This window comes from Coregonus clupeaformis, chromosome 11 (assembly GCF_020615455.1).
Source record: "Coregonus clupeaformis isolate EN_2021a chromosome 11, ASM2061545v1, whole genome shotgun sequence".
Lineage (NCBI taxonomy): Eukaryota > Metazoa > Chordata > Actinopteri > Salmoniformes > Salmonidae > Coregonus > Coregonus clupeaformis.
In genome coordinates this window covers 31,386,230-31,530,408 of record NC_059202.1, presented here as the reverse complement: position 1 = coordinate 31,530,408, position 144,179 = coordinate 31,386,230, and the positions used below count along the sequence as shown (strand labels likewise).

Sequence of the window (144,179 nt, the reverse complement as noted above, 5' to 3'; positions counted from 1 at the left end):
AGAAGTAACACGACTGGATGAAGACCTCAAGAATTGAAGGAGAAGAATAATACAGTGAGGCCAAAGGAAAGGCCACTAGTAAGAAGATGATATTTCAAGAACAGAACTTAGAAGATAACCTTTTGAAGAATACTGATATGTCAACAACGAGAAAGAACAAGACGAAGAAACTCTGAAAACTCAATCATACAACTGGTGGAGAAGATAAGTTTTGGTTATGAAGAATCAGAGTGAACCAAATCAACAATCACTGTTACAGCTTCACTGGACAATGTCAAGTGCAATTGTACCAGCCAAGGGGGGTACCAGATGTTCCATATCCACAGCAACAAGTCAGGAGGAAACAAGATAACATTTTTAAGGAAGATACAGGGGCAATTTAAGATCACCTGTTCTCCAGGTGAACCCTAAATATTCTAGAGGGCCTAGAATATCCGGAAGGGGGGTGTTAGCTGATAGCACCGATTAGAGAAGAACAAAAATATCCAACAATTGAAGTAAAAACAGAGGACTGTGATAGTGAAGAGGGGAACATTTATGTGTTCAGCCTAAAGAGGTTAAACATATCACTCTGTAAAATAAACTAATTAGGTTAGGATAGGGATTTGAAGTAGTAAAACAGTTTAAATACTCTTAGGGAATCAATTGAGCTAGGAATTAAAATAGACATACCAATATTAGGACAATATACCAATGGCATTGTGGGAAGAGATGCATGGTGTAAATTGAAGTGTTCAATCAGAGGCACATTAGACGACTGACTGTTTGGTAGAATATTTTAAGAAGTAGGGTTTTTGGGAATCATTTGCTTAAAAGATAATATCATAGGAAGGATGATAATCTATTAGATTGCCTGTTAGACAATCTGTCTGAAAAATAAACTTAATAAGGGTGACTGTTATTCTGGGTTACATTCGTACACAAAGAGATTTGAGGTTAGGCTAAAGGTGTTTAGTCGGTTTTGCCAAGTCTGTGTGTAATGAGTCAGAAGCAGGTGGGGAACTTTCCCAATCACATAGTCTAAACATTTGGTGGTAAGGGATTTTGTGAAAATCAGGGGAAAAGGTTTTAAAATGTTATGAGAGAAAAGATTAGATTAAAATAAGTTAGGAGTAGATTAGGGTTGAAGGAACTCTGAGACAGTAAGCTAAGTTTTAAAGTTAGTAGTAAGAGAGAGAGAACAGTAATGAATGACACTGTAGAGTAGGGAGATCAAGGTAATTGTGGGTACCTTTTGTTATAATCAAAAGGTTTAAAGTTTAGAGGTAGAACTGAAAGGGGGAAAAAGTGACACTAGTGGTGATGGATGGAAGTACAAGTAAAGAGTTCAGAGCTTTGGGAAAACTAGGGATGAGGAAGTAACAATAATGACATCACCACGTGAGTCTATTAAAACAACAGTGAGAAGTAATTTAACTCTTTCAACATTGATAGTTATTAAAGCCATAAATATAGCGCATTTGATTATAAGGGTCCAGCATCAATTATAGGGGGAAAATACTGTTATTAGGGTTAGGAGAATAATAATTATAATATGCCATTTAGGATGATGACGTTTCTTTCACAGAGAGAGAGAGATAATTAGGGAGAATAAGTATTGTTAGCAGGATCAGAAGTAGAAGCTGTTGCACTTAGTCAAACAAGGGATTATTTTGCGTAAGGTTACAGATAAAGATCAGGGAGAATGTGTACTTATCTAGTGAAAGCATAGAAATTTGTTCCGGTTAAGAATTATTGGTTAAAGGGCTATGTAATTCGTAAAGTGATGCTTATAATGGAAGATTTGAAGTCTGTAGAACGTTCCACAGTCACAGAGGGAGTTAAGGATAAGTTTATTACAGTAGTCACTCCAACAGGGAATAATCGAATAGGATGTTGGTAGTTTCCCACTAGAGGGAATTAAGGGTTTTAATTCATCAACTAAATCAACAACGTTAATGGTAACTTTGGGAAGGGATTAATGATACGATGGTAATAGCAAATGTAGGAAGGATGACAACAACTGTTCTGAAAGTAGAGGTAGCAAGAGGGACTCAGGAGGTTATGGTACGAATGGGGTTAAAATAAGAGAACAGATAGAAACAATATAGATTAATCTGAAATGGAGAATATAGATTCACCATGGAAGCTGCAGGATGGGGTCTTTTGATTTTGATGACAGAGGGGGGGGTATCTGATCAGTACTGCTCGTTCCTCTGTTGTGAAAATTAGAGATAGATTAACTCATTCTGTAAGAATCAGTGAGGAATCTTGAGGGTTGATGTCTGTTGGGGATGCCAGCCCAAGACGTGTTAGACGGTCGCGCGGCCTCTGTCAGGTATGGGTTAGAGTTATGCTTTGTCATGACTGTGGTATCGGCAACAGTCATTGACCGATAAAATAATGTCGTTGTCAGAACAGTGGTTTAAGCCTAGGGTTTAAGTGTTCTTGGGTAAATGGATTACCCTATGGGAATTGTTAGATGGAAAGTAAAGTCAGGTAACAGTGGAAACCTGAAGTATTCAGGTGAACCAGTGAAGATAAAAGTTGTTGTTGTTCTAATAAAACATATGAGGTAAGGGGTATGTTTATGGGAATATCAGAGTGTGATGAGTATAGTATAACTTTGGATAAGTATGAACTTAAGGGTAGTAATGACAAATAATAGGTTACTTTTTATATACCAGGTAGTAAGAAGAGCAGGACTTTGATGGTTAAAAGATTAGCTTTTGACTGACAATGTGATTATGGGGAATTTTAGAGATATTTAGGGGTTTGGGGGTGATAAAGCATCTATATTCTTACATTAGGGATGGACAGGATTTGGTTACATGTCAACGTTGAAGCTTCTATATGAGATTTCTACTATTATAAGAGGGATAGCACCGGACACAGCTAAATCTAGGGTTAAAAGGGTGACATGGCTACATGTCATAGTCTTCAAGCCTATCATTGAAGGGTAAGTCTAAGGGAGAAGGGGGGACTTCATTCATGGTATGGTGTAACATTTGGGAAGATAATATTGATAAATATTAGTTATACTTTGAGTCCAGATAGTTCAGATAATATCATTGGGGTTATAGATGCATTATAAGGGATGTGTTTGGGAGATTTGATAGGATTTGGTTGCAAGATCAGTTAGGCCAGTAGGGGCAGTGATGGGTCAGATTTTAGTTGCAGCTTTGATAACACTGTGTGATGTTTGTAATTTGTAACTGACCTTTGAGAAAGCTATGATTCCTGGAGACAACACTCAGATGCCGGTGTTGACTGTTCCTGATCTGGATAAAGATGGACAAGTGGCCTACTGATGGATAAATATCCTTTTTGATTATTTGAATCATTTTATTTTTATTGTTTCAAGGAAAACATTTTGTAGGGTGATTTTAGTATGATTTTAGTATGATTTATGAATCAAAAGGGGGAATGGATAATGTGATTCATGCATCATTTATATATCATTTTTTAAAATTCTTAGGTGAAATTGAGGTTTAATTTGAAAGTGGTTGTTTTGCAAAGGATACTGTTTGGTCGTTTCTTTTCTTTTCATTCCAGAAGCATTTGGGGGAACATGTGACTCAAACAAGGACAATATGAAGGGACAATATGACTGGAGGAGATGAAACAAGGAGGGTGTGGAAAGGTTTCGATTCCATCATCAGCGATGCAGTGGAAGTCGAGACTACGGAGGAGATGAAGTGTAGTGGACTACATTCCAGTGTCTGCAATGAAATATAGACATATTTGATGTAAAATACATAATGGTGTCATATTCTTAGGTATTGATTTTAGTAGAATGATGTTTGATGTTATTGAATGCAGATGAGGATCTTAGATGCTTTTGTTTATTTCGGTGGGGTTTAGGGAAAGGACGTTTAGGCAGGGAGAGATTCCCTTTCAGGTCCAATGGGTTGACCAGCCTGAGAGTGGATGTTTCTGGATAGGATTTTGTTTGCAGGGGAAACATGTGTATTTGGTGGCATCATAGTTTCAAATGTATTTACATGGTTTGTGAGTTTATCTGGAGTACCGCGGTGGTTGCCTGGGGCAGAGGGACCGTGAGAGAATTTTACTGTCTTGATTGATGGATGGATGGATTTGGAACAAAGGTTGCCGGACAGGTTTTTCGCTCTCACACTCCATAAAGATTTATTCATAATTCATAGTAATGTGTTCACACTCCATAGAGATTTCTTCATATGTCATAGTAATGTATTCACACTTCATAAACAGGTATTTCATAGAAAGGTATTTACACTCTAGAGGAGAATGTGTTTGGTTTAATGTTAAAGATACTCAATAAGATAAATGGTTAATAGTCATAATCTTATTCTGTTTGTTTTCGAGACGTTTATTTCGTCTCGAAAGGGGGGAATATCGTATCTGAAGATTATGCCTTTGTTAAATGTTTTTCATGAAGAAATGGAATGTTGGTTATGTTAGTATCAGAAGGCAATGTTTAGTAGGATGACATATGACAGACAGGAAGGGGTTTGTAAGATATGGGGATTGGACAGTAGAGGGAGCTATTCAACTCTTGGAAGGCTATATAAAGGGGAGACTGGTGATTGGCCAGAGGAGGGAGTTTCATTGTTTATAAATAAGGGGGTTAGGCGCGGGAGAGTTAGAACGGCCATATCAATCTGGGGAGCCGTTCTCCGGACATCGCGAGTCTGTACCTATGCTGTAAACTCGTGATTTTAATAAAAGCCTCTAACACGATGCAGCATAGCGGACTTTTTGTTGACAGCAATAATTGCCACCATTCATCATATACGACAGTAGTCAACGGTGTTTTGAGTGTGGGGATGTTGGTCATAAGCGACATGCTTGCCCGAAAAGGGAGAAGGCAGAGGGAGGGGCGCAGGTGGCCCACTGATGTAGGAAGAGGTGGGCTGACAGTGGTAGAGCAGCCACACGCATCTGTTGCTGAGGAACAAGTTGTCCGTGTTGAGGGCACAGAGGTGCAACTTGTACCAGAGGGAAATGTTATGCAGCAGAAAAAAATTGTTGTAGAAGGTAAGGATGGATCTGAAGGGCCATTTCCTCAGACTGGTGAGGAGGTGCCCAGTACGAGTGCTGTGGTACAGGAGGGGGTACATGTGGAGCTAATCTCCCAGGTAGTGGAGGAGATGCCCACTACAAGTAATGGGATACAGGAGAGGGTTCATGTGGAGCTCATCTCCCAGGTAGTGGAGGAGATGCCCACTATGAGTGCTGGGGTACAGGGGGGGCTAGTCTCCCAGGTAGTGGAGGAGATGCCCACTATGAGTGCTGGGGTACAGGGGGGGCTAGTCTCCCAGGTAGTGGAGGAGATGCCCACTACGAGTAATGGGGTTCAGGTGGGGCTAGTCTCCCAGGTAGTGGAGGAGATGCCCACTACGAGTAATGGGGTTCAGGTGGGGCTAGTCTCCCAGGTAGTGGAGGAGATGCCCACTACGAGTAATGGGGTTCAGGTGGGGCTAGTCTCCCAGGTAGTGGAGGAGATGCCTGGTACGAGTGATGGGGTGCAAGTGGGGAGTGTTGAAAGGGATGTGGTAGAGGGGAGTCAGTGGTCTGTGGCCTCAGTTGAGGAGGATCAGGAGAAGGATATGGATATCTCTCTTGATACGATATCAGCTGGTGAGGACTCAATTTACGATCTAGAGGAGGTAAATGGGTTTCTGGATCAGACTTTTGGGAAATCCGTCAAATTGGCAGATTATTTTGATGTTGATAAGTTTGTGAGGTCAGCTGTGATGTTACAGAAGACGGTGGGGTTAGACCAGTTGAGTGAGAAGAAACGGTTTCGCTTGAGGAAATTTGTTACTGCTGTTGCAGCAGCAAAAGGTGGTGGGAAACGTGGTCAGGTTAAGAGAAAATTTAAATAATGATGATGATTATGCCTCATAGGGTGTTCTATTCTCTTTGTCTGGTTTCTCTGTGGTATCTTCTGCTTTTCCTTTTTCTTTTCTATATGGAGGTACTAAGGGTAGGTTCTCTCAATATTAATGGAGGAAGGGACAGGAATAAGAGGGCTTGGGTATTAGAAGTAATAAAACAGAAAAGGCTTAATGTAGTTTTCCCTACAGGAGACACATAGTGATGAGGAAAATGAGGCTGACTGGGGTATGTGGTGGGAGGGGCAGCATATACTCAGTCATGGTACTAATTTCAGTGCTGGGGTGGCAATCTTGTTTTCTTCAGGCTTAGGGGTGACTGTGGTATCTACAACAGAGATTGTCAAGGGTCGGGTTTTATTGGTCAAGGTGGATGTTATGTTTATTATTTTTTTTTTTTGAATGTTTATGCTCCTAATGAGGGTACAGAGCGTATTGTTGGTTTTGATAAAATAAAGGAAACCTTAAGACAGTGTGACCAAGAGGGGTGTATGGTTTTAGGGGGACTGGAACTGTACAGTGGATTTTACTGTTGATCGCACCGCTGAAGAACCTCACCTGCGGTCAGCAATTTGTCTGTCTGGTCTATTAACTGAGTTTGAGCTTTCTGATGTGTGGAGAGTAAGGAATGCAAAAGTTAGGCAGTACACATGGCTAAAAGTTAATGAAGGTCATGTCAGTGCAGCAAGGTTAGACAGGTTGTATGTATCTGAGCAATACTGTAGTAGGGGTTGGAAGGTGTGACATTACTCCTGTGGGTTTCTCTGATCACCATATTGTCACTGTTGATATTCACTTGTCCTGTCCACGAAGGTCATCATCTTATTGGTATTTTAATGTTAAATTGTTACATGATGTCATGTTTTGTGAAAGGTTTTTGTTGTTTTGGGAAAAATGGAGGGTTACAAAAGGGAATTTTGAGTCCTTGAGACAATGGTGGGAGGTTGGGAAGGCCCAAATACGATTATTTTGTCAACAGTATACTGCTCTGTCTCGAATTGAAGTTAAAGAGACTATCAGGGCCCTTGAACAGAACATTAAATCTATTGAATTGAAGTTGCTCACTCAGAATGACCCCCGGACTAGTCATGAACTTACAGGACAAGAAACATGAATTGAGGTCGTTTCTGCATGAAAGAGTGAAGGGTGCCTTGATTAGGTCTCGTTTCGCTTCCCTCAAGGATATGGATGCTCCTAGTGCTTTTTTTTAAAAACCTAGGACAGTCGACATTGCAACGTAAACAGATGGTCTGCCTTCATCTCCCTGATGGGAAGGTGACCACGGATGACAGTGAAATGCGTCAACATGCCGTGGATTTCTATTCTGCCCTCTATAAGGCGGAGGATTGTGACTCTCTGTGTACTGAACAGTTGTTACACGGTCTTCCTCAATTGGGACCTGAGCAAAGAGTCGCATTGGACTCTGACATTACACTGCAAGAGCTGTCCACAGCAGTTATGCAGCTCTCAACAGGCCGAGCCCCTGGCATTGATGGTTTACCATCTGAGTTTTATAAGCACTTTTGGGGGTCTATTGGGGAGGATTTCTATGAAGTGGTGTGAATCTTTTCATGAGGGCTCTCTTCCTGTATCTTGTCAACGTGCGGTACTTTCACTGTTGCCAAAAAGGGGGATTTGGCTCTCATAAAAAATTGGAGACCTGTTGCTTTGCTGTGTGCAGAATATAAAATTGTTTCTAAATGTCTCTCAAACAGGTTGAAAGAGTATCTGGGATTGTTGGTCCACAAGGACCAGTCCTACTGTGTACCTGATCGCTCTATTGTTGACAACTTGTTTCTAATAAGAGATGTTTTGGACATTTGTAAACTGTCTGATGTAAATGTGGGTTTACTTTCTTTGGATCAGGAGAAGGCTTTTGATCGTGTGGACCACCAGTACTTGTTTAAAACAATGAAAGCCTTTGGGTTTGGGGATGTTTTTTTGTCTTGGATGAATTTACTGTATGCTGGGGCCTCGTGTATGGTGAAGGTGGGGGGTGGTTTGAGTTGTCCCATCCCTGTCCAAAGGGGCATCAGGCAGGGATGCCCAATTTCAGGGCAGTTATACAGTCTGGCGATTGAACCAATGCTTTGTTTTTTAAGAGCGAAGCTTACTGGTTTCTCTGTGCCAGGTGTAATGAAGGGTCCCACGATAGCACTGTCTGCGTATGCAGATGACGTGACAGTTTTTATTACAGGGGGTGAGGATGTTAAGGTTCTCTCAGACGCCTTAAAGGTGTATGAGGGGGCCTCCTCAGCTAGAGTCAATTGGGGAAAGAGTGAAGCGCTGTGGGCAGGCCAGCTTCAGATGGGGTCCGCTCCACGGTTACCAGGGGGCTTCGGTGGGGCAGAGATGGGATGAAGACTTTGGGGGTTTTTCTAGGCTCCGATGTCTTTCAGAAAAAGAACTGGGAGGGTGTAGTGGAGAAAGTGTGTGCCAGACTGTCAAGATGGAAATGGGTGCTGCCCCAGCTGTCTTATAGGGGAAGGGTACTGGTAGCTAATAACCTAGCTGCCTCTACCCTGTGGCACAGACTAATGATTTTACAGCCACCAAAGGGTCTGATACAAGAGCTTCAGAGGACCCTTGTCAACTTCTTCTGGTCTGGACAACATTGGATTAAAGCTTCAGCACTGTACCTGCCACTGCACGAGGGTGGGCAAGGCCTGGTGGACATTTCTTCCAGGATCATGGCTTTCCGGCTTCAAGCAGCCCAGAGACTGTTGTACAGTGACGGTTCTAGCTGGGTTGACACAGCCTACGCATTGATGAGGAGAGCGGGCTGTTTGGGCTTAGACAAGCACCGTTTCCTCTTAAAGCTGGAGGGGGGTGAGTTGCCTGGCCTGACTCCATTTTATGAGTCTGTTATGCAGGCTTGGAGAGTTCTGGTCAAGTCCCGTAAGGCCTGCACGCCACCAGGGATGTGGCTTTTTGAAGAGCCTCTTTTTCACAACACTGCCATCCAGTCCCGTGTTCTGGGTTCAGCTAGCCTACGTTTATGCCTGTTAGGCGTGGGGTGTACTAAGCTGGGTCATCTGATGTGGAACAGGAATAGGTCGTTGGAGGAGCTGGGAGAAAGAGCGGGGATCCGATCGTCTCGCCTACTGAGGAAGGTCGTCGCTGAGGTCTGTGATTCCTTGCCAGTACTTCATCTGCAGTATGTGACTGACACTTCCAATTCTGATCGGTGGAAGGAGGGTCTGGATTATGTGTTCCCTGCACTGATTGTTAGTGCTGCGGCGGGGGCATTCGAGGAGGACGTGGGGATGCTGCTTTCCTTCGATACCCCGGAGCTGGGGGAGTTCAAGGAGGTGGGAAAGAAGGCCATGTACAGAATATGTGTAAAGGTGTCCCATGCCTCTTCCCTGGAAGGGGTAAAATCGACGAGGTGGGCGGGTGTGCTTGGTCCAGGTGCCTCCCCAAAAGGCTGTTGGCGAACATTATACAAACTGCCTATTGATAAGAGGACAGCTGACCTCCAATGGAGGATAATACATGGAGCCATAGCCACCAACATGTATCTGGTACACCTGGATCCTACTGTTGGATCAGGGGTCTGTGGATGTGGTGGGAATGCTGGAGGGAATGTTGGCAGCAAGACTAAGGGTTGAGTTTGCCTATTATAAACTTGTCAACAATATTGATCTGTTTATGAGTATATGGGGTATTCAGAGGCTGTTGTGTTCAGTTACTGTGGAGGAGGAATTGGAGTTGTGTTTTTAATTGATGTGTAAATACGGTTTTGTATGAGTATTTGTGTGGTGGGCTCCCAGACCCAATAAAGATTATTTCAAACTCAAAACTCTCTCTCTCTCTCTCTCTCTCTCTCTCTTTCTCTCTCTCTCTCTCTCCCTCCCTCCCTCCCTTAGACATTACTGGCCCTTAGCGCTGTAACTTTTATGAATTCCAGGAGCTCAGCCCTCAGACTGATGAATCATGCCTGTCACTGTCAATCCCCACACACATCATCTACTGGAGGAGCGGGAGGGAGAAAGTGATGACAAATACAATCTGATAAATTACCTTGTTAAAGGGCAGTTGCTTATAAATGTATGATATGTACCCATGGATTACTGAAAAATATAACTTAGAAATAAATGCCTAATGAGCTTAGTTCAACTGTCACACCCCATCATAACCCAGAATATAAGCTTGTTTTACTCCAGTGTTTGTAAATAAAGTAAATGTAAACAAACACTGTATAGCCTCAGAACATGATTAAAAATATAATTTTGAGGTCTTGGATGGTCAGTCCTTGCATACATAGCTGTCTATGAATTTGAGAGTGGTTAAATTTCTCCAGCCCCATCCCTCAGCTTTTTACTGAAACACTTTGTTATTGTTTCAACTGCTGATTGTCACTTTAAGGAAATCAACACAAGGCATTATGAGGCATTGCTCAAGGCAATGCAGAGGCTGGCACCGATCCAGAGGACAGCCGGAATGGAGGCTGCAGCCTTGGACAGTGAAGGAGTCCTTTTACAGGACCAATAAAGAGCTTTTAACACAGAAAGCTTCTGAAAGGCGATGCTCTCATCATTTCAATGCTCCACTCTGGTATAGCAGTGGTCATCTAATGTGACAGAAGAACAATCCTAACCCTTTCAGTGATAAAAAAGACCACGAAGGCCCAATAGCTCTCCTCTTTCTGTCCCTTTTCCCCTCCCCCTCTCCTTTCTCCTCTCCTCTCATCTCCTTTCTCTCTCCCCACTCTCTGTCTCCACTCCCATTCTCCCATCTCGCTCCTCTCCTCTCTCTTTCGGTCCACGCCCTCCCTCTTACTCCCCTCTCTACTCCACTGTAAGTGGCTCCCCACTGGCCAGCTCAGACAGTAAACAAACAGCAGTGTAGCACCAGAAGTGATCTGTCCTCCAAGAGGCATGCAGGCGCCACACTCAATCTTCTGCGCTGTATAATCAAGCATCAGAACAGAATAAGAGAACGCGGGGCCGAGGGCGGGGGCCCCGGATTTATCTGAAAAGCCAGCATTTTAAATAGACTAGTGTGAACAATTTGTACAATTGGGGGGCAGAAAGGGGGCCGCTTTTCACACGCAGAGGACTGCCCTCTCCCTCTGTGAGCCCTTATTCAGAAGGGAGCCTATTTTCTCTATTCAGCTAGGAAGCTGTAATTATCTCATGCATATAATTTAGCTCCTTTTCAGACTTTTTTTCTCTCCCTATCACTCTCTACTGTCGGCGCTCATGCAACTTTGCTTTTCTGTAACAACATAATATACAGCTTTTCCCTTGCTTTTCAAAGCTTTACCTTATGTTTATTGGCTTACAGCCACTGTCTGTACGATTTCCAGTCATTTCAACTAACGAAATACCCCTTGATGTTTTACGACGTTTGTTGTTATAATTTACTTAAAAATTATGAAATACATTTAAGTCATTTAGCAGACGCTCTTACCCAGAGTGACTTACAGTTAGTGAGCGCATACATTTTTCATACTGGCACCCAGTGGGAATCGAACCGACAATCCTAGCGTTGCAAGCGCCATGCTCTACCAACTGAGCTACTTTGCATTTCATGCCAATAAGTCACTGTTGAATTGACTTGATTCTGCAGCTGCTCTGCCAGACTGGCCAGAATATATCAGCACTAAGGAAAGAAAGAGAATGCGCAGAGCGAAGAGTGAAGAGGACCATAGCCCCAACACTGTCACCATGGCTGACCAGGCAAAGTGACCAGGCAAAGAGCTTTATAGGCATGGCTGCTTCATCCTCCCTGACTAGGGTGACAAGATGTTTTGAGTCCATTGATGCACACAGAGCTATACTTGCACGTCTGTAAGTTGTGAGGAAGTATGTATACCCAACATTTGCTTTCACATTATCATTTGACATCAACAATAGCCTATTCAGTTCCCACAGTACGCTGTCTTTTCTCAAACATGTGGCGGGACAATCCAACACAAAATGTCTAAATAAAACGACATGAAAAATATTGACTCGCATTTGTTGTGCAAATGTTCATATTGATAACAAAGGTTGTCAGTAAATATCAACAGATCAATTCAGTCCTCTCACTCTCCTCCCATCACATGTCCATGGCTACAGCTTGATCCCTGTCTAACAAATTTACTCAGGGGGGCAGAGAAATAGACATATTATCAGGCTCTGATGCAGATTTAAACGCCCCGAGGCATACCCCTTGGCAATGTGAAAGTCACTATGATAGATGTGTCACTTTGCAATGTTTATGTATTTTTATATAGAGGAATATAAAATGAGGGTCATGCAGCTGTTTGGTTATTCTGCCATTGATGAATGGTAAGATATAGGTATATGCTACAGATCATGAGCTGAAGTTCAAGTGAGAAATGTACGGTAGGGAAAGCACCAATTAGACACAATTATCACGTTGCTGTTGCTAAAGAACCACCAGTTAGATCGTTTCAGTTCTCACCTTGACTCCTGCTCATTTTCTCATGACAGCTTTGAGCTCATTTGCTTGTACAATCCTTCTGTTTGTTTGGTAATATTGTTCGTAAAGCACTATGTTTCTTCAATGTGATGAATGTGACTCAACATCACACATATAAACACATCTGTTAAAAGTGAAAAATATCCAAGACGTGCTTTCATCCTATAAATGTTTCTCCATTCTCACATTAAAGACAAAGCCTCTGATCTATAAAGACTGTGGTGGATATTTTAATCAATAATGAGGAGAGACAAGGTCAACCACCAATCAGGATATTAACTTTATTAAAATAACTTATCGATAAGGGAGCTGGTCGCAATACCCACACAACCAAGTGGATAGAGTGAGAGCCCAACGAACAGGAAATGCTGACGTCTTATACAGTGGACCTAAAAATGCTTAGTCATGACTGGTTCCACCCCTCTTCGGCAGATCAGGAGCTACCTTGTTTTTTTCTTGTGGCTATGTGTATCGGGTCATAACGCACAAACATGTGATAACGTTAGCTCCGTTACTGCCCATATCTCCACACAGCTGTGCCCTTGGAAGATTGTAAAAGACAGGATGAACTGAAAAACTGTGGTCACTCTGAGGCTCTTTGTCTTGACCGTGTGACCAGGTTACTCAGAAGCAACGAGAAATTGAAACAATACAGGTCTATCTGTTCCTCAAGTTTCTCTGTCCCATGTCCTTGACTTCACGCCCAGACCAGCTGCAGGGAGCAAGAGAGAACCATCCTTATGAAAAGCACAGCATTGGTAGTTAAGAAATGTCTCTACTATTTTTAAGCATATTAATAGTTAACTATTAATTTGAAACAAATCAAGTAAATACGTGATCTTTCGCTCACAACACGTTATTAACGTGATATTGATTCAAAGAGAAAACACGTCAAACAAAAAGACACTGAATAGAGAGAACAGCACAGAGTCAATAAAGACGTCATCTTACTGAGTTCTGAAATTCATCACAAACACTCTATATTTCCTCCAGTCACATATCAACACGTTCATGGAGTGTCAAATGAAAGGTGATATCCTGTTGAAGTGTCATCCCCAGCATTGACATTCAGCTCATGTGAGTTCCTGCCTGGTCATGACAGCTGCATCCCTATTGGTAGAGAAGCAGATCCCTGTCTAAACAATGGACTGTACTGATATAAGCAGCATATGGAAGGCAGGAGAGCTTGTCAGAAATGTTTGGTACCATCCAGGGTCCTATTCATTAGTTCCTCCACATCTTTTCCAATCCAAAAAGTAATCCATTCTCCCTCAGTAGAGAATGGACTTTGGACACCAATGATGATATGGTACATTTAGTATCCATTTCAGCACACAGCCCTGACACTCATGTAATTTACCGTAGGCAGATGTTGAAGACTGTTGCACATGCTGCTCTGAACCAAAATGCCCCTTAGCCCCCCCTAGTCCCCCCCCCCCCACACCCCACCCCACATCTCAGTGACAACAATGACAATTCCTCTGTGCCAGACATGACAGTGGCATTGTCTCTTCTGTCTCATGCTGCTTGTCTCCAGGCCTTTGTTCACCTGACTGCTCCCTTCACTCCCCCTCCCCCTCCCCCCTCCCCCTCCCCCCTCCCCCCTGTGAGTCTGACGATATATGAATCACACATAATGGGAAGTAAATGGCATCTGTCTCCTGGTGCTGTACGCCTCCTAACGCATGTAAAGTAGAGCCCATCTCACCCTGTCATGACTCATGTTGTTGAGAAGAGAAATGTTAGGCTGGTGGTGATGATATGAGGGTGAGTCTAGAGGAAGAGGGGAGGGAAGGTGAGACTATATTTCTGGCCCATTGTATAAACGTTCTCCATTCCCTTCATGTAGCTTTCTTATTCGATCCCATTACATTTCTGGTAGGTTATAACGGTAACCTAGGTGTCTCTAACGTCACTCTGTCTACTTTTGAGTATTCTGAGAAAATTCCTTTCTTTCATAACATTCCATGGACAGTCTAGAAATGTTTTCAGAAGACCAGTGGGACGTTCCTTGAATATCAAATGAGGAGAGGCGAGAGGGAGAAGAGAAGAGGGGAGAGGAGAGGAGAAGAGAGAGGGAAAGAAAGGAGAGGATGAGATAGGGAAGAGGAGAGGAGATGGCTGAAGGAAGGTGACTGTAGAACACCGTTCCACTGGGACTAGACTGTGCTCTTTGTTGTTCAACCCAACAGGGCCAAGCGGTTCTGAGGCTAATGCCTCAAATGTCAGAAAATGAAAAGCAGAGCAATTCCCCCAGGTCTTCACACCAAGCTTTAAACTCAATATACCCCAAAGGAACTGGAGAATCAACTTACTTTTGGTTTGCCATTACAAACTCACTCATTAATCTCAATTTCTGTGTAAAGCAGAGGAGTAAATGAGCAAACTCAATGTCAATGAATGATTAAGCTAACCGTGAACGCTTGCCTGATAAAGCGGAGGAAAATATTGCTCATTCCTACTAATTTTACATCAAACCTCTAGGCAGCAAATGATGCACAGTAGAAAGTGCTTGACCTTATTATCCAATTGTAGATGTAGACACATAGCCGCTAGCCATGTGAATGTTTGCTCTTTACTGTGCTGAGGCGTAAAGTTATAGGATTTTAATTTGAGCCAGTTTGCTACAGCAGGAAAATAATCCTGCAGCAACAGGAAATGTGAATGTGGATTATAATGAATGGACATTTTTGTAGGGGAATATCAAGTCTGAAATGGAAATTACAAACTTTAGAAGCCTTTTTAAACCTCAAATACACTACAAGTCTGAATTGAAGTTATCCTGCAACAGGGTGGTCAAATTAAGATCCTACATCTGTAGGCTATGGAACTCCCACCACACCGCCAGGGAGTGGATAATTAGACAAATATGCAATGATGCCTACAAGATAATGACTTTACTAACTGCAGGGGCTCCTGTCTGAACTGTACCATAATAAGACTTCAATACAAACTCCACACTAATGATTTAATTGAGTTTAAATTCCTAATTGGTGCCTCTGCTGGTGGCAATTAAATAAATTACTCTTAAAGAACAAAGGGTTTTTGGAGTAAAACAGGGCTGTAGAGTTTATGGTATCTGTTCTAAAGATAGGATATATCATTGTGAGGTTCCTCGAGTCGCAATATGTTCTATATCAACATGAGTGAGCGAAGAAGAATTCGGAACCGAATTGATTGCCTTTGTCCTTCATTTGTTTACGTGTTGGTGTGGCAGACTTGCTTGGCTGAGCTGGCTGGCGCTCTCTTAAAGCAGACAGGCCTGTTTTTCATCTCTTATCACTGATTTCTTTCTTTCTTTATCCATTTGTACACACAGCTTATTGATGGAGCATTTGAAGTTATGGATGAATTCTCTTTCAAGACGCCATCGCGATGGCCGTGTGTGCCGATATGTTTGAAGCATCACAGAGGAAGATGATTAAGGATGTATAAGACTTGTTTCTTTTTTTTTTTGGGTAGTTTTTTTCCTTTGCCATGAAGCCGACTCAACAGTCTGGTTTTACGCTAATCAAAAGAATCCCTGAGGAAAAGGTACGCGGTCCGAAGGGGATTTATCCCTAATAGCATGAGAAGCAGATAGAGAAAGGCTGTAAGTACAGCTCAGAATTTTGCAGGTCTTAGTCGTGTTTTTGAAGGATGGCCCAATTCCCTGCATTACAAAACACACAGACTCAAACCTAGTTGCTTAATTGGAGAAAAGCGCTAGTGTCATAGCCCTGTTTCACCCCTGCCCATTACCCATCCAGAATTATATGTTCCTTTCATGACAAAATGCATTTATGTATGAGGCACTACGCTGACCTGAGAGAGAGAGAGAGAGAGAGAGAGAAGAAAAGAGAGAGAGAGAGGGGAGAAGAAAAAGAAGAGAGAAGAGAGAGAGAGAGAGAGAGAGAGAGAGAGAGAGAGAGAGAGAGAGAGAGAGAGAGAACAGACAGTCTGACAGAGACTGGGCGGCAGGTAGCCTAGCGGTAAGAGTGTTGGGCCAGTACCCGAAAGGTTGCTGGTTTGAATACCCGAGCCGACAAAGTGAAAAATCTGTCGATGTGCTCTTGAGCAAGGCACTTAACCCTAATTTGCTCCAGGGGTGCCTTACCACTATGGCTGACCCTGTAAAACAACACATTTCACTACACCTATCTGGTGTACGTGACAATAAAACATATTTTTTGTGTGCTCATGTATGTACAGTATGTGTGTGTGTGTGCTTCACCATCATGAAAGGCTGTCAAATCCTACAAGACGCAAGCAAGATACAGTGCCTTGCAAAAGTATTCATCCCCCTTGGCGTTTTTCCTATTTTGTTGCATTACAACCTGTAATTTAAATGGATTTTTATTTGGATTTCATGTAATGGACATACACAAAATAGTCCAAATTGGTGAAGTGAAATGAAAAAAATAACTAGAAAATAAATAACGGAAAAGTGGTGCGTGCATATGTATTCACCCCTTTTGCTATGAAGCCCCTAAATAAGATCTGGTGCAACCAATTACTTTCAGAAGTCACATATTTAGTTAAATAAAGTACACCTGTGTGCAATCTAAGTGTCACATGATCTGTCACATGATATCAGTATATATACACCTGTTCTGAAAGGCCCCAGAGTCGGCAACACCACTAAGCAAGGGGCACCACCAAGCAAGCGGCACCATGAAGACCAAGGAGCTCTCCAGGGACAAAGTTGTGGAGAAGTACAGATCAGGGTTGGGTTATAAAAAAAGATAATAAACTTTGACCATCCCACGGAGCGCCTTTAAATCCATTAATAAAAAATAGAAAGAATATGGCACCACAGCAAACCTGCCAAGAGAGGGCAGTCCACCAAAACTCACGGACCAGCCAAGGTGGGCATTAATCAGAGAGGCAACAAAGAGACCAAACATAACCCTGAAGGAGCTGCAAAGCTCCACAGCGGAGATTGGAGTATCTGTCCATAGGACCACTTTAAGCCGCACACTCCACAGAGCTAGGCTTTATGGAGGAGTGGCCAGAATAAAACCATTGCTTAAAGAAAGCAATAAGCAAACATGTTTGGTGTTCGCCAAAAGGCATGTGGGAGACTCCCCAAACATATGGAAGAAGGTACTCTGGTCAGATGAGACTAAAATTGAGCTTTTTGGCCATCAAGGAAAATGCTATGTCTGGCACAAACCAAACACCTCTCATCACCCCGAGAACACCATCCCCACAGTGAAGCATGGTGGTGGCAGCATCATGCTGTGGGGATGTTTTTCCATCGGCAGGGCCTGGGAAACTAGTCAGAATTGAAGAAATGATGGATGGCGCTAAATAAAGGGAAATTCTTGAGGGAAACCTGTTTCAGTCTTCCAGAGATTTGAGACTGGGACGGAGGTTCACCTTCCAGCAGGACAATGACCCTAAGCATACTGCTAAAGCAACACTCAAGTGGTTTAAGGGGAAACATTTAAATGTCTTGGAATGGCCTAGTCAAAGCCCAGACCTCAATCCAATTGAGAATCTGTGGTATGACTTAAAGATTGCTGTACACCAGCGGAACCCATCCAACTTGAAGGAGCTGGAGCAGTTTTGCCTTGAAGAATGGGCAAAAATCCCAGTGGCTAGATGTGCCAAGCTTATAGAGACAAAAGGTGGCTCTACAAAGTATTGACTTTGGGGTGGTGAACAGTTATGTACGCTCAAGTTTTATGTTTTCTTGTCTTATTTCTTATTTGTTTCACAAGAAAAAATATTTTGCATCTTCAAAGTGGTAGGCATGTTGTGTAAATCAAATGATACAAACCCCCCAAAAATCTATTTTAATTCCAGGTTGTAAGGCAACAAAATAGGAAAAATGCCAAGGGGGGTGAATACTTTCGCAGGCCACTGTATGTCAGTCAGACGAGCCCTCTCTGGCCTTGCATGGTTGCTATAGGAATAACAGAGGATCTCCTTCTAGTGATTGAAACCTCTGTACGATCTATAATCTGGAAACACAGCCTGGCTGTGCACAGGCATAGCGTGATAAAGAGGTATCAATAAAAACTAAATCTGCTGATGGCCTACTGATCGATGTGCCAATAGTGCTTTATATTGTAGAGCACAGGTGGGCGCCACTCAAAAAGAAGGGTGAGTCAGTGAGGGGCAGATGTAAATGAAGCATTGTTAATTGAGGAGTGTTGTCCCATTTACCCAGCTAGAGCCCATTAGACGTTAACAGCAGCAGTCTGGATCTGCCTTTCACAGCAGGAGCATTAATCTCCTCCTAATACATTTTGGGTTACTCATTTATTTCAAAACTCATTATTTTGGCCCCAGATGTATATTTTTGATCATTTCTCAAATGTGGTTTATTTATTTGATCTGTCTCATTTTTCATGACTTTATGAACGTGTTCCTAATCAATCAATAGGCCTACCATTGTTTAGTGCTTCAATATGGAGATTTTGACCATAACATCAAATTCTGCCCACAGTAATTGGACAAATATAGTATATTTATTCAAATCCAGGTTTCTCTGGAGACATACCACATCAGAGGGTGGAGGAGGGGGACCTGTATCAGTGATTTTGACCCGATATCACCTGCAGAGGGAGCCTCCCATGTCGGCCTACTTGCATAAGATTACACAGTAACGGTTCTATACATACTATAGAATTAGGAATTAGAACTCTATATGCATTGGTAGCTTGAGGGTATCGAAAGATACAATAATTAATTTAAACACCCCCCCCAGAATGCTATTTTGTTGGTGGGTATTTTATCCAGCTAAATTTGATCAATTTGCACCTTTATAACCCCTACATTCAAGATAAAAACTTGTTTCTTTCCATCTTTATAAATAGTCAAACTATCATTTCCCCCTTTCTCTCACATTCAGTTTTGCAGTTTTGTGCATTGATGCATATATTTGTGGCAGAAGTGAGTTCCTTTAGTATGGTGGCATATTGCTTCCACTCAGAGAAATATATTTGTTATATCATTATTACGAGATAAGATCACGTTATTACGAAATAATTCAATAACTCGTTATAATGAGATATCAGTCTGTCTCTGTGGATGGTTTGTCCTCTGACAAATCAAATGGTACGTTTCGGTGTTCCTCAAGGTTCCATTCTAGGACCACTATTGTTTTCACCATATATGCTACATCTTGGTGATGTCATTCGAAAACACAATGTCAACTTTCACAGCCGCACTAATGTGTTGGAGGAAACACTGTTCGTCTGACGACCGAACTCAGCTTACAGGCGCCCAGCCCGCCACAAGGAGTCGCTATAGCGCGATGAGCCATGGAAAGCCCCATGGCCAAGCACTCCCCTAACCCGGACAGCGCTGGGCCAATTCTGTGCCACCCTATGGGGCTCCCGGCAACAGTCGGCTGTGACACAGCCTGGGATTGAAAAGATTCCAGCCACCCAAGTCATAGACTGTTCTCTCTGCTAATGCACGGTAACAGGTACCAGAGCGCCAAGTCTGGGACCAAAAGGCACCTGAACAGCTTCTACCCCCAAGCCATAATACTGCTGAACAGTTAATCAAATGGCTACCAGGACTATTTACACAGCCAGGTCACCCGTGATACAAGTCAGTATTCGACGTCCATCCATGTATGAGGACGTCGGGAGATAACGTGGAAACCGGCCACTAGGGGCAACAGTGAGCGCTGTTACCTTCAAATAGGTTTGTGATGAGGTGGTGTTGAAGGAGTCAGGCGCAGGAGGGTAAATCACAGAATAACAGGCTTTAATCTGCAAAATACAGGTTTACGCAGAAATGCGTCAAACGCACTCCAGGGCACAAAACAGGCGCACTGGAAAATACAAGGCACACAGGAAATACTCCTGTCGATACAAAATACACGAGCTCCACCGAGCTTCACTAACCTCCACAATAAACAATCAACCACACAGACAAGGAAGCAGAGGGAACACTTATACAATGACTAATGAGGGAATAAGGACCAGGTGTGTGTGATTGAAGACAAGACAAATGGAGTGATGATAAATGGATCGGCAGTAGCTAGTAAGCCGGTGATGCCGAACGCCGAAACAAGGAGGGCAGGCAGCCTCGGCGGAAGTTGTGACAAGGTTTTGGTTTTGCTACGGCTTTGTGGACGTGGATGGCAAATGGGCATAAGCATCTACCTCTGATTCCAAAGGTTGCAAGTTCGAAGCATCTGCCTCTGATTCCAAAGGTTGCAAATTCGATTCCATCGATAGAAAGTTGTTTTTGAGATTTTCTTTTAAGCCTATCCCAAACCCTTAACCCTTACCTTAACCATTCAGAGATAATGCCTAACCTTAAGATTTCAGAGTTAATGCCTAAACTTAACCCTAACCTTAAACATTTGTAGTTAAAGCCTGAACTTAACCTTAAACACTTTGAAATGTGACATTTGAGAAACATGGATGAACGTCTAATCCTGACGTGAGACTGTGAGAGCTAGTTGATTTCCATTGACCCCCTTTATTACTTATTTCTTTATCTTAATTGTTTTGCACTGACTCCCTTGTTTTGCACTGGCTCTATGCACACTCACTAGACTCTACCCACACACTCACACATACTATACATTGTCACTCCAACACACACACACACACACACACACACAAACTAGCATATTGACACCACACACACACTCACACATAGACACACTTTCACACTCTTCATATATGCTGCTGCTCCTCTATTAATTATATATCCTGATTGCCTAGTCACTTTTACCTCTACCCACATGTACATACTGTATTACAACAATTACCTCAACTACCTCGTACCCCTGCACATTGACTTGGTACTGTAGTCCTTATATTTAGCCTCGTTATTGTTTTTATTGTGTTAATATTTCCTTAAAATTTAGCAAATATTTGTCTTCTTTTTTTTTTTACTCTGTATTGTTGGTTAAGGGCTTGTAAGTAAGCATTTCACTGTAAAGTCTACACCTGTTGTATTGGGCGCATGTGACCAATAACATTTGATTTGATTTAAACCTGTTTCAGAGAAATCAGATTGTGAAGCTCAGTCACAGAAGCAATGAAATAAGAGGTGGACATCCACTTTCTCCTGCAAATCTCATGCACTACCATCTGATGTGCAGATGAGCATCAGCCTGGAGCTGCCTCTCACAGCAGGATCCCAATAGCAAACAACTATTAGACTAGACCTAATTGCATTAATCTCTTCCTAACCCATTTTGGATTACTCATTTATTTCAAAACTCATTATTTTAGCCCCAGATGTATATTTTTGAACATTTCTCAAATGTGGTTTATTTATTTGATCCGTCCCATTTTTATGAACGTGTTCCAATTAAATGTATAGGCCTACCATGGTTTAGTGTTTCAATATGGACATTTTCCAAAACCATAACATAAAATTCTGCCTACAGTATTTGGACAAATATAGTATATTTATTCGAATCCAGGTTTCTCTGGAGACATACCAAATCAGAGGATGAAGGAGGAGGACGTGTATCAGCAACCTGTAGCAGTGATTTTGACCAAATATCACCTGCAGAGAGAGCCTCCCATGTAGACCTACTCACATAAGATTATACAGTAACTGTTCTATACATAGTATTAGGATTAGAACTCTATATGCATTGGTAGCTTGAGGGTGTCAAAAGATACCAGCGTGTGCAACAGATGCCCCGTCAATACACGTGATGGTGAGTAAACTTTGTGTTTCTAAGAATACAAAGTTAAACTTTTCTTAAGAAATACATTTTCTAAATGAATATCTTAACATTACTCTGGTCTGTGTTCTTCGAAGTTACTATGCACAGTGTTTAAACATGACTAGCAATAGCAGTTAGCAAGACCTAGCAATCAATTTGTAGCTAACTTTGCAAACAATGAATTCATGTGGGGAGGATTAAAGGAAATGTCTGACAATTCGATAGCACAGGTACATCATCACGAGTATCCTAGAATTCTATTTTGTTGGTGTTGTTAAGCTATGGTTAAACCCAGCACTCAGAGAAACAAAACACGACTAAGGGAGTGGAAGAAACAACAATTATTTTAATAAAAGTTCAATTTGTCTTAGTCCAAAAACAACTGAAGAAAAGGAACAGAGTGGGCTAGTCGGCTCCGGAGGAAGGAGAGGCTGAGGCAGGCAGGCAGGCAGGCAGGTTGGGAGGTACGTCTGAACTGAAGACAAAACAAACGACAGGTTAAGGAGAGTAAAGAGCCAGGCTGAAGACAAAGACAATTTAACTCTACTGGTGAGCCAAGTTACCGCTCTAGTAAGAACAACGATCTGGCGCCGGTGGAGAGCCATGCCCAGGAATTAGTAGTGCAGGTTGATGAGAGAATAGGATGCAGCTGCGTAGGCAGGAATCACTGGAAACAACCCGCAGCTGCACAGGAGAGGCAGATCCTGAGCACGCCCCCCGATCCACTCCAGACACACACCGGCAGACGCACCAACATAATGGGGACAAACACACATACAACAGACAAAGAGGGGACAAAACAAGGAGGAAGGGAAACAGAAAAGGGAGAGACAAGCTGCCCACATAACAGGTGGGTATTTTATCCTGGAAAATGTGATACATTTGCTACTTTATAAGAAAACGTGTTTCTTTCCATCTTTATATATAGTCAGACTATCGTAGTGATAGTTTTGTGCATTGTAGCTAGGATTCCATCCAATTGGTGACAGATTTTCATGTGAATATTATAAAATCTGCATAAATAAAATATGCACATTTTCCCACCAGAGATGTGTTTCCATCAAATTGACTTGTTGCTGATAAAGGTCTGTGAGTGATGACATAGTCCACATAAAAATAACTTTGCGGTTAAATTCCCATGTACCGAATAAAAAATACTGATGATTTTGTCACAAAAAATGTTGCGTTATATAGTGTATGTGCCCACTCTGGTATTGGCACATGCACTCTAGCCAACAGCTTGCAGACACTGTGGGAGTATAGCCTACCCTGTAGGCAAAACCTGGTTGAAAAGACATCAGTATGAAGTATTTTTCCGACCACCATACAACCAGTTGGTCATAATTGTGACCTCTATCTGACCAGCTGGTCATATAATTCTGACCACTATATTATGTGCTATGTCATGTAGCCTACTGGTCATAGTTAAGACCTCATCATAACCGGGTAATGACCACCTGACTACAGCTTATTACCTACTGTAAAAAGTATTGCAGAGGATAAAGTTGGGTATTGAAAACATTGTTCATTACATTTCTATTTGTTTCCATAGTCACCAATAAAGTTGAAATCTGCAACATATTCTTACATTTAAAATATACTGAACAAAAATATACACACAACAAGCAACAATTTCAATGATTTTACTGAGTTGTTGTGTAGCCTACTCCTCAGTTTCATCAGCTGTCCGGGTGTCTGGTCTCAGACGATCCCGCAGGTGAAGAAGCCGGATGGGGAGGTCCTGGGCTGGCGTGGTTACACGTGATCTGTGGTTGTGAGGCTGATTGGACGTACTGGCAAATTCTCTAAAACGACGTTGGTAGAGAAATTATATGGTAGAGAAATTAACTCTGCAACAGCTCTGGTGGACATTCCTGCAGTCAGCATGACAATTGCACGCTCCTTCAAAACATGAGACATGTGGCATTGTGTTGTGTGACAAAACTGCACATTTTAGAGTGGCCGTTTATTGTCCACAGCACAACGTGCACCTGTGTAATGATCATGCTGTTTAATCAGCTTCTTGATATGCCACACCTGTCAGGTGGATGGATTATCTTCGCAAATGAGAAATGCTCACTAACAGCGATGTAAAGACATTTGTGGCCAAAATTTCTGGTATCTTTTATTTCAGCTCATGAAACATGGGACCAACACTTTACATGTTGCATTTATATTTTTGTTCAGTATAGATCAAGCAATGGCAAAAACAATTATACATCACAATTTGTTGCACATCTGCATACAGTAATTGTTTCATAGTTCACCCACAGACATTACATGCATAGAAAGACTGGGACACAGAGTATATAAAGGCAGGTTGTTGATTAATAAGAGTGGTGCGATGGGTCAGATCTGCAGTGAAGAGAATCAGTGCATTACAACTTTACCAATTTGAGATTTTAAAAGAAAACTAGAAAAGAACATTCCTGAAGAATCTTTGTGGATTTCCAAACTATTTCCATGGTACTAGTTGAAGAAGTTTGTGGCAGTTATAACTTAGAGATGTCTTCAAAAAAGAGCAACTCCTCCTCCATCACGGCGGTCAGGGGCATATTTTGGACTTTCAAGAGGGCCCGCAAAAGAGAATAAAATAATATAACCATTGGCATAATGTGGATATGCAGGACACGACAGTAAAATATCTTTAACAGTCAGAATCTACTAAAAATGTCTCATTGTCTATGTCAAATGTCTCAACTGCTCACATTTACTTACCAATTACAATGGAGCACACACAAGTAGTAGAAAAGGCATGTTTGCTCCTCTGTCCCTTCATATTGAAGTAGAACATTAGTTCATTGGTCATCAATCTGAAACATTTAAGAAAAAGGATATCAAAATTAGACAGTAGTAGTTGGATAATAAACATTTTTTAACTAATCTCTAAATGGTAAAGTTTTGCCTAATCCTAATACATGTTGTAATATTCAAACAACTTTTTACAAACACATTGCTCCATAATCCTGAGGACATTATCCCGGACCGAGAATCCCCCAAGAAAGGTAAATGCAAAAATGTAAGTATGTGTAAAGAGGCATTAAAGAGACAATAAAATATTGTATTATTCAAAAGTGTCTGTCATATCATTCCTGCAACAAACATTGTTAGAAATGGGTGTAATTGGCAAATCTCTTCCTCTTCTCTGCAACCGCACGCACACACACAAACACACACACACAGCTTGCATGACAACGTTGGCATGACAATGTTTTCTAAAGTTTTTGTGATCATCATCTCTCCCTGTTTCTCCCTCTCTCACACACACACACAGAGAGAGAGCAAGAGAACACACACACACATACACACATTTACTGTCATTAACTAAACAGATATCAAAATGTCAAAATGTTAGCTAGATAGCTACAACAGGTAAAAATTCAAACTTACCATTTCCATGGATGATTATCCAGAGACCTAACGTTATCAATCAAATGAATTTATAAAGCCCTTTTTACATCAGCAGATGTCACAAAGTGCTATACAGAAACCCAGCCTAAAACCCCAAACAGCAAGCAATGCTGATGTAGAAGCACGGCGACTAGGAAAAACTCCCTAGAAGGCAGGAACCTAGGAAGAAACCTAGAGAGGAACCAGGCTCTGAGGGGTGGCCAGTCCTCTTCTGGCTGTGCCGGGTGGAGATTATAAGAGTACATAGCCATTTAAGGCCAGATTGTTCTTCAAGACGATCAAACTTTCATAGATGACCAGCAGGGTCAAATAATAATCACAGTGGTTGTAGAGGGTGCAACAGGTCAGTACCTCAGGAGTACATGTCAGTTGGCTTTTCATAGCCGAGCATTCAGAGGTCGAGACAGCAGGTGCGGTAGAGATAGAGAGAGAGAGAGTCGAAAACAGCAGGTCCGGGACAAGGTAGCACGTCCGGTGAACAGGTCAGGGTTCCCTAGCCGCAGGCAGAACAGTTGAAACTGGAGCAGCAGCACGACCAGGTGAACTGAGGACAGCCAGGAGTCATCAGGCCAGGTAGTCCTGATCCTAGGGTTCAGGTCCTCCGGGAGGGGAGGGAGAGAGGGAGAGAGAGATAATTAGAGGGAGCATACTTAAATTCACACAGGACACCAGATAAAACAGGAGAATTACACTAGATATAACAGACTGACCCTAGCCCCCCGGCATATAGATTATTGCAGCATAGATACTGGAGACTGAGACAGGGTTGGGTCGGGGGACACTGTGGCCCCGTCCGACGATACCCCCGGACAGGGCCAACCAGGAAGGATATAACCACACCCACTTTGCCAAAGCACAGCCCCCACACCACTAGAGGGATATCAACAGACCACCAATTTACAACCCTGAGACAAGGCTGAGTATAGCCCACGAAGATCTCCTCCACTGCAAGAGCCCGAGGGGACACAAAACCGGACGGTAGCTAGCAAAACTTTCCTTGACTTTCTTCTCCCCAACAAACTGCCGCTTTACTTGCAAAAATAACACAGGAGAACAGGGATTACCACTTTTTTCAAAAATGGTTGTGTTGTTGTGTAGCCTACCAGGCGCTCTGTCCCAACAGGCCGTATGGAATGTTGATGCTTGAGCAATGCGCTTGAGCAAACAGGCTGCCTGCGGGCAGAGATCTATTGCTTGCACAAGGCACATATTCCAATCGAAGGTTTAGCTGGAATTGATATGCCTACCTCCTTATTTGGGAAAATATAATTGTCAAATTCTCCTGAAAACGTTAAATCGGGCCGGATGAACTGAAGTGGACTCGGCCTGAGTACCATTAGCCGGAGCCCAGAGTAATATGATTCTGCCGGACTCTGGAAAAGCTCGGCCAATATGAAGCCCCCCCGAGTCAGAGTCCCCCAAGTCTCAAATGGAATAGGCCAGAGCCTATTGACTGGGTATAGTATGCCACGAAACCCACTTTGGTGCGCTCTGCCAGCTGTTGTTTGTCAAGTGTGCTAAGCTGAATCCTTCAAACCCTGCTGAAAAATAACATTACTCCAATTGTAATAACTGTAATGGTTCTATTGTCGTATATGCAATGGGTGCATGGCCAACAACCACTATGCACATGTTTATATAGATTGGTGTCTATTAATTGAGTAGCCTTTAGATAACTGGTCAGTTGTTCAATCAGATTTAAACCAAAAGCCCGATATCAACTAAAATAAGATGTATTTTTCATGACGTCAAAAATACGTCTTTATCATGTCGTATGCCCACTGGGTACATGATGACATTATTATGGACAAAATAGTTTAATTTGTCAAACGGCAGCCAAGCATCGATCATCATGTCACCAGAATTTGACCCTCGATATTTTTTTTAAAGGAGCATCAAGCTCATCACCTTGCACTTTCACCACCCAGTGAAGTTCATTATAACTTTAATTTGTAGCCTAATTGTAATGAATACTCGGACAGAGTGGTAAGATCCAATCGCAGAATAGCGATGCTTTATTAGAGTACAGACAAGGGTATAGCTTAATCGTGGTCGGGCGGGCTGTGGTCAAAACCGGGCAAGGCATAGACAGGCAGAGGTACCAAAGGAGCGGGCTAGTCGTAGTCGAGGGCACAGGCACAGGATCAGAGGACGGTAATCACTGGGGTAGACAAGCAGAGGATTAAGCAATTCGGGAAGTCAAACAACAAGGCACAGGTCGGATACACGGGTAATCAAAACAACAAACTCTCTCTCTCTCTCGGAACAAAACGCTTAGCAAGTCACAAAGGAACAATACCTCGCACCGACTGAACTTCTGAGCACACCTTATATCCTACCCTAATTACGGACAGGTGTGCTCAGAACTCAGGTGAACCAGATTGAGTCTGATGACTCCCCCTCTCTGTAGATCGGGGAAGTGTCAGACTCTGTCTAGACCCAGCCAAACCCCGATCCCTTACAGTATCCCCCTCCCCAGGGCCGGCTCCTGACGGCCTTCTACCTCTACCGGGTGGTCTTCCTCTGGGTCGGGGTCCTGGATGATCTGGGTGTTCAGCGTGGAAGGTGGCCTTGAGAGCGGGGTCCAGTATGTCCTTAGCAGGGACCCAGGACCGTTCCTCAGGTCCATATCCCTCCCAGTCCACGAGATATTCGATGCCCCCTCGTCTCCGTCTTGACTCCAGTATCTCGTGGACTGTATAGGTGGTGTCCTGTTCATCCTCCAAAGGTGGTGTAGTAGGTTGTTGAGCGATTGGTGGATACATCGGGCTATAATGAACAGGTTTCAGCAGGGAGACGTGGAACGTAGGGTTTATCCTGTAGTGTCGAGGGAGTAACAGACGGTAGGTGACAGGGTTAATACGTCTCTGTACTTTGAAGGGACCAATGTACCTGGGTTGGAGCTTCTTGCAGCTCCGTCGGAACCGCAGGTCTCGGGTAGACAGCCACACTCGTTGCCCGGGTTGATAAGTGGGAGTAGGTCTCCGGCGTCGGCCGGCATAGGTCTTTTGCTGCTGTGAGGCTTGACTGAGATGTTGATGGGCCGTCTCCCAGACCTGCGCACTCCGACAGAACCAATCGTCCACCGCCGGTACCATCCCGGGTGCGGTATCCCACGGAAACAGGGGTGGTTGATACCCTAGAACACACTGAAAGGGCGTTAGACGTAGGGAGGTGTGAACGAGTGAGTTCTGAGCATACTCTACCCAAGGAAGGAATCGGCTGCCGCGAACATTGTTGCCGTAGATACTTCCCAATTTCCTGGTTGAGCCGTTCTGTCTGCCCATTGGCCTGGGGATGATACCCGGAGGTGAGGCTCACCGAGATGCCCAAGCGTTCGCAGAAGGCCTTCCAAACCCGGGATACGAACTGGGGTCCCCGGTCGGAAACAATATCCTCTGGAACACCAAACTGCCGGAACACCTGGTTAAACATAGTCTCCGCCATCTGAGTGGCGTTAGGTAAACGGGTCATGGGTACTAACCGACACATCTTTGAGAATCGATCGATGACCACGAGAATTACAGTATGGCCCTCTGATTCTGGTAGGTCGGTAACAAAGTCCATCGCAATGTGCGACCAGGGTCGTTGAGGAGTTGGCAATGGCATCAGCTTACCCTCCGGTAGTGCTCGAGGCGCCTTGGACTGAGCACATACCGGGCAGGATAATACGTGAGTCTCTGACGTCATCTGAGAGGGAATCCCACCAGTATTTTCGACTGATGAGTCGTGTAGTTCGAAGTGATTCCGGGATGACCAGATCCTAGCGACGTGTGGCACCATTCCATCAGTTGAGGTCGAAGCGGAGCTGGTACAAACACCTTCGACACCGGGGTTTCTGGAGGGGCTGGTTCCGCTTGTAGGCTCTCCTGAATTGTGTCATCGATAGCCCACCTCACAGGACCAGCACGGCAACTCGTGGGGAGGATAGGTTCTGGTTCAACCGGTCTGTCAGCGCGCTCGAACCGTCGGGAAAGTGCGTCCGCCTTACAATTCTTGGACCCGGGAATATAAGAAACAGTGAATTGGAAACGGTTGAAGAACAAAGACCACCTTGCCTGTCGGGAGTTCAGTCGTTTAGCACTGTGAAGATACTCCAGATTGCGGTGGTCCGTGAGCACTTGGAACGGATGAGCTGCTCCCTCCAGCCAATGTCTCCACTCCTCCAGAGCTAACTTCACCGCCAGTAATTCACGATTTCCCCACGTCGTAGTTCTGCTCGGCCGGATTCAGCTTCTTAGAAAAAAAAAGCACAGGGTCGTGATTTGGGCGGCTCACCTTGGCGCTGGGATAGCACGGCTCCCACTCCAACCTCCGAGGCGTCCACCTCCACGATGAACGGCAAGGTAGGATCCGGCTGACATAAAATGGGAGCGGTGGTAAATCGTTGTTTCAATGTCTCAAAAGCCCGCACTGCCTCCTCCGTCCATTTCAGACCACGACCCTTGTGGCTGGTCATCGCCGACAGGGGAGCTGCGGTTGTGCTGAAATTACGCACAAACCGTCTATAGTAATTGGCAAACCCCAAGAATCTCTGAAGCTCTTTCACCGTCTGGGGTTGAGGCCAGTCTCGTACAGCCTGTACCTTGGATTCATCCAGTCTTACCCCGTCGGGAGTGAGTATGGCCCCAAGGAAGGAAATCGTCGTGACATGGAATTCACTCTTCTCGGCCTTCACGAACAGAGTGTGTTGGAGGAGTCGGTCCAGAACCTGTCGTACATGGGACACATGTTCTCTCAGAGAGTTAGAGTAGATTAGGATGTCATCAATGTACACTATGACGAAGCGATCAATCAAGTCCCTAAAAATGTCATTCATGAACGCCTGGAACACAGAGGGCGCGTTAGTAAGTCCATAGGGCATGACACAATATTCATAATGTCCTCAATGGGTGATGAAGGCGGTCTTCCATTCATCCCCCTCTCTAATGCGCACCAGATTGTACGCACTCCTGAGGTCCAGTTTACTGTAGATGGAGGCCTGCCCCACCTGCTCGAGGGCTGCTGGAATCAAAGGAAGGGGGTAACGATTTTTAATGGTGATATCGTTCAAACCTCGATAGTCTATACAAGGGACGCAGTCCGCCATCCTTTTTCTTAACAAAGAAAAAACTGGATGCCGCGGGAGACGTAGATGGGCGAATGGCCCCTTGCTGAAGTGCCTCATCAATATACTTGCTCATTGATTCCCGTTCCGGCTGTGACAAAGGGTAGATTCGTCCACGAGGAGGTGTAGCCCCGGATAGCAGATCAATTGCACAATCCCAGGCCCGATGCGGTGGTAACACGGTAGCCCTCTCCTTGGAGAACACCTGCGCGTAATCCTGGTACTCTGTAGGAACAACAGTAGACACCGCACCCTTCGCATCCTCCACAGTAGACGTTTTGCAAGGTAAAATGAGGCACTCAGCCCTACATACCTCACTCCAAGCCGTGATATCGCCAGACTTCCAGGAGATGACCGGATCATGGGTAACGAGCCAGGGGTGGCCGAGGACTAGCGGCTCCCGTGAGGCGGAGATGATGAACAGAATGATGTTCTCATGGTGCAGGGAGCCCACTTGTAACTTGATTTCCCCGGTACGGTGCGTAATGAACCCAGTGCCCATGGGCTCACCGTCTAGCGCGTTGACTCGCAGGGGAGGTTGAATTGGGATAAGTTGAACTCCCAACTCCTCAGCAAGACCCATATCCAGAAAGCTGTCCGCCGCTCCGGAATCAATAACTCCTTCCAACCTGCGCACTTTCTCTCCGACAGATAAGGTAACAGGTACATACATTTGTTTAGATGTAATGTTCAGAACGGGAGTCTCACTCACCGGTTTGGCAGTTCCGAGGCGATACCCTGGGATACGGTTAGGTCGTACCGGACATTGACGAACGAAATGACCCGACTGACCACAATACAGGCATAGTCCGTCTTGCCGACGTTGTTGTCTCACCGACCCTTGTAGAGGTGACCGTCCCAGTTGCATAGGTTCCTCCTCAGATTCTCTCCTCCGCTCTGTCGATTGCATAGGACCAGTGATCGAGAGCTCCCGAACAGTGGATGCCTTGTGTTGCACTATAAAATTATCAATAGAGATGGCTATTTTGATAAACTCATGTAGCGCAGTGATATCTCCTCGACAAGCCAACTCAGTCTGTACGTCTTTGCGCAGCCCTCTTCGGAAAACGGTGAGCAAAGCAGTCTCGCTCCATCCGCTACCGGCTGCTATAGTACGGAACTCTAAAGCGTAGTCGGCTACTGTGCGACGGCCCTGCTGAAGTTCGCACAGTTGGTCTCCCACACTACGCCCAGATACTGGGTGGTCGAACACCTCTTGAAACAGTCTCTTGAACTGAACTTCCGCATTCAGCTCGGGAACCTCAGCTGCCCAAAGCGCAGTAGCCCAATCCAGTGCTCTTCCCGTTAGCAGAGAAATCATGAAATCCACCCTGCTACGGTCATCGGAAAACATAGTACGATTATATGACAGATACAGGGACATCTGGAGTAGAAACCCCTGACATTTGCCAGGTTCCCAGTCGTACCTTGTAGGTAGAGAAATCGGAGGTGCATGACGAGGACTGACCGTGCTCGGTGTGGTGCCTTCAGCCGCACCAGCGTGGAGTAGCTGTAGGAGTTCATCCATCCGTTTCTCCTGTATCTCCCATCGCCTCTGTAATTCCGCTGGATCCATGGTAATGGCGAGGTATTCTGTAATGAATACTCGGACAGAGTGGTAAGATCCAATCGCAGAATAGCGATGCTTTATTAGAGTATAGCTTAATCGTGGTCGGGCGGGCTGTGGTCAAAACCGGGCAAGGCATAGACAGGCAGAGGTACCAAAGGAGCGGGCTAGTCGTAGTCGAGGGCACAGGCACAGGATCAGAGGACGGTAATCACTGGGGTAGACAAGCAGAGGATTAAGCAATTCGGGAAGTCAAACAACAAGGCACAGGTCGGATACACGGGTAATCAAAACAACAAACTCTCTCTCTCTCTCTTTAACAAAACGCTTAGCAAGTCACAAAGGAACAATACTCGCACCGACTGAACTTCTGAGCACACCTTATATCCTACCCTAATTACGGACAGGTGTGCTCAGAACTCAGGTGAACCAGATTGAGTCTGATGACTCCCCCTCTCTGTAGATCGGGGAAGTGTCAGACTCTGTCTAGAACCAGCCAACCCCCGATCCCTTACACTAATAAACTGCATGCTTTCCCGATTTGTAGTGGGAGCACCACACAACATGTCGAGTGACTCCAAGTTGACTTCGATAGGATGGTTATTATATCAATATTTGTGCATAAAAGCGTTTACACCACCATTTCTCGCATAATTAATTTAACCGACACAAAAAGATTACACCTTGTTTTTTTTTCCATCAGGCCTGTCCTGACATGTTTTAACCTACATGTACTTTACTCGCAATTAGGTTCATTTTTAAACTTCAACCAACATTCTCAGTAACGGTTACAGAAACATTTTTTTATTGCTATGACTGTGATATCTTGTTGTTTATCTACCTTAGTTGAATACACTGACTGTAAGTCACTCTGGGTAAGAGCGTCTGCTGAATGACCAAAATGTAAATGTAAAAACAAACACTTGCAAAGCATGCTGGGTATTATTCAAATTAGGTCCGCCCCCAAACAAGTACAAATTTGGTCGGTCCGGACCAGACCATATCTGAACAAATCATAGACGTTTAGGCTATGTTTCACACGTTTTAACAGCACAGTACAGTACGGCACAGTTCAGTACAGTAGAGCAAAGTAGAGTACAGTAGGGTACAGTACAGGACAGTAGAGTTTTATTCAGTAGAGTACAGTACGGTACAGAACAGAACAGTACAGTTTAATTCAGTACAGTAGAGTACAGTAGAGTACAGTTAAGTTTAATTCAGTAGAGTAGAGTACATTAGAGTAAAGTAGCATTACGCCTGGGAAGAAAACACTTCAATTTGCTCAACTTGCCATTGGCTCAATTTACTCCAAGGCCAACATTTTGACTATATTAGCTCACACAGCTACAAGGATGCACTTTCATGCTAGGTTTAGGTCCTCATATTGAAGCTTATAGAGACCCCAACTGATGTATAGAACAATCTTTAAATTATCTACCTTGGTTTAAATACAAGCATCATGAAACCTATAACACAGTAAATTCATTTGACTTGGTGAAAATCATTTTTTTGTACCTAACTTGCTTACCACTTTTTCCATGTGGTTTCTTCCTTCACAGACTCCATAAAATGATGACCTCTTCCTAAATATTTGGTCAAATTATTAATTTTGTGTATGGTTTCCTAGAAACAAGGGTGGCTCAACTTACCCCTTTACCTTCTTTAATGTACTGTACTCTGCTGTGCTCTACTGTACTGTACTATGCTGTCTAAACTTGTGAAACATAGATGTGTATGATTGAAATCAAGGCTGGTCCGCATTGGCCAAATCAAGGCCTGTCCAGACCGTACTGTGCTCTACAAACTTGTTAAACATAGATGTCTTTGATTGGAATCAAGGCCGATCCAGACCGCACCAAAAAGAGACACCCGGTCCAGACAGGACCAAAAAAAGACATCCAAAAGACGTTGGGTCCGTGTTTACTGGGATATTTGTGGCTAGAGAAGTGAGTTCCTTTAGTAAAGCAAATTATGTTTTTTTACAGATAGCAGTGACCATGTGGGAAGAAGATGACAATTCTAACTGCTGGGGTACGAACACTCAGCATGGCCACGGAATGGCAGAGCCTACGTCATGTACCACGGCACCTCTAGGTTCGCCGCAAAGCAAATCTTAGTCAAGGGTTTTCGCCGGTCCAGACGTGGCATGTTGGGACGTGGGGTGTATCTGAGCCGAGACCTGAAGAAGGCCAGTAGATACCCACTGGGGCTCAGCAAACACCACCAGAAGGTTGTTATCAGAGTTATGGTCAATGTGGGCAGAGTGAACAAAGTCACCTACAAAGGTGGTCTGCAGAAGAGCTGGCATGACCTGGGTTACAACACATGATGATGCCGAAGTGAAATCCTCCTCAATCCGATTTCTTGGTTTTGTGAAAAATCAATCTTAGATTTCACTTCTCACACAGGCCACATGAATCCATCTGATGATGTTCCCGTTATAGCTAATCTCTACACTGCCTTTGACTCTAAGAACAAAATGACAGTATATACAGTGGGGAGAACAAGTATTTGATACACTGCCGATTTTGCAGGTTTTCCTACTTACAAAGCATGTAGAGGTCTGTAATTTTTATCATAGGTACACTTCAACTGTGAGAGACGGAATCTAAAACAAAAATCCAGAAACTCACATTGTATGATTTTTAAGTAATTAATTTGCATTTTATTGCATGACATAAGTATTTGATCACCTACCAACCAGTAAGAATTCCGGCTCTCACAGACCTGTTAGTTTTTCTTTAAGATGCCCTCCTGTTCTCCACTCATTACCTGTATTAACTGCACCTGTTTGAACTCATTACCTGTATAAAAGACACCTGTCCACACTTAATCAAACAGACTCCAACCTCTCCAGAATGGCCAAGACCAGAGAGCTGTGTAAGGACATCAGGGATACAATTTTAGACCTGCACAAGGCTGGGATGGGCTACAGGACAATAGGCAAGCAGCTTGGTGAGAAGGCAACAACTGTTGGCGCAATTATTAGAAAATGGAAGAAGTTCAAGATGACGGTCAATCATCCTCGGTCTGGGGCTCCATGCAAGATCTCACCTCGTGGGGCATCAATGATCATGAGGAAGGTGAGGGATCAGCCCAGAACTACACGGCAGGACCTGGTCAATGACCTGAAGAGAGCTGGGACCACAGTCTCAAAGAAAACCATTAGTAACACACTACGCCGTCATGGATTAAAATCATGCAGCGCACGTAAGGTCCCCCTGCTCAAGCCAGCGCATGTCCAGGCCCGTCTGAAACTTGCCAATGACCATCTGGATGATCCAGAGGAGGAATGGGAGAAGGTCATGTGGTCTGATGAGACAAAAATAGAGCTTTTTGGTCTAAACTCCACTCGCCGTGTTTGGAGGAAGAAGAAGGATGAGTACAACCCCAAGAACACCATCCCAACCGTGAAGCATGGAGGTGGAAACATCATTCTTTGGGGATGCTTTTCTGCAAAGGGAACAGGACGACTGCACCGTATTGAGGGGAGGATGGATGGGGCCATGTATCGCGAGATCTTGGCCAACAACCTCCTTCCCTCAGTAAGAGCATTGAAGATGGGTCGTGGCTGGGTCTTCCAGCATGACAACGACCGAAACACACAGCCAGGGCAACGAAGGAGTGGCTCCGTAAGAAGCATCTCAAGGTCGTGGAGTGGCCTAGCCAGTCTCCAGACCTGAACCCAATAGAAAATCTTTGGAGGGAGGCTGAAAGTCCGTATTGCCCAGCGACAGCCCCAAAACCCTGAAGGATCTGGAGAAGGTCTGTATGGAGGAGGCCAAAATCCCTGCTGCAGTGTGTGCAAACCTGGTCAAGACCTACAGGAAACGTATGATCTCTGTAATTGCAAACAAAGGTTTCTGTACCAAATATTAAGTTCTGCTTTTCTGATGTATCAAATACTTATGTCATGCAATAAAATGCAAATTAATTACTTAAAAATCATACAATGTGATTTTCTGGATTTTTGTTTTAGATTCCGTCTCTCACAGTTGAAGTGTACCTATGATAAAAAATTACAGACCTCTACATGCTTTGTAAGTAGGAAAACCTGCAAAATCGGCAGTGTATGAAATACTTGTTCTCCCCACTGTATATTCACAAGACTTACAGTATTGTTTGACATTCACATTGTACAGTGGGGAAAAAAGTATTTAGTCAGCCACCAATTGTGCATGTTCTCCCACTTAAAAATATGAGAGAGGCCTGTAATTTCCATCATAGGTACACGTCAACTATGACAGACAAAATGAGATTTTTTTTTCCAGAAAATCACATTGTAGGATTTTTAATGAATTTATTTGCAAATTATGGTGGAAAATAAGTATTTGGTCAATAACAAACGTTTCTCAATACTTTGTTATATACCCTTTGTTGGCAATGACACAGGTCAAACGTTTTCTGTAAGTCTTCACAAGGTTTTCACACACTGTTGCTGGTATTTTGGCCCATTCCTCCATGCAGATCTCCTCTAGAGCAGTGATGTTTTGGGGCTGTCGCTGGGCAACACGGACTTTCAACTCCCTCCAAAGATTTTCTATGGGGGTTGAGATCTGGAGACTGGCTAGGCCACTCCAGACCTTGAAATGCTTCTTACGAAGCCACTCCTTCGGTTGCCCGGGCGGGGGTGTTTGGGTTCATTGTCATGCTGAAAGACCCAGCCACGTTTCATCTTCAATGCCCTTGCTGATGGAAGGAGGTTTTCACTCAAAATCTCACGATACATGGCCCCATTCATTCTTTCCTTTACATGGATCAGTCGTCCCTGGTCCCTTTGCAGAAAAACAGCCCCCAAAGCATGATGTTTCCACCCCCATGCTTCACAGTAGGTATGGTGTTCTTTGGATGCAACTCAGCATTCTTTGTCCTCCAAACACTGACGAGTTGAGTTTTTACCAAAAAAGTTCTATTTTGGTTTCATCTGACCATATGACATTCTCCCAATCCTCTCTCTGGATCATCCAAATGCACTCTAGCAAACTTCAGACGGGCCTGGACATGTACTGGCTTAAGCAGGGGGACACGTCTGGCACTGCAGGATTTGAGTCCCCTGGCGGCGTAGTGTGTACTGATGGTAGGCTTTGTTACTTTGGTCCCAGCTCTCTGCAGGTCATTCACTAGGTCCCCCCGTGTGGTTCTGGGATTTTTGCTCACCGTTCTTGTGATCATTTTGACTTACGGGTGAGATCTTGCGTGGAGCCCCAGATCGAGGGAGATTATCAGTGGTCTTGTATGTCTTCCATTTCCTAATAATTGCTCCCACAGTTGATTTCTTCAAACCAAGCTGCTTACCTATTGCAGATTCAGTCTTCCTAGCCTGGTGCAGGTCTACAATTTTGTTTCTGGTGTCCTTTGACAGCTCTTTGGTCTTGGCCATAGTGGAGTTTGGAGTGTGACTGTTTGAGGTTGTGGACAGGTGTCTTTTATACTGATAACAAGTTCAAACAGGTGCCATTAATACAGGTAACAAGTGGAGGACAGAGGAGCCTATTAAATAAGAAGTTACAGGTCTGTGAGAGCCAGAAATCTTGCTTGTTTGTAGGTGACCAAATACTTATTTTCCACCATAATTTGCAAATAAATTCATAAATAATCCTACAATGTGATTTTCTGGAGAAAAAAAATCTAAATTTGTCTGTCATAGTTGTGTCACACCCTGGCTCGGGGACTCATTATGTTGAGCCAGGGTGTGTTCATTCTATGTTTTCTGTTTCTTCGGTGGGTGTTCTAGGTTGTCGATTTTCTATGTTTGCCGGTGTGACTCCCAATCAGAGGCAACGAGTGTCAGCTGTCGGCTGGTTGTCTCTGATTGGGAGCCATATTTAATCTGTCGGTTTTTCCTTTGGTTTTGTGGGTTCTTGTTTCGAGTTAGTTTAGTTTCACCGTGTACTGTCACGTTATCGTCTTTGTTTGTTTTGATCGTGTTTCACTTATTAAAGAATATGTTTGCTTGCAACGCTGCGCCTTGGTCTACTCAATCCTACGACGATCGTGACAAGTTGACGTGTACCTATGATGAAAATTACAGGCCTCTCATCTTTTTAAGTGGGAGAACTTGCACAATTGGTGGCTGACTAAATACTTTTTTTCCCCACTGTATAGCCTAACCATTAGTTCATTGTTATTTAGATAGTGCCAGTAGCCTATGTTGGACTAAATCCTACAGATAACTGGCATAAGAGAAACATTTTATTTTTTTATAGAATACCTTAATGGTTTGAAAGGGCTTTTTTCTTTGTGTGAAAACTGTGTGTTAATCATTTGATACTTGAATTGCCGCATGTGTAAATATACTAAATGTATTTGAAAATTATATTGACAATTCAATAACCTTCATTAAAATAGTCAAAACACAGATGGAGATACTGTATTTACCCAACACACTAAACTAATCCCAACACAACAGCATCACACACATGCCAAGATAACATCTCAATTCATTATCTTGCAAGCATTTTTACACTTATCCTGGAAGGAAACGCAATGTCTGTCAAGGAGAAATCCAATCTCCAAGCAATATGTAAATCCAGACCGATGTGTGTCCACATGACTGTAACGCAGAATCTAATAATTGGGAACATGATGTAAGCTACAGAGATCAAAGGATTCTCTAGATCAGAAACACAAGCAGAACCCAGGGTTTATACACAGTCAGCAGAGAGGTGCTTCACCAGATTACACACATACACACACCCCCCAGGGGGAAGGGGAGGGGTGCACACTCATCCATGCTTTATCGGCTGAGATTAAGGGGAGGACTTTCCAATCATTTCACTCCTTCTTCTACATCCCAGTTTTCCACTCGGTGACCATTCAAGACCACTGGTCTGTATACTGTTTAGGAATCCTCATCCAAGCCCAACACGAGCAGGTCAAACTAAATGTAGGCGGCAGGTTAGTGGCGCCATACGTTGGTTAATCCAGGTAAATCTGTCGGTGCCCTTGCAACCTAAATTGCTCCTGTATCTAACTCTGCTAAATGACCAATTTATTTTTTAATTTAAATGGCCTGGGCTGAGCACACCGCCTCTGCAGGCAACCTATTACAGACCACTTCAAGACAACATCATCATCTGTCCCAAGTCATTGATGTCAGTCAGGGTTGGGGGCAATTTCATTTCAATTCAGTCAATGCACAGTTCAATCATTGAAAAGTGTTATGTGACTGACTGCCAATATCTTACAGTACAATAGCTTCAATGTTTTACACAAGTAACTGTACTGTACAGCAGTATCCAGTAAGTGCCTTCACCACATTGTCACAAGATTCATTGTTTTGTAATGTGACTGGCTGCCAGTACCTCACAGCCCAGTGGCTCAAATGTGCCATGCAACTAACTGTACTGAACAGCACTACCCAGTTGCTGCCTTCATTCCTTCACCACATGTTACAGTAACAAGCTCTGCGGTCAGGTACTTGTATGTGGTGATAAGCGCTGACTGGGCTGCATGGGAGGAGAGGACCTGAGATAGATGGATCACTTGGAACCACTTGTCCTGATGGATTGCTCATTTGCTTTTTGATGCAGGAGTTAATTGGGACGGCCGAAGGGTCCTCTGTCAAGGGGAACCCTCCATCCTGTAACCCATTCAGGAATAATCGCTCACATTTTCAGCTCATCAGCTTCCTGTGTGAAGAATAGGAAGATGATTGAAGAACATAGGGGATTGGGTTAGAGTATTATTTTAGGTATGAGTTGAATGATTCTCATTTTGTTATTTTAATGCTGCAGGGAAGGTTTGTGATATATGTGAGGTCATTTCCATTCTACTATACCAAGAGTGCACTGGAGGTTGGTGGCACCTTAATTGGGGAGAACGGGCTTGTGGTAATGACTGGAGCGGAATCAGTGGAATGGTATTAAATACATCAAACACATGGTTTCCAAGTTTTGTATGCCATTCCATTTGCTCCGTTCCGGCCATTATTATGAGCTGTTCTCCCCTCAGCAGCCTCCACTGCAAGAGTGTGGACATGAGGAATTCAGATAACCCTGAGCATTGAGAGCAGTAATGTCTATAAGCAACAGGATGTGCAAGCCACTCATTGAGGACAATGGAAGTTGAATAGAAAATGCTTATTTCTAAAAGCCTTCACAAGGGTGCTTGAGAAATTGTATTTTGTGTATAAGGTGACAGTTATATCATAACACACACTTCTTTGGATGGATGCACGCATGACTATATCCCCACAGTAGACCGTTTATATCACAGCCTCTCCGGTAGTTACAGATAACCATTCCATCAAATTTAGGCCGTGGGGATATGATATGCTATTCCTTCTTGATTTGTGACAGAAATGTGTATAAAGTGACAGTCACAACATACATATGGATGCATACAGCACAACCTATTTCACCAGAGTACCATTACACCACAAACTCTCTCATAGTCATCATATTCAACCACTCAACACAACCTTCCTTCTTGTTTGGTTGTGAAAATGGCTCCAGTACAGAAGCTTAGCCTACAGTAAGACCTCTAAGAAACAGCTCTGAGGGTCTCTGCTGCTGGGCTAACTCAATTTCAGAGGACAATGGGCAGTGTCTTGATTTCTAAAACCCAAATTTACATTCAGAGCCGTGGCACCTGTCTGGAGGGTTCATCTTTCCATTGGCGAGGGGCTGCAGGGGGAGAGGAGGAGAGGTCCACATTATGGGAGGCTAAGGCACCGGGATTAGATTGAAAGTGAAACTGTTTGAATTGCATTTGAATGGAAATAGGGAGGGAACAGCACTTATGGCCCAGGCTTGGAATCCATTGAGACGGATCTCAATTGGATTTGACCAGATTGAGCAGCTGAATAAAGGTGGGGGGACCCGAGGAGGAATCGACCCAGACAATGATGTAGTGGGTGATGGCGGCAGCTCCAGGAACCCCCCCTCACCCAGGACTCCCGTCCTCAGCCCCCAAATCCCCTCCTCCCCACCCTGGTTGTATTATCAGCTGCTGGCCTGGCTCTCCTCTCCACACAGTCTCCCAATTACAGCGCTGCCTGCCTCTGCTGATTAAAGAACCACGCTGACATCAGCTCAACACCCCCCCTCGCCGTCCTACCCAGCCCTCCTCACCGCAACCCCATAACCTCCACCTCCTCCTCTCTGCCTGCACACAGTGTAGATAGATAGAGAGAGAGAGACAGAGAGAGAGAGAGAGAGAGAGAGAGAGAGAGAGAGAGAGAGAGAGAGAGAGAGAGAGAGAGAGAGAGAGAGAGAGAGAGAGAGAGAGAGAGAGAGAGAGAGAGAGAGAGAGAGAGAGAGAGAGACAGACAGACAGACAACAGACAAACAGACGAGCAGAAGAGAGAGGACAGACAGACAGAGACAGACAGACAGACAGACAGACAGACAGACAGACAGACAGACAGACGACAGACAGAGAAGAGAGAGAGAGAGAGAGAGAGAGAGAGAGAGAGAGAGAGAGAGAGAGAGAGAGAGAGAGGGGCAGGTGTCTGGTGCTCCTGTCTGTCACACCGTCTGCAAGAGTCAGCGCTAATGAGAATGAATTTGCAATTTGGTGATAATTGTGGTAAATACTATTTGGCGGGGTTAAACTAAGCGGCCCTGTTCAGGTGTCTAGACGCAGGCAGAGTTGATTGTGTCGTCTCCAACTTGCAGCTCTGACCCCCGGGGGAGCTAAACACTAAATGTAAAGACCACTAGAGGAGAAAATAATTGTTTTCAGAATATGGCGATGGTTCCAAAAACAGACATTAATGTTCCTATTTACACATCACCTTTCAATACCCTTGTGTACTACAGAATATTATGAACCGCTTTTGACCGACCCTGGACTACAGAATATAAAGTGAAATATACAGCTATTGCATAAATAGCCTTTGTAATATCAATGGGTTTATGGTTGTATAACTGAAATTCTACTCTACAGTCAGCATTTAATCACAATCATACATCCTTCAATGCTAACAAAGACACACAGAGTACAATACTAGAGTGATACAGTGTTGCCTTGCATGATAACACAATAACACAGAGTGCATAACCTCCATGTATCCATGACTCTACCTTTAGCCCTCTTATAATACACCTCCCCCCTCCTATTTGGGCAGGCTGACAAAATCTTCCATGTATTTTTCCAAACCTGACCCAAGTCATTACCCCCTGGATTATACAGATTCACCCATATAAATCCATAGGTGTTAGAGAGTTTCATGCCTCAGGTGTTTATCTTGCACCTAGCTGGCCCTGGTGTGTGTGGGTGTGATTCGCCTTCTTTCCAAGCAGGGTTACACTTCTCAAGGATATGTTGAGCAAATGCTATCAAGACATCCAGACATCAAAGGTGCTGGGAGTTGCACAGAAGAGAGGAGGAGGAGAGAGGAGAAAAGAAGAGAGGAGAAGAGAATGAAGAAATTAGAGGAGGAGAGGATGTAACTAACACCTGCAGAAGGCATCTGAAGGTCAAAGTCAATGAGAGCTACTGTCTCTAAGGGTCTAATGTCTTGTATCTCAGGAAGGGGCTCAGCACCTCCCTCCATTATCAATGTTAGATGCTCTAACTACCCCGGCACAGCAAAGAAACAAGCCCAGTGTTGTTTCATGTGATCTCCACCTGTTGTGTTGTCTTACCTTAAGAGAGGTCATTGGAACTGAGAGAGGGGCTTTGGGTGTATGGTGGTATCCATGGCTGGTCATATAAAGACGGTGTGCCTGTGAAAAGAGAGCGCTATAAAGAGATCATGGGGAATAAGGAGGGAATAAACCATGCTACAGAGGTTGTCCCTGTCTGGAATAATAACACAGAGGAAAGGGTTAGTTCTTCAGCACTCTAGAATGACACAGAGGCTATCACAGAGGTCGCCTTTCAATTGACTTCGAAGAACTGATTGCCAATGCTAAAACCTGCAGGAACAAGCAGCGATCATCATGTTAAATTAGGCTTATACCATAATAACTCCTCCAGTTAGTTTTGAATGGATTGATATCGCCAATAAACCCAGATGCAATCCACCAAGCATGAGATCAATGCTACATCCCCATGACCACATTCATGCCCTAACCATCATGTGCCATGCAGTAGATGTAGGTGTACAAGGTGTATTTCAGCTAGATCCCCCAGTGAGAGCTCCTGTAGAGCACCTGTCATTACGACTGATCCATACCTCCCACAGACATCAGCTGAGGCTAAGGCATGTCCTGTGGGCCTCCAACCACATCATGAACAAGTGGGGATTCTAGGCTACTGGAGCGTGAAGTTAGATTTAGAGCAGCCATACTTCATAAATTCTGCACATGCACTGCTTTTATTCAGGAATAGCACAAGGAATAAAAGTTACTTTTTCACACAAGATGAACATTTGTCATACTACAGAGTTAAAAAATATACATTACCGTTCAAAATTTTGGGGTCACTTAGAAATGTCATTGTTTTCGAAAGAAAAGCATTTTTTTGGTCCACTAAAATAACATAAAATTGATCAGAAATACAGTGTAGACGTTGTTAATGTTGTAAATGGCTATTGTAGCTGGAAACAGCTGATTTTTAATGGAATATCTACATAGGCATACAGAGGCCCGTTATCAGCCCTGTGTTCCAATGGCACGTTGTGTTTGCTAATCCAAGTTTATCATTTTAAAAGGCTAATTGATCATTAGAAAACCATTTTGCAATTATGTTAGCACAGCTGAAAACTGTTGTGCTGATTAAAGAAGCAATAAAACTGGCCTTCTTGAGACTAGTTGAGTATCTGGAGCTTCAGCTGTCACGATCGCCGTCACGGAGGCGGCCACGACCAACACGCAGCGCTGCGGGAGGGGCATGCTTGGCCTGAGAGGACGCACCGTGTAGGCCCCACGTCGTGGTGCCGGAGCTGGAGGTGCGGCAGAGCACACGCATCTCTCAGGGCTAGTGCGGGTAGTCGGAACAGGGCATGTGCACTGTGGTTCCCTGGGGCTCCTGCCGCCCTGGATGCGGGGAGCCGGGTGCGGGCATGCTGGACCCTGGGGACTCACCTCTCTCACGCCTGGGTGCGGCAGAGCAGGAACAGGCCGGGCGGGGGCTGGCGACCGCGCACCGTATCCTGGTGCGAAAGTGGCCGGAACAGGCCGGCCGGCTAGCGGAACTCACTCGTATCCCTGGTGCGTGAGCGGGTATAGGCCGGGCTGGGGCTGGCGTACGCCCGTATCCCTGGTGCGTGAGTAGGAACAGGCCGGGCTGGTTGGCGGCGCACCATCCCTGGTGCGTGGAGTAGGAACAGGCCGGGCTGAGCTGGCGACGCGCACCGCATATTGGTGCGTATGGCAGGAACAGGCCGAACCGGGCTGGCGACGCAGCACCTTACACTTAGTGCGAGGGACCGAACAGGCCGCACCGTACGGGGAACACACCACTGGCTGCACCTCGGGACTAGGAACGGGCCGACCGAACTGGTTACACACCCCAGTACCTCACGCCGTGCCTCAACACCTTCCTTCCCTGCTTTACCCAGTAGCCCCTGACCTGGTAGCCCACTGAATCTGGCCCCTTCTCTGCCTCCGTCAGCCCCCCTTAACCTGGCAGCCCTGACTCTGCCTTGTGGCAGCCTCCTGCTGCTCCGTCGCCCAAAGCCAGTGCCCCCCCAAAAAATTTCTTGGGTGCCTCTCGTCCTTCCGACGTTGGCTCTGCCGACGCCGTTGCTCCCCTCTCTCCGTCGCCTCTCCTCTGTTTTCCCATGGACGGCGATCCATGCCGCCCAGGATTTCTTCCCACGTCCAGGACCCTTTACCGTCCAACAGTTCCTCCCATGTCCAGACCCTTTGCTCCTGGACGCGCTGCTTGGTCCTTTTTTGGTGGGTTATTCTGTCACGATCGCCTGAAGGAGCGACCAATACGCAGCGCGTGGAGTGAACATGATGACTTTATTTAATTAAAGCAACCACGAAAAAACAACAAATGACGATACGTGAAGTCCTCTGTGACACCGACAGAACATACAACACTGGAACAATAACCCACAAAACAAAGGAGAAAACACACAGAAGATATATGGCTCCCAATCAGAGATAACGAGCCGACAGCTGACACTCGTTACCTCCGATTGGGAGTCATAGACCAATCACCACTAGACACAAACAAAATGAAACTCACCCATCCCCAACACCACCAAATGAAATACACCCAAACCAATGACAATGAACAACCCTGGCTCAAATATCAAAGTCCATGGAGCCAGAGTGTCACATCAGCAATTGTGGGTTCGATTACAGGCTCAAAATGGCCAGAAACAAATAACTTTCTTCTGAAACTCGCCAGTCTATTCTTGTTCTGAGAAATGAAGGCTATTCCATGCGATAAATTGCCAAGAAACTGAAGATCTCGTACAACGCTGTGTACTACTCTCTTCACAGAACAGCGCAAACTGGCTCTAACCAGAATAGAAAGAGGAGTGGGAGGCCCCAGTGCACAACTGAGCAAGAGGACAAATACATTAGAGTGTCTAGTTTGAGAAACAGACGCCTCACAGGTCCTCAACTGGCAGCTTCATGAAATAGTACCCACAAAACACCAGTCTCAACGTCAACAGCGAAGAGGTGACTCTGGGATGCTGACCTTCTAGGCAGAGTTGCAAAGAAAAAGCGATATCTCAGACTGGCCAATAAAAAGAAAATATTAAGATGGGTAAAAGAACACAGACACTGCACAGAGCAAGATTGGAAAAAAGTGTTATGGACAGACTAATCGAAGTTTGAGGTGTTCGGATCACAGAGAAGAACATTTGTGAGATGCAGACCAAATGAAAAGATGCTGGAGGAGTGCTTGAAGCCATCTGTCAAGCATGGTGGAGGCAATGTGATGGTCTGGGGGTGTTTTGGTGGTGGTAAAGTGGGAGATTTGTACAGGGTAAAAGGGATCTTGAAGAAGGAAGGCTATCACTCCATTTGAGGAGCCAATTTCCTCCTACAACAGGACAATGACCCAAAGCACAGCTCCAAACTATGCAATAACTATTTAGGGAAGGATCAGTCAGCAGGTATTCTGTCTATAATGGAGTGGCCAGCACAGTCACTGAATCTCAACCCTATTGAGCTGTTGTGGGAGCATCTTGACCGTATGGTACTTAAGAAGTGCCCATCAAGCCAATCCAACTTGTGGGAGGTTCTTCAGGAAGCATGGGGTGAAATCTCTTCAGATTACCTCAACAAATTCACAACTAGAATGCCAAAGGTCTGCAAGGCTGTAATTGTTGCAAATTGAGGATTCTTTGACGAAAGAAAAGTTTGAAGGACACAATTATTATTTCAATTAAAAATAATTATTTCTAACCTTGTCAATGACTACATTTCCTATGCATTTTGCTATATTTCCTATTCAAACTCATTTCATGTATGTTTTCATGGAAAACAAGGACATTTCTAAGTGATCCCAAACTTTTGAACGGTAGTGTATATTATTAAGCCGAGGTTCCCTAGGCTTTCCAGTATAAAGCACAGCTTGGTACAAGGTCAGCGCTCAATACTTCCACTTAATACTTATATATTCTAGTGTTTACGTGAGGTAGGCACCAGGCAGTGACTTGGGATTGACCTTACTGAGTTTATGAATGTGTACATACAAAAACACAAAGAATCTCAGTTCAATCTCTACTCCTATAATCTATTGCAGGGATCATCAACTAGATTCAGCCGCGGGATTATTTTTTCTTGAGCGGATGGTCAGGAGGCCGGAACGTGATTACAAATAATTTGTAGACTGCAAACTGACCGCAAGAAGCCCAGATAGATATACAGTGCCTTGCAAAAGTATTCATCCCCCTTGGTGTTTTTCCTATTTTGTTGCATTACAACCTGTAATTTAAATGGATTTCTATTTGGATTTCATGTAATGGACATACACAAAATAGTCCAAATTGGTGAAGTGAAATGAAAAAAATAACTTGTTTCAAAAAATTATATAAAATAAATAACGGAAAAGTGGTGATGCATATGCATTGACCCCTTTTGCTATGAAGCCCCTAAATAAGATCTGGTGCAACCAATTACCTTCAGAAGTCGCATAATTAGTTAAATAAAGTCCACCTGTGTGCAATCTAAGTGTCACATGATCTGTCACATGATCTCAGTATATATACACCTGTTCTGAAAGGCCCCAGAGTCAACAACACCACTAAACAAGGGGCACCACCAAGCAAGCGGCACCATGAAGACCAAGGAGCTCTCCAAACAGGTCAGGGACAAAGTTGTGGAGAAGTACAGATCAGGGTTGGGTTATAAAAAAAGATCATAAACTTTGAACATCCCACGGAGCACCATTAAATCCATTATTAAAAAATTGAAAGAATATGGCACCACAACAAACCTGCCAAGAGAGGGCCGCCCACCAAAACTCACGGACCAGGCAAGGAGGGCATTAATCAGCGAGGCAACAAAGAGACCAAACATAACCCTGAAGGAGCTGCAAAGCTCCACAGCGGAGATTGGAGTATCTGTCCATAGGAGCACTTTAAGCCGTACACTCCACAGAGCTGGGCTTTATGGAAGACTGGCCAGAAAGAAAGCCATTGCTTAAAGAAGAAAATAAGCAAACACGTTTGGTGTTCGCCAAAAGCCATGTGGGAGACTCCCCAAACATAAGGAAGAAGGTACTCTGGTCAGATGAGACTAAAATTGAGCTTTTTGGCCATCAAGGAAAACTCTATGTCTGTCGCAAACCCAACACCTCTCATCACCCCGAGGATTTTTTTCATCGGCAGGGACTGGGAAACTTGTCAGAATTGAAGGAATGATGGATGGCGCTAAATAAAGGGAATTCTTGAGGGAAACCTGTTTCAGTCTTCCAGAGATTTGAGACTGGGGCGGAGGTTCACCTTCCAGCAGGACAATGACCCTAAGCATACTGCTAAAGCAACATTCTAGTGGTTTAAGGGGAAACATTTACATGTCTGTCACGCCCTGGCTCTGGGGACTCTAGTATGTTGAGCCAGGGTGTGAGTTTTCATTTCTGTTTGTTCTAGTTGTTGTATTTCTATGTTGGCCAGGGTGGCTCCCAATCAGAGATGGCTGTAGCTCGTTGTCTCTGATTGGGAGCCATACTTAAGTAACCGTTAGGCATTCATTTGGTGTGGTTTCTTGTTCCGTGTTGGTTTGTGTATGTAACCAGGGACGTCACGTTTTCGTTTTGTTGTTTTGTTCGTGTGATCATCAATTAATAAAATGTTCGCATTCCACGCTGCGCCTTGGTCCTCCTCTGTTCCCGACGAGCGTGACAGAAGAAACCACCAAGACTGGACCAAGCAGCGTGTCCAGGAGCCATCGCCAGGGAGATCTCTAGCAGATCTCCTTCGCCTCCTCGACTGGGTCAAGCCGGGTGAGGAAGAGAAGGGCCGGACTTGGAAGCAGAAGGGCGAAAGTCTGGCGAGGGACATGGAGACCTGGTCCACGGGTAGGAGAGACGGCCAGAAATTTTTTAGGGGGGGGCTAACGCCGTGGACGACGGGCCAGCAGGAGACCGCGACAGAGCGGCCCAGCGGGTTGGCAGAGGAGGCCGCCAGGTTATGGGGGCAACTGGTCGAAGAGGGGATGGAAGGTGTAGAGGCACGGCGAGAGGTACTGGGGTGTGTTACCAGTCCGGTCCGGCCCATTCCAGATCCCTGCGTAGGGCCAGTGGTGTGTGTCCCCAGTACGGTCCGGCCTGTTCCTGCTCCCCGCACCAGGCCAATGGTGTGAGTCTCCAGCCCGGTCCGGCCCGCTCCTGCTCCCCGTACCAAGCCAATGGTGCGCGTCGCCAGCCCGGCCCGTCCTGTTCCTGCTCCCCGCACCAGGCCAATGGTGCGCGTCGCCAGCCCGGCCCGTCCTGTTCCTGCTCCCCACACCAAGCCAATGGTGCGCGTTGCCAGCCCGGTCCGGCCCGTTCCTGCTCCCCGCACCAGGTCAATGGTGCGCGTCGCCAGCTCGGCCCGTCCTGTTCCTGCTCCCCGCACCAAGCCAATGGTGCGCGTTGCCAGCCCGGTCCGGCCCGTTCCTGCTCCCCGCACCAAGCCAATGGTGCGCATCGCCAGCCCGGTCCGGCCCGCTCCTGCTCCCCACACCAAGCCAGTGGTGTGCGTCGTCAGCCCGGCACGGCCCGTGCCTGTTCCCCACACCAAGCCAGTGGTGTGCGTCGTCAGTCCGGCACGTCCCGTGCCTGTTCCACCGGTGCCTGGTCCGGCACCGGTCAGATGCTTCACGCCGGAGCTAGAGCAATCCGCTCCACCAGTGTGCAGTCCAGCTCCGGCCAGCGGGGCCAGACCGGACCAGGGATACTTTGGGGGGTTGGAGAGGGAGCGGGGATCAGGCCCGGAGCCGGATCCGCCGCCTAGGCGGAGTGCCCACCCGGTCCCTCCCCTGTGGTATTTGGTTTAGGGGGGGGTACTGTCACGCCCTGGCTCTGGGGACTCTAGTATGTTGAGCCAGGGTGTGAGTTTTCATTTGTGTTTGTTCTAGTTGTTGTATTTCTATGTTGGCCAGGGTGGCTCCCAATCAGAGATGGCTGTAGCTCGTTGTCTCTGATTGGGAGCCATACTTAAGTAACCGTTAGGCATTCATTTGGTGTGGTTTCTTGTTCCGTGTTGGTTTGTGTATGTAACCAGGGACGTCACGTTTTCGTTTTGTTGTTTTGTTCGTGTGATCATCAATTAATAAAATGTTCGCATTCCACGCTGCGCCTTGGTCCTCCTCTGTTCCCGACGAGCGTGACAATGTCTTGGAATGGCCTAGTCAATCCAATTGAGAATCTGTGGCATGACTTAAAGATTGCTGTACACCTGCGGAACCCATCCAACTTGAAGGAGCCGGAGCAGTTTTGCCTTGAAGAATGTGCAAAAATCCCAGTGGCTAGACGTGCAAAGCTTATAGAGACATCCCCTAAGAGACTTGCAGCTGTAATTGCTGCAAAAGGTGGCTCTACAAAGTATTGACTTTGGGGGTGAATAGTTATGCACGCTCAAGTTTTATGTTTTTTTGTCTTATTTCTTGTTTGTTTCACAATAAAAAATATTGTGCATCTTCAAAGTGGTAGGCATGTTGTGTAAATCAAATGATACAAACCCCAAAAAAATCCATTTTAATTCCAGGTTGTAAGGCAACAAAATAGGAAAAATGCCAAGGGGGGTGAATACTTTCGCAAGCCACTGTAATATTTGACTAAAACATAATCATTTCAAACCTTGCTTACATTTGTATATGATCACATACAGTGGGGAAAAAGTATTTAGTCAGCCACCAATTGTGCAAGTTCTCCCACTTAAAAAGATGAGAGAGGCCTGTAATTTTCATCATAGGTACACGTCAACTATGACAGACAAATTGAGATTTTTTTTCTCCAGAAAATCACATTGTAGGATTTTTAATGAATTTATTTGCAAATTATGGTGGAAAATAAGTATTTGGTCACCTACAAACAAGCAAGATTTCTGGCTCTCACAGACCTGTAACTTCTTCTTTAAGAGGCTCCTCTGTCCTCCACTCGTTACCTGTATTAATGGCACCTGTTTGAACTTGTTATCAGTATAAAAGACACCTGTCCACAACCTCAAACAGTCACACTCCAAACTCCACTATGGCCAAGACCAAAGAGCTGTCAAAGGACTCCAGAAACTAAATTGTAGACCTGCACCAGGCTGGGAAGACTGAATCTGCAATAGGTAAGCAGCTTGGTTTGAAGAAATCAACTGTGGGGGCAATTATTAAGAAATGGAAGACATACAAGACCACTGATAATCTCCCTCGATCTGGGGCTCCACGCAAGATCTCACCCCGTGGGGTCAAAATGATCACAAGAACGGTGAGCAAAATCCCAGAACCACACGGGGGGGACCTAGTGAATGACCTGCAGAGAGCTGGGACCAAAGTAACAAAGCCTACCATCAGTAACACACTACGTCGCCAGGGACTCAAATCCTGCAGTGCCAGACGTGTCCCCCCTGCTTAAGCCAGTACATGTCCAGGCCCGTCTGAAGTTTGCTAGAGTGCATTTGGATGATCCAGAAGAGGATTGGGAGAATGTCATATGGTCAGATGAAACCAAAATAGAACTTTTTGGTAAAAACTCAACTCGTCGTGTTTGGAGGACAAAGAATGCTGAGTTGCATCCAAAGAACACCATACCTACTGTGAAGCATGGGGGTGGAAACATCATGCTTTGGGGCTGTTTTTCTGCAAAGGGACCAGGACGACTGATCCGTGTAAAGGAAAGAATGAATGGGGCCATGTATCGTGAGATTTTGAGTGAAAACCTCCTTCCATCAGCAAGGGCATTGAAGATGAAACGTGGCTGGGTCTTTCAGCATGACAATGATCCCAAACACCCCGCCCGGGCAACGAAGGAGTGGCTTCGTAAGAAGCATTTCAAGGTCCTGGAGTGGCCTAGCCAGTCTCCAGATCTCAACCCCATAGAACATCTTTGGAGGGAGTTGAAAGTCTGTGTTGCCCAGCGACAGCCCCAAAACATCACTGCTCTAGAGGAGATCTGCATGGAGGAATGGGCCGAAATACCAGCAACAGTGTGTGAAAACCTTGTGAAGACTTACAGAAAACGTTTGACCTGTGTCATTGCCAACAAAGGGTATATAACTAAGTATTGAGAAACTTTTGTTATTGACCAAATACTTATTTTCCACCATAATTTGCAAATAAATTCATTCAAAATCCTACAAAATCCTGTCATAGTTGACGTGTACCTATGATGAAAATTACAGGCCTCTCTCATCTTTTTAAGTGGGAGAACTTGCACAATTGGTGGCTGACTAAATACTTTTTTTCCTCACTGTATATCTCTATATTATGCGTGGGAATACGTTGGAACAGATTTCCAAAATTAAAATCACTTGAAGCTGATTTGCAGCTGATACAGTCTTTTATGTCCAGAAAAAAAATATATATATTTTTTTTAAAAGAAAACTTGGGGGGCCAAATAAAATCACTGGTGAGCTGCCAGTTGGGGAACCCTGATCTATTGCATGGTTCAGAGAGAACATGAGGTAACTCAAAATTGCACACTCCACTCGCACTCCAGTAACCATAATGGCCTGGAATGAACATTTTGCTTTTCATCAGGTGAACTGAGGCACAAGCTCCACTGTCAACTTTTTTTCACTCTGTATCATACACTATGAGATATGGATTAAATCAAATAACATTTTATTGGCCACATGCGCCGAATACAACAGGGGCAGACATTACAGTGAAATGCTTACTTACAGCCCTTAACCAACAGTGCATTTATTTTTTCTAAAAAAAAGTATAATAAAACAACAACAAAAAAGTGTTGAGAAAAAAAGAGCTGAAGTAAAATAAAATAACAGTAGGGAGGCTATATATACAGGGGGGGTACCGGTGCAGAGTCAATGTGCGGGGGCACCGGCTAGTTGAGGTAGTTGAAGTAATATGTACATGTGGGTAGAGTTAAAGTGACTATGCATAAATAATTAACAGAGTAGCAGCAGCGTAAAAAGATGGGGTGGGGGTGGGGGGGCAGTGCAAATAGTCCAGGTAGCCATGATTAGCTGTTCAGGAGTCTTATGGCTTGGGGGTAGAAGCTGTTGAGAAGTCTTTTGGACCTAGACTTGGCACTCCGGTACCGCTTGCCGTGCGGTAGCAGAGAGAACAGTCTATGACTAGGGTGGCTGGAGTCTTTGACAATTTTGAGGGTCTTCCTCTGACACCGCCTGGTATAGAGGTCCTGGATGGCAGGAAGCTTGGCCCCAGTGATGTACTGGGCCGTACGCACTACCCTCTGTAGGTGCCTTGCGGTCGGAGGCCAAGCTGTTGCCATACCAGGCGGTGATGCAACCAGTCAGGATGCTCTCGATGGTGCAGCTGTAGAATTTTTTGAGGATTTGAGGACCCATGCCAAATCTTTTCAGTCTCCTGAGGGGGAATAGGCTTTGTTGTGCCCTCTTCACGACTGTCTTGGTGTGTTTGGACCATGATAGTTCGTTGGTGATGTGGACACCAAGGAACTTGAAGCTCTCAACCTGTAAGAGTGTGTGCAGCAGCACCACATTATTCAGTTGTTCAAGGTCCTCTAAACATTCAGAAACATATCATCCATGAATACACTTCCAGTTTCATGTTTCATTCTTGATTTAGCCATGTTTTGACTCCATTTGGCATTGTACTCTCTTGAATTGTAGTCCTCAAAAACCCTCTTTGGAAACAACAAAAGGCAATTATGGAAGACCAGGAGGTTTTTCTGCTGTCTATGAATTCTTTGTAATTTAGAGCAGTGTAGGCATACATGTCCACCTTTACCCTTGGCCAATAATGAAAGCCTGCTACTCCTCTGAAAAGCAGCAGTGCACATCCACACAATATTGCAGACAACGCATGAAGATCCATTGCTTGCAGTTGTAAGCGAATAAATTACAAGTGATTGCGCTTTGTAATGAAGGCAGCAGAGCATATTGTGCAAATGCTTTGCTTCTTAATGGTTTAATTAAGAACCTCACTCAAATTGGAGCAGAAAATTCCGGCATTGAGATGAGCGAGCGGCTCTGCCAGAAACAGCAGCACAGACTCCGCCACAAGCAGATGTGATGTACATTTCTGCCCATTTTCTGCTTTATTAAAATGAGGGGAGCCTCAGAGCACACCAAATGTTGTCTAAACCAAATTTTCTCATTTCCTTCCCCGATTCAATAAAGGCCTGTGTCTGGGCCTCTGAGCCTCTCAGAAATGGTGTTTTAGTTTATATCATTAACTAAAAGCTATCACAACTGCCAAACTTAAAATTAATAGGTAAACGTTCTCCCAAATAAATGGGAGAAGGTGCGTTACCTATTCAGGTCTCCCCTCCTGGCCGACTTTTAACTAGCAGAACTGCAAACAGGGTTAGTTCATTCAACCTGTCAGCTAGTGAGTTAGTTTGTCATTTACCCAGGCACTGCAGACCTAAATCTGCTTCCTGCTGCCAGGCAGGGTGCTCTGTCCCTCAGCAAGCAGCTAGGATTAATGACCCTCCTCATCAGGACAATCTGCACAAGTGCCCTCAGCTCGTAAACCCTGGCTGGGATAGATCAAACATCAAACCGCCCTGTAAGGCCAGGCTTATTTACCTCCCCAGTGACAGCTAAACAGACCCATACTCTCTCTCTCTCTATCTACAAGACCATCTCTCTCACCCACTCTCTCTATTCTCCATCACTCTCAACCTCTCTCTCTATCCCCCAACAACTGTTTGTTTGGTCCAATACACAGGTTGCAGGGAATAGCATTTAATATCATAGACTTAGATCTCTCATTCTCTATCTTGTTCTCTCTCCCTCTTTTACACAGCCCCAGGAAGATGGCTTGAGCCAGACTGGCATATTATCAATCACCCAACCCCAATCTGGCCAAATCATAACTCTGACCACTCACTGTGTTGTTGAATCACTGTGGTGCAGTATAGGTGAAGATGTGAGGAGGAAAGTCCCTGCAGTTTTGCTAGTCCAACCCCTATAACCTCACCCCCCACCGATGGCAATTGTCACACAGGCTTGACTCCATCAGGTTTTGTAATTCAGATTTATTGATTATCTGCAGAGCACCATGCCAAAATCTCAGCAGGAGCTTAATCTGGGGTGATAATGAGCTCCTATGAAAACACAACCTCCTCTATCACCTCTTCTCCTTCCAGGTGATATTAACCAAGAGACCTAGACTATGTAAAGGATATAGCAAGCCCTCAATCTACTTCATTTAGCTTTATAAGTTACAAAGCTGGCCTCCCAAGGGTGTATTTAATTATTAGAAATGGCTTTAAAGACATCTCCACTGAATAGAAAACGTGAAATGTTGCATATCTAAACCTTAGGTCTGCCATAGCACAGCTTGTCCCACATCTAAAGCTTTCATAATATGATGGAACTGTGTTATCTATTAAAATGGATGCTTGAAGATTGCAATTTTGTTGATCAATGCACCTTATTTGTGGTTGGTTGCTTCAGCTCCAACCCCCCTTTGATCAATTTTAATTTAGATGACCTTCATCCATTACCTCAATTTCTCTCTGATTGGCACCAATGTATTGATGAAATGGTCTGAAGAACACACTATTTTTTTTTAAATGCTATTTTAAACAGTTACCTCTTCAATTGCATATAGCCTATAAAGCATGGTCACATTCTGAGTTTTAACCTTGGCCTGAAAGGGATCAATAGATGTAGTGGCAAACTGAAATACTAGTGTAACAACCTAGGATTTTGAATCATTTTTTTCTTCAGCTTTCTCTAATAAGGAGGATGTACTTTAGCGCTGACCTCGTCCATCTTCTGCACTGCATGCAAGAGCAAAACCCCAGCTAAACCTAATCTTTGGCAAAACTGCAACATACATTTCATGGATGGAATAAGAAAAGAGCCAAGGAACACGATTGCCATCTAGTGTTGAAGTCCTTTGCCAGTACTGTCGTACATCGAAGTGCTTCTTCTCTGTTGTAATACGGCAACTTGCCCTCATTTTAGGAAATCAGACATGGCTTCCTCATTGATTTGCAGCGAAACACAGAGCAGGTAAGAAAACGTGTTATAGTTAGACATTTTAACAGATGTAGGTGCGAGTGAGATGTTTTGACTTATAGATGTCACCACATTTGATTAACAGTGAAAAATAAACGTCTATTGTAGCATCAACAAAAAAAGGCGTCTGGCATGCAACGCTGAAATCTCCCTTGAACATCCCAGAACAGACCAATGATGTATACAAACCCTGGATTGTTGATGCTATGTATTGGCCATTGAGTGGCTTTGAAGCCACCGATCGGCCGTATTGGCACTCCCCAGTAGGAGCAGTCGTCCATAGGAATTATACAGTATTTAGATTAAATGTTTCAAGGACAAATTTACTTACTCGGGCTCCCGAGTGGCGCAGCGGTCTAAGGCACTGCATCTCAGTGCTAGAGGCGTAACTACTGCATTACAGTAGTATGTAACGGTATGTTAGCTAGTTACCTAACGTTAGTTGGCTACTAATACATCGAACTTGCCAGGCAGAATATTAACTATGTGCTATCTAACTACCAAATGTTTATTGAGTTGATTATTCACATCATTCTTAGCTAAGTGGTATAGTCGTTGTGCATTCTCAATGGACATTGTTCATTCTGGCTATCTACTACGATTTCAGAGCACTCTCATCTGAGTGTGCCAGAGCGCAGAATAACTGAGGAATTTACGAACGCTCAACACCCGTTAAATATGGCTGGTGCCAGTAAACGTCGGCAAAAAAAGCGGAATTAAATTGTTGCCAGCAGCACAGTTACAGTCACCAACGCTATATATAACAGTCTAACCAGCTCAGCTAGGGCGAGTAAAATGGTCAGAGTGAGGTGTTCTCTCATTTGTGTCTGGAAGTAGCTAGCAAAGGTTAGCTTGGGTGCTTGACTGCTGTCGTAAGGTCAGAACGCTCAGATCATCCCTACTCCTCGGCCAGAGCGTCCAGTGTGCGCTCTGAACACTCCGAGAGCGAAACGCTCTGAATTTACAAACGGACAATCTGACAACGTTCTGGATTTACGAACGCCCAACGCGCACTCTGGCACTCCAGATTAAATTTACGAACACACCCGAAATCGTAAAATGTCAAGCTAGTCATTTGTTATGCTAACAAGCTAGCAAGAGATTGCATAGCAACAGCATCAACTTCCGGTAGACAAGGAAAGCGCTAATACGCTCAACTGAAATGATACCATTCGTTTACAGTATACTAAAATGAACTAATAGTATATATTGTATGTAGTATATATTCATTAAGTATGTAGTATACAGTATGTGTATTCGAACACAGCTCTTCACTCGCTCCCTCAAGCTAAATCGAGGGCCGAGGGGGTAACGTTTGTGGGCTCCCGAGTGGCGCAGCGGTCTAAGGCACTACAGACCCCCTGGTTCGATTCCAGGCTGTATCACAACCGGCCGTGATTGGGAGTCCCATAGGTTGGCGCACAATTGGCCCAGCGTCGTCCGGGTTTGGCCGGTGTAGGCCGTCATTGTAAATAAGAATTTGTTCTTAACTGACTTGCCTAGTATGTATATATATATATATATATATATATATTTTTTTTTTAAGTAAACAAATAATGTATGCACTCACTAACTGTATGTCGCTCTGGATAAGAGCGTCTGCTAAATGACTAAAATGTAAATGTTTGTGAATTGGACATCCATTTAAGATTGCAATCAAACTGCATCCGGTTTCGACGAGGGAAAAGTGGCTAGCGCGAGGGCTGAGGGGGTAAAATTAATGTGTTTGGACTGCAGCCCCTGTTTCTAGTTTAAGAATTTCGCTGCATCCGCAATAACATCTGCTAAACTATGTACACGACCAAAAAACGTTGATTTGAAAATTGTGCTTTAAGGAAAAGTTTTTTAAAAATATTTTTATTAAAAAACATGTTTAGCTCACATAATATAATTCAAAAGTATGCAATAAGGTGTATATAATATAATAAATGTGGCAAAAACGGATGTCGACATGAATAAATGCATTTCTATAGCTTCCAAAATATTTTTTACAATGGTGGGGGAGTGCCAAGATGGAGGCACGGTGGCTTCAAAACAGCGCTCTCTATCAGTCAGCTAGTGTATATATAAATAAGTGGAATAGATACATAGCTAGTCCTTCTGCAGCAGGATGAGGTAATGACTGTAAAATTGCCACAATGTGTCTGTTTTTTTGTATTTTACAGAGTAAGCTCTGTTCTGAACAGAGATGTTAAGCAATTCGGGAAGAAGTACATGTTTGACTCGAATGAAGAAGCGTGCTGGAACTCTGACCAGGTAACTACAATTACATGATAAGCGCGCATGCCCTCAAGAGGGACAGTATTGGTGCATGTGCGGCAACAACAATGATGACCCCGTGGGTCCCAATTATTAGACTGAGTGCCAGTCTGTTTCTGCTCTCTTGCCAACTGCTTATGGAATTTTTTATGACAATGTTTTGCTTCACAATAACAATGGAGTAGGCAAAATAACAACTAACACTCACTTGACATTTTTCCCTCTCACTATATTTGACTTTGTTGATAGAACTTTGAGGGAAAATGTACTTACTATGACTGTGATATGTGGTTGTCCCACCTAGCTATCTTAAGATGAATGCACTAACTATACTGAGTGTATAAAACATTAAGAACACCTTCCTAATATTGAGTTGCACTTTTGCCCTCAGAACAGCCTCAATTCGTCGGGGAATGGACAAGGTGTCGAAAGCATTACACGGATGCTGGCCCATATTTACTCCAATGCTTCCCACAGTTGTCAGGTTGGCTGGATATCCTTTGGGTGGTGGACCATTCTTGATACACACAGGAAACTGTTGAGCGTGAAAAACCCAGCAGCGTTGTAGTTCTGGACACAAACCGGTGCGCCTGGCACCTACTACCATACCCCGCTCAAAGGCACTTAAATCTTTTGTCTCTGAATGGCACACATACACAATCCATGTCTCAATTGTGTCAAGACATTATTTAACCTGTCTCCTCCCCTTCATCTACACTGATTTGAAGTGGATTTAACAGGTGCCTTTCCAAATCATGTCCAATCAATTGAATTTACCACAGGTGGATTCCAATCAAGTTGTAGAAACATCTCAAGGATGATCAATGGAATTCCTTATTTGCATAAGCACCTATGTTAACGTTTTACAGGGCGATTCTCAGTGGGTTACTCTGGAATTCCCACAGCCTGTCAGAGTGTCAGAATTAAAGGTGCAGTTCCAAGGTGGCTTTTCAGGGAAAACGTGCAAATTGGAAGGTAATATATACACACACACAAACACAACTCCTTTGGTCAGTGTACCACCATGAAGTATAATACACACATGTGAAATAGGACAAATGTAAGAACTCACCAAATTATTTATTATTAAGTTGTGGTTTTCAATGATTCATTGTCATCCTATGCTATAACACGTGATATGTTTAAAAAGAGACAGACTGTCAATGTCAACGATCCTGAAAAGGCTTCCACTTGTGTTCCCCTCAGGATGCCCAAAAGATGGAGATTTGGCTAAAATCATAGATTTTTACCCAGAAGACAGCAGCTCACTACAAATATCCTTCAATGTATTATTAAATGTCTCTAAAATCATACCAGTTCAAATTAGTTGTAGTAATCCTTGTTCGAGCCAGAATGGCTTTGTACATCAAACGTGAGGCAGCTTGATGTAGAACTACACCGCCTGGACAGGACACTAGTCTTAGTTGCTTAAATTAGTTGTAGTATTACAGAAAAGTTATGCCTGGAACTGAATACTGTAATACAGAAATTTTGATTTTAATGCATAGTAGCTACATAGCAGCTTTCAATTAATATTGTTCTGTGCAGTTCTGTTTCATTAATCCTCTGCTTATCTGGTTCTTAACTCCACACCCACAGCTTTCCCATTCAGGAGGCCCCCACGGTGCACAGGCTAAAAATTGTGTTTGAGAACAGTGCCGACTTCTTTGGGCGAATAATTGTTTACTCCTTGGACATCCTGGGGGAAAGAGCTTTGTGATGTTTCTGTTTCTGCGTTAGAGAGAGGGAGAGACTTATAGGGAAAGAGAGGGTATAGTGCCATTGAAGAATATGACTGCTGGAAGACTGTACCACCCCACATTAATTGTTTGGAATGGGAACGATATCTGACAATTTTTGGTGAGGACATTTTTAGTTGGTTACCTGCTTGCGCAGGTACAAGGGAAAAGGGAGGACTTGCCTCAGACACAGAATCCGGATTTTATTGCAGCTTTCCAGGCTTTAAGGTCACGCAACCACCTGCATATTCAAATGCTTGTGCCTTGCATTTGATTTCCCATTCCAAATGAACATCGTAAAATGTGTATGAATTTTGTTTTTGAATATTTTTGTTTACTATCCATTGGTGCTATCCCCCCCCAAAAAAATTATTAGATATTTAAACAGTTTGTTGAAAAAAATTAATAAAATGAAATATAAACATTTCCTTAATATACAAAACATGTTGAATAAATGTACAAGATGGGAACCACAGTGTCCCTTAACGTTGGAGCTTCCGTTCCAAGTGTCATCGCTACCAATCTCCTTTTGTGGCTTTACGGGGTGCCAGTATGAAAATGTATGCACTCACTAACTGTAAGTTGCTCTGGATAAGAGCGTCTGCTAAATGACTCAAATGTAAATGTAGTCTTTTGGTCAACCACCTCACCACGGATGCCAGCAGGTGATCCTCTGGTCAGCACTGTGCATGACAACGTCCTCTCTAACCACATCCTGGAGCTCTTAGCTGGTGTCATGCTTTTTTCTTCAGGAGTTTCAGAATATGGTCCTCTAACACCTTTTGGACTGAAACAAAACATGATTTACAAAACCATGCTTTACTTTTGCCAGGGAAGTTTTTTTACTTTAAGGTGACAGATTAGAGAGGGTGCTTACCTTGTTTGTGTCCGAGGGCAACAGCTAAGGCCATTGGACTATACCCAGAATCTGCCTCAATGTTCATGTCTGCCCCTTTATCTGAATTACAATCACAAGACCATCATATTGATTTGTGCCACTTTGAGATGACTACAGTACTTTAGTTTGAGATAATTAATTACAATGAAGGTTAACTGTGTGCAGGGGTATGAGGCAACGTACCTAAGAGGGCCTCGGCACACCTTACATGGTTCCCTCTAACAGCGTAAAGGAGAGGAGTACCACCATTCTTAAACATAAAACATCCAATTAATAAAATCACCCAAAAACATACTGAAGACTGATGTGTGTTATTTCTGAAGAAATCAAGAATCCTAATTTACACCCTTACCCAGTCATAAGCGTTGATATCTACTCCATGTTCAAGAAGACGTTTCACTATGACTGCATAGCCTCCCGAGCTTGCCAGGGTCAAGGCACTCTCCCGTTCCCATGCTATAGTACTAGGATCTGCCCCCTAAGACACACCACACAAGGTCATAGCAGCCACACAGGTTACAATCAACCACCACCCTGTTTATGACTAACCATTGAATTCAATGAACAAGGGTCTAGAAATGTCACTAACATTTTCCAGGAGGAAATCCACCATGGCTTTCTCTCCAAACGCTGCTGCCCACATGAGAGGAGTGAAGCCCCGTTCATCCTGGCAGTTTAGTAATGAACTGTCTGCAAGGTCAACCAACGTTTTAATATTACACAGGACACAGCCCACAAGTCATAGCAATCATGCTGGTGTCACCAGGCTACACACATCAGGCAAGTTCTCCTCTTTGCACCATTGGTCAGTGGATATGGAAATGTCTCACCTTTGCTCAGGTGTGTTGCCACCTGTAAGACCTCCCCCTGGGCAGCTAGCTGGTGGATGGACAGAACTGATGAGACACCAAAGGGTCAGTGTTTTGTACATTTAATTGTCCATATACCAAATTAAATGCATAATATACCTTAATCTCCCTCAGTTATATACAAATACACAGGCATATACATAAACAGTGTACATAAAACTACAGAGGTCTTTTAGGGTCATTCCTGTAACAGTGCATTACCTAATAGATTATGAATGCGTGTGTATACACAGCAGTGTTTAAGGTATTTTGCCATGAACAAAGAGGATTGTGTTTTCTGAGTTCAGACAGCCATACTTACTGTCTAAAGTAGCTGGTCTGACTGTGACCTCATTCCCACGCTGCCTATTCGTGAGGGTGGTGGAGTATTTCAACATGCTCTCCTCCTCATCCACACCCATGTTCTCTGTAGTCACCATCACACCTGGTAGCAAGGAGCAATACAGAGATTTCATCACATGAAATATGATTTTCAATATTTGCATAGCCCAATGCCTATAATCATTTGAGACTTTATGCAAACTGAAAATGGTGTGACACATTCACTGCAGACAAATGGCCAAGTGTGATTAATGTATGAGAAAGCCTATAGACCATGCAAAACCAGCACAGAATCTCCTCTGGACTCCCCTGGTAGACATGTAGTGGATTCCACTGCTAGGCCATCTGAGAACATGTGTAGACTGGCTGCAAGATCTGATATTTCATCACCATCTGTACCATCCATGGTCTCTTGAATCAAAGTACAGATATATATTACTATATAGGTTAGCTTTAGCCAACAGAAGTCAAGAGAACAAATATGGAACAAATGTCTATGATTATCTCACTGTCTCTTACTTTTCAAAGCTGAAATGATGGTAAACCATTCCACATCAGTTCCTGCAAAATAGTAAAGTCTCAATGGCACATTATAAACAGATTCATTGTTACCTTTATGTCGCAAGCAATGGTTTATATGTCCAGTTCACAATATAGGATAAAATAGCAACATCAATGTTTTATTCTTCACTCCAACTTCCTGATATCAAAACTGAAAGTGAGTTTATTTACAAAATCCCATGATGCAATTGATAAAGGTAAGCCGCCCGAACTGTCGATCCATTCATTACATTGCTTATAAATAACTTTATCCAATTAAGTGTTTTTGAATGTTTACATTTGTAATGTATTAAATTATGTTTGACTGATTTTATCTACGATAATTTTTCAATCCACCAGTAAACGCGAACTATGTCGAGAGAATAAATATATAGGAACTTTTTTTCAGATTCGTGTTGCATTTCGAACATGATTTGTGGTGCGCATGACAAAAACACGGAAGCTGCCTGTTTATTTTTGCTAACGCTTTTACACGAATTAAACCCTTGCAAATATATAATTGTATATCGTTTAGTGTGTATAAGATGGAGGACCAGGAGATGCAACTGAAAGTTAAAAGAGGTAATTAGCGAATACTTTACAGTACAATTGTTTGATAAAAGTAAACCCATCACCAGCTAGCTAACCTTAGCTAGTAGTTGCATTAGCTAAACAGCTAACGTTAGCTACTTGTCATAACCATACATTTGGTAAACCTAGCTATATTATTGTATGTTTATCTCTGCAGTGACTGACAAATTCACGGAGAACATGTACGTGTTGGCTAACGAGCCATCGGTGGCTCTTTATCGACTGCAAGAGCACGTTAGAAGGTCCCTTCCAGAGCTAGTACAACACAAAGTAAGTGGTGTCGTGAATCCAAAGTAGCAGCGTAGCTACATATTAACTTGCTAAGGAGAATAAATGTAGTTTTGTTACTTTACAGTAGCTATATTGGGCTGTCCAAAAACACGTCTAAAAAAGAAATGTATACCGGTAGTTACTTTTGGATTAACGTTATTCATAATATTATTCTCTGATCATCTTTCCCAGACAGATATGCAGAGCTGGGAGGAGCAAAGCCAAGGAGCAATCTACACTGTGGAATATGCATGCAGGTAACCTAGCAAGATGTACTCTTAAGGAGCCTACCGTTACTCCTTAAGGACCAAGGACCTTATGTTATTTTCAGAGGTAGACTGGCTCTGGCAGCCAAAATAGCCAAATACTCTATCTAAACGTGAATCGATTCTCAATTGCCATATGGTTCTAGAAACATAAATCCCTTTACTTTCATATCACATCAAAAATACACTTACTCTACACTGTTTTAACTGGCTTTATCACACACTGGTGTTTGGAGGATGCTAGATAGCTAATTAGCACAGGTGGACGCTCTGTCTTCCGTAAACATGCGCTGTAACATGGAGATACGGTCTGTGGGAACCCTTAAAGGTGTGTATCAATTTAAGTATTTCTCTATGATATGAAAGATAAGGTCCTTATGCTTCCAAACCTGTACCGCAAGCGATGCGTGTTAATTTTCAGACCAAGCGTCGGCTCTCTTAACAAAACTCCCCCGTACAGAAAACGCCTTTGTCCAATGACACTTATGTGTAATTTAATGGAACTGCAAGTCCTAATCAAGGGCTAGCAGGTAACCTAGCTCTCGAGAACCCAAGGGGGCTTACAGCCAGCCACCCTTTTGAGTTCTCAGCTGAAGGTATGGACCACAGCTGGCTCCATGTGAACTACAATTCTGACTCTCAGTTTTAACGTTTAGAAACGTTAATAATCCTCATTTGCGATACGGTTTTAGAAACCTTTGGAACTTTCATACCAGTGAGAAATAATATTTCAAATACAAAAGATACACTTACTGTACGCAGTTTAGCAAAGTTGCACCTGGCTGTAACACAGCCTCCAGCCGAGGTACGACACGTCCTCTCACCTTGGGCTCGCAGTTCCATTGGACCATTCCATTCCACATTTCCGGTCGGAAGCAGATGTTACTCTATTCATGAAACGTGGCGATGCCTTCAATTGTGTAGGCAACACCACACACATTTACATACACAAATCTAAATGTCCCTTGTCTGTCACAAATGTTGAATAAAATTCTCTACCGATTGTCCGTGGCGTTGTCCTTCAGCTGGTTGAAATGTGAGATAAAATATCCACTGGAAAGTATTATTAAACTGACTTTAAAACTGATTTGATTTATTAGGATCCCCATTAGCTGACGCCAATGGCGACAGCTGGTCTTACTGGGGTCCGACATATAATGACAAAGACATTACAGACAAAATACTTTACAATTTACATACATTTAAAAACATTAACATGTACACTACCGGTCAAAGGTTTTAGAACACCTACTCATTCAAGGGTTTTTCTTTATTTTTACTATGTTCTACATTGTAGAATAATAGTGAAGACATCAAAACTATGAAATAACACATATGGAATCATGTAGTAACCAAAAAAGTGTTACATTTACGTCATTTAGCAGACGCTCTTATCCAGAGCGACTTACAAATAGGTACATTCACCTTATAGCCAGTGGGATAACCACTTTACAATGTTTTTGTTTTTTTGGGGGGAGGGTGGGTTGGGGTAAGGGGGGGTAGAAGGATTACTTTATCCTATCCCAGGTATTCCTTAAAGAGGTGGGGTTTCAAATGTCTCCAGAAGGTGGTGAGTGACTCCGCTGTCCTGGCGTCGTGAGGGAGCTTGTTCCACCATTGGAGTGCCAGAGCAGCGAACAGTTTTGACTGGGCTGAGCGGGAACTATGCTTCCGCAGTGGTAGGGGAGCCAGCAGGCCAGAGGTGGATGAACGCAATGCCCTCGTTTGGGTGTAGGGACTGATCAGAGCCTGAAGGTACGGAGGTGCCGTTCCCCTCACAGCTCCGTAGGCAAGCACCATGGTCTTGTAGCAGATGCGAGTTTCAACTGGAAGCCAGTGGAGTGTGCGGAGGAGCGGGTTGACGTGAGAGAACTTGGGAAGGTTGAACACCAGACGGGCTGCGGCATTCTGGATGAGTTGTAGGGGTTTAATGGCACAGGCAGGGAGCCCAGCCAACAGCGAGTTGCAGTAATCCAGACGGGAGATGACAAGTGCCTCGATTAGGACCTGTGCCGCTTCCTGTGTAAGGCAGGGTCGTACTCTCCGAATGTTGTAGAGCATGAACCTACAGGATCGGGTCACCGCCTTGATGTTAGCGGAGAACGACAGGGTGTTGTCCAGGGTCACGCCAAGGCTCTTTGCACTCTGGGAGGAGGACACAACAGAGTTGTCAACCGTGATGGCGAGATCATGGAACAGGCAGTCCTTCCCCGGGAGGAAGAGCAGCTCCGTCTTGCCAAGGTTCAGCTTGAGGTGGTGATCCGTCATCCATACTGATATGTCTGCCAGACATGCAGAGATGCGATTCGCCACCTGGTTATCAGAAGTGGGAAAGGAGAAGATTAGTTGTGTGTCGTCAGCGTAGCAATGATAGGAGAGGCCATGTGAGGATATGACAGAGCCAAGTGACTTGGTGTATAGCGAGAATAGGAGAGGGCCTAGAACTGAGCCCTGGGGGACACCAGTGGTGAGAGCACGTGGTGCGGAGACAGCTTCTCACCACGCCACTTGGGAGGAGCGAGCGGTCAGGTAGGACGCAATCCAAGAGTGAGCCGCGCCGGAGATGCCCAGCTCGGAGAGGGTGGAGAGGAGGATCTGATGGTTCACAGTATCAAAGGCAGCAGACAGGTCTAGAAGGACAAGAGCAGAGGAGAGATAGTTAGCTTTAGCAGTGCGGAGAGCCTCCGTGACACAGAGAAGAGCAGTCTCAGTTGAATGACCAGTCTTGAAACCTGACTGGTTTGGATCAAGAAGGTCATTCTGAGAGAGATAGCAAGAGAGTTGGCTAAAGACGGCACGCTCAATAGTTTTGGAGAGAAAAGAAAGAAGGGATACTGGTCTGTAGTTGTTGACATCAGAGGGATCAAGTGTTGGTTTTTTGAGAAGACGGAAGGGACATAGCCAGCGGTCAAGGATGAGTTGATCAGCGAGGTGAGGTAAGGGAGAAGGTCACCGGAGATGGTCTGGAGAAGAGAGGAGGGGATAGGGTCAAGCGGGCAGGTTGTTGGGCGGCCTGCCGTCACAAGTCGCAATATTTTATCTGGAGAGAGAGGGGAGAAAGAAGTCAAAGCATAGGGTAGGGCAGTGTGAGCAGGACCAGCAGTGTCATTTGACTTAACAAATGAGGATCGGATGTCGTCAACCTTCTTTTCAAAATGGTTGACGAAGTCATCCACGGGGGGGGGGATTCAGCAGGGAGGAGAATGTGGCAAAGAGCTTCCTAGGGTTAGAGGCAGATGCTTGGAATTTAGAGTGGTAGAAAGTGGCCTTAGCAGCAGAAACAGATGAAGAAAATGTAGAGAGGAGGGAGTGAAAAGATGCCAGGTCCGCAGGGAGTCTAGTTTTCTTCCATTTCCGCTCAGCTGCCCGGAGCTCTGTTCTGTGAGCTCGCAATGAGTCATCAAGCCACGGAGCTGGAGGGGAGGACCGAGCCGGCCGGGAGGATAGGGGACATAGAGAGTCAACGGATGCAGAAAGGGAGGAGAGGAGGGTTGAGGAGGCAGAATCAGGAGATTGGAGGGAGAAGGATTTAGCAGAGGGAAGAGATGATAGGATGGAAGAGGAGAGAGTAGCGGGAGAGAGAGAGCGAAGGTTGCGACGGCGCATTACCATCTGTGTAGGGGCAGAGTGAGTAGTTGGAGGAGAGGGAGAGAGAAAAGGATACAAAGTAGTGGTCGGAGACTTGGAGGGGAGTTGCAGTGAGATTAGTAGAACAACAGCATCTAGTAAAGATGAGGTCAAGCGTATTGCCTGCCTTGTGAGTAGGGGGGGGGGACGGTGAGAGGGTGAGGTCAAAAGAGGAGAGGAGTGGAAAGAAGGAGGCAGAGAGAAATGAGTCAAATGTAGACGTAGGGAGGTTGAAATCCCCCAGAACTGTGAGGGGTGAGCCATCCTCAGGAAATGAACTTATCAAGGCGTCAAGCTCATTGATGAACTCTCCAAGGGAACCTGGAGGGCGATAGATGACAAGGATATTAAGCTTAAATGGGCTAGTGACTGTGACAGCATGGAATTCAAATGAGGAGATAGACAGATGGGTCAGGGGAAAAATTGAGAATGTCCACTTGGGAGAGATGAGGATTCCTGTGCCACCACCCCCGCTGACCAGATGCTCTCGGGGTATGCGAGAACACATGGTCAGACGAGGAGAGAGCAGCAGGAGTAGCAGTGTTTTCAGTGGTAATCCATGTTTCCGTCAGCGCCAAGAAGTCGAGGGACTGGAGGGTAGCATAGGCTGAGATGAACTCTGCCTTGTTGGCAGCAGAACGGCAGTTCCAGAGGCTGGCTGAGACCTGGAACTCCACGTGGGAGGTGCGTGCAGGGACCACCAGGTTAGAGAGGCAGCAGCCACGCGGTGTGAGGCGTTTGTGTAGCCTGTGCGGAGAGGAGAGAACAGGGATAGGCAGAGGCATAGTTGACAGGCTGCAGCAGATGGCTACAATAATGCAGAGGAGATCGGAATGAAATGAACTAAACATCTGGGAAAGGAGAGAGCGGGGCCTCCCTCACCACAACTCCCAAATATAACTCTCCCAACTTCCACCTCAGAAACTATAATTGTTGTAAACTACAGCGGTTCAATGTTTTCTAGGATTAGTTTATTCAGCTAGCTAACTAGGCTAGGTGCAGTATTATTCCGTGAAAATCATCCGGGCACCTCGTCATAAGACGCCACAGCCAGCTAGCATGCCGGACTCCAACAACACGGTTTAGCGCCAATACTCTGCCACAACAAACCACCAGTGTATCAACACGCAAGTAGATCGTTCGTGTCCGTGTCTAACGTTGTGGGTTAGTCCCGACAGCTTGAGCGAGTCCGTCGTCAACTTATTCAGCCAGTTAGTTAGCTAGAATAGTTAGCAAACTAGCTAGCCATTGCTTTCAGACAAAGAAAAACCCCTCCTTTCACGGCACGAACACACAGAGAGCGCCAAACTAACGTTAACTAGTCACCCATGTCCCGAATTCCTTGAACGACTCGGGCTATCAATATGTAAAAAAACAAAACACAAATGTAGGTTATGACTTACCCCTAGCAGCTACTGTTAGCTAGCCAAGTGCAAAGCTAGCCACTGAATTGACTCAGCCAGTTCGCTCGGTCGTTCCAGCTATTGTTTACTAGTAGCTATCCAGGTAGCAACAAGCTAGCTAAATTTCAAGCACAGTAGCCACTTGCTACCTAACGTTAACGGTTCAGACAATGAGGTTAGAAAACAGCTGAATGGTAGGCAATTATTGTATGTAATTATTGTAGGCAGCCAGCTGGCGTAATTACAGGCACTCTCAGGCGTGAAACAACTATACCGTTGCTAATAGCTACTCGCCAGCTAGTCCAGGTGGTGGGTTAGCTAGCTAGCTTCGTGCTACACCCGGCACAGCCGAATACAATACTAACCTACAATAATTACATACAACAACCCACGATAACTACCTACAATATCTAACTACAATCTAAATACATAGTTTAAGCCTTACTCGACAAAGCCCAAGCTATGTATAAAGCCAAGCTTACCCGACGCCAAGCTTACCCGACGACCTCCTCCTTCCTTGTTAAACAAATCAAAATATATTTTATACACTGCTCAAAAAAATAAAGGGAACACTTAAACAACACAATGTAACTCCAAGTCAATCACACTTCTGTGAAATCAAACTGTCCACTTAGGAAGCAACACTGATTGACAATACATTTCACATGCTGTTGTGCAAATGGAATAGACAACAGGTGGAAATTATAGGCAATTAGCAAGACACACCCAATAAAGAAGTGGTTCTGCAGGTGGTGACCACAGACCACTTCTCAGTTCCTATGCTTCCTGGTGATGTTTTGGTCACTTTTGAATACTGGCGGTGCTTTCACTCTAGTGGTGGCATGAGACGGAGTCTACAACCCACACAAGTGGCTCAGGTAGTGCAGCTCATCCAGGATGGCACATCAATGCGAGCTGTGGCAAGAAGGTTTGCTGTGTCTGTCAGCGTAGTGTCCAGAGCATGGAGGCGCTACCAGGAGACAGGCCAGTACATCAGGAGACGTGGAGGAGGCCGTAGGAGGGCAACAACCCAGCAGCAGGACTGCTACCTCCGCCTTTGTGCAAGGAGGAGCAGGAGGAGCACTGCCAGAGCCCTGCAAAATGACCTCCAGCAGGCCACACATTTTTTTATTTATTTATTTCACCTTTATTTAACCAGGTAAGCCAGTTGAGAACAGGTTCTCATTTACAACTGCGACCTGGCCAAGACAAAGCAAAGTAGTGCAACAAAAACAACACAGAGTTACATATGGGGTAAAAAAAAAAAAGAAAGTCAGAAATACAACAGAAAATATATATACAGTGTGTGCAAATGTAGCAAGTTATGGAGGTAAGGCAATAAATAGGCTATAGTGCAGAATAATTACAATAGTATTAACACTGGAATGCTAGATGTGCAAGAGATTATGTGCAAATAGAGATACTGGGGTGCAAAAGAGCAAATTAAATAACAATATAGGGATGAGGTAGTTGGGTGGGCTAATTTCAGATGGGCTGTGTACAGGTGCAGTGATCGGTAAGGTGCTCTGACAACTGATGCTTAAAGTTATTGAGGGAGATAAGAGTCTCCAGCTTCAGAGATTTTTGCAATTCGTTCCAGTCATTGGCAGCAGAGAACTGGAAGGAATGGCGGCCAAAGGAGGTGTTGGCTTTGGGAATGACCAGTGAGATATACCTGCTGGAGCGCAGACTACGGGTGGGTGCTGCTATGGTGACCAATGAGCTAAGATAAGGCGGGGATTTGCCTAGCAGTGATTTATAGATGGCCTGGAGCCAGTGGGTTTGACGACGAACATGTAGTGAGGACCAGCCAACAAGAGCGTACAGGTCACAGTGGTGGGTAGTGTATGGGGCTTTGGAGACAAAACGGATGGCACTGTGATAGACTACATCCAATTTGCTGAGTAGAGTGTTGGAGGCTATTTTATAAATGACATCGCCGAAGTCAAGGATCGGTAGGATAGTCAGTTTTACGAGGGCATGTTTGGCAGCATGAGTGAAGGAGGCTTTGTTGCGAAATAGGAAGCCGATTCTAGATTTAACTTTGGATTGGAGATTCTTTATGTGAGTCTGGAAGTTGAGTTTACAGTCTAACCAGACACCTAGATATTTGTAGTTGTCCACATACTCTAGGTCAGACCCGTCGAGAGTGGTGATTCTAGTCGGGTGGGCGGGTGCTAGCAGCGTTCGATTGAAAAGCATGCATTTAGTTTTACTAGTGTTTAAGAGCAGTTGAAGGCTACTGAAGGATTGTTGTATGGCATTGAAGCTCGTTTGGAGGTTTGTTAACACAGTGTCCAATGAAGGGCCAGATGTATACAAAATGGTGTCGTCTCGTGAGAGGTGGATCTGAGAGTCACCAGCAGCAAGAGCGACATCATTGATATACACGGAGAAAAGTGTCGGCCCAAGAATTGAACCCTGTGGCACCCCCATAGAGACTGCCATAGGTCCAGACAACAGGCCCTCCGATTTGACACACTGAACTCTATCTGAGAAGTAGTTGGTGAACCAGGCGAGGCAGTCATTTGAGAAACCAAGGCTATTTAGTCTGCCAATAAGAATGCGGTGGTTGACAGTCGAAAGCCTTGGCCAGGTCGATGAAGACGGCTGCACAGTACTGTCTATTATCAATCGCTGTTATAATATCGTTTAGGACCTTGAGCGTGGCTGAAGTGCACCCGTGACCAGCTCGGAAACCGGATTGCATAGCGGAGAAGGTACGGTGGTATTCGAAATGGTCGATGATCTGTTTATTAACTTGGCTTTCGAATACTTTCGAAAGGCAGGGCAGGATGGATATAGGTCTGTAGCAGTTTGGATCTAGAGTGTCACCCCCTTTGAAGAGGGGGATGACCGCGGCAGCTTTCCAATCTCTGGGGATCTCAGACGTTATGAAAGAGAGGTTGAACAGACTAGTAATAGGGGGTTGCGACAATTTCGTGGCTAGTTTTAGGAAGAAAGGGTCCAGATTGTCTAGCCCAGCTGATTTGTAGGGGTCCAGATTTTGCAGCGCTTTCAAAACATCAGCTGTCTGAATTTGTGTGAAGGAGAAGCGGGGGGCATGGGCAAGTTGCAGCAGAGGGTGCAGAGTTGGTGGCCGAGTTAGTGGTAGCCAGATGGAAAGCATGGCCAGCTGTAGCAAAATGCTTGTTGAAATTCTCGATTATTGTAGATTTATCGGTGGAGATAGTGTTTCCTAGCCTCAGTGCAGTGGGCAGCTGGGAGGAAGTGCTCTTATTCTCCATGGACTTTACAGTGTCCCAAAACTTTTTGGAGTGAGTGCTACAGGATGCAAATTTCTGTTTGAAAAAGTTAGCCTTTGCTTTCCTGACTGCTTGTGTATATTGGTTCCTAACTTCCCTGAAAAGTTGCATATCGCGGGGGCTTTTTGATGCTAATGCTGTACGCCACAGGATGTTTTTGTGCTGGTCAAGGGCAGTCAAGTGTGCATGTGTCTGCTCAAACGGTCAGAAACAGACTCCATGAGGGTGGTATGAGGGCCCGACGTCCACTGGTGGGGGTTGTGCTTACAGCCCAACACCGTGCAGGACGTTTGGCATTTGCCAGAGAACACCAAGATTGGCAAATTCGCCACTGGCGCCCTGTGCTCTTCACAGATGAAAGCAGGTTCACACTGAGCACATGTGACAGACGTGACAGAGTCTGGAGACGCCGTGGAGAACGTTCTGCTGCCTGCAACATCCTCCAGCATGACCGGTTTGGCGGTGGGTCAGTCATGGTGTGGGGTGGCATTTCTTTGGGGGCCGCACAGCCCTCCATGTGCTCGCCAGAGGTAGCCTGACTGCCATTAGGTACCGAGATGAGATCCTCAGACCCCCTTGTGAGACCATATGCTGGTGCGGTTGGCCCTGGGTTCCTCCTAATGCAAGACAATGCTAGACCTCATGTGGCTGGAGTGTGTCAGCAGTTCCTGCAAGAGGAAGGCATTGATGCTATGGACTGGCCCGCCCGTTCCCCAGACCTGAATCCAATTGAGCACATCTGGGACATCATGTCTCGCTCCATCCACCAACGCCACGTTGCACCACAGACTGTCCAGGAGTTGGCGGATGCTTTAGTCCAGGTCTGGGAGGAGATCCCTCAGGAGACCATCCGCCACCTCATCAGGAGCATGCCCAGGCGTTGTAGGGAGGTCATACAGGCACGTGGAGGCCACACACACTACTGAGCCTCATTTTGACTTGTTTTAAGGACATTACATCAAAGTTGGATCAGCCTGTAGTGTGGTTTTCCACTTTAATTTTGAGGGTGACTCCAAATCCAGACCTCCATGGGTTGATAAATTTGATTTCCATTGATAATTTTTGTGTGATTTTGTTGTCAGCACATTCAACTATGTAAAGAAAAAAGTATTTAATAAGATTATTTCATTCATTCAGATCTAGGATGTGTTGTTTAAGTGTTCCCTTTATTTTTTTGAGCAGTGTATTTGAGATTCTTCAAATAGCCACCCTTTGCTTGATGACAGCTTTGCACACTTTAGGCATTCTCTCAACCAGCTTCATGAGGTAGTCACCTGGAATGCATTTCAATTAACAGGTGTGCCTTCTTAAAAGTTAATTTGTGGAATTTCTTTCCTTCTTAATGCGTTTGAGCCAATCAGTTGTGTTGTGACAAGGTAGTGGTGGTATACAGAAGATAGCCCTATTTGGTAAAAGAACAAGTCCATATTATGGCAAGAACAGCTCAAATAAGCAAAGAGAAATGACAGTCCATCATTACTTTAAGACATGAAGGTCAGTCATTACGGAAAATGTCAAGAACTTTTAAAGTTTCTTCAAGTACAGTTGCAAAAACCATCAACCTCTATGATGAAACTGGCTCTCATGAGGACCGCCACAGGAATGGAAGACCCAGAGTTACCTCTGCTACAGAGGATAACTTCATTAGAGTTACCAGCCTCAGAAATTGCACCCAAATAAATGCTTCACAGAGTTCAAGTCACAGACACATCTCAACATCAACTGTTCAGAGGGGACTGTGTGAATCAGGCCTTCATGGTCGAATTGCTGCAAAGAAACCACTACTAAAGGACACCAATAAGAAGAAGAGACCTGCTTATGCCAAGAAACACGAGCAATGGACATTAGACCGGTGGACATTTGTCCTTTGGTGTGGAGTCCAAATTGGAGATTTTTGGTTCCAGCCGCAGTGTCTTTGTGAGTTGCGGTGTGGGTGAACAGATGATCTCCGCATGTGTAGTTCCCACCGTAAAGCATGGAGGAGGAGTTGTTTTACTGTCTGTTTTTCTTATTTATTTAAATAGATTTTTATTTGGATTTCATGTAATGGACATACACAAAATAGTCCAAATTGGTAAAGTGAAATGAAAAAAATAACTTGTTTCAAAGAATTCTAAAAAATAAATAACGGAAAAGTGGTGCGTGCATATGTATTCACCCCCTTTGCTATGAAGCCCCTAAATAAGATCTGGTGCAACCAATTACCTTCAGAAGTCATATAATTAGTTAAATAAAGTCCACCTGTGTGCAATCTAAATGTCACATGATCTGTCACATGATCTCAGTATATATACACCTGTTCTGAAAGGCCCCAGAGTCTGCAACACCACTAAGCAAGGGGCACCACCAAGCAAGTGGCACCATGAAGACCAAAAGCTCTCCAAACAGGTCAGGGACAAAGTTGTGGAGAAGTACAGTTCAGGGTTGGGTTATAAAAAAATATCCGAAACTTTGAACATCCCACGGAGCACCATTTAAATCCATAATTAAAAAATGGAAAGAATATAGCATCACAACAAACCTGCCAAGAGAGGGCTGCCCACCAAAACTCACGGACCAGGCAAGGAGGGCATTAATCAGAGAGGCAACAAAGAGACCAAAGATAACCCTGAAGGAGCTGCAAAGCTCCAAAGCGGATATTGGAGTATCTGTCCATAGGACGACTTTAAGCCGTACACTCCACAGAGCTGGGCTTTACGGAAGAGTGGCCAGAAAAAAGACATTGCTTAAAGAAAAAAATAAGCAAACACGTTTGGTGTTCGCCAAAAGCCATGTGGGAGACTCCCCAAACATTTGGAAGAAGGTACTCTGGTCAGATAAGACTAAAATTGAACTTTTTGGCCATCAAGGAAAACGCTATGTCTGGCACAAACCCAACACCTCTCATCACCCCGAGAACACCATCCCCACAGGGACTGGGAAACTGGTCAGAATTGAAGGAATGATGGATGGCGCTAAATAAAGGGAAATTCTTGAGGGAAACCTGTTTCAGTCTTCCAGAGATTTGAGACTGGGACGGAGATTCACCTTCCAGCAGGACAATGACCCTAAACATACTGCTAAAGCAACACTCGAGTGGTTTAAGGGGAAACATTTAAATGTCTTGGAATGGCCTAGTCAAAGCCCAGACCTCAATCCAATTGAAAATCTGTGGTATGACTTAAAGATTGCTCTACACCAGCGGAACCCATCCAACTTGAAGGAGCTGGAGCAGTTTTGCCTTGAAGAATGGGCAAAAATCCCAGTGGCTAGATGTGCCAAGGTAATAGAGACATACCCCAAGAGACTTGCAGCTGTTATTGCTGCAAAAGGTGGCTCTACAAAGTATTGACTTTGGGGGGGGTGAATAGTTATGCACACTAAGGTTTTCTGTTTTATTGTCTTATTTCTTGTTTGTTTCACAAGAAAAAATATTTTGCATCTTCAAAGTGGTAGGCATGTTGTGTAAATCAAATGATACAAATCCCCCCCCAAATCCATTTTAATTCCAGGTTGTAAGGCAACAAAATAGGAAAAATGGGGTGAATACTTTCGCAAGCCACTGTACACACAAGTAGGTCACATGGGGGAGAGGCGTTGTGCCGTGAAGTGTTGCTTTATTTGTTTTTTGGATCCAGGTTTGCTGTTCACTTGCGCTATATCAGATGGAAGGGAGTTCCATGCTCTCATGGCTCTGTATAATACTGTACGTTTTCTTGAATTTATTCTGGACCTGGGGGCTGTGAAAAGACCCCTGGAGGCATGTCTGGTGGGTTAAGTGTATTTAACAGCGCTGTGTGTAAGTTGACTATGCAAACAATTTGGAATTTCCAACACATTCATGTTTCTTATAAAAACAACTTAGCCAAGAGAGACTGGCATGCATAGTATTAATATTAGCCCTCTGATTACAAAGAGGAGCAAGACATGCAGCTCTGTTCTCAGCCTGCTGCAGCTTAACTAGGTTTTTCTTTGCAGCACTTGACCATATGACTGGACAATAATCAAGATAAGATCAAACTAGAGCCTGCAGGACTTGCTTTGTGGAGTGTGGTGTCAAAAAAGCAGAGCATCTCTTTATTACGGACAGACCTCTCCCCATCTTTACAGCCTTTGAATCTATGTTTTGACCTTGACAGTTTACAATCTAAGGTAACACCATGTAATTTAGTCTCAACTTGTTCAACAGCCACACCATTCATTACCAGATTCAGCTGAGGTCTAGAATTTAGGGAATGATTTGTACCAAATACAATGCTTTTAGTTTTGATGTTCAGGACCAGTTTCAGGACCAGTGTATTACTGGCCACCCATTCCAAAACAGACTAACTCTTTATTAAGGGTTTCATTGACTTCATTACCTGTGGTTGCTGATGTGTATATGGTTGAATCATCAGCATACATGGACTACACATGCTTTGTTTAATGCCAGTGGCAGGTCATTGGTAAAAATAGAAAAGAGTAGAGGGCCTAGACGCAGGTCGATGTGTGGCAATCAGGATGTTTGCTCATGACCGAAGGCACGTGCAAAAGATGGAAGTACATGCACGTGATGCATGCATACTAACAGGTGTTTACATGGTTTTGCGCATGTGCCAGGTGATATCAACTTCAGCTTCAGTACCAGTGCTTTAAAAAGTTGGGTAAACAATACTTTTCTGTGGATATTTTGTTTCAAATTTCGAGCAGCTGAAGGACCAACCGCACAGATAACCGGTAGAGTAAGTTCAAATGTAATTTTTTTTCAACATTCTGGCTTGTAAGGAAACTGTCGACAATTTTGCAGTGCTTTGTTTCAGACTGTATACCAAGAATTTGTATAAAAGTCTGATTTATTAGGCAAGTGTTACTCAAAACACAGCCAGGTGCATCGGGCAGCGTCAGGGCATTTCCCTCACAAGGCTAAAGGGGGCGTCCAATGACCAAATGTAATGCAATGGAATTGGAGTCATGGTCGAAAGTCTACTGTTTAGGATTTTCATTCTATTGAAAACATTGATCGGCAATTCAATGTTGTATTTGTTAACACACATTCATCTTTTCATTTCCAGTGCGGTGAAAAGCATGACAAACAGCAGCCTGTACTTCAAAAGCATCGATGGCCTCCTTCGTCAAGCCATCAGCATGAAGGAACAGATCAGCACCTCCCAGGGGCGCAGGTAAGAGGCAGTAAAGAACCAATTCCACTCACTTTGGCTCTGGGAAACCATAATAACACTGTGTGTCCTTGACACTGTAACAACACTGTGTATCCTTCATTTGTCTGATTGCAAACAAACCCACTCATCACTGCTGAGGAGAAAAAAAACAAAATGTCCCTGCTCAAGGGTGGAGTTGATGAGGCTTATAAACTCCTTTTGAGTGAAAGCCAAGATCACTTTTTCATAGACATGGGCCACCATTTCTTGTTTGTAGTTATTTTTCTTTGCAATCATCATCATCCTCCTTTCATCGCCATTTCTTTGCATTATTTTATTTGCCATTTTTGTCTCTGTTCTGTTTTCTTCATTATTTCCCACCATTGGCACATGCATGCAGCGCACATGAAGCGACCCCCTCTCCCATTCCCCCTGCCACTCCACCACATCCCCCATCCACTTCCTCCTGACCTCTGGAAGACACTGTCCAAGGTTAGTCGTTCCTCAGGCATCACACTCAAAGCTATACTTGGCTTTAACTAGACCTCAAGGACTTCTAGGCACTCACTTGAAAATCAAGAAAGTGCACTAGAATGAACCTGAATGTGCTAATACTGGTTTACTTAAACTGCTCCACCTTATTTTTACCACAGGGTGTTTGTAACAACATACTCATGTCTTTATTCAAAGTTATCAAATATGTTTGTTTTACAGTATGCAGACTAGACACTACCACATTTCTCTACACAATGTGTAATATACAGTTTTGGCAATATATTTCAAAGACCACGCTTGGTCTTTACCAAACACTTTTGAAAATGTAAAGCAATTCTCTGCCACTCTTTAAATTGTATAATCACGTAGCAACTATAGCATTAGCTGTAGCTATAAGTTACTAACATTTTCCATTGGAATACCAGTAAGTAAACGTTCTAGAGAGGGTTTAATAGTGATGGAATAGAACATGGTTTCTGTGTAAAAAGTCAATACAAAGGCAATAAAGGAACGAGATGTTAGGAAAGGTGTATTAAAATGACAGTTTCACTGTATGTCTGTATTGAAATGTACAGTAATAGTATTAGTGGTGCTTTGATCATGAAGGGATAGCTCAGAGCTTTAAAATAGCTTCAGCTATTTTCTATCCGTACTGTATACTTCGGAACGTTAGATGGTTGGGTAGGAATGTACTAACTGCTAAGACTTGTGCAGGTCAGGTCACACCAGAGTAGAGTCTTTACTGGAGGCTCCTGACTTGCGGGCCAGCACGCTCCGCATCTCATTGTTAATGCCATTCCACGGCTTAGATGGAGACTGCAGCAGCCCAGACTCTGTCGACAGGGTTCTGTGCATTCTAGAACCACTCCCACCACTACTGTAGCCCTCCTTGTCACTGCCGTGGCTCTGAGGGCTGTGGGATGGGGAGTACTGATGCTGGTGATGCTGCTTAGGGTCAGTGCAGGGAGGAGGGTAGGACAAATGCCGGTGGAGTTGGGAGTTGTTGTGGTGCCTCCTGGGTTTATCCCCATCTTGGAGCTCGCGTTGGCGGGCGGCAGTGGTGCTCCCACTGTGCTGGTTCTGGTACAGGGTGTCGGTGTGTTCCCCACCGCGGTAGTGTTGGGCGGTACGGGCGGCTTTGACCAGGGAGTGAATCACGATCACTAGCAGAATCAGGATTCCTGAGGCCAGGACGCATGCGCTGGCGATGCCTGTCTCTACCTCAAACACCAGCAGCATGTAGATGGACATAGCTGCAGCAGAGAGAGAGGGACAGAGAGTGACAGACAAACAGAAGAAGAGAGGGAGATGGACACAGTGACAGGTACAGAAAGATTAGTCTATACACTGTAAGAAAGATAACTTTTCAGATCCCTTTTTCTCCCTGGGGTGAATAACTCTAATGTAGTGAATTGCCATGGTTGTGTTTTTGTGTCTTTTACTATATTGGACATCTCTCAGCAGGAGAAGAACCACAGACCCAAGAGTGCTGAAGGAGGGAGGAGAGAAACACAGCTCTGGGATATGATGATGACATTGTGGCATTGCAGTGAGGCTCTGGCTCAGTTCCCTCTGAAAGGGAGCTGTAGGGTCAGGAGGTCATTCACCCTACCATCACAATGGTGCACTGCCCCCACAGCCCCAACCGCCAACAAGGGACTCAATGGAATGGAAAGCCAGCAGCTTTGCTTTGCCAGGACCTGCATTAAGACATTTCAGTAATGCACGTCAGTCAAAGACGCCATTGTTCTGGGCCTTGTGTATCAATCAATTGGAGGGACTCTGAAAGTAGTGACTTTTGCCTCTGCTGCAAATTAACTGGAATATATCTGTAGGAATCTAAATGAAGTTGTCCTTTCTAGGGTCACACAACTATTTGGTACAAGCTGTTAATTGTTTAGCCGTTGGTCTAAACTTATATAATGTCTGATAAATGTATCTGCTTTAGCTAAATTAAGTGCTTGCACGTGAGGTTAATTTGTATTTATTATGGATCCCCATTAGCTGTTGCAAAGGCAACAGCTACTCTTCCTGGGGTCCAGCAAAAATCAATGCAGTAATATACATTATAATATAATTTTTAAACATTAAAATAAATCTTACAACACATTTCACAATATATTAATTGTGTGCCCTCTGTCCACTACTCTACTACAACACACAATCCAGGTGTACCTGTGTGTGTGACCCTTCAGTCCTCACTGTTCCATAAGGTGTATTTTTGTCAATTTTTTAAAATCTGATTTTTCTGCTTGTTTGAGTTACTTGATGTGGAATAGAGTTATGTGGGGTGACTACTGTGTTCATAATGCTACCAAATACAGCTCTGGAAAAAATTAAGAGACCACTGCAAAAATATGCGTTTCTCTGGTTTTACTATTTATAGGTATGTGTTTGGGTGAAATTAACATGTTTGTTTTATTCTATAAACTACTGACAACATTTCTCCCAATTTCCCCAAAAAAATATTGTCATTTAGAGCATTTATTTGCAGAAAATGACAACTGGTCAAAATAACAAAAAATATGCAGTGTTGTCAGACCTCGAATAATGCAAAGAAAATAAGTTCATGTTCATTTTTAAACAACACAATACTAATGTTTAAACTAAGGAAGAGTTCAGAAATCAATATTTGGTGGAATAACCCTGATTTTCAATCACAGCTTTCATGCATCTTGGCATGCTCTCCACCAGTCTTTCACATTGATGTTGGGTGACTTTATGCCACTCCTGGCACAAAAATTCAAGCAGCTCGGCTTTGTTTGATGGCTTGTGACCATCCATCTTCCTCTTGATCACATTCCAGAAGTTTTCAATGGGGTTCAGGTCTGGAGATTGGGCTGGCCATGACAGTGTCTTGATCTGGTAGTCCTCCATCCACACCTTGATTGACCTGGCTGTGTGGCATGGCGCATTGTCCTGCTGGAAAAACCAATTCTTAGAGTTAGGGAACAATGTCAGAGCAAAAGGAAGCAAGTTTTCTTCCAGGACAATCTGCCCGATTCCAGCATTGCTGAAGCACCCCCAGATCATCACCGATCCTACACCAAATTTCACAGTGGGTGCGAGACTGGTAGCTCAGTTGGTAGAGCATGGCGCTTGCAATGCCAGGGTTGTGGGTTCGATTCCCACGGGGGGCAGTATGAAAAAAAATGTATGCACTCACTAACTGTAAGTCGCTCTGGATAAGAGCGTCTGCTAAATGACTAAAATGTAAAATCGAGACACTGTGGCTTGTAGGCCTCTCCAGGTCTCCGTCTAACCATTAGACGACCAGGTGTTGGGCAAAGCTGAAAATTGGACTCATCAGAGAAGATGACCTTACTCCAGTCCTCTACGGCCCAATCCTAATGGTCTTTTGCAAACCTCAGCCTGGCTCTTCTTTGCTTCTCATTGATGAAGGGCTTTTTTCTAGCTTTGCACGACTTCAGCCCTGCCCCTAGGAGCCTGTTTCGAACCGTCCTCGCCGTGCACTTCACCCCAGCTGCCATTTGCCATTCTTTTTGTAGGTCACTTGATGTCATCCTAAGGTTGTTGAGTGACATTCGAATGAGTTGGCGGTCATCCCGGTCAGTAGAGAGTAGTTTTCGCCCTCTGCCGGTCTGTAGCTTTGTTGTCCCCAATGTCTGCTGCTTGACCTTGTTCTTATGAACCGCTGTCTTTAAAATGTTAAGGATGGAAGCAACCTGACGCTCACAGTATCCCTCTGCCAGCAAAGCCAGAATTGAACCCTTCTTTTCCTCACTCAACATTCCTTTTCAACTCTTTTGGCATGGTCAATAGTTATTTTTTGATTAAGATTACTTTTGAGGTACTATTAGCACTGTTTTTGCCATCCAGCTGGTGCTATTGCAAGAGGATAGTGATGACCACAGCAGTGGATTTTATACTTTTCCTCGTTAAATAAGATTTGGTTCATGTGATCACCTAATCAGTACCTAATTCAGTAGAATGAGGTGTGCCTGTGTTGGAATTCAACAGACACTGAAATGGAAGTCATACATGTAGAGATGCTGATTTAAGAAAAATTTGCAGTTGTCTCTTAATTTTTTCCAGAGCTGTATGTAGCAGTTTGTTACTTTTGATATTGCCAAGGAGCTTGGGGTGACACGTTAAGACCAGCTGCATGCAGATTCCTTTAGTCTACAATATGTTCTGGTCATTAAATAGGCCTTACTGTTATTTGTTGTAGGTCTTACCTGCTAAGTATACTGAAACCCCAAGGCAAAATAGTCCGATGGCCACATGTCGGACAGCTCGGCTATCCAATAGGAACCAGTCTGCTCTATGGGAGGAAATGAAGAAAACGCAATCAGTGACATGATCATACTGTTTTTGGAAAGTGCTAAATTACGTATTATGTATTTAGACCAAAATAAATACATTCAAGGTTGCAATTAGGCCTTGTGTCCATAATTTGTTTTATCATGTGGGATACTTTTCTGCTCAAAATTGATGGTTTTAAACAGAATGCTTTGTCATTACTTGCACTGGAGGGCACAGAAGCTAAATAAAAGTCCTGAAACGCACAGGCACGTTTCTACGCCAACGTAGGGGGCCGTGCACCAGGGGCCGTGCACTGGGTGCATAATGAGGGAATGCTTTTGTTTGTCCAGGATTCATACTGAGTTTAGAGTTAAGGCTCGGTCAAGCAGCCTCTGCACACACTGAAAGTTATGAATTTATAAGAATGTAGTATTCTTATTTTAATTTATATCAATATCAAACTTCAATATAGGCTAATTGAAGCACATTTATTCAACGAAATAAACTACAGGTGCATCAGTGATAAATGTTAGCCTACAACAAATAACATCCTAAGTATAGGTATGTTGATGGATGTACCTTTCCGTATCATCTTCTCCTCTGCATATCTCGGTTGTAAAGTAGCCGTGCATAAGGCAGACCACTACAGAGCTCAAATTGAGCGTGAGAGACATAGCAGAAAGCACTGTAGACACTGGCATCAGCACTGCCCAAACATTAGTTGGCACGATGGAGATGGTGGGGGGAGATTCCTTCACAGCAATCTGCTGTGTTTGTAGATGGAAAATCAGATTGACCGATAGCTGAGACATAATCCCAGATAGGATCCCTAATAAAGCAAGGACCATCAAAGACCGCTGGCTGTAAACCGTCATATTTGGATAATAAATCACGGACTGACGTCGACGCACTTGTCTTCCTTGGAAAAAGTTATCCCGGTGGGAATCCACTTTATCCTCAGGATCCTTCTTGCGATCCTATTTTCCAAAGGCTTCAATCTAACATAAAATATAGTTTTAAGTGTAGAAAAATGTTTTGAATAGGAAAAGGTAAGAAACCTGTGATTGAGAGTCCGGTCATGGAATTTCAGCTTTATTTGCGTGTTGTGCGCGAGCACCCACTCCCCCAGCCGAGCATGTGATGTTCTTTAAATCCCCAGATTAAAAACTTCGCAACAACAATGGACTTTTCACTTGGATTCTCCTAAACAATGCGTTGACGTGCTCGTCCGAAGCAGTCCACAGCCGGGGGAAAAACTGTTTACAAATTTATACAAGTTAGAAAACTATTCACTTTCCTTTCCAAAACATGAATTACCCCAGCTTGAATGCATTTTGAGAATGTTAAAACAATTGCAGTGGTGCGCATTGAATTTAAACCTCAAATACATTTTAAATATGAAGAAACCATGCTCCAGAAAATATCATATTTTTTACAATTATGACTTGGTTTTTATTTATGTTGAGTTGCCTAGGCCCCAGTTATATTTTTGGTGCAGATCATGCTATTAAAATGAATAAGGAGCCATCAAGATACATTCTTTAGTTCTCAATAGCTCTTTAATTAGGCATTGTCTATTTATTTAATCAATAGTAGCCTCCTGAAAATAATCCTACTAAATGTGTCTACATTAGTTATTGTTTCGCGCGGCATGCAAGAGCTTCTTAAATTGCCAAAAGATGACGCAATGCCATCAGCTCGCGAGTGTGCAATACGCCAAGAGTTCCTGGGAATATGAAATGGAGTGTCCTGCCCTCTCATTCCTTTTCCCCGAAATCTCCCTCTTTGTATCCAATTAACTTTTCAGTGGTTGCCTTGGAAACAAACACTGCTTACCCAGAGAGCGCACTGTTGTTGCTCTGTTGATTTGAGGCTATTGCAGTGTGCACTCACTCACCCACCTTTCCTTTTTGGCATCTTTAGGAAACGTAATCCATTTCACCTTTGAAACCATTATTGTACACTGAACAAAAATATAAATGCAACATGTAAAGTGTTGGTCCCATGTTTCATGAGCTGAAATAAAAGATCCTAGAAATGTTCCATACTGCACAAAAAGCTTATTTCTCTCAAATGTTGTGCACACATTTTTTACATCCCTGTTAGTGAGCATTACTCCTTTGCCAAGATAATTCATCCACCTGACAGGTGTAGCATATCAAGAAGCTGATTAAACAGCATGATCATTACACAGGTGCACCTTTTGCAGTTTTGTCACACAACACAATACCACAGATGTCTTAAGTTTTGAGGGAGCGTGCAATTGGCATGCTGACTGCAGGAATGTCCACCAGAGCTGTTGCCAGAGAATGTAATGTTAATTTCTCTACCAATGTCGTTTAAGAGAATTTGTACGTCCAACCGGCCTCACAACCGCAGACCACATGTAACCACACCAGCCCAGGACCTCCACATCCGGCTTTTTCATCTGCAGGATCATCTGATCCAGCCACCCGGACAGCTGATGAAACTGTGGGTTTTCACAATCAAATAATTTCTGCACAAACTGTCAGATACCATCTCAGGGAAGCTCATCTGCTTGCTCGTCGTCCTCACCAGGGTCCTGACCTGACTGCAGTTCGGCGTCTTAACTGACTTCAGTGGGCAAATGCTCACCTTCGATGGCCACTGGCACCCTGCAGAAGTGTGCTCTTCAAGGATTAATCCCGGTTTCAACTGTACCGGGAAGATGGCAGACAGTGTGTATGGAATCATGTTAGCGAGCGGTTTACTGATGTCAATATTGTGAACAGTGTGCCCCATGGTAGCAGTGGGGTTATGGTATGGGCAGGCATAAGCTACAGACAACGAACACAATTGCATTTTATAGATGGCAATTTGAATGCACAGAGATACCGTGACCAGATCCTGAGGCCCATTGTCATGCCATTCATCCGCCGCCATCGCCTCACAAACACAAAATGTATTTAACAATTTTTTTACATATCTCTTGATTTGCCTGACAGACACTGACCATCTATCAATTTGCTGTGAATTCAGACTGAAAGAGGAGATAGTTACAGATTTCTGTAACTGTAGTGGTCTGTTGAGTTGCATCTAGGAATTTGTGGTGCGTTATCTAGCATGAATGTAATGTTTGGTCCTTGAGGGGAACAAGATTTACATTTTTATTTATCATTATCAATATTGTCTGTTAGCATTGCTGGGTTACAGTTTTGGTCAATTCAATAAATAGTTGTATGCAAATACAAAGAATGATAACATTTCAATCAATAGCATAACAGAGAGGACTTATGTTGAATGTTTTACTCTATAAATAGCTTTTTATAAGGTTGCTTCCCTTAAGAACTTGAAATAGAGTGTGTGTGTATAATCTTCTGATGCTGCAGGGGAATTTATGTCACCATGTACTCCTGCCGCTTGTTGAGTCTGACCTGGCAGTGACACCGCCCCCACTGCAACATAGATGGCTGCTGCAATGAAGCAGTTGATGCCCACCTGGTTGTAGAGTCCATAGATGGTTACCGGTGGGTTCTTATCATTGCGGATGTCCTCCTCAGTGAAGGGCACATCCTCAATCAGCACAGCAGACTTTGCACTGAAGAAGATCCCCAACATCACCAACATGATGACTCCCCATATGCTGATCACTATTCCACAAGCGGCCATTTTCGGACCGCAGAATAAAAGAGATGGTATTCTTCTAGTTGATCTTTCCTACCAAAATATAGAATTTTGATACACTAATCTAAAACAGTCGTTTTCTTTTCTCAAAGGACGAGCGTCACCCTAACCTCCATCAGCCGACACTCGATTCATTCGGTGGAACATTAATTTGATGTCATGCAAACAAAACTTGGTTGTTGTATTTTATCCATTTTGAAGTTTATAGCACGTTAAAATCCTACAACAACAAAAGTTCCAAGAAAACCAAAGCTTATTCAGGTATACTTTCATATATGCATATGTACTGATGCAGGTCTCTCTAGTAATAAGGGATAAGGGAAATGTTATCTGCATGTAACTGTCTTGAAGACTGCATGTAACTGTCTTGAAGACAGCAGGACACATGTAGTGCAGCTAAAGCTGTTCTGATGGAGATAAGCTTGCAGCTATAAAAGTACACACAATGAAGAATTGCTCTCACACATGCACACTGACCATGGAGTCTATTTCTGAATTCGACAGCCTCACCACACATACTAAAATGGCAGCCGCTGATGTTGTCGAAAGCAGAAGTGAGCAGTTTCAGGAAAACAAAAAATAAGTCTAAATGTGAACTCTTTCCAAAGGCTCCTTCATTTGACTTAAAATGCACTCTCTTCATGTGATTCATAATGCTTTTGGGGAAACATAATTTGGTCACAACACTGCAGCCTGGCCTCAGAGCCATACGAAATATACTTTACCTATTTCTGAAAACCTCCAAGATGAATGATACCTACTAATGGTCTATTTATAGGGAGGTTGGTCAGGGAGGATGGGTGGGTGTAATCCGCAACAGTCTAGCAATCCAAAGGTTGCATGTTTGAGTGGCGTCGGGAACAACTGTAGCATTTTAGCTAACCCTTCCCCTAACCCTTATTCTAAACTTAACCCAATTCCCCTGACCTGCTACGTAAATTAATCTAACCATTGTTGTTTTAGTTCTCCTAACCTTTGTAGTTAGTTTTCCTAACCGCCAATGTAAATTCTCCCCCTAATTCTCTTTTATTGTTACAGCGCAAGAAGCAACCTGGTCTCAGATAAAGACGTGCAACACTATACGTCATCCAATTCGTATGCTTTTGCACAACCGGGTATGACGTATCATACTATACATCCATTAATTCATATGATAATGTCGACCACTATTCAATTTATAATGTAAGTGAACGTAACGTAATATATCTTACTAAATGTAGTGTCACCGATTTACATACAGAATAATACGAATTGCCCTGAGACCACATTGCACTGATATGTAAACATTGATACAGAATCGAAATCACTAACAGATCTCCTCTGCCCTGTCTTTGAACCTAAACCTCCATAATGAAGAACTTTTAGACAAAAGGTCAACACAGCTTCTATGATTCTTAGCAGGTGGTTTTACTCTTTTATTTAAAGGTTGTGTGTTTTGTCCACTAATTGGGTGAATCCAGCTGCACACAGGGATGTAGCCTATAGCCGGGGTGGAAGCGGCCTTCTGGGATGTTGCTAACTCTTGCATCATGAAAGGCCTCCTTAGAGATCATTGTGGCTGTGTGTGTGTGTGTGTGTGTGTGTGTGCGCGTCTGCACATTGGTGTGCGTGTGTCTGTGTGTGAGTGACGTGTGTATGTAAGGAGTGTCTCTGTGATTGTTCAATGTTAATAACACTTGTCCTTAAATACTTTTTAGGAGTGTCCAAAGCAATGTGCCACCTCCCAAAATAGTCAAGAATAGTGTAGCTCACATAAATGATTGAGAAATTACCTCTAAATATACAGTATCTATTAAGATAGTATGTGGACTAACCTTTGACATCTTTGAAGTGACAAATGCATGCTATATATAATAAACCATGACAGTACTATGTTTGGCCTAAGGGATGTGGCTAGATTATTGAAGAGTAAAAAGCCTTGATTAGCTGTGTGAGATCAGTAAAACGGTGAAAAGATTATTGTAGCTCTAACAAAACCAAGCGCAACCAATAGAAGTAATACTAGCTGGAAAAGTATGCAGTGAGATTCAATGCAGATTGTGAGACAGTGAGACATTAAGGACAGAGGTATTGGATATTGGATGCTCTTATTGCCAGTCTATACACTCACCCATTGAACTTGACCTAAATAGAAACAGCAGGAGGCAAAGGGTGAATCAAAGTTACCTAACAATAGAACACTTTTAGAAAATCCCCTGCATTATCACATAATTTTAAGTACAGTAGTGTACCTCTCTTTGGAGCGTTTATTAAAAAATAAAATAATAATCTACCACTATCCCCTTCTATTCTTAGGCTGTATTATTGACATCATTCATCTTGAATTACCTTTTTACTGACACATAGCCAATGTAAGTGAGTTAGCAAGCAAGTCAGCAAATAGGGAGCTCCTAGAATGTGCCGTGAGCCAAAATGAAAGGATTATTTCACTTTACTTCATGTAAAGAAAATAGGTCATATTTATGCACAATCCAACTTGAGTTGAACTCTTGTCATACCAATGGTAGGCCTTCATTAGAAAATCTCAGACCAATAAAATTTTGTTTTGAAAACCCAATACAGTGACCAGAAATAGATGTCTTGTCTGTGGTTTACCTATGTTTTCTTCAGAACAAGGCACAAAAGGTATACTAAAATATATCAAAAATAGCATATCTATGAATGACCCAGACCTAGACCGGGCCTACAGTGTTGTTTATGTTTGGCATGGGTCCTCAGATCTTTAAAAAGTTCTACAGCTGCACCATCAAGAGCATCTTGACTGGCTGCATCACCGCTTGGTATGACAACTGCTTGGCACCCGACTGCAAGGTACTACAGAGGGTAGTGAGTATGGCCCAGACAGTACATCACTGGGGCCAAGCTCCCTTTTGTGTTTACTTATTTTTTTCTTTAAGCAATGGCTTTTTTCTGGCCACTCTTCCGTAAAGCCCAGCTCTGTGGAGTGTACGGCTTAAATTGGTCCTATGGACAGATACTCCAATCTCCGCTGTGGAGCTTTGCATCTCCGTCAGGGTTAACTTTGGTCTCTTTGTTGCCTCTCTGATTAATGCCCTTCTTGCCTGGTCTGTGAGTTTTGGTGGGCGGCCCTCTCTTGGCAGTTTTGTTGTGGTGCCATATTCTTTCAATTCTTTTATAATGGATTTAATGGTGCTCCGTGGGATGTTCAAAGTTTCAGATATTTTTTTATAACCAAACCCTGATCTGTACTTCTCCACAACTTTGTCCTTGGTCTTCATGGGGCCCCTTGCTTAGTGGTGTTGCAGACTCTGGGGCCTTTCAGAACACTTAGATTGCACACAGGTGGACTTTATTTAACTAATTATGTGACTTCTGAAGGTAATTGGTTGCACCAGATCTTATTTAGGGGCTTCATAGCAAAGGGGGTGAATACATATGCAATCACCACTTTTCCGTTATTTATATTTTAGAATTTTTCATTTCACTTCACCAATTTGGACTATTTTGTGTATGTCCATTACATGAAATCCAAATAAAAATCAATTTAAATTATAGGTTGTAATTAAACAAAATAGGAAAAACGCCAAGGGGAATGAATACTTTTGCAAGGCACTGTACTTACACTGACACCCCAACACACACACACCCACACATTCATACTGATGCCACACTCACCACATACGCTGCTACTAGTCACTTTACCCCTACCTATATGTACAGTACATACAGTGCTTTCAGAAAGTATTCACACCCCTTGACTTTTTCCGCATTTTGTTGTGTTACAAAGAGGTATTAAAATGTATTTAATTGTCATTATTTGTCAATGATCTACACAAAATACTCAAAACGTCAAAGTGGAATTTTTTGGGAACATTTCTATTTATAAAAAATCTGGAAAATAAAACAGTAATATTTCTTGATTAGATAAGTATTCAACCCCCTGAGTCGATACATGTTAGAATCACCTTTGACAGTGATTACAGCTGTGTCTTTCTGGGAAAAACTCCCCAGTCCTTAACGATTACAAGCATACCCATAACATGATGCAGCCACCACCACTATGCTTGAAAATATGGAGCATGTGAAATGGGCATGTTACTTTGTGCAACACCAGCTTAAGCTGTTAATATGCAACTTTAATAAGGTGTGAACTCATGAATATTATTATTTACAATACAAAAATGGTGTGAAGTTGAAACATAAATCCTGTATGATGTGTTTGCAAAGTTAGGTATATCGTGCACAATAGTTTCTTAATCAATTACAGTGTCCAAGTCTAGCAGATCTCTCTCAAACTTCCATCACCAAACTTTTGTTAGAGAAATTGCTTCAAGTAAAATGGAATAAGTGTCTGACAATTTTAAAGGGGAACTGCACCCGCTGATTTGGCCTTGTTTTTGGCTTGCTCCTCAAGAAATGCTGGCGGCCATGACAGAAGCCAAACGTGAGTTGGCTTGGGTGTGTGGTTTGATGTGGGTGCTTCTTGGGTGTGTCCTTGCCACCACCAAGACACACCCATCTGTCAGAACCTTGCCCGCAGCTGTTTCCCAGCCAATACAGATACTGTGCCTATCGGCATTTTGTCTGGGGGTAATCAGGCTACCTTGGCAAACATGTCAGTTGGCAAACATCTTCCTGTGTGGTGTCCTGTATACAACAGGAGTTCCCTGATCCTGCTGCAGAATACACAGGGTTTTCCCCTCATCTTGACTGATACTATTTCATTCACTAATAATAATAAAAGACTCACTGAGGTTCCAAACTCCGTTTTAGACAAGACTGACTTTATGACCAAAATTATCCTATTTACTTTGTAGTACATTTAGACACTAGAATAAATGTTTCTGACTCATATTGATGCCACATAGGCTGTTTTCAAAATGATTAGTTGGGTTTTAGGGGCAGTCGCACTTTAATCTCATAATACTTCCTAATTTATCCCCATGTGTTATAATATAACATGTCTTGTCATGTACAGTAATGTGTATGATGAAAATATCACATCTAACAATAACATAAAAACTAAGACGCAAGCATGTCATATTGACACAAGCTATTTGTGGCATCAGTTGTGACAGCCTTCAATGAATGGTAGCCTACTTCTGTAGTCTCTCGACAACTGAAATGATCACTAGCGGAGGCGGATGAGTGTATCAGCGCTAAACCAATGGGCACAGCCGAGGGGGCGGTATATATGGTAATTTACAAATGGGCTGCAGCCAGCTGTTGCTGCTGGAGATGTGCGCGCCGTCAGAAGGAGAGCTCCTTGAATAATCGTCATCCTCGAGCATCAAGTGGACACCTCTAGCCACGGCACTGCGTATTCTATTCACTTCAACGAGGACGAAGAGCTCTTGAATAATTTTGAGACAGGGAAAAAACTTGTCATAGACTCTGCTGTCGTATTTCTCAGTAAATACCGGGTCAAACGCAGAGCCTACAGTAAAGAGAAAGGGAAAAACGTCACACTGGAGAAACATCAAAGAATAGGTGAGCTGAGAGCAGACATTTGTTGTTTTCCTCTATCTAAACAACATTTACTTTCCGAGTTGCCTAAAATACCTTTTATATTCTGAGGATACTGTAAGTTATTGCATAGTTTCATGCTATTACTATGTAAGTAACTTAGATAGATACTTAGGAATGCTTAACTCTGGGACAGGGCTATTATTAACCGAGTATTTTTGAATGACGTCAGCAATTCAGTCATTATTTGGCAGTCTTATTTATTATTAGCAACAACACACGCAGGCCTCACAGCTGTATTTATAGTGCTGTTGCCCAGTTGTATAATTACGTAAGACTGTTTATGCTGTGCTTGACACAGTATTCCACAGTAGGTCTGTTTTTATTGATGGTTTCCTCTAGGTGAAAAGAGATAGATAGGATCAATCAAAGATAGGATTTTTCTAAATGTTAGCAAAAGCTAATTGTAGTGTTCAAGCAGTTGAAAAGTGAGATTTCATCCAATAAAACAAGTAATGGAAAAAGTAGCCCTAGGCTAATGCGTGCATGAGAAATAGTAATACATTTGCATTCTATGGCTGTATCCCACTGAGACATACCTCAGTCAGATCGTATTTGTGTCAGAATTGAAGATGAAAGGAAATGGATAGCAAGATGTATGCATATTTACAGTAGTGGAACTTATAATGCCCCAAGTGTACCCAACAATTTATCTACACATCATAATAATGACTGACAAATATAACCTTTATAGCGTGCATAAATAATGGATATTTGGGGTGAGGGATGTATTGTGTGTGTCGTTATTTCATTCCCATTGCATGTACAACATTTTGTTATGGTGCATTTCTTAAATGCTAGAGAACATTTATATACTTTTTTTTGTAAGCACTACATTTATTTTAGATGATGCCAGTGGCTTAGTGGGTGTAAATGATACTGTCACAATAGGGAGGCAGGCTTTTCTATCATGATGGAAAGATTCTCTGTGCAGCAAATATGTTAAGTGGAATCTGGTCCAGCGGCTGTTTAAATGCATTTTCTTTATGCTTACACTTTAATCTCATTCAGCCTTGCAAAAATCTTAACTTGCATCAAAGCATTGCCAACAGAGAATGTGCAAACAGCAATAGAAAGGCACACATTGTGTGGTTAGGATCCATAAAGAAAAACATGTATTCGAAGTGGAATATTTAAGAATCAACAGTTTTCCATAAAATACTGAAATATTTCCAATGCTCAATTGCAAACAAATATTTGTTTATTGCATACTGAACAGTTCAAATTCTTTGCATGACTTGACAACCTCTGTGTTTGTTATTCTTGTGCTCAAGTTGCTTTTCCATGGACAGCAATATGTTTGTTCTGAAAGAGAGCATCTTTGACCTCTTGGTTTCATAATAAAACCACAAAACTTGGTCACTCAGTATTGAACCTGTTGCCCCTTGTGCAGTCATCATGAGTACCTCCCTGTCTCTCTCTGACTCAGTTTCTAAGCTGAGACATGACAGTATAGCCTTGACATGACACTATGGTCTCTGTGGTCATCAAAAATCCCAAAGCCCGTCCAGAAAAATCAGGTGTTTCTATTCTGTCTCGATCCAAAATATCCAGGAAATTTAATTATCTCCTGTTAAAATTAGCCAAATATTTCCACACCTCTGCTTTGCAAAGGTCCAGCCAGGGAGTTATTGAATGTAACAAAGCTTATGAACTGTCTGACCCTGCTATATCACTAGATTTTAAATACATATGGGGTGAAATGTCGATTTTTCAACCATAAATCAGTCGCACAAATGTATACTGTATAAAAAAATAAACATCTCTATCTTTGGCCCAGATTTCACGCAAACCTTAATGTGTGATATATTAAGCGATAAATAAAGTGTTAACTTCATGCATCACGAGTGTGTTTGATGATAATTTTTTTTACAATAATCAACATTTTATTTTGAGGTTTGTTGATGATAATTGTGTAGAGTCAATAAATGTTCGTGTCGGTATGTTTGCCTTGGCTTAGGGGCTTATGTATTGGGTTATGCAAATAGGATTCCTGCCTTCTATTTTGAGACCTGGTTTCTCATCTTGCCATTGAGCTGAAATGACTGGCAGAAGCATCAACAACTAATACCGAAAAAATGTGTTGGGCTTTGGCCTGGTCAGGTGCCACATACTCTGCTTGTATGCTTATTTCCAGCTAATATTCTATGGTAGTTGGATCATACTGTAGCCTAAATCTATGCTTCTCTATTCAAAGTTATAAGCCTAAAAGGGGAAATGTATGGTTATTGCAAAGAGTAAACATTAGCACAAAACACATGTATTTATTTTTCATGGAATGTGCATGACACAGTTGTTATCGTCATGTAAATATACAGTAAGTATCGGTGTTCATGAGTAAGTTCCCATTTAACATTCACTGGAATTAACATTCAGTGTGTTAGTGAGAAGTAACACGCCTCTGTATCAAGTCCCCCACTCATTAAGTAGTGCTACAGTGTTGACTGGTAATGACAAAACAGTTTGTTGTTGGTGTTCACCCCGTGTTGTCCCAGTGAGACACTCAGCAATTAGTCTGTCCCTGTCTCCGGGGACTGCAGGGTGTCTTTGGGAGAGAGGGCCTGACTGTGTTAGAGGCCTGCTCTGTTAGCGTGTATGGTCTCGTTTCCGCTGTCTGGCCTCCGGGAAGGGGTCAGAGGAAGCTGCTCTCTGTCCCTAGGAGCTGTAGACCCTGGGGCAACTGTGTATGAGTGCAATTATTGCACTATTCCCTCAGAACAGCCTCAATTCATTGGGGCATGGACTCTACAAGGTGTCGAAAGCGTTCCACAGGGATGCTGGCCCATGTTGACTCCAATGCTTCCCACAGTTGTGTCAAGTTGGCTGGATGTCCTTTCGGTGGTGGACCATTCTTGATACACACAGGAAACTGTTGAGTGTGAAAAACCCAGCAGCGTTGTAGTTCTGGACACAACCCGGTGCGCCTGGCACCCACTACCATACCCCATTCAAAAGCACTTGCATATTTTGTCTTGCCCATTCACCCTCTGAATGGCACACATACACAATCCATGTCTCAATTGTCTCAAGGCTTTAAAATCCTTCTTTAACCTGTCTCCTCCCCTTCATCTACACTGATTGAAGTGGATTTAAGAAGTGACATCAACAAGGGGTCATAGCTTTCACCTGGATTCCCCTTGTCAGTCTATGTCATGGAAAGAGCCAGTGTCCTTAATGTTTTGTACACTCATATATATATATATATATATATATATATATATATATATCATATCATATCATATGTAGACTACCACAGATACAGGCCTGGTCCTGGTCGTAGATACCATGATCTCTGGAGTATCAAAAAGTGATTGGATTCTGTTCCAAAGTGTATGTACAGGGTCATCGGAAATTAAGACCATAAAATGTGGTTGCTACCTTCCAAGGCAGCCAAATGTACATTCTCATCAACGCTCCAATGATTTTACAGACAGTGAAACTCTTGCTGACAGCTACATTGCTGTCTTACTTGGCTGTTTTTAGCCTTTTTGAGCGGCAGTTGTCATACGGACTGCATTATCCAGAATTAGGTGACATTATGCGTGTGCGGGTTTACTGTCTGTAGTGGTTTGAGAAACATTCAAAACCACTCTGAGAAGGCCATGTCCTCACCGTTTAGGCAAGGTAAATGCTATATTTGCCTGGCTGTGTGAGAGGTGGGGGCTGTCTGTGGTGAGTAGTTCTATCTGAGAGAAAGGAACTTTCTGTAAACCCCCATGTGATAAAGATCTCTGGCTTCTCTTTAGCTCAGATCTCCCACTTCCCTCTATTCTCTTAATTTACATCTGAGGTGAGATGCTATCTACTGCAGAAGAAAATGTAGGTCTGCTACCCTCCAAAAAATGCTGGGTCGTTTGGTTGACCCAACTGCTGGGTTGCAGGCGTTGGGTCACTTAATTGAGTTATTTTCTTTAACAACTGCTGGGTTATTGGTGCTGGGTTATTGAGCTATTTATGAAATTGCTTCTACCAATTATTGATAAACATGCACCTGTTAAGAAACTGACTGTTAGAACTGTTAAGGCTCCATGGATTGATGAGGAATTGAAAAACTGTATGGTTGAAAGAGATGAGGCAAAAGGAGTGGCTAATAAGTCTGGCTGCACATACAGTGGGGAAAAAAAGTATTTAGTCAGCCACCAATTGTGCAAGTTCTCCCACTTAAAAAGATGAGAGAGGCCTGTAATTTTCATCATAGGTACACGTCAACTATGACAGACAAAATGAGAAATAAAATTCCAGAAAATCACATAGTAGGATTTTTAATGAATTTATTTGCAAATTATGGTGGAAAATAAGTATTTGGTCAATAACAAAAGTTTCTCAATACTTTGTTATATACCCTTTGTTGGCAATGACACAGGTCAAACGTTTTCTGTAAGTCTTCACAAGGTTTTCACACACTGTTGCTGGTATTTTGGCCCATTCCTCCATGCAGATCTCCTCTAGAGCAGTGATGTTTTGGGTCTGTCGCTGGGCAACACAGACTTTCAACTCCCTCCAAATATTTTCTATGGGGGTTGAGATCTGGAGACTGGCTAGGCCACTCCAGGACCTTGAAATGCTTCTTACGAAGCCTCTCCTTCGTTGCCCGGGCGGTGTGTTTGGGATCATTGTCATGCTGAAAGACCCAGCCACGTTTCATCTTCAATGCCCTTGCTGATGGAAGGAGGTTTTCACTCAAAATCTCACGATACATGGCCCCATTCATTCTTTCCTTTACACGGATCAGTCGTCCTGGTCCCTTTGCAGAAAACAGCCCCAAAGCATGATGTTTCCACCCCCATGCTTCACAGTAGGTATGGTGCAACTCAGCATTCTTTGTCCTCCAAACACGACGAGTTGAGTTTTTACCTAAAAGTTCTATTTTGGTTTCATCTGACCATATGACATTCTCCCCAATCCTCTTCTGGATCATCCAAATGCACTCTAGCAAACTTCAGATGGGCCTGGACATGTACTGGCTTAAGCAGGGGGACACGTCTGGCACTGCAGGATTTGAGTCCCTGGCGGCGTAGTGTGTTACTGATGGTAGGCTTTGTTACTTTGGTCCCAGCTCTCTGCAGGTCATTCACTAGGTCCCCCCGTGTGGTTCTGGGATTTTTGCTCACCATTCTTGTGATCATTTTGACCCCACGGGGTGAGAACTTGCGTGGAGCCCCAGATCGAGGGAGATTATCAGTGGTCTTGTATGTCTTCCATTTCCTAATAATTGCTCCCACAGTTGATTTCTTCAAACCAAGCTGCTTACCTATTGCAGATTCAGTCTTCCCAGCCTGGTGCAGGTCTACAATTTTGTTTCTGGTGTCCTTTGACAGCTCTTTGGTCTTGGCCATAGTGGAGTTTGGAGTGTGACTGTTTGAGGTTGTGGACAGGTGTCTTTTATACTGATAACAAGTTCAAACAGGTGCCATTAATACAGGTAACGAGTGGAGGACAGAGGAGCCTCTTAAAGAAGAAGTTACAGGTCTGTGAGAGCCAGAAATCTTGCTTGTTTGTAGGTAACCAAATACTTATTTTCCACCATCATTTGCAAATAAATTCATAAAAAATCCTACAATGTGATTTTCAGGATTTTTTTTTCTCAATTTGTCTGTCATAGTTGACGTGTACCTATGATGAAAATTACAGGCCTCTCTCATCTTTTTAAGTGTGAGAACTTGCACAATTGGTGGCTGACTAAATACTTTTTTTCCCCACTGTATGACTGGCTGACTTAATGCAAATTGAGAAATTATGTGACTAAACTCAACAAAAAGAAGAAGAAACTGTATTATGAAGCCAAGATCAGTGACATAAAGCTTTGGATTACTTTAAATGAAATTATGGGCAGAAAGACAAATTCAACTCCATCTTTCATCGAATCAGATGGCTTATTTATCACAAAACCATTTGATGTTGCCAATTATTTAAATGATTACTTCATTGGCAAAGTGGGCAAATGTATGCAGGAAATGCCAACAACGAACAGTGAGCCATCGTATAATGCATACAAAAACAAATAATGAAAGACAAGCATTGCAAGTTTGAATTTTGTAAAGTTGGTGTGGGAGAGGTGGAATAATTATTGTTATCGATCAATTATGACAAACCTCCTGGTATTGACAACAGATGGAAAGCTACTGAGGATGGTAGCTGAGTCTATAGCCACTCCTATTTGTCATATCTTTAATCTGAGCCTAGAGGAAAGTCTTTGTCCTCAGGCCTGGAGGGAAGTCAAATTAATTCTGCTACCCAAGAGTGGTAAAGCGGCCTTTACTGGTTCTAACAGCAGACCTATAAGCTTGCTGCCAGCTCTTAGCAAACTGTTGGAAAGAATTGTGTCTGACCAAATACGATGCTATTTCTCTGTAAACAAATTAACAACAGACTTTCAGCATGCTTATAGAGAAGGGCACTCAATATGTACTGCACTGACACAAATGACTGATGACTGGTTGAAAGAAATTGATAATAAGAAGATTGTGGGAGTTGTACTGTTAGATTTCAGTGCAGCCTTTGACATTATTGACCATAACCTGTTGTTGAAAAAACGTACACTACCGTTCAAAAGTTTGTGGTCACTTAGAAATGTCCTTGTTTTCGAAAGAAAAGCAATTTTTTGGTCCATTAAAATAACATCAAATTGATCAGAAATACAGTGTAGACATTGTTAATGTTGAAAATGGCTATTGTAGCTGGAAACGGCTGATTTTTAATGGAATATCTACATAGGCGTACAGAGGCACATTATCAGCAACCATCAGTCCTGTGTTCCAATGGCACGTTGTGTTTGCTAATCCAAGTTTATCATTTTAAAAGGCTAATTGATCATTAGAAAACCCTTTTGCAATTATGTTAGCACAGCTGAAAACTGTTGTGCTGATTAAAGAAGCAATAAAACTGGCCTTCTTGAGACTAGTTGAGTATCTGGAGCATCAGCAATTGTGGGTTCGATTACAGGCTCAAAATGGCCAGAAACAAATAACTTTCTTCTGAAACTCGTCAGTCTGTTCTTGTTCTGAGAAATGAAGGCTATTCCATGTGAGAAATTGCCAAGAAACTGAAGATCTCGTACAACGCTGTGTACTACTCCCTTCACAGAACAGCACAAACTGGCTCTAACCAGAATAGAAAGAGTAGTGGGAGGCCCCAGTGCACAACTGAGAAAGAGGACAAATACATTAGTGTCTAGTTTGAGAAACAGACGCCTCACAGGTCCTCAACTGGCAGCTTCATTAAATAGTACCGGCAAAACACCAGTCTCAACGTCAACAGTGAAGAGGCGACTCTGGGATGCTGACCTTCTGGGCAGAGTTGCAAAGAAAAAGCGATATCTCAGACTGGCCAATAAAAAGAAAAGATTAAGATGGGCAAAAGAACACAGACACTGGACAGAGGAAGATTGGAAAAAAGTGTTATGGACAGACGAATCGAAGTTTGAGGTGTTCGGATCACAAAGAAGAACATATGTGAGACTCAGACCAAATGGAATGATGCTGGAGGAGTGCTTGATGCCATCTGTCAAGCATGGTGGAGGCAATGTGATGGTCTGGGGGTGCATTGGTGGTGGTAATGTGGGAGATTTGTACAGGGTAAAAGGGATATTGAAGAAGGAAGGGTATCACTCAATTTTGCAACGCCATGCCATACCCTGTGGACAGCGCTTGATTGGAGCCAATTTCCTCCTACAACAGGATAATGACCCAAAGCACAGCTCCAAACTATGCAATAACTATTTAGGGAAGAAGCAGTCAGCTGGTATTCTGTCTATAATGGAGTGACCAGCACAGTCACCGGATCCGGATCTCAACCATATTGAACTGTTGTGGGAGCAGCTTGACCGTATGGTACATAAGAAGTGCCCATCATGCCAATCCAACGTGTGGGAGGTGCTTTGGGAAGCATGGGGTGAAATCTCTTCAGATTACCTCAACAAATTGACAACTAGAATGTCAAAGGTCTGCAAGGCTGTAATTGCTGCAAATTGAGGATTCTTTGACGAAGCAAAGTTTGAAGGACACAATTATTATTTCAATTAAAAAACATTATTTCTAACCTTGTCATTGACTACATTTCCTATGCATTTGGCTATATTTCCTATTCAAACTCATTTAATGTATGTTTTCATGGAAAACAAGGACATTTCTAAGTGACCCCAAACTTTTGAACGGTAGTGTATGCGTTATGGCTTTTCAACCTCTGCCATATTGTGGATTCAGAGCTATCTATCTAATAGAATTCAAAGGGTTTTCTTTAATGGAAGCTTCTCTAATGTCAAACATGTAAAGTGTGGTGTACTGCAGGGCAGCTCTCTAGGCCATCTACTATTTTCTATTTTTACCAATGACCTTCCACTGGCATTAAACAAAGCATGTGTGTCCATGTATGCTGATGATTCAACCATATACGCATCAGCAACCACAGCTAATGAAGTCACTGAAACCCTTAACAAAGAGTTGCAGTCTGTTTTGGAATGGGTGGCCAGTAATAAACTGGTCCTGTACATCTCTAAAACTAAGAGCATTGTATTTAGTACAAATAATTCGCTAAGTTCTAGACCTCAGCTGAATCTGGTAATGAATGGTGTGGCTGTTGAACAAGTTGAGGAGACTAAATTACTTGCCGTTACTTTAGATTGCAAACGGTCATGGTCAAAACATATAGATTCAATGGTTGTAAAGATGGGGAGAGGTCTGTCTGTAATAAAGAGATGCTCTGGTTTTTTGACACTACACTCCAAAAAGCAAGTCCTGCAGGCTCTAGTTTTATCTTGATTATTCTCCAGTCGTGTGGTCGAGTGCTGCAAGGAAAGACCTAGTTAAGCTGCAGCTGGCCCAGAACAGAGCGGCACATCTTGCCCTTCATTATAATCAGAGGGCTGATATAAATAGTGGCTAAGAGTTGAGAGACTGACTGCATCACTTCTTCTTTTTATAAGAAACATTAATGTGTTGAACATCCCAAATTTTTTGCATAGTCAACTCACACACAGCTCTGACACACACACTTACCCCACCAGACATGCCACCAGGGGTATTTTCACAGTCCCCAAATCCAGAACAAATTTAAGAAAGCATACAGTATTATATAGAGACATTATTGCATGGAACTCCATTCCATCTCATATTGCTCAAATAAACAGCAAACCTGGTTTCAAAAAACAGATAAAGCAACACCTCACGGCCCAACGCCTCTCCCCTATTTGACCTAGATAGTTTGTGTGTATGTATTGATATGTAGGCTATGTGTGCCTTTAAAAAAAATTTATGTAGTTCTGTCCTTGAGCTGTTCTTGTCTATTTATGTTCTGTATTATGTCATGTTTCATGTTTTATGTGGACCCCAGGAAGAGTAGCTGATGCTTTTGCAACAGCTAATGGGTATCCTAATAAAATACCAAAGTACAGTGGTCTCAAACATATGGTTTGCTTTTTGAAAGTTTGTCAGGTTTGATTGTGTAATGGGTTGTTGATGTTGCCATGAGATCTAGAAGAGATGATTTATCGCAATGGGATATCCTGGTGAAATAAAGTTTAAGAAAAAAAAATCTCTCTATTTTGTGATGAGTAGAAATTATTGAGTTTTGTGATATGTGATATTTTTTCACAGTGTAAAGCCACCTCTCAGACAGTCAGACTGCGAACACAATGGGAAGGAAAAAAATACAAATCTCTCGTATCCTGGACCAGCGGAATCGACAGGTACAACTCTTTGATTGTTTCTATCACTTTCTATCATTATTGTATTTGCCATGGTTTAGTTAAACCGTCACTCATAATAAATAATACATTGAACCAATATGTTTCTGTCCCCAGGTGACGTTCACCAAGCGTAAGTTTGGCCTGATGAAGAAGGCATATGAGCTGAGTGTGCTGTGTGACTGTGAGATCGCCCTCATCATCTTCAACAGCACCAACCGTCTGTTCCAGTACGCCAGCACTGACATGGACAAGGTCCTGCTCAAGTACACTGAGTACAGCGAGCCTCATGAGAGCAGGACCAACACAGACATAATGGAGGTATAAATACATTACTAGGTCCACACATTACTCAACATGTTCTCCTATAGAGTATGTATAGTAATTTGTTATATCCAAAGTTCCAATTACATTCATTCCCAATGAAGACACACAGTTGAGAGAGCTTTTACTTTTAAATGCATAAGCTTATGAAATGCTTACTTGGGCACCGCTATAAAGCATTGAAAAAACAATGTTGGTACGGCCAACTTCTGTATCGTTAGGACATCCCCAAGAGGCAATAGTATAAACAGGCTGTAGTATGAGGTATCCTTGAGGTAATGTCTGTGTGCTGCTCTTTTCTCTGTCCTGTTGCTGTAGACTCTGCGGAGGAAAGGCCTGGGTCTGGACGGGACAGAGCTGCTGGACACTGAGGAGCCCATGCAGGTGGCAGCAGAGAAGTACAGTTCACTCAGCGAGGGCATGGACCTCACTTTGACCCGCCAGCGCTACTATGTAAGTACTCACTGCTGTCTGAGCCAAAGGCTGTAAATGGACTAAAGCTGTTTCATTGATTTATTTTAATTTGGTGAAGAATGGCACAGTTTGAGAAAATTATTCTATTGAACGGTCAAAGCATTAATTTGACTCAGTGAGCACATTTTGTACTTAAAGAGACACTTTAACAGTACAATGCAGCTGTAATAGACCTAACTTTCTGATCTTAACTGAAACAGACACTCTCCCATATTTCCCTTCAGGCCCCCTCTCTGCTCTCACCAGAGGCCCAGTTCCTGGTGTCTGGTGGCTGTGAGAATGGATACCCCAACTCGTCCAATCCCAGCCTGAGCTCCAACAGACCCCCGGCCTTCAAGCCCCTGGGCCCCAGACCAGGCTCAGCCAGCCCTGCAGGGCCCCACAGCCACGCTGCCTTCGTGTCTCCACACTCAGGTGAGACCTGGCCCCTAGTTATTTTCAAACATTCCTAGAGGGTTAGAGGTACCATTCTTGCCATGGATTGCCTACAGAATGTGAGGCCACCTCAGTGCTGTGCAGCTGACTGTGAAAACAGGAAGTGTGTGTGTGTGTGTGTGTGTGCTGTGTGAAACAGCGTCTGGAGGCTGATCTTTAGTTTCTGAGCAGTGAGTGTGTTTTTTTGTTTGTTTTGTTTTTATATTATTATTATTATTTTATTTTTTTTCACCTTTATTTAACCAGTTAAGCCAGTTGAGAACAAGTTCTCATTTACAACTGTGACCTGGCCAAGATAAAGCAAAGCAGTGCGATAAAAACAACAACACAGAGTTACATATGGGGAAAAACAAAACATAAAGTGAAAAATACAACAGAAAATATATATACAGTGTGTGCGAATGTAGTAAGTTATGGAGGTAAGGCAACAAATAGGCCATAGTGCAAAATAATTACAATTAAAATTAACACTGGAATGATAGATGTGCAAGAGATGATGTGCAAATAGAGATACTGGGGTGCAAAATAAATAACAATATAGGGATGAGGTAGTTGGGCGGGCTAATTTCAGATGTGCTGTGTACAGGTGCAGTGATCGGTATGGTGCTCTGACAACTGATGCTTAAAGTTAGTGAGGGAGATAAGTGTCTCCAGCTTCAGAGATTTTTGCAATTTGTTCCAGTCATTGGCAGCAGAGAACTGGAAGGAATGGCGGCCAAAGGAGGTGTTGGCTTTGGGGATGACCAGTGAGATATACCTGCTGGAGCGCATACTACGGGTGGGTGTTGCTATGGTGACCAATGAGCTAAGATAAGGCGGGGATTTGCCTAGAAGTGATTTATAGATGGCCTGGAGCCAGTGGGTTTGGCGACGAATATGTAGTGAGGACCAGCCAACAACAGTTGTACCTGCTGGTCATCTCAGTTCAGCTCAACTCCACTCTTCATACTCTATAGTTATTAGTAGGGATGCCACTCAATGGTTTGCCATCGCAACTGAGCTATGTAGTCAAGTAACGCTGCATTTTGAAATGCTATACACTGTACATTATGATGCTTGTCATTTTCCCTTTTTATCAATACAGATCAGAGCAAAACGTATGTAAAAAAAATAAAAAATAAAAAAATATTATGCTTACTGAGTTAATCCACTATCAAGGTGTGAATAAATGTTTCGTTATGAGGTTAACATTAATAATGTACGTTTTGGTAATCTGAAGTGCCAGATGTCTTTAAGAGATAAAGTTCAAGCCTAAAAAAGAACTTCTGTTTTACAGGTGGAGCGAGTGAGAGAGATTGAGAGAGAGTGAATGAGTGTTCTGTCTGTGAGTGAAACATTATTCTACCCACATCTTGTTTCTCACTTCCTATTTGTTTTCTCTCTGTAAAAGGTATTGGCTACTCCATGTTCTCCCATAGCAACCGGAGCCGGGCCTTGGAGATGAAGACTCCTCCCCCTTTGAACCTGGGCAATGACAACCGGCGGGCAGAGAGCAACCCTAGCATGGGTGGCATTCGCGCCAACCTCAACAGTGCTGTAAGGATCTCTTAAATCCTACTTGTCAGTCATAACAAGAGGTTAGCATGAGGTTCTGCAGTACTGCAGGCTACAGTGCATTCGGAAAGTATTCAGACCCCTTCACTTTTTCCACATTTTGTTACGTTACATTAAAAAAAAAAATCCATCAATCTACACACAATACCCCATAATGACAAGCAAAAACAGTTTTGTGGAAATGTTTGCAAATGTATTAACAATAAAGAAAAACTGAAATAACATTTTTACATAAGTATTCAGACCCTTTCCTCAGTACTTTGTTGAAGCACATTTGCAGATCCTCTCAAGCTCTGTCAGGTTGGATGGGGAGCGTCACTGCACAGCTATTTTCAGGTCTCTCCAGAGATGTTAGATCGGTTTCAAGTCCAGGCTCTTGCTGGGCCACACAAGGACATTCAGAGACTTGTCCTTGGCTGTGCGCTTAGGGCCGTTGTCCTGTTGGAAAGTTAACCTTCACCCTAGTCTGAGGTCCAGAGCGCTCTGGAGCAGGTTTTCATCAAGGATCTCTCTGTACTTTGCTCTGTTCATCTTTCCCTCGATCCTGACTAGTCTCCCAGTCCCTGCCGCTGAAAAACATCTGCACAGCATGATGCTGCCACCACCATGCTTCACCATGGGGATTGTGCCAGGTTTCCTCCAGACCTGGCACAGGTCCCCAAGAACACAGTGGGCCCCTGGCACAGGTCTTTATTTACATAAGTATTCAGACCCTTTGCTGTGAGACTCGAAATTGAGCTCAGGTGTATCCTGTTTCCATTGATCATCCTTGAGATGTTTCTACAACTTGATTGGAGACCACCTGTGGTAAATTCAATTGATTGGACATGATTTGGAAAGGCACACACCTGTCTATATAAGGTCCAACAGTTGACAGTGCATGTCAGAGCAAAAACCAAGCCATGAGGTCGAAGGAATTGTCCATAGAGCTCTGAGACAGGATTGTGTCAAGGCACAGATCTGGGGCCAGGGGGGCCAGTATGAAAAATGTATGCACTCACTAATTGTAAATCGCTCTGGATAAGAGCGTCTGCTAAATGACAAATAAATAAATAAATGGGAAGGGTACCAAAACTTTTTTGCAGCATTGAAGGTCCCCAAGAACACAGTGGCCTCCATCATTCTTAAATGGAAGAAGTTTGGAAACACCAAGACTCTTCCTAGAGCTGGCCGCCTGGCCAAACTGAGCAATCGGGGTAGAAGGGCCTTGGTTAGGGAGGTGACCAAGAACCCGATGGTCACTCTGACAGAGCTCCAGAGTTCCTCTGTGGAGATGGGAGAACCTTCCAGAAGGACAACCATCTCTGCAGCACTCCACCAATCAGGCCTTTATGGTAGAGTGGCCAGACAGAAGCCACTCCTCAGTAAAAGACACATGACAGCCCGCTTGGAGTTTGCCAAAGGCACCTAAAGACTCTCAGACCAGAGCAAAGTACAGAGAGATCCTTGATGAAAACCTGCCTCAGACTGGGGGCGAAGGTTCCCCTTCCAACAGGACAACGACCCTAAGCACACAGCCAAGACAACGCAGTAGTGGCTTCGGGACAAGTCTCTGAATGTCCTTGAGTAGCCCAGCCAGAGCCCGGACTTGAACCCGATCAAACATCTCTGGAGAGACCTGAAAATAGCTGTGCAGTGACGCTGACCATCCAACCTGACAGAGCTTGAGAGGATTTGCAGAGAAGCATGGGAGAAACTCCCCAAATACAGGTGTGCCAAGCTTGTAGCATCATACCCAAGAAGACTTGAGGCTGTAATCGCTGCCAAAGGTGCTTCAACAAGGTACTGAGCAAAGGGTCTGAATACTTATGTAAATGTCATATTTCCGGGTTTTTTTTAATATACATTTGCAAAACATTCTAAAAAACTGTTTTTGCTTGTCATTATGGGGTATTGTGTGTAGATTGATGAGGGGGGGAAAACTATTCAATCCATTTTAGAATAAGGCTGTAACTTAACAAAATGTGTAAAAAGTCAAGGGGTCTGAATACTTTCCGAATGCACTGTAAGTGCATAGATGACATGTCTTTATTTCCCCTGTTCCGAGACAGGTGCATGATAATGGTCCATTCTAAATCAAAACTAATTTCACACATATATTACTTAGTATATGTAAAGACAGGATTAAATCAAGAATAGTCTGATGGGTCACAATATTAGCCTATCACTTGTGAATTATATATTATCACTTGTTTGTATCACTACTAAAGTGGCCAAATAACTTCTTAAAATTAAGCACATTCATCCGCTTTACAACCGGTGTAGAGCCTAACTGGCATACAGTTTCAAGTTTGAGGAACATCATTTTCACCATAAAAATGCACCTTTATAATAAAGCATTACATTCATAATTGCATTTGTGGTCACATTTGGGAATGGTGTTTTCCCGCTAATTCATTGCATTTTGGAACATTCGCGCTTATAGCCTGCTGCCGTGTGCACATTGCTGCGCTTATAATGTGAAGAAATAGCCTAATAGTTTATCAACATTTTAAGATAAACGTTCTGATCTGTTCAGCCTCATTTCTTTCAACCTCTTAAGGATCGGACCCTTTTTTTCAATTTTCGCCTAAAATGACATACCTAAATCTAACTGTAGCTCAGGACTTGAAGCAAGGATATGCATATTCTTGATACCATTTGAAAGGAAACACTTTGAAGTTTGTGGAAATGTGAAATTAATGTAGGAGAATATAACACATTAGATCTGGTAAAAGATAATACAAACAAAAAAACATGCGTTTCAATTTATTTTTTGTTCCATCTTTGAAATGCAAGAGAAAATCCACAATATAATTGACACGAATACCGCCGAGGCTGCTCCTCCTCCTTGTTCGGGCAGGCTTCGGCGTTCGTCGTCCCCGGAGTACTAGCTGCCACCGTTGGATGTTTCGATGTTTGTTTGGTCATGTCTAGTTTAGTGCACCTGTTTCGTATTCTGTCCTGATTATGTCACCTATAAGTTTCACTGTGTTATGTTTTGTAGTTGTGTGTTAATGTCCGCCTGTCGTTTATCTTTTTGGTATATTTTGTGTATTAGTGTTTTACGCGTTGCGCGTAGGTTATCGCCTCCTGTGTGTTCGAGGCCATTTATTTTTGTATTGTGTCATTGAGTCAAGTAAAGTCGTTTTGACTTATCCGCTGTGTCCTGCGCCTGACTTCACCACCACATCCACAAGTATACCGTGACAGAATAACACACCTTTTACTATGGAGTCAGCAGGAGCAACGGCGGGAACCGAGTCGCTGGAGGATCGGGACAGCTACCAGGACGCCAGGATCCAGCAACTCGGATCCGCCATGCAGGAGGTCATGGACACCCTGCGCCGATGGGAGAGAGGAGGTTTGCCCACACCTCCTCCTACCTTACCACCACCATCGGCCAGCCCCACCATACCAGCTCCGGAGTCCAGTGGTATTCGGCTCTCGCTCCCGAGGGCATATGATGGCACCGCAGCCAGGTGTCAGGGGTTCCTCCTTCAAGTGGAGCTCTACCTGGCAACCATACACCCGGCGCCCTCGGGATACGAGAGCGTTTCCGCCCTCATCTCCTGTCTCTCTGGCAAGGCGTTGGAGTGGGCCAATGACGAATGGAGGGGAATAGACGCCGCTACCATCAGCTACGCGGAGTTCTCCCGCCGCTTCAGGGCTGTTTTCGATCATCCCCCTGAGGGTAAAGCGGCGGGAGAGCGTCTGTTCCACCTTCGACAGGGGAAGAGGAGCGCACAGGAGTTTGCCCTGGACTTCCGGACTCTAGCGGCGGATGCGGGGTGGAATGAGATGGCCCTCATCGACCACTATCGGTGTAGCCTGCGTGAGGACGTTCGACGAGAGTTGGCCTGCAGGGACACCAATCTCACCTTCGACCAGCTGGTGGACATGTCAATCCGTCTGGATACCCTGCTGGCCACCCGCGGATGTCCAGAGCTGGGGCCGTCCATTCCATCCCCCAGCACCTCCGAGCCGAGCCCTATGGAGCTCGGGGGTGCTGGCGCTAGAGAGAGGAGGAGGGAGATACCGAGGGAGGCCGTCCCCTGCACCAACTGTGGTCGTAGAGGACACACTGCGGCTAGGTGCTGGGGAGGGTCTCCAGGGGTTCGAGGCAGCAGGTCGCGCACTGGGGAGTCATTCCAGGTGAGTAGGCGCCCACCTCACCCAGAGCTCTCTGTTGTTCACTTTTGTATACCTGTGGTATTTCCTCAGGTTGCATCTCAGTCCCAGCATAAGGCACTAGTCCATTCAGGCGCAGCTGGGAATTTCATTGATCGTAATTTTTGTGTGAGGTTAGGGATTTCCCTCCTGCCCGTTGATGCACCCTTCCCTATCCATGCCCTAGATAGCCGTCCGTTGGGATCTGGGTTGATTAGGGAGGTCACAGCGCCACTTAAGATGAGGACGCAGGGGGGTCATGAAGAGATTATTCAGTTGTATCTGATCGACTCTCCTGCGTATCCCGTGGTACTGGGACTTCCTTGGTTAATCGCCCATGATCCCACCATTTCGTGGCAACAGAGGGCTCTCAAGGAGTGGTCTAACCAGTGTGTTGGCGATGTTTAGGTGTTTCCGTAGGGGCGACCACGGTGGAGAGTCCGAACCAAGTGCCCGCAATGCACATTCCCCCCGAGTATGAGGATTTGGCACTCGTGTTCAGCAAAACTAGGGCGACGCGATTGCCACCTCATAGACGGGGAGATTGTGCGATAGATCTCCTGGCAGGTGCGGCACTTCCGCGGAGCCATGTGTATCCCTTGTCTCAAGAGGAGACGGCGGCTATGGAGACATACATAGCCGAGTCTCTGAGACAGGGATACATCCGGCCCTCCACTTTCCCTGTGTCCTCGAGTTTCTTTTTTGTGAAGAAAAAGGATGGAGGGTTGCGCCCGTGTATTGATTACCGTAATCTCAATCAGATCACAGTTAAATACAGTTATCCTCTTCCTCTGATTGCGAGTATGACGGAATCATTACGCGGAGCGCGTTTCTTCACAAAACTGGATCTCAGGAGCGCTTACAACTTGGTGCGCATTAGGGAGGGGGATGAATGGAAGACAGCATTTAGTACCACCTCGGGTCATTATGAGTATCTCGTCATGCCATACGGGTTAATGAATGCTCCTTCAGTCTTCCAATCCTTTGTGGACGAGATCTTCCGGGATTTGCATGGGCAGGGGGTGGTCGTGTATATTGACGACATTCTAGTGTACTCGTCTACACGAGCCGAGCATGTAGCCCTGGTACGCCGAGTGTTGGGTAGGCTGTTGGAGCATGACTTGTATGTCAAGGCAGAGAAATGTCTGTTTTCCAGGAGTCCATCTCCTTCTTGGGTCATCGGTTGTCCGCGTCAGGGGTGGAGATGGAGATTGACCGTGTGTCAGCCGTGCGTAATTGGCAGACTCCAACCACTGTTAAAGAGGTGCAACGGTTTTTGGGTTTTGCCAATTACTACCGGAGGTTTATCCGGGGTTTTGGACAGGTGGCAGCTCCCATCACTTCCCTGCTGAAGGGGGGCCCGGTGCGTTTGCAGTGGTCGGCTGAGGCGGACAGGGCGTTTGATAAACTGAAGAACCTGTTCACCTCGGCTCCGGTGCTGGCGCATCCGGACCCCGCTTTAGCGTTCCAAGTGGAGGTGGACGCGTCAGAGGCCGGTATTGGGGCAGTATTGTCTCAACGCTCAGGCATGCCTCTCAAACTCCGGCCCTGCGCTTTTTATTCTAAAAAGATCAGCCCGGCGGAACGAAATTATGACGTAGGGGACAGGGAGCTGCTAGCCGTAGTTCAGGCCCTAAAGGTGTGGAGGCATTGGCTTGAGGGGGCTCAACACCCTTTTCTCATTCTGACTGACCATCGTAACCTGGAGTACATCCGGGCAGCTAGGAGACTGAACCCTCGTCAGGCTAGGTGGAACATGTTTCTGACCCGGTTTGTCTTTAAGCTTACGTACATCCCAGGGTCCCAGAACGGTAAGGCAGACGCCCTGTCCCGGCGGTATGACACAGAGGAGAGGTCCATTGAGCCCACTCCCATACTGCCGGAGTCTTGTCTGGTGGCACCGGTGGTGTGGGAGATCGATACGGAAATCGAGCGGGCGTTACGCACCGACCCTACTCCTCCGGAGTGTCCAGTGGGGCGGACGTACGTGCCGCTCGAGATCCGTGATCGTCTCATATATTGGGCTCACACGTCACCCTCCTCTGGACATCCAGGTATTGGCCGGACAGTGCACTGCCTTAGCGTTAAGTACTGGTGGCCAACATTGGCTAGGGACGTGAGGGTTTATGTCTCCTCCTGCTCGGTGTGCGCCCAGTGTAAGGCGCCTAGACACCTGCCCAGGGGGAAGTTACAGCCCCTGCCCGTTCCACAACGGCCGTGGTCTCACCTCTCGGTAGATTTTGTCACTGACCTACCTCCCTCCCAGGGGAATACCACCATTCTGGTCGTTGTGGATCGGTTCTCTAAGGCCTGTCGTCTCATCCCAGTGCCGGGTCTCCCTACTGCCCTACAGACCGCTGAGGCTTTGTTTACCCACATCTTCCGGCACTACGGGGTTCCCGAGGATATAGTGTCTGATCGAGGTCCCCAATTCACCTCTAGAGTCTGGAGGGCGTTCATGGAACGTTTGGGGGTCTCGGTTAGCCTTACCTCGGGTTTTCACCCTGAGAGTAATGGGCAGGTGGAGAGAGTGAACCAGGATGTGGGTAGGTTTCTGAGATCGTATTGCCGGGACCGGCAGGAGGAGTGGTCGGGTTATATCCCTTGGGCAGAGATTGCCCAGAACTCTCTTCGCCACTCCTCTACTAACCTGACCCCTTTCCAGTGTGTGTTAGGATATCAGCCGGTTCTGGCACCATGGCATCAGAGCCAGATCGAGGCTCCTGCGGTGGATGAGTGGTTTCGGCGCTCGGAGGAGACGTGGAACGCTGCACACGTCCATCTGCAGCGGGCTATCCGTAGATAGAAGGCGAGCGCCGATCTCCACCGCAGTGAGGGTCCAGTATACGCACCTGGAGATCGAGTCTGGCTCTCGACTCGAAACCTGCGCCTTCGCCTGCCCTGCCGGAAGCTGGGTCGGCGGTTTGTGGGGCCATTTAAAGTCCTGAGGAGATTGAACGAGGTATGCTACAAGTTACAACTGCCTAATGATTATCACATTAACCCCTCGTTCCATGTGTCTCTCCTCAGGCCGGTGGTAGCTGGTCCACTCCAGGACAATGAGATAAGAGAGACTCCTCCGCCCCCACTGGACATCGAGGGGGCTCCGGCGTACTCAGTCCGGTCCATCGTGGATTCGAGACGTCGGATGGGGGGGTCTACAATATCTCGTGGAGTGGGAGGGGTACGGTCCGGAGGAACGGTGCTGGGTGCCTAGGAGGGATATCTTAGATCCCTCCCTCCTGACGGAGTTCCACTGTAACCATCCCACGCGCCCTGCTCCGCGTCCTCCTGGCCGTCCCCGAGGCCGGGGTCGGCGCACGGTCAAGGGGGGGGTACTGTCACGAATACCGCCGAGGCTGCTCCTCCTCCTTGTTCGGGCAGGCTTCGGCGTTCGTCGTCCCCGGAGTACTAGCTGCCACCGTTGGATGTTTCGATGTTTGTTTGGTCATGTCTAGTTTAGTGCACCTGTTTCGTATTCTGTCCTGATTATGTCACCTATAAGTTTCACTGTGTTATGTTTTGTAGTTGTGTGTTAATGTTCGCCTGTCGTTTGTCTTTTTGGTATATTTTGTGTATTAGTGTTTTACGCGTTGCGCGTAGGTTATCGCCTCCTGTGTGTTCGAGGCCATTTATTTTTGTATTGTGTCATTGAGTCAAGTAAAGTCGTTTTGGCTTATCCGCTGTGTCCTGCGCCTGACTTCACCACCACATCCACAAGTATACCGTGACAATAATATTGCAGTTTAGGTGCAATTTAGATTTTGGCCACTAGATGGCAGCAGTGTGTGTGCAAAGTTTCAGATTGATCCAGTGACGCATTGCAATACTGGACTATTTTGTATCAAGTCTGCCCAAATGTGCCGAATTGGTCCATTTTCAAGTACATAACTATAGAGAACATACAAAAATGATATGGTACTACAAAATATAAGTTTACACACTCCCAGGAATGTCATACATGATGGATCATTAGATTATACACTAACTTTCACACATCTCGATGGCCGGGCGGGGTGGGTGTGGAGCCAGAGACAGCAGGGGTTCAAACTGTAGAACCCAGTTCCTACATTTGAATATAAAAATGTATTTTATCAAGCAAAACTATGCTACATTTTATCTCTGGGACCCTTAGGATGACAAATCAGAGCAAGAAAACTGAATGTAAGTACATTATTTACCTTCAGAGGTGAATGTATCAAACCAGTTGCCGTGAAATGTGTTTTGTTGTTGTGCACTCTCCTCAAACAATAGCATGGTATTTTTTCACTGTAATAGCTACTGTAAATTGGACAGTGCAATTAGATTAACAAGAATTTAAGCTTTCTGCCAATATAAAACATGGCTATGTCCTGGAAAGTTTGCTGTTACTTACAACAGTCATGCTAATCACATTAGCGCACGTTAGCTCAACCGTCCCATATACGGTGCACCGATCCCGTAGAGGTTAAAATATTTTTTGAAAGGCCACCCGAGTGGCGCAGCAGTATAAGGCACTGCATTCTGGGGTTCGATCCCAGGCTGTGTCATTTCCGGCTATGACTGGGAGTCCCATAGGGTGGCGCACAATTGGCCCAGCGTCGTCCGGGTTAGGGGAGGGTTTGGCCGGGGGTACTTGGCTCATCGCACTCTAGGCTGACTTCGGTCGTCAGTTGGACGGTGTTTCCTCCGACACATTGGTACAGCTGGCTTCCCGGTTAAGCGAGCGGGTGTTAAGAAGCGCAGTTTGGCGGTTCATGTTTCGGAGGACGCATGACTCGACCTTCACCTCTCCCGAGCCCGTTGGGGAGTTGCAGCGATGAGACAAGATCGTAATCACGAAATTGGGGAGAAAAAGGGGGTAAAAAAAATAAGTTTTTTGATGCGAGTGGTTGTATTAATTTGGGATCTATCGCATCCCACAACTGTCCCAGAGTATGTTTGGAATATTTATTTATCGCACAGAAGGACAAGTTGACCAATAGAATAAGTCAACTTTTGTACTATGGGGAATAGTAGAGGCCTACTCATCGTTAGGCCTACTCATCTTGTTGGCTGACGAAAAGTAAACGTGGACAGTTCTTCTAACATCTTAAATATGCGCCTCGGAATTCGATAAGACGGACACGCGCAGTTGCGTCCCCGATGTGTCTGTCTTCACTTGTAGCCTACTTCGGAGCTGAGATAGATGCCTGTGAGAAGAACCCGATCACGTGACGGGCATTGGCTAATAAGAATTGCGATATCTGAGAAAGCCATGTGAGTTAGAGGTGCTTCGGAACACATAGCCGGGAGAAGTGAATTATAATTATTATAGTCAACCCAAAGGCAAAACGGCCACTGGCCGCAAAAGGCATGGATTATTTTAGTGGGCATTAAGGCCACACTAGAGGGATGCCGTCGGGAAATTCGAGGCATTATCAAGTGCTTGTCAAATTGTGAATGAGAGACTGATGAAGTGTGTGCAGCCTGTGGAAGAAACAAAGCAGAGCTCATGCCTTTCATGGTACTTTTTTCAAATCATCATTAGAGTCGCATGATGCAGCCTTAGAATGTATTAAAAATCTAAACATATAGCCCAACGTTTGTATCACAATTACAGTTGCATAAATAACTCTAAATTAAGCATATAGGAGGACCTTCTTTGTTAACCGCTCAATACAGAATAGCCGCATGTGCGCACTCCCTCAAATCATTGAGAAAATATCCTTTCTATTTTATTCAGCTATGTTCAATTGTATTCTTCATACTATAAAATAATAATACACGGAATTCTAAGCAAATCTTGTCTGCTAAATGAACTAGTGTAGCCCACAGACATATGGCATAACCAGATCAGGACCTAACATAAGGACAACTCAGAGTATGCTATTCTGTTCTTCTGAAATATACTACATTTTCTTCATATCATGTTTCTTTAGACCTGTCTAAAATAAATAATGGATTTATTGTGAAGGTGTAGGCTATATTAAATTGATTTATTAGACTTTTTTAAATGTAGATGTTCCAAAGGTCTGCATCAGTGGCTTGTAGGCTATGCGTGGAAGCCAGGAGATGCTAAATGTGTTTATGTTAATTAACGTTCAATTACCATGAGACCGGCAGTTATTTGCTTGACAATCACCATCTGACTAAATGTAATTACTGCCACAGCCCCAGTTAGGATAACGTCATAATGATAATGCCATAATGAATGGACCAATCAGAGAACAGGGTTATGATGGACCAATGAGAGAGCAGGGTGATGACGATGTCATTATGATGATGTCATTATCAAGAGACCAATCAGAGTGCAGGGTTATGACGATGTCATTACGAAAGGCCAATCAGAGGTCCAACCACACTCACACTTGTACACTATAATTCTCACTCTCACACTTACTCACATGGCCTGTATTGTTTTGTAGATAGCTTTTTAACAGTGATAATGAAGAGATTGAACCAAGGAGAGATTGAACCGAGTAACTGCTTCTCTCTCCATGTAATGATCAGAGAGGCATACTGTACCATGGCATGCACCCAGTGAACCACATGCTGGCCATGGGGAAGGCAGGTCTGCTGGGCCACAGTCTTGGGGACTACGGCCTCTCCTCTGCTGGACCATCTGGTAAGACTGCAGCTCTGCTCTTCTGACATCTGTATGTGCTTCTTAGTTAGTGATATAAAATAATAATTTTCCTCTGTCCCAGACTACAGCCACCCAGCTTTCTCCCATGCTGTGAGTCTACAGCGTGGGACAGTGAACCCCTGGCAGACAGCACAACAGCAGGAGCAGCATGTACCCCACCTCAGCCCAGCGTAAGACCACTGATATGTAAACCTTATTCAATTACTAAGTGTTAAACATTGCACAAGGATTGACCTTGATACTGCTGTGGTGTGTATTCTAGTGCCCTTTATAGGAAAAATAGCATGTGAGGAGTTATTTCATACTCTACGTCCCTCAAACTCAACTCTGGACCTCAAAGCCAGTTCCACTGCGTTTTTTCATTGTTCCCCTCTAATCAGGGACTAATTTAGACCTGGGACACCAGGTGGGTGCAATTAATTATCAGGTAACCAGCAGGCTCCGGACCTCGTAGGGTAAGAGTTGAATACCCCCGCTCTACGTCATGCATATTTTCTTCCTTTTTCTCTGTCTGCTTGCTGTGTACCAGGATATCCAGCCGAGGGTGCTCTTTCCCCTCTCAGGCCTCCACCCCCACCCCTCCTCCTCACTCCTCCCTCAATCTCAGCATCAAATCAGAGCGAGCCTCCCCGGAGCACATCTGCTCCCCGACCTCTCCGCCCCTGCACCATCTGAGGCAGCACTCTCCAGTGAGCACCCCCGATTCTGCTTGCCACACCCTCCAGGAGCCCTACCCAGCCAATGAGAGAGAGGAGTTCCCCAAAGGAGGTTTTCCCTACCCGGCTGAGCAAGGGGCAGAGGAGAAAGGGGGGCTGCCCCTGAGGCAATTAGAAATCAGCGATGGGTGGCAGAGATAGCTGGCAGCGACTACCACCCACCACCCACCCTCCTTCAAGCCAGCCACATGGTTTCCCACACACAGAGAGAGGAGGATGGGGAGATGAGGTTCATTCGTTCACATCATCCCAGAGGAAAGAAAGCCCCCCCTTAGAGCTGGGCTGGACCCTCCCTTGTGGGTGATGAACATGTGGCACTGCCTCTCTGATTCTGATACAGTGAGGATATATAGTCTGGGTGTGTTGTTGTTGGGTTTTGTTGGTTTGTCTGTGTGTTGGGGTCAGAGGGGTGTCAAATGACACATCAGTGTGGTTCTCTCATCCTGTTTGAGCTACAGAGCAGAGGGTGAGGGAGTATCAGACATTTAGCCATGTTCTTAGAGCACAGTGTTTCAGAGTAATACTTTACATTCAGGTCCCCAGTTACTGTACATATATAACTTTAATGCTTTAGCCTTTAGCCCAAAATCAATGAAGTGGTCAGCTCAGAGGAGACCGATTAGGGAGCACCAAGGTTCTACTCATCTATCATAGTGGCACGGCCTCTGTGATAGTGAGTGGGAAGTTGGTCTGGATAGGAATTGATTAAAGAAAAACAAAAATGCAATCTGCACTTATGGATTTTTGTATTTAAAATCTGTGCATCAATAAGTCTCTCAGGGATTTGGATAATTGGTTCCATTATACAGGTTTAGTGTTGCTTTTTAAGGCTAGAATATTACTTATCAAAGCTGTTTGTTTTTACACTATATACTGCATAGTTCAATTCTTTCTTTTTGAACACTGGCCTTAGTAATGCAAAATTATGACACATTTAAGACCAAAGGGAATGTAACATGTGCTTTATTTCTTATAAATGGATATTGTGTTCAATTTAATTATTTGTAAAGCAATATCCTAAACAAGCCAACGTTTAGCATATAATGGCGTGTAAGAATCACCCATTACTAGTAATCATCATATATCTTCAATCTATTCCTGCTTGTGACGCTCAAGGTCCATATTCAGTATAACCATTTTATAAAGTTGAGCTTTACTACTTTCAACACTGTATTTTGTTTAAATCAATTCAAAAGTGATTTATTAATTCCTGAAAAGGAAACAATTTGATTAATTGTCAGTGGGGCAATGGGAATAAGGTATGTTGAGAATCAGACACCTATCAAATAAACTGCATAAATTCACTTTTGTCAATGGAAAAAAAATACATTGTTAAGACACATTTTATTGCTCGTGTGAGTTTGTGTTTTTTATTATTCTGTTTAAAAAAAAAAGATTTTTGTGTTTTATGCAGAGGATTGGTGGTGTGTTATTGTTTCATTATCAATTTTGTGTTTAAAAAGTCTGAAAAAAGTTAATGTAAAATGATCTTGTATCCATTTTGGTTCTTCTTGTGGGTTTGTGTGTAGATTGAAGTGAACTCCTTTGTCCACAAGAGGTCAACATATTTCACACTATCACTCTGAAGGCAAGACAATGCAGAAAGAATCAGCCATTAGCCCTACTAATGGTAATTCATTATCTGATTTTCCATGGCAAAAGTGACAAGTTAAAGCAGTGCACTGTGATGGTATTCATATAAAACTGCATAATTAGTGTATTGAAGACATACACATAGAGGGTATATGGGCAGGTTCTGATTGACAATATGGAATTATTGCCTGGATAAATATTTATGTGTGCATATTGACACAAACTATTTCAACTATGGATAAATGTAGAAAGTGAAAAACAGTAACTTCATAGTTACCAACAGTATTCTCGCAGACATTCACATGAAAGCTCTTTTGACATATTTTCGAATATAAGCGCTTGTCAGTAAATACCACACAGGTTATTCCAGCACATCAATATACACTGGGCAAAAACTGGTTGAATCAACGTTGTTTCCATATCATTTCAAAAAAACAAAACAATGTGATGACGTTGAATCAATGTGGAAAACTGATTGGATTTGCAAAAAGTCATCAACATAAGGGAATTTCGTCTTTATTTCACCCAACTTTTAACCTAAATCCAATGACATGGTGACATTTTTTGTTGATTTCACATTGAATTTACGTTAGTTGACAACTCAACCAAATGTAAATCAAAACTACACGTTGAAATGATGTATGTGCCCAGTGGGTAGTGTCAGCGCTGGCAGTATTTATCAAAACAACCCATGGCTTTATACTTATTTTAATGATGTGGCTGCCTTTCAATAAGCATGATTTGATTTGTAAGTTATTTTGACCTTCTGAGTGCTGTACATCTAATTGACTGTAATTTCAAAAAATTGTGATTCATAAGTCACAGCATTTCCTTTTATGTATATTTATCTGAAGACAGATAAAATGCTATCTGCTATGTGTATCTATCTTTCATGTGTCCATGTATTTATACATGTAGTCACTCATTATCATATTATCATGTCAAACCACAAGGTTCCAACTGAGGGGGGAACAAGAATGGAGGAACACTTTAAAACCAGAAAAGCTTTATACAGTGTGCATACAGTACAAAATGCCTTACAATCAAAGCTTGACATCACATACAGTGAATATGTTCGTCCCTCTAGAGCATTTCCCTACAATTTAGAATAACCAGGATGAAATTGGCTACAATTATCCCTCTCCCACACTCGTCAGCATGGCCTCTCTGCTCCCCAAATGAAAAGAGAGTCACAGGGGTGGTGTCTGGGCAGCTCCCCTGAGGATAGGGCCAGTCTGCAGGGCATGGCTGAAGCCTCGGTTGTCTGGTCGCTGCCTGGTCCCTATAGCAACAGCCATGGTGGCTGCAGGCTGCAGACTGGGGGCCTCCAAACACATGCACATAATTAATGTGATTATATAGATATGTCAACCCTGTCACCTTCCAGTTCATTAAGCCGGACACTCTCCCAGACCTGTCAGAGGCTAGTAAAGGCCTGGGTCTGCCTGGCCATTGGAGGAGCGCAAGTCCCGCCACATACAACACTTTATATGGGCCTCATACCAGGAGGGGCAATGGAGAGTTAGGTAGAAAATTCTCAGAAGGAAGTAAAAGTACTCAGAAAGCTGTTTTGACATCATTGTAAAAGGCTCCATGATCTGAAAAGCATCAAAGTCAAATGCATAATGAAATAAAAAAAATAAAAAAATAAAACAGGTGGGCAAACAATATTTTTTCGAAATTTCACTCAACGATTAAAAAATCATAACATCATATAAAAATCTGTTGTTAAACAGAAAAAGTATTATGTTAGTGCAACAGACATTCAAGATCAGAATCTCAGCCATCCATAACATAAAAAGTTCCAAGGTGTTATCTGGTCCCCTCTAGTACGTTTTCTTAGTGCTTGAGCACCATCGATATCCTCCAATGAAGCATATCCCACCTCACTTGCACATAAAGGCTCAGATAAAGGGCCGTCCCTCCCTAAATTGGGCGTCTTTGTGGGTTTTGACTGGATCTGGAAGTCAAATAATATCTCCAATAAATCATGTCAGCTCTCAGACGAACGCTCCATAGGCCCGTCTGGCTGTGTCACGTCTGAGGGAAGGTCATGTTCCTTAGCGCTGTACAATATCAAGTAGATTTTTACCAATATTATTTCACAATAAATGATACCCAGAAAAATATACAATTTGAGAAACAAAGATTTGACATAAGTCAGCATTACATTTGTGACCCACATGTTGCACTGCATCACATTGCTACAAAGCTATATATTGCACATATTAAGATCTAAACGTCAAAATATATTTACTAAAAATATGTATCTATTCTCTATATCCGATTGTTGAGGAGGAATAAGTGCAGGGCAATTATCAATGATTAAGGTCAGAGGTGAATACCCAATTCAGTGACTAGACACACCATTGTCATGCATGATGTCTTTTGTCAAATCTTTTATCACCCTTATCTCCCACGCTTTATGATAACAGAAAGTATTCATTGGGAGAAAATAAAAGCTGAAATTTAAATTAAATGTAAATGTTGCTGGGATAATCAAAACATGTGATTTTGGTATACTAAAAGAAAAACTAAAGAATCATGAAAACATTAAATTCTTGTTTTATTAAGCGACAACCAAATAAAACATTTGTACACAACTAAAAGTTCACACCATGCATTCAGAAGTCTCTTAATTGTAAAAACAAAACAAAAAAACAGCATCTTCATGCAAACCACACACCGTGAAATGATTAGCGAACATTCAATCAAACAAATCACACAGAAATCACACTTGCCATAAACAAAACGACCCAAACGTACAGCAGCACGACACCTGTACCTTTCCAACACAATATGACCCGTGGCAATAGGGTATAAATATATAAAAAGAAAAAAAAAACCTTGACAACAATCTGCAAAGCATTTCAGACCAAGGTTTAAGTTTTAAGCAAATTATCGTTTGGCAGCAATAAAAGACAAAGTACTTCGTTCAAACAACTAACAAACTTTGTTGAGACTGAAAGATGGTTGATAACACAGGTACATTTGGCCAAATCCAGTCTGGGCTGGAGTGTTATTCGATGATACAGATAGCTATTTTTATCACCAGTCTACCATTTTATAGAAAAAAAAGAGATCTTATCATTGACTTAAAATCCCTGAGTTTCCAGGCACTTGGAATTCCTCTTTGAATCCCTTCATTAAATAAATACAGTAACTGATCCTCAGTGCTTCGTTTTAAAGGTGGGTATAAATGATTAAGGAAAATGAACAGGCGAGGCCCAAGTTTGATCGATCCATGCACAAGTGGTGATGACTGCTAAATAGAATGAACTCCATGGGTTCATGACAATCGGTACGGTATATAGCAGAACTATAGGACGAAAATAAACACAAAGCATCAAGCACTTCTGAATCTGTCGAATAGCAAACTAGGCTGTATTGTAGTGGTACCTTTTTCCTAATAGTAAAGGCTCATTTGCAGCATTTAACAATATTGTGTGATGAAAAATTAAATGGTTAACACTGGCTTAAGAGAAATGTGATAAGTAGCAAGGTACAGAGTTCAGTCCCCATTATACTGCATTTCCATCATAGTCCCCAGGCAGTCACAGGCAACAACATCATCTGTGTCCCACATGACAATAAGGTAGTAAAAGTAGTAGTGTGTCAGAATGTCAGAAGAAACCCTCACATGTCCCTTTTTATATCTGTGACACCTTAGTTACAGTAATAGGCACAAGAGCACCCATCCGGTCCTTGTGTTGTATTCAAGAGTTTTGCCTACATCACACTGGGCTTGTGTTGGATAGGGATTGTGGGTAGTGTAGTTCTGCGTATCCTTCCTCAGTTCTGCATGAGGTACTGGTGGAAGTAGATGCCAAACAGGCTGCTGATGACCTGGCAGGCGGCCACCCACCAGCTAAGGAAGGCAAAGAGGCCTCTGAAGAAGAGGGGGGTGAGGACGGAGCGCAGGGCTGAGAAGCCCTCAGTCAGACGGGCCACCGTGGCCTGGATGTCCTCCTCCATGTACTCCACCCCCTCCTCGTCATCCTCCAGCGTTGGCAGGACGGGAGTGGCCGTGGGCATTACCAGGGCAGGGGTCACCCCCGGAGCCTGCTCCGCACCACTCCATGAGAAGTCACCTGACATACAGAACAAAAACACAGCACGAACAAAGGACGTTACCACATGACACATTCTAAATGAACAACCTATAGGCTACATATACAGGTACAGTGGCTTGCGAAATTATTCCCCCCCCTTGGCATTTTTCCTATTTTGTTGCCTTACAACCTGGAATTAAAATAGATTTTTGGGGGGTTTGTATCATTTGATTTAAACAACATGCCTACCACTTTGAAGATGTAAAACATTTTTTATTGTGAAACAAACAAGAAATAAGACAAAAAAACAGAAAACGAGCGTGCATAACTATTCACCCCCCCAAAGTCAATACTTTGTAGAGCCACCTTTTGCAGCAATTACAGCTGCAAGTCTCTTGGGGTATGTCTCTATAAGCTTGGCACATCTAGCCACTGGGAAATTTGCCCATTCTTCAAGGCAAAACTGCTCCAGCTCCTTCAAGTTGGATGGGTTCCGCTGGTGTACAGCAATCTTTAAGTCATACCGCAGATTCTCAATTGGATTGAGGTCTGGGCTTTGACTAGGCCATTCCAATACATTTAAATGTTTCCCCTTAAACCACTTGAGTGTTGCTTTAGCAGTATGCTTAAGGTCATTGTCCTGCTGGAAGGTGAATCTCCGTCCCAGTCTCAAATCTCAGGAAGACTGAAACAGGTTTCCATCAAGATTTTCCCTGTATTTAGCGCCCTCCATCATTCCTTCAATTCTGACCAGTTTCCCAGTCCCTGCCGATGAAAAACATCCCCACAGCATGATGCTGCCACCACCATGCTTCACTGTGAGGATGGTGTTCTCGGGGTGATGAGAGGTGATGAGAGGTGTTGGGTTTGCGCCAGACATAGCGTTTTCCTTGATGGCCAAAAAGCTCAATTTTAGTCTCATTGCTTGTCTTTTCGTTAAGCAATGGCTTTTTTCTGGCCACGCTTCCATAAAGCCCAGCTCTGTGGAGTGTATGGCTTAAACTGGTCCTATGGACAGATACTCCAATCTCCGCTGTGGAGCTCCTTCAGGGTTATCTTCGGTCTCTTTGTTGCCTCTGATTAATGCCCTTCTTGCCTGGTCCATGAGTTTTGGTGGGCGGCCCTCTCTTGGCAGGTTTGTTGTGGTGCCATATTCTTTCCATTTTTTAATAATGGATTTAATGGTGCTCCGTGGGATGTTCAAAGTTTCTGATATTTTTTTATAACCCAACCCTGATCTGAACTTCTCCACAACTTTGTCCCAGACCTGTTTGTAGAGCTCCTTGGTCTTCATGGTGCCGCTTGCTTGGTGGTGCCCCTTGCTTAGTGGTGTTGCAGACTCTGGGGCCTTTCAGAACAGGTCTATATATACACACTGAGATCATGTGACACTTAAATAAAGTCCACCTGTGTGCAATCTAACAAATTATGTGACTTCTGAAGGTAATTGGTTGCCCCAGATCTTATTTTGGGGCTTCAAAGCAAAGGGGGTGAATACATATGCACGCACCACTTTTCTGTTATTAATTTTTGAGAATTTTTTTAAACAAGTAATTTTTTTCATTTCACTTCACCAATTTGGACTATTTTGTGTATGTCCATTACATGAAATCCAAATAAAAATCCATTAAAAATTACAGGTTGTAATGCAACAAAATAGGAAAAACGCCAAGGGGGATGAATACTTTGGCAAGGCACTGTAACTCCCAAAATAATGGAAACACCAACATAAAGTGTCTTAATAAGGCGTAGGGCCACCACGAGTCAGAACAGCTTCAATGCACCTTGGCATAGATTGTACAAGTGTCTGGAACTCTATTGGAGGGATGAGACACCATTCTTCCACGAGAAATTCCATAAATTGGTGTTTTGTTGATAATGGTGGAAAATCATGTCTCAGGCACAGCTCCAGAATCTCCCATGAGTGTTCAATTGGGTAGAGTCCCTGGTGACTGAGACACACACACAGGCAGTGTCCGAAATCTGTCTTGCCTACTTCTTACAGCATTTGCCCACTGAACAAAGATATGAATGCCACATGCAACAATTTCTAAGATTTTACTGAGTTACAGTTCATATAAAGGAAATCAGTCAATTGAAATAAATTCATTTCGCCCTAATCTATGGATTTCACGACTGGTAATTTCACGACATATCAAATCAAAGTTTATTTGTCACATGCGTCGAATACAACAGGTGTAGTAGACCTTATAGTGAAATGCTTACTTACAAGCCCTTAACCAACAATGCAGTTCAAGAAATAGAGTTAAGGAAATATTGACTAAATAAAAAATAACGAGGCTATATGCAGGGGGTACCGGTACCGAGTCAATGTGCGGGGGTACAGGTTAGTCTAGGTAATTTGTACATGTAGGTAGGGATAAAGTGACTATGCATAGATAACAAACAGCGAGTAGCAGCAGTGTAAAAACAAAGGGGGGGTCATTATGGGTGCATTCGGAAAGTATTCAGACCGCTTGACTTTTTCCACATTTTGTTACGTTACAGCCTTATTCTAAAATGGATGAAATCGTTTTTTTTCTCATCAATCTACACACAATACCCCATAATGACAAAGCAAAAACAGGTTTTTAGAAAACAATTTTTAATTCTTATATATATTTTTCCCCCCTTTTTCTCCCCAATTGGTAGTTACAGTCTTGTCCCATCGTCCTCCGAAACACCACCCAGCCGAGCCGCACTGCTTCTTGACACAATGCCCGCTTAACCTGGAAGCCAGCCGCACCAATGTGTTGGAGGAAACACCGTACACCTTGAGACCGTGTCAGCGTGCACTGCGCCCGGCCCGCCACAGGAGTCGCTAGTGCGCAATGGGACAAGAATACCCCTGCCGGCCAAACCCTCCCCTAACCTGGATGACGATGGGCCAATTGTGCGCCGCCCAATGGCAGTCAGGTCAAGACCCTGGTGGAGGACGACAAGCATGCAGATGAGCTTCCCTGAGACGGTTTCTGACAGTTTGTGCAGAAATTCTTTGGTTGTGTAAACCCAGTTTCATCAGCTGCCCAGGTGGCTGGTCTCAGATGATCCCGCAGGTGAAGAAGACGGATGTGGAGGTCCTGTGGAGTGGAGTTTTCACATGTGGTCTGCGGTTGTAAGGCTGGTTGGACGTACTGCCAAATTCTCTAAAACGACGTTGGAGGTGGCTTATGGTAGAGAAATGAACATTAAATTCTCCGGCAACAGCTCTGGTGGACATTACTGCAGTCAGCATGCCAATTTCACGCTCCCTCAAAACTTGAGACATCTGTGGCATTGTGTTGTGTGACAAAACGACACATTTTAGAGTGGCCTTTTATTGTCCCCAGGACAAGGTGCACCTGTGTAATGATCATGCTGTTTAATCAGCTTCTTGATATGCCACACCTGTCAGGTGGATGGATTATCTTGACAAAGGAGAAATGCTCACTAACAGGTATGTAAACACATCTGTGCACAAAATGTGAGAGAAATAAGCTTTTTGTGCATATGGAACATTTCTGGGATCTTTCATTTCAGCTCATGAAACATGGGACCAACACTTTACATGTTGCATTTATAGTTTTATTCAGTATACACTGTGTACTAATTGTACTATATACTCTTTAGAACGTACTGTTTAGTCAAAATGAACACAGTAAGCAACAAATACAGTTGAAGTTGGAAGTTTACATACACTTAGGTTGGAGTCATTAAAACTCGTTTTTCAACCACTCCACAAATGTCTTGTTAACAAACTATTGCTTTGGCAAGTCGGTTACGACATCTACTTTGTGCATGACACATGTAATTTTTCCAACAATTGTTTACAGACAGATTATTTCACTTATAATTCACCGTATCACAATTCCAGTGGGTCAGAAGTTTACAGACACTAAGTTGACGGTGCCTTTAAACAGCTTGTCATGGCTTTAGAAGCTTCTGATAAGCTAATTGACATCATTTGAGTCAATTGGAAGTGTACATGTGGATGTATTTCAAGGCCTAAATCAAACTCAGTGCCTCTTTGCTTGACATCATGGGAAAATCAAAAGAAATCAGCCAAGACCTAAGAAAAGAAATTGTAGACCTCCACAAGTCTGGTTAATCCTTGGGAGCAATTTCCAAATGCCTGAAGGTACCACGTTCATCTTTACAAACAATAGTACGCAAGTATAAACACCATGAGACCACGCAGCCGTCATACCGCTCAGGAAGGAGACGCATTCTGTCTCCTAGAGATTAACGTACTTTGGTGCGAAAAGCGCAAATCAATCCCAGAACAACAGCAAAGGACCTTGTGAAGATGCTGGAGGAAACAGGTACAAAAGCATCTATATCCACAGTAAAATGAGTCCTATATCGACATAACCTGAAAGGCCGCTCAGCAAGGATGAAGCCACTGCTTCAAAACCGCCATAAAAAAGCCAGACTATGGTTTGCAACTGCACATGGGGACAAAGATTGTACTTTTTGGAGAAATGTCCTCTGGTCTGATGAAACAAAAATAGAACTGTTTGCCCATAATGACCATCGTTATGTTCGGAGGAAAAAGTGGGTGGCTTGTAAGCCGAAGAACACCATCCCAACCGTGAAGCACGGGGGTGGCAGCATCATGCTGTGGGGGTGCTTTGCTGATAGAGGGCATCATGAGGAAGGGAAATTATGTGGATATATTCAAGCAACATCAAGACATCAGTCAGGAAGTTAAAGCTTGGTCGCAAATGTGTCTTCCAAATGGACAATGACCCCAAGCATACTTCCAAAGTTGTGCCAAAATGGCTTAAGGACAACAAAGTCAAGGTATTGGAGTGGCCATCACAAAGTCCTGACCTCAATCCTATAGAACATTTGTGGGCAGAACTGAAAAAGTGTGTGCGAGCAAGGAGGCCTACAAACCTGACTCAGTTACACCAGTTCTGTCAGGAGGAATGGGCCAAAATTCACCCAATTTATTGTGGGAAGCTTGTGGAAGGCTACCCGAAACGTTTGACCCAAGTCAAACAATTTAAAGGCAATGCTACCCTATACTAATTGAGTGTATGTAAACTTCTGACCCACTGGGAATGTGATGAAAGAAATACAAGCCAAAATAAATAATTCTCTCTACTATTATTCTGACATTTCACATTCTTAAAATAAAGTGGTGATCCTAACTGACCTAAGACAGGGAAGTTTTACTAGGATTAAATGTCAGGAATTGTGAAAAACTGAGTTTAAATGTATTTGGCTAAGGTGTATGTAAACTTCCGACTTCAACTGTATCAACATACTAGGCTCACCCATCTTGAGAATGGTTAATCTAATGCGGAATTGTGTTGATTCCCGTCATTCGTTCATTTGGGTACAGCGCGTCCCCTCATCTAATTATCAGTCTGGAAAGACGGCTGGGCCGGTTTTGACACCTTAACACTCGGTCGTAAATTAGGCAGGAGGGGAATCTCTCCCTTGCTCTTCAGTATTGAAAGGAATGTGCTTTGTCCCCCAGAAGACTTTTGCCGCGAAAACTATAACGTCCAAAAAGTAAACACCGGAACAATATTCCTAATATCCGAATGTTTGGAATGGTCAGTGAGGATCTAAAGACTAATCACGTCATATTGTTTACTATTTTATGATGTCATTAAAAAGGTTATAACGAAAATACTGTAATTTGAAAAGTATACACACTTTATCTGTCAAGTTTACATCCAATATGTTGTGTATATAATATGGAGAATTACGAGAGTATTTTTGTTAAGATAGGAATGTGATTTTAGTTTTCTAACGAGATCATAGGATTTCATATAAGCTATAAGAGACCGTGTCAGCAAGTAGGAACGCCCCTTTTACCAGAGTGCATAAAAAGCCTTGGCAACAAAATTTACATTAGACAAGAAAGTGTGGAGCTGTGACTACACGGCTTAAAATGGTTAGACCAGAAAGCGTGGTGACGGTAGTCCACACGTTTGAAATGGTTAGAGCTTTGAATCTCAACACAAGGAGAAGAAGATAAACTCACTAGACCAGAACATTGCCAGTCTGCAGCTGTCCATGTAAAGTGGTCTAGAACTTTGACTAACTACACGAGTTGGGAAGGAGAATCCCATCTCAGACAATCATTAGAATGCATCTGAGTATCTGTTCTATTTGAACACTCCACTCCAAGCCAGGACAACTAAGGAGGACATTGTGACCTCTGGTGGACAATCAGAGCCATACACCGAAACGGGACACTAAAACCTACCCCTTCCCATAGAAGGATTGATTGGTTTCAACGGAGAGACGACAAACAAAGACATCTACATGTAAATACATTCATGATTTCTTACCCAAACGGGCAGTGGTTCGTGAGCAAAGTATTATGATTACTTTGAGGGTAGCTTCCAAATGTATCAACGATAAGTGTGACTCTCTCTTTGTCTCTCCCTATCTACCCCTCCCTCTTTTGATGACCAAGCAGTCATGCCGTTGTTAGTCTGCTAGGGACTTTTTCTCATGTATTAAGTATGTATGCATTCTGTGTTATTATTTAGTTAGCTAGTAAATAAATAATGAAGCCAATTTGTTTAGTGCTGAATCATAAGTAAAGCTAGGGTTCATGCGGATCCAATAATTATTCGACCATTCAGAATGACGACTGATAAGAGGTAATGATTAATATGTTGACTTTTATACATAGTGATAGGTAAAATACCTTATAGAGTTTAATTCGGGAGATGGTTACTCCATAAACAACTTATTCTGTGGTGCCCCAAATCCTAATGACTTAATTGTTACATAATTTAAATCGAGTAACAATTAAACATAGTTAGTTGATTCGATAAATAACACTCATATTAATGAAAGTCACGTCACTACAATACATTTTCTATCCCTCATTTACACAAGTGTTTCCTTTATTTTGGCAGTTATCTCTAGCATCAGACATTATGGTGAAGCTGTTGGTAAATGATCATGACTCCCTATAGTTGAATTGTAGAATGCAGGTTCTCAGCAGTCACTGAAGGCCTCACTGAGATCAGAGTTATTGCTTCTGTTGTTAGGTGCTGTACATGTCTTACCCAGGGCCTTCAGAGCCAGGGTGGAGAAGAGGAGGAGCAGAACAGGGACTACGTACTGCAGGGTGACTATGGTCAGGTAGCAGAACACACGGGTCACCTGGAAGGACAACAACAAAGACTCATGGATATAGGTTTCTTCTGTCACCTCTACGGTTGGGCGGTAACCAGATTTCTGTACACTACCGGGGTATAAGGTATTACCGGAAGTGCACACAAGGGGCGCTATTTCTAAAACAATTTAGGCAACAGGTATCTTGCTCCAGAAGGGGATTGAATGTCTCTGCTGTAACCAAGAAGCTTGATCTTGACATCTAGCCACTTAGCTAGTAAGTTAGCAAACCAAATCATAGCTGTAGCCCTGAGATCGATATAATTTATTTAACACATCTTAGATTTCTTATAGTTAAACTTAACTTATGGTTTAAGCAGTGGCGTAGCACGCACCACCCCAACCCCCCCCCCAAAAGTGTATGTATGCATACAGTGAGGGAAAAAAAGTATTTGATCCCCTGCTGATTTTGTACGTTTGCCCACTGACAAAGACATGATCAGTCTCAAATAAAACTGTGAAGGACCTCGGTGTTACTCTTGACCCTGATCTCTCTTTTGACGAACATATCAAGACTGTTTCAAGGACAGCTTTTTTCCATCTACGTAACATTGCAAAAATCAGAAATTTTCTGTCCAAAAATGATGCAGAAAAATTAATCCATGCATTTGTTACTTCTAGGTTAGACTACTGCAATGCTCTATTTTCCGGCTACCCGGATAAAGCACTAAATAAACTTCAGTTAGTGCTAAATACGGCTGCTAGAATCCTGACTAGAACCAAGAAATTTGATCATATTACTCCAGTGCTAGCTTCCCTACACTGGCTTCCTGTTAAGGCAAGGGCTGATTTCAAGGTTTTACTGTTAACCTATAAAGCGTTACATGGGCTTGCTCCTACCTATCTTTCCGAGTTGGTCCTGCCGTACATACCAATACGTACGCTACGGTCACAAGACGCAGGCCTCCTAATTGTCCCTAGAATTTCTAAGCAAACAGCGGGAGGCAGGGCTTTCTCCTATAGATCTCCATTTTTTATGGAACAGTCTGCCTACCCATGTGAGAGACGCAGACTCGGTCTCAACCTTTAAGTCTTTACTGAAGACTTATCTCTTCAGTAGGTCATATGATTGAGTGTAGTCTGGCCCAGGAGTGTGAAGGTGAACGGAAAGGCTGGAGCAACGAACAGCCCTTGCTGTCTCTGCCGGGCCGGTTCCCCTCTCCACTGGGGTTCTCTGCCTCTAACCCTGTTGCAGGGGCGGAGTCACTGGCTTGCTGGTGCTCTTTCATGCCGTCCCTGGGAGGGGTGCGTCACTTGAGTGGGTTGAGTTACTGACGTGATCTTCCTGTCTGGGTTGGCGCCCCCCCCTTGGTTTGTGCTGTGGTGGAGACCTCTGTGGGCTATACTCGGCCTTGTCTCAGGATTGTAAGTTGGTGGTTGGGGATATCCCTCTAGTGGTGCGGGGGCTGTGCTTTGGCGGAGTGGGTGGGGTTATATCCTTCCTGTTTGGCCCTGTCCGGGGTTTCTTCGGATGGGGCCACAGTGTCTCCGGACCGCTCCTGTCTCAGCCTCCAGTATTTATGCTGCAGTAGTTTATGTGTCGGGGGGCTGGGGTTAGTTGGTTATACCTGGAGTACTTCTCCTGTCTTATCCAGTGTCCTGTGTGAATTTAAGTATGCTCTCTCTAATTCTCTCGTTCTCTCTTTCTCTCTGAGAACCTGAGCCCTAGGACCATACGTCAGGACTACCGGGCATGATGACACCTTGCTGTCCCCAGTCCGCCTGGCCTTGCTGCTATTCCAGTTTCAACTGTTCTGCCTGCGGCTACGAAACCCCTACCTGTCCCAGACCTGCTGTTTTCAACTCTTTAATGATCGGCTATGAAAAGCCAACTGAGAGACCTGAGCCCTAGGACCATACGTCGGGACTACCGGCCGTGGTGACTCCTTGCTGTCCCCAGTCCGCCTGGCCTTGCTGCTATTCCAGTTTCAACTGTTCTGCCTGCGGTTATGGAACCCCTACCTGTCCCAGACCTGCTGTTTTCAACTCTTAATGATCGGCTATGAAAAGCCAACTGAGATTTATTCCTGATTATTATTTGACCATGCTTGTCACTTATGAACATTTTTGAACATCTTGGCATGGTTCTGTTATAATCTCCACCCGGCACAGCCAGAAGAGGACTGGCCACCCCTCATAGCCTGGTTCCTCTCTAGGTTTCTTCCTAGGCTTTCGCCTTTCTAGGGAGTTTTTCCTAGCCACCGTGCTTCTACACCTGCATTACTAGCTGTTTGGGGTTTTAGGCTGGGTTTCTGTACAGCACTTCGAGATATTAGCTGATGTAAGAAGGGCTATATAAAATAAAATTGATTGATTGATTGAGTCTATAATTTTAATGGTAGGTTTATTTGAACAGTGAGAGACAGAATAACAACAAAATATCCAGAAAAACGCATGTCAAAAATGTTATAAATTGATTTGCATTTTAAATGAGGGAAATAAGTATTTGACCCCTCTGCAAAACATTACTTAGTACTTGGTGGCAAAACCCTTGTTGGCAATCAGAGGTCAGACGTTTCTTGTAGTTGGCCACCAGGTTTGCACACATCTCAGGAGGGATTTTGTCCCACTCCTCTTTGCAGATCTTCTCCAAGTCATTAAGGTTTCAAACCTGATGTTTGGCAACTCGAACCTTCAGCTCCCTCCACAGATTTTCTATGGGATTAAGGTCTGGAGACTGGCTAGGCCACTCCAGGACCTTAATGTGCTTCTTCTTGAGCCACTCCTTTGTTGCCTTGGCCGTGTGTTTTGGGTCATTGTCATGCTGGAATACCCATCCACGACCCATTTTCAATGCCCTGGCTGAGGGAAGGAGGTTCTCACCCAAGATTTGACGGTACATGGCGCCGTCCATCGTCCCTTTGATGTGGTGAAGTTGTCCTGTCCCCTTAGCAAAAAAACACCCCCAAAGCATAATGTTTCCACCTCCATGTTTGACGGTGGGGATGGTGTTCTTGGGGTCATAGGCAGCATTCCTCCTCCTCCAAACACGGCGAGTTGAGTTGATGCCAAAGAGCTCGATTTTGGTCTCATCTGACCACAACACTTTCAACCAGTTCTCCTCTGAATCATTCAGATGTTCATTGGCAAACTTCAGACGGGCCTGTACATGTGCTTTCTTGAGCAGGGGGACCTTGCGGGCGCTGCAGGATTTCAGTCCTTCACGGCGTAGTGTGTTACCAATTGTTTTCTTGGTGACTATGGTCCCAGCTGCCTTGAGATCATTGACAAGATCCTCCCGTGTAGTTCTGGGCTGATTCCTCACCGTTCTCATGATCATTGCAACTCCACGAGGTGAGATCTTGCATGGAGCCCCAGGCCGAGGGAGATTGACAGTTATTTTGTGTTTCTTCCATCTGCGAATAATCGCACCAACTGTTGTCACCTTCTCACCAAACTGCTTGGCGATGGTCTTGTAGCCCATTCCAGCCTTGTGTAGGTCTACTATCTTGTCTCTGACATCCTTGGAGAGCTCTTTGGTCTTGGCCATGGTGGAGAGTTTGGAATCTGATTGATTGATTGCTTCTGTGGACAGGTGTCTTTTATACAGGTAACAAACTGAGATTAGGAGCACTCCCTTTAAGAGTGTGCTCCTAATCTCAGTTTGTTACCTGTATAAAAGACACCTGGGAGCCAGAAATCTTTGAGCCAGAAATCTTTCTGATTGAGAGGGGTCAAATACTTATTTCCCTCATTAAAATGCAAATCAATTTATAACATTTTTGACATGCGTTATTCTGGATTATTTTGTTGTTATTCTGTCTCTCACTGTTCAAATAAACCTACCATTAAAATTATAGACTGATCATTTCTTTGTCAGTGGACAAATGTACAAAATCAGCAGGGGATCAAATACCTTTTTCCCCTCACTGTATATATAAAAATTTTTTTCGGTATTGAAAATCATATTGCCGGTATTTTGAAAAACCCCAGTATACGGTATAAACTGTATATCACCCAAGCCTAACTCAAAACAATTAATTTGACATGAAAACAAAATGGCTGAGGTTTAGATGTTTAGGTCTTACCTTCCTCTGGATGTCGATGGCAGCGATGCGTCCTGCCTCCTTCTTCATCTGGTCCACCCACTTCTGGGACAGGTTGAGGTAGGCCTGCATGTGGTATCGGATCAGGGCCAGCCTCAGGAAGCAGAGCACCACGACCGTCCACAGACGAAAACTGTCAAACATCGCGCTTGACATACTGGGATAACGCACAGAGGAGATCTGTCAACACTAGGAGAAGGAGTAGGGCTGTTGCAGTGACTGTATTACCGCCACACCGGCAGTCATGACCGCAGTCAAATTCCACATGACCATTGAGTCACGGTAATCTCCTCTTATGCATTCTGGACATGCGTTGGTAGTACCCAACTCGCTATTGACCGTCAGTCAGCGCTCTATTGTCCCTCTAACCACTGACATCAATGCAAATGGAATCTCAAATCACATCAAGCACTTATCATCAAAACAGTATAATGCTTTTAAAACTCACCTCACTGACCGTTCAATTTGAATTAAGAAGTTCAATAAAAAGGTTGCAAATTAGTGGAAAACATGGTCATTGTGGATGTTGTTTCAAAGCCAAACAATTAAATGGACAGCGCTTTCTAAGGTGATGATTAATTCAAAACACCCATACACATATTAGAGCTTATGCATACGTATTCACTGTATTATTCATCAGGAAGCCCTGTGTAAAAGTGTGTTAAAGCTGGAAAATGTTGTCAAAGTGGTTGTAAAACTTGTCAACTTTATACGGACAAGGGGGCTTAACCATCGTCTGTTCATTCAGCTGCTTAATGACAGAGGCACATTCAAATGTGCGCTGGGAAAAGTATTTTGCCATGTGTGGGAACTGAGAGGGGAGATGGGTATGTTCCTTGATACGGTTGAAAAAGCTGAAGACTTCTCTGAGTTGAAAGACACAGACTGGCTGGGCGACTTTGCTTTCGGTGTGGACATATTGGGGCATCTGAACAATCTAAATGTGAAACTGCAGGGAAATTGTGTTTTTGTGCATGAACTGTATTCCAACGTGAAAGCATTCAAGGCCAAACTTATGTTGTTCTCCAGACAAATGAGCAGCCGGTCTCTCGCTCATTTTCCGACACTGGCCGCACTGAATGCGCCCACATTGCAGTGCCGCACTGTGACATATAGTTGCACTTTGATCGACCTGCACGCTGAGTTTTCCTGCCGCTTCTCAGACTTCACGAAGATTGAGACTGAGCTGAAGCTTGTATCAAGCCCTGTTTTTCGACAGTGAGAAAGCACCACCAGACACACAATTGGAGCTCATCGACATCCAATGTGACAGTGCTTTGAAGGAGAAGTACAAAACAGCAACAACAGACCAGTTCTATGGCTCACTGAATGAAACAAAGTTTCCAAATATTAAAAAGCACGCCCAAAGGATGCTTGTTTAACTCGGGTCCACATACAGTACCAGTCAAAAGTTTGGACACACCTACTCATTCCAGGGTTTTTCTTTATTTTTACTATTTTCTACATTGTAGAATAACAGTGAAGACATCAAAACTATGAAATAACACATATGGAATCATGTAGTAACCCAAAAAGAGTAACAAAAATCAAAATATATATTTTATATTTGAGATTCTTCAAATAGCCACCCTTCGCCTTGATGACAGCATTGCACATTCTTGGCATTCTCGCAACCAGCTTGACCTGTAATGCTTTTCCAACAGTCTTGAAGGAGTTCCCACATATGCGGAGCACTTGTTGGCTGCTTTTCCTTCACTCTGCAGTCCGACTCATCCCAAACCATCTCAATTGGGTTGAGGTCGGGGGATTGTGGAGGCCAGGTCATCTGATGCAGCACTCCATCACTCTCCTTATTGGTAAAATAGCCCTTACACAGCCTGGAGGTGTGTTGGGTCATGGTCCTGTTGAAAAATAAATGATAGTTTCACTAAGACCAAACCAGATGGGATGGCGTATTGCTGCAGAATGCTGTGGTAGCATTGCTGGTTAAGTGTGCCTTGAATTCTAAATAAATCACAGACAGTGTCACCAGCAAAGCACCCCCACACATAACACCTCCTCCTCCATGCTTTACGGTGGGAACTACAAATCCGGAGATCTTCCGTTCACCCACACTGCGTCACACAAAGACACGGCGGTTGGAACCAAAAATCTCCAATTTGGACTCCAGACCAAAGGACCAATTTCCACCGGTCTAATGTCCATTGCTCGTGTTTCTTGGCCCAAGCAGGTCTCTTCTTCTTATTGGTTTCCCTTAGTGGTGGTTTCTTTGCAGAAATTCGACCATGAAGGCCTGATTCACACAGTCGCCTCTGAACAGTTGATGTTGAGATGTGTCTGTTACTTGAACTCTGTGAAGCATTTATTTGGGCTGCAATTTCTGAGGCTGGTAACTCTAATGCACTTATCCTCTGCCGCAGAGGTAACTCTGGGTCTTCCATTCCTGTTGTTGTCCTCATGAGAGCCAGTTTCATCATAGCGCTTGATGGTTTTTGCAACTGCACTTGAAAAAACTTTAAAAAGTTATTGAAATGTTCCATATTGACTGACCTTCATGTCTTAAAGTAATGATTGACTGCCGTTTCTCTTTGCTTATTTGAGCTGTTCTTGCCATAATATGGACTTGGTCTTTTACCAAATACGGCTATCTTCTGTATACACCCCCTGTATACACTTAAAATTAACTTTTAAGGCGGCACACCTGTTAATTGAAATGTATTCCAGGGGACTACCTCATGAAGCTGCTTGAAGGAATGCTAAGAGTGTGCAAAGCTTTCATTAAGGCAAAGGGTGGCTATTTGAAGAATCTCAAATATAAAATTATTTTTGATTTGTTTAACACTTTTTGGTTACTACATGACTCCATATGTTTTATTTCATAGTTTTGAGGTCTTCACTATTATTCTACAATGTAAAAAATAGTTTTAAAAAAATAAAGAAAAACACTTGAATGAGTAGGTGTGTCCAAACTTTTGACTGGTAGTGTATGTGTGTGAACAAACGTTCTCAGTCATGAATTACAACAAATCCCGTCACAGGTCAAATTTAACAAATGACCACTTGTGAGCTGTTCTCAGAATCTCTACATCAAAGATGACACCAGACTTTGATGCCCTTGCCAAGAGAGGTGACCAGACCCATTGTTCACATTAAGACTTGAATAACTGTGACTGGGGTAGGCAAGGATTATGCTTTTTCATGGTGATGGTTATGCAGTAAGAATTATCCAGCAATGCACTTGGATACAGGTAATAACTAATCAGTCAGATTTGGGCTGAGGTGATTGGATAACTGTAAATATGGCTCACAATGGAGAGGAGAATTGTTCCTTAATATGCTTTCAAAAACAGACCATTCGAAATGAAACGGATGCTCTTACCATGTTTCACTCAAATATTAGAATAATTTTTTTTATACACATCTGCTGTTACATTTTGCATGTCTCCAGTCATATAATATATATATATATTTTTTTAAGTTTGCATATTGTGACTAAGTTTGATTGTACTTTACAAGGGTAGAGATGCAGGATCTGTGTGTGTGTTTGACTGTGATGTTATAAATTACAAGTTGTTCACAAAAAACAAGGGTAGAGATGGTACAAGGGTAGAATTGTTGCCACAAAGTTGGAAGCACAGTTTCATCTAGAATGCCATTGTGTGCTGTAGCATTAAGATTTCCCTTCACTGGAACTAAGGCGACTAGCCCGAACCATGAAAAACAGCCCCAGACCATTATTCCTCCTCCACCAAACTTTACAGTTGGCACTATGCATTGGGGCAGGTAGAGTTCTCCTGGCATCCGCCAAAACCCAGATTCATCCATTAGACTGCCAGATGGTGAAGCATGATTAATCACTCGAGAGAACGCATTTCCACTGCGCCAGAGTCCAATGGCGGCGAGCTTTACACATTTACGTCATTTAGCAGACGCTCTTATCCAGAGCGACTTACAAATTGGTGCATTCACCTTATAGCCAGTGGGATAACCACTTTACAATATGTATTTTTTTTGGGGGGGGGGGTAAAAGGATTACTTCATCCTATCCCAGGTATTCCTTAAAGAGGTGGGGTTTCAAGTGTCTCCGGAAGGTGGTGAGTGACTCCGCTGTCCTAGCGTCGTGAGGGAGCTTGTTCCACACCACTCCAGCCTACGCTTGGCATTGTGATCTTAGGATTGTGTGCGGCTGCTCGGCCATGGAAACCAATTCCATGAAGCTCCAGACGAACAGTTATTGTGCTGACATTGCTCCAGAGGCAGTTTGGAACTCGGTAGTGAGTGTTACAACCGATGACAGACAATTTTTAAGCGCTTCAGCACTCGGTGGTCCCGTTCTGTGAGCTTGTGTGGCCTACCACTTTGCGGCTCAGCCGTTGTTGCTCCTAGACTTTTCCACTTCACAATAAAAGCACTTACAGTTGACCGGGGCAGCTCTAGCAGGGCAGAAATTTGACGAACTGACTTGCTGGAATAGTGGCATCCTATGACGGTGCCACATTGAAAGTCACTGAGCTCTTCAGTAAGGCCATTCTACTGGCAATGTTTGTCTATGGAGATTGCATGGCTATGTGCTCGATTTTATAACTCAATTTGAAGGGGTGTCCACGTACTTCTGTATATATAGTGTACCAAGACACACACTTACAGCGTGACTGAGGTCTTCCCCATGGGAGCGTTCCCCAGGAAGTCCCTAGCGATGGGTTTGATCCACAACACGATCACCACCACTGGAGCCAGAAAACTCATGTGCAACAGAATCCTACGGGAAGCAGAAAACAACAACACCCGAACAAGAAGACATTACTAGTGGAGCCAGTTGGTTATTTGGTTTCACAGCTAAATCTATGTGTTTGGGTGTTCTTACTGGATGAATGGGCGGTCTGAGTTCATCTGAACTGCGTCCAGGTGGGTCTGGGCTAGGCGGAGGCCAGGGAAGGCCAGCAAAGCACCAATAAAAGCACAGATGGCAGCAAGACCCAACTTCACAGTCAGCTTGGTCACCGGGACTCTGATGGGAGTCCACATTTAATAAACATTAGGGGAAACATTTGCCAACATACAGATCACTAAAAGCATATTGTCAGTCCATGAATGACTGGCTACTATTCTATGGACCCAAGGTGTGACTTTATTTTTTAAATCAATTTCAACTGTCCAATGAAAAGATACTTACGACCACTCAGCAAAGCCTTGCTGTTTTGCGAAAACCTCAAGGTTGTCAAAAAGACTATTAAAACCTGCAATACAAAAAGCATAGAAACTCCAAACTAAAATGATAAAATTAACTAAACAAATAATTGTTAAATACATAAACACAGTGTACAAAACATTAGGAACACCTGCTCTTTCCATGACAGACTGACCAGGTGAATCCAGTTGAAAGCTTTGATCCCTTATTTATGTCACTTGTCAATTCCACTTCAAATCAGTGTAGATGAAGGGGAGGAGACAGGTTTAAGAAGGATTGTTAAGCCTTGAGACATGGATTGTGTATGCGTGCCATTCAGAGGGTGAAGGGGCAAGACAAAATATTTAAGTGCCTTTGAACGGGTTATTGTAGTAGGTGCCAGGCTCACCGGATTGAGTGTGTCAAGAATGGCAATGCTGCTGGATTTTTCACGCTCAAACGTTTCCAATGCGTATCAAGAATGGTCCAACACCCAAAGGACATCCAGCCAACTTGACAAAACTGTGGGAAGCATTGGAGTCAACATGGGCCAGCATCCGTGTGGAACACTTTTGACACCTTGTAGAGTCCATGCCCTGACTAATTGAGGCTGTTCTGAGGGCACAAGGGGGTGCAACTCAATACTTTGAAAGTGTTTCTAATGTTTTGTACACTCAGTTTATATCCCCATGGAACTACTGTAGTAGGGGTTAGTGTAGTGAACATACCAGGCTCCAGGCCAAACTCCAGGTAGTCTTCTCTGACCACTAGCACCAACATGGCCACAAGCAGAGATAGGAAACCAAAGGCCAAGCACACCGAGCGCTCGCCCCCCTCGTCAGACCGGAAATAGTGGCCCATCAGGGAGTGGAGGGTTTTCCTGTGAGAGAGGGTTAAGGGCAACACAGGGACAACCAGGCAGTCCCTTAACAACAAACAACTCCAATCAAGGAGGAGCACAACGGGTGCGTCGGAGTGTTTTTCTGGCAACAGTGCATGTTTGGGTGATACACTATGAAAGTCCCGCCTACTTCCTGTTGCAAGTTCCGTACTGTTTTTGAATGGGCTTCAAGCTTATATAATCAAATTCATGAAAACTTGGTCATTTAAGATATGTAAAATTATATTCGTATTTGTGGATTAATTTACTTCTGATGTCTTTCATGAAGGTTTTTGATTGCGTTTATTATTTTTCATAATCTAAAACATTAATGAAAGGCATTAGGTAGAAGTAAATTAATATAATTGTACATACTGTATATCTTAAATGACCATGTTTTCATGAATTTGATTATATAAGCTTGAAGCCCATTCAAAAACAGTACAGGACTTGCAACAGGAAGTAGGCGGGACTTTAATGTATTGATGTATACGAGGGGCCCACTTTGCAGAAATTGACACTAACTGTTTTTACATGGTGATAACATTGGCAAGTACAGTGAGTACAACTTCAGTCTAAGTTGACATTGTAACATAGTACTTAGAGCTGTTTTCTTAGGAATAAGTTATACTCCATTTTCAATTTAAAATGGTAATACAATTATGGGCTTTCAGAGAGGGTGACCTGAAGGATACAGGCAGCAGAGAACAGTCAGCACACACCAGATGGCCCCAATGTGGACCTCCTTGGTAGGGTCCACTACACAGAAGTAGCCCTCAGTGAAAAGGTAGATGCCCATCGCATACACTGCAAAGTCAATCAACCACTGGTACTCCAGGAAGAATCGCAGTACTGAGAATGGGAAAGGAGAGACAAAGCAAAAATATTGTAAGGAAAAGATAAGGCCTAAATGCAAAGGCTTGGAGGGCATTTCAGTCAGCAGTAGTGGTTGTGCTTTTGTTTATTTACCAAGGGCATCAAGGATGCCGATTGGAGCTTTTTCCAAGTTAAGGTCGATGTCCTTCGGCACTGTGAGAGGCTTGCTGTCCCCATTCTGTCTCCTACAAAGAAGAAGTCAGCAAACCTTCCCTGTAACAACCAGTCTACTATCATAACAGTGATACAAAAGGCAGCAGACACCAGTTGTACTGTATCATCATGCCCCCTCCCCAGCTCACACCTGTCTCTCCTGCTGGGCTTGCTGGGCATCTGTTTGCCTGCCAGGGCACACAGCTCTCCTTCAGAGGGGTGTTTGAACCGGAATAGACTGAAAGGATCAAGTTAGATTTGTTTTAAACATATATACATTGCAAGTAGTTGGCTAGTAGTATGACTGTTGTTTTACTCAAATCTATTCACTATGAGTTTCTCCTGCCCTCATGATCTGACAGGAATAACTCCAGACCCTAACCATTATCAGGACATTGCTACACCCAATCGCCAAAGCCACTTCTGTATATGACATTTGAGTACATGACTTTACCTGCCATTGCACAGAAGCCAGCGGGCAAAGGAACAGTGTGGAGTCATTCTGTGCATGATGCTAGCAGCCAGCAAGCTGACCACCAGCTGCACTCCAATCAGCGCCTGTTCAGAGAGAAACACACACACACACACACTACTGGTTAATCAATGTAGCTACAGTCCAAAAAGGGGTCAACGTTTGTAGAGAACTTTTTCAACTGACACATCAACTGCTGTGCATCTCAAAGGAGTCGCTACTACACGTGTCGATAGTGGGGGGCGCCCTCCTACAACTGTGTCAGTTTCAACTTTTAAAGGAAGGAACCAAATCCTCTTAAGCCAAGGAAAGAAATTACCCAATATAGCCATGGCATGGGGGGGAAGTGCTAGCTGTGAAGGTTGAAGGTAACCATCGATGCTAGCAGCCCAAGTAAGCTAACTAACTTTATGTGTGCAACGTCTCCATGGCTAGTAAAATGAATGTAAGGGCAATTTATGCTGCTAACTTCAAACTGACACCTAGCCAGTTATCAACTTGAAGAGAACCTGAAGGCAGTGAAGCAGTAACTGTGATTGGTCTCTAACTAACTACCCGTAGCGAAATTTTACCGGTAGCTGATATTGCTAAACTAGCTACCTTACGTAGCTAGTTGGTAGCCTAAATGTACCTGCAGCGGAGGCTAAAAGCTATAGCTACAAGCATTTGATTTAGCTAGCGAAGCTTTACATGCTGGGTGCAAGTGGACACATAAAACATCTAGCTACTCACCATCTCTCTTCAATGAACTTAAGTCTCTTTTCGTAGTGTTAGCGACACACGCTTGTAGCTTAAGTGTCTTGACTTGACAGCTGATCAAAGATGGCAGATAAATTAAGATTGTTCACTCAGGCCGTTTACCATTGAAAATAAGTTGTAAGTTCCGGTCTACTTAACTGGCACCAATGCAATAGCAGATGGGTTTGGTCTTCTTAGTTCATTGACTTTCATTGAACTAGAAAAAAAACAGTGAGTGGGGTGTCTCGCTTCCTCTTCCATCTCTGAGCTGATTACATGTGCCACTGTAGGCAGGCCTGGATTTGGGTTCCACGAACCGCAGAAAACAAGCGTTTTCATTGGCTCGAATAGATGCCTGCTCACGATTTCATTGGATCCCGTAAAAAAAAAAGAAGCCAAAAGTGGTGGAAGACGCCCAGTAAAAATATACCTCATTCACAATAATAATGCATTTTCTAATGGATAAAATAAATAGTTGCACCTGCTTATCAATAAAAAGCCTCGTTTTAGAGATACTGTATCATAAAGCTAAGCTAACCAATCACACTGTAAATGGGCTTATTATTGTGGGAGTTTCTCATACAAAGTGACAATATGCTAAATCTGTTCGCTATATTTTGCAATTTTAGCAAAGATAATATACAAACTTTGGTTTTAATGTGACAGGAACCAAAGTGTTTGTCAGTGTTTCTCATGGGACCCTAATTAGTGATGAACATTAAGAATGTTTAAATGCACCTAGTAGGGCTTCGTCTAGAAAGCACACAGCTTTTGTCAAAATTGACTTTTCGTAGCAGGTTTAGGAGAATTTACGCAGCAGGTTAGGAAAATTAACGTATCAGGTGAATTAGATTAAGGTTAGGACAAGGGTTAGGGTTAGCTAAAATGCAAGAAAATAATCAACTTTTGACATCAATTTGACAAAAGCTGTATCTCTTCTAGACATGACCACCTAGTACCCATACCAAACCATATTTGCTAGTACTGCAGCTGAGACTTATGTACACTGAACAAAAATATATACGCAACAAGTAAATTGTTGGTCACATGTTTCATGCGCTGAAATTAACGATCCCAGAAATTTTCCATACACACAAAAAGTGTATTTCTCTCAAATTGAATGCACAAATTTGTTTACATCCCTGCTAGTGAGCATTTCTCCTTTGCCAAGATAATCCATCCACCTGACAGGTGTGGCATATCAAGAAGCTGATTAAACAGCATGATCATTACACAGGTGCACCTTGTGCTGGGGACAATAAAAGGTCACTCTAAAATGTGCAGTTTTGTCACACAACACAATGCCACAGATGTCTCAAGTTTTGAGGGAGCGTGCAGTTGGCATGCTGAATGTCCACCAGAACTGTTGCCAGAGAATTGAATGTTCATTTCTCTACCATAAGCCACCTCCAACTTAGTTTTAGAGAATTTGGCAGTACGTCCAACCGGCCTCACAACCGCAGACCACGTGTATGGTGTCGTGTGGGCGAGCGGTTTGCTGATGTCAACGTTGTGAACAGAGTGCCCCATGGTGGCGTTGGGGTTATGGTATAGGCAGGCATAAGCTACAGACAACGAACACAATTGCATTATCGATGGCCATTTGAATGCACAGAGATACTGTGACGCCTCATGTTTCAGCATGATAATGCATGGCCCCATGTCACAAGGATCTGTACACAATTCCTGGAAGCTGAACATTTCCCAGTTCTTCCATGGCCTGCATACACAATAGACATGTCACCCGTTGAGCATGTCTGGGATGCTCTGGACTGATGTGTACGACAGCATGCTCCAGTTCCCGCCACAATCCAGCAACTTCACACAGCCATTGAAGGGGAGTGGGACAACTTTGCACAGGCCACAATCAGCAGCCTGATCAACTCTATCCGAAGGAGATGTGTCACGCTGCATGAGGCAAATGGTGGTCACACCAGATACTGACTGGTTTTCTGATCCACGCACCTACCTTTTTTTAAAGGTATCTGTGACCTACAAATGCATATCTATATTCCCTGTCATGTGAAATCAATAGATTAGGGCAAAATTAATTCATTTCAATAGACTGATTTCCTTATATGAACTGTAACTCAGTAAAATCTTTGAAATTGTTGCATGTTGCGTTTTTATTTTTGTTCAGTATACTTAAGGGTTATTTGTGTGTTTTAGGGATGTGTTGTTGCTGTGCTAGTAATTTGTTTGAAAGCCATTTGAGGACCCCCAATATTTGGGGTGTGGTCAATTGTACTCAAAGGTATGTGTTTGTTTATTCAAGTGTGACATTTCAAGTGTTAAGTTATGCCACAGAAATTATGTATTTTATTAGCAGTTTATTTTATGTGTTTGGAGAGTGTTTTGAATCCACCTCTTTCTTGCTTTTATGTCACTGTTTTTGGTCCTATAAGTAGTTTTATGGACTTGTTCAGACTTGGCCTAAAGTCTGTGAAGGCACTGTTGTATTGGCAGTGATGAACCATCCACAAACTGTAGAACTGAGAACACCCTGTATTCTCCAGCTTGTCCATGGTTTGTACAGTTTACTGATTCTTTACAAGGAAACCTAAACTATAGTGTTCTTATTAACTATTATTATTATTTAGCTTCCTGACTGTTTCCCTAAAAATGGGCCTAGAACCTGTAGTTTGATTGTTACATTTGGTTGTGGATGGTAAATCATGTTGCATAATAATGCAACTGGCTGATTCTTGAGTTCTGTCAGTCTCTTTCTGCCTGTTTCTTTCTAATTGTCTTTCTATCTGTCTGTCCTTGGCTAATCATCACGTTCTTTGTCTGTGCTTAGTTTCATCCCTATCTTAGTTCTGCCCCATGCCTTCTGAAGATGCTGAATGCCTCACTTATAGGATCTGCCTAATGATAATCTCCCTGTTGCATGCTTTGGACACGGTGGGTCCTACATCTGATTGCCTGAAGATAACTATTATGCAGATCATGAGGATTAAAACTTTAAAATATGCATGTCTCGCTCTCTGCCCTTGTCTGTGAGTCACACCAATGCCGTGTCACTTTTAGGAGAATTTATACTTTTAAGTTAAACATTTCTCAATGTATTGAAATAAATGGTGAATAGAAACAATGATAATGGAGTCTTGTACGTGAAGGAAAATTGATGCCTGCCTCCTGGGCTGCACCACCTCCTGTGCTTTTTGTTTCCTTGGTATGTTTTAAATTGCTTGGTTTGTGAGTGTGTTCCAGGGCCGGAGATGGGCCACGGTGAAATTGTAAAACCATGCCTTAATTTATTAAATGTTTGTTAACTGTTCTTCTTGTTATCTGCCTCTATGTCACTCTGCCTGCTCAACCCAGATCCAAAGAACCTGTCACATTTTTCCATCTTATGACATTTAGTTTATTTATATCAGTGTTCAAGTTTGACAATATTTAAAATGTTGTTTTTGTTAAGTTATGTCTTTTGTGTTTTGAATTCAACCTCAAAGGGAACAGACAGGAGGCATATAAAAAAAAATAAAAAAAACATTTATTCAATGAATTTAGGTTTGCTTGTTTAAAACGGGCTACAGTAGAACACATTTACACTATTTTCACAGGACGGCTCTAGTGCTACAGTGCTTGCAGACCAAGTTCACAAAAACGACCCAAAAAAGTGACAAACTTCTGAAAGTTAGCCACTGCATTTAAACATAAACAGTAAATATTAATTGCAGTCCAAAAGACAAAGATGATCGGTATAGAATCTGTGATTTGATTAGATGTTAGTTGTAGGGTTTTAAAGATATTGTCTGAGCTTGTCTAAGACAGTACTGGGGGAATATTTTGGCAACAAGGACCTTTGTACGTGTCTCTTAAACATCCAGTGTGGTGTGCTTGATCGCACATGATACATCCAGACACAGGTCCAGGCCATGCATAGAAATGACAGATAATCCTCTATAAAGAAGTTGCCTCTATACTGCCACTGGAGCACACAGAGCAAAACCTCACAGATCTTTTGCCAAAAAGCCAATCATGGCATTCAAATCTGAGTTTAGCATGTACGTTCACTTGGTGGGGATCTTTAAAAAAAGTTGATTACATTTCCAAATTTTTCTGATTGGCAGCACCCTTCTAGCTGGATTTGTGTTGGATGTTGTGCCCACACAATTTGTGCACGAGCGTGTGATTTCAATCAGAATGGTGAGTGAAATTAAATGAAGCATTTTGAACGATGGTAACATCTCGCTTTTGCAAGTATGCACCACCAAGCCTACTTCTTCGCCTGTAAATCATGAAAGGGCTGTCCAGTTTGTTTGAAAATGCAAACTATTTCCTCTGGAAAATTCAGTGCAAAATTGTGTTTGATTGACTAGTGTTCTACAATCGGTGGAGAAAGTGGGTAGACTATCTGGTCTGTAGACCTGGATATGTTGGTGGGCACAGTGTGCTGCTGTCAGTGGAGGCAGCTGAGGGGAGGACGGCTCATAATGTCTGGAATGGAATCAATGGAATGGTATCAATAATGGCGGCGGATAATGGCGCCGGAGAACATGGCTGCCGTTTTACAGCCCTCTAACAAATTGTACTATTATGTGTGTTTTTTCGCGTTATTCGTAATATACTCTGTACATAATGTTTCTGCCACCGTCTCTTATGACCAAAAAGAGCTTCTG

At 43.6% G+C, this 144,179-nt stretch overlaps 6 protein-coding genes and 1 pseudogene across 11 annotated transcripts; 3 read left to right on the top strand and 4 right to left on the bottom strand.

The window, feature by feature from the left end:
- Positions 1-55,393: 55,393 nt before the first annotated feature.
- Positions 55,394-59,979, top strand: LOC121576778 (nuclear receptor 2C2-associated protein). The gene is made up of 5 exons (XM_041890232.2): positions 55,394-55,482; positions 57,654-57,744; positions 58,617-58,722; positions 58,954-59,021; positions 59,345-59,979. Exons 1-5 carry the CDS (start codon positions 55,445-55,447, stop codon positions 59,465-59,467), a joined length of 426 nt encoding a protein of 141 aa, XP_041746166.1. The 5' UTR covers positions 55,394-55,444; the 3' UTR covers positions 59,468-59,979.
- A 102-nt stretch (positions 59,980-60,081) lies between these two features.
- On the bottom strand, positions 60,082-62,325 carry rfxank (regulatory factor X-associated ankyrin-containing protein). Of its 2 annotated transcripts, none has more exons than XM_041890230.2 (9): positions 62,187-62,325; positions 61,848-61,985; positions 61,555-61,677; positions 61,215-61,280; positions 60,974-61,074; positions 60,737-60,862; positions 60,568-60,634; positions 60,364-60,444; positions 60,082-60,273 (listed from the first exon to the last, which is right to left on the bottom strand). In XM_041890230.2, exons 2-9 carry the CDS (start codon positions 61,978-61,980, stop codon positions 60,221-60,223), a joined length of 750 nt encoding a protein of 249 aa, XP_041746164.1. In that variant the 5' UTR covers positions 61,981-61,985; positions 62,187-62,325; the 3' UTR covers positions 60,082-60,220. The 2 variants fall into 2 exon arrangements, with proteins under 2 accessions (XP_041746164.1, XP_041746165.1); XM_041890231.2 differs by lacking the exon at positions 62,187-62,325 and adding an exon at positions 62,094-62,176 and having other exon boundaries at positions 61,848-61,983.
- Positions 62,326-62,538: 213 nt separating this feature from the next.
- On the top strand, positions 62,539-79,258 carry borcs8 (BLOC-1 related complex subunit 8). 5 transcript variants are annotated; one of them, XM_041890224.2, is made up of 6 exons: positions 62,539-62,696; positions 62,863-62,975; positions 63,168-63,232; positions 76,568-76,675; positions 77,055-77,146; positions 78,614-79,258. In XM_041890224.2, exons 1-5 carry the CDS (start codon positions 62,660-62,662, stop codon positions 77,122-77,124), a joined length of 393 nt encoding a protein of 130 aa, XP_041746158.1. In that variant the 5' UTR covers positions 62,539-62,659; the 3' UTR covers positions 77,125-77,146; positions 78,614-79,258. The 5 variants fall into 5 exon arrangements, with proteins under 5 accessions (XP_041746158.1, XP_041746159.1, XP_041746162.1 ...); XM_041890225.2 differs by having other exon boundaries at positions 78,611-79,258; XM_041890228.2 differs by lacking the exon at positions 77,055-77,146.
- tmem221 (transmembrane protein 221) lies at positions 77,157-82,465 on the bottom strand. The gene is made up of 3 exons (XM_041890223.1): positions 81,995-82,465; positions 81,349-81,434; positions 77,157-78,402 (listed from the first exon to the last, which is right to left on the bottom strand). Exons 1-3 carry the CDS (start codon positions 82,288-82,290, stop codon positions 77,870-77,872), a joined length of 915 nt encoding a protein of 304 aa, XP_041746157.1. The 5' UTR covers positions 82,291-82,465; the 3' UTR covers positions 77,157-77,869.
- A 2,306-nt stretch (positions 82,466-84,771) lies between these two features.
- On the bottom strand, positions 84,772-86,883 carry LOC121577136 (annotated as a pseudogene).
- A 3,386-nt stretch (positions 86,884-90,269) lies between these two features.
- On the top strand, positions 90,270-116,960 carry LOC121576774 (myocyte-specific enhancer factor 2B). The gene is made up of 9 exons (XM_041890222.2): positions 90,270-90,511; positions 100,138-100,229; positions 100,344-100,547; positions 100,869-101,003; positions 101,249-101,438; positions 102,850-102,995; positions 113,634-113,748; positions 113,831-113,939; positions 114,299-116,960. Exons 2-9 carry the CDS (start codon positions 100,176-100,178, stop codon positions 114,624-114,626), a joined length of 1,281 nt encoding a protein of 426 aa, XP_041746156.2. The 5' UTR covers positions 90,270-90,511; positions 100,138-100,175; the 3' UTR covers positions 114,627-116,960.
- Positions 116,961-118,627: 1,667 nt separating this feature from the next.
- Positions 118,628-139,841, bottom strand: LOC121576773 (transmembrane protein 161A). Its single transcript, XM_041890221.2, has 12 exons — positions 139,549-139,841; positions 138,799-138,902; positions 138,496-138,582; positions 138,285-138,376; positions 138,011-138,167; positions 137,164-137,315; positions 136,442-136,505; positions 136,133-136,276; positions 135,914-136,027; positions 131,290-131,464; positions 127,153-127,249; positions 118,628-120,169 (listed from the first exon to the last, which is right to left on the bottom strand). Exons 1-12 carry the CDS (start codon positions 139,549-139,551, stop codon positions 119,871-119,873), a joined length of 1,488 nt encoding a protein of 495 aa, XP_041746155.1. The 5' UTR covers positions 139,552-139,841; the 3' UTR covers positions 118,628-119,870.
- Positions 139,842-144,179: the final 4,338 nt, after the last annotated feature.

Excerpts from the sequence above, each read along its gene's own strand:
- borcs8 (XM_041890224.2), top strand. The coding sequence starts at position 62,660 with ATGGAGGACCAGGAGATGCAACTGAAAGTTAAAAGAG. Across the intron at positions 62,697-62,862 it reads GCAACTGAAAGTTAAAAGAG|TGACTGACAAATTCACGGAG; the intron begins GTAATTAGCGAA and ends TTATCTCTGCAG. Across the intron at positions 63,233-76,567 it reads ACTGTGGAATATGCATGCAG|TGCGGTGAAAAGCATGACAA; the intron begins GTAACCTAGCAA and ends TTTCATTTCCAG.
- rfxank (XM_041890230.2), bottom strand. The coding sequence starts at position 61,980 with ATGGATGGTACAGATGGTGATGAAATATCAGATCTTGCAGCCAGTCTA. Across the intron at positions 61,281-61,554 it reads CAGACCAGCTACTTTAGACA|TTCTGTCCATCCACCAGCTA; the intron begins GTAAGTATGGCT and ends GTGTCTCATCAG. Across the intron at positions 60,863-60,973 it reads TGGATTTCCTCCTGGAAAAT|GGGGCAGATCCTAGTACTAT; the intron begins GTTAGTGACATT and ends GGTGTGTCTTAG.
- LOC121576774 (XM_041890222.2), top strand. The coding sequence starts at position 100,176 with ATGGGAAGGAAAAAAATACAAATCTCTCGTATCCTGGACCAGCGGAAT. Across the intron at positions 113,749-113,830 it reads CTCCTCTGCTGGACCATCTG|ACTACAGCCACCCAGCTTTC; the intron begins GTAAGACTGCAG and ends CCTCTGTCCCAG. Across the intron at positions 113,940-114,298 it reads GTACCCCACCTCAGCCCAGC|GATATCCAGCCGAGGGTGCT; the intron begins GTAAGACCACTG and ends GCTGTGTACCAG.
- LOC121576773 (XM_041890221.2), bottom strand. Across the intron at positions 138,168-138,284 it reads CGGCATCCTTGATGCCCTTG|TACTGCGATTCTTCCTGGAG; the intron begins GTAAATAAACAA and ends TCCCATTCTCAG. Across the intron at positions 136,277-136,441 it reads CAAGGCTTTGCTGAGTGGTC|AGTCCCGGTGACCAAGCTGA; the intron begins GTAAGTATCTTT and ends GACTCCCATCAG.
- tmem221 (XM_041890223.1), bottom strand. The coding sequence starts at position 82,290 with ATGACGGTTTACAGCCAGCGGTCTTTGATGGTCCTTGCTTTATTAGGG. Across the intron at positions 81,435-81,994 it reads GGAGAAGATGATACGGAAAG|AGCAGACTGGTTCCTATTGG; the intron begins GTACATCCATCA and ends TTCCTCCCATAG. Across the intron at positions 78,403-81,348 it reads GGTTTCAGTATACTTAGCAG|CTATGTCCATCTACATGCTG; the intron begins GTAAGACCTACA and ends TCTCTGCTGCAG.
- LOC121576778 (XM_041890232.2), top strand. The coding sequence starts at position 55,445 with ATGGCTTCCTCATTGATTTGCAGCGAAACACAGAGCAG. Across the intron at positions 55,483-57,653 it reads TGCAGCGAAACACAGAGCAG|AGTAAGCTCTGTTCTGAACA; the intron begins GTAAGAAAACGT and ends TGTATTTTACAG. Across the intron at positions 59,022-59,344 it reads AAGACAGCAGCTCACTACAA|AGCTTTCCCATTCAGGAGGC; the intron begins ATATCCTTCAAT and ends CTCCACACCCAC.